The 144,179-nt window shown below is 35.3% G+C and overlaps 1 protein-coding gene and 1 long non-coding RNA gene across 3 annotated transcripts; one reads left to right on the forward strand and one right to left on the reverse strand.

Moving 5' to 3' along the window:
* Window positions 1-10,439: 10,439 nt before the first annotated feature.
* GLRB (glycine receptor beta) lies at window positions 10,440-106,329 on the reverse strand. Of its 2 annotated transcripts, XM_027067936.2 has the most exons (10): window positions 106,086-106,329; window positions 104,333-104,482; window positions 69,802-69,908; window positions 68,012-68,079; window positions 47,531-47,760; window positions 47,341-47,423; window positions 45,361-45,501; window positions 39,528-39,680; window positions 25,038-25,336; window positions 10,440-12,118 (listed from the first exon to the last, which is right to left on the reverse strand). In XM_027067936.2, the coding sequence occupies exons 2-10, from the start codon at window positions 104,452-104,454 to the stop codon at window positions 11,822-11,824; spliced, it is 1,500 nt and encodes a 499-aa protein (XP_026923737.1). In that variant the 5' UTR covers window positions 104,455-104,482; window positions 106,086-106,329; the 3' UTR covers window positions 10,440-11,821. The 2 variants fall into 2 exon arrangements, with proteins under 2 accessions (XP_026923737.1, XP_026923758.1); XM_027067957.2 differs by lacking the exons at window positions 69,802-69,908; window positions 104,333-104,482; window positions 106,086-106,329 and adding an exon at window positions 68,611-68,727.
* LOC128314435 (uncharacterized) lies at window positions 26,017-54,686 on the forward strand. The gene is made up of 3 exons (XR_008296064.1): window positions 26,017-26,223; window positions 43,803-43,917; window positions 53,887-54,686. It is a non-coding gene; the product is annotated as an uncharacterized LOC128314435 (long non-coding RNA).
* Window positions 106,330-144,179: the final 37,850 nt, after the last annotated feature.

Genomic DNA, 144,179 nt, shown 5'->3' on the forward strand with positions numbered 1-144,179 from the left:
TCTATCTGAAAATAAGTAAATAAATATTTTTAGAAAACTGTAGAAAAGCAAAACAAAAAAAAAAGCTAAATGCAATCGGTAATTTCCCAGAGAAAATATGAATTATCAAAATTTATCTAACCAGGAAAAATCCTGAATAAACCAATCCTTTTTTTGCTCAAATGCACTCAGATTTATAAACGTCCCCCATTGTATCCTCAATAGCATAAGACTGGGTCTGTTTTATGGGAGTTCTAGAAAACTCTGAGACCATTAATTCTGGGCTTATTTAATTTCTTCCAGACTCTAGAAAGAAACAGGAAGATATTCAACTCATTTTATGATACTAGTATAATCTTTATGCATGAACAGAATATGGATGGCATAAGAAAATGATATTATTTTGGCCCATCTCACATATAAATACAGATGTAGCAATTTTTCATAATTTTTAAAAGACAATATTAAATACAAAAAGGATCATGCTAAAAATAATACATCACAGAAAAAACTGCTTATGTCAGGAATACAGGTATTATTTTGCTTTAGAAAATCTTCTAACACAGTAACTACATAATAGTTTACAGAAGAAAAAACAATGTAATTATGTCAATAGCTTCAAATTGAGACAATGAGTATATTTAGCACTTTAGCTTGGTAAATTTCTAATTGTTAAATTCTGACTGTATCTCTTGCTGAATGAGGGTGAAAATAAGTTCTTTTATACAATGTTAGGTGTGTAAATTGATATAGTTATCCTACAAAAAACTTTGTATTATAAATTATTTTTTTAATGTGCAGGTGTTCTACCTGTAGTTATGTACTACACAAAATCATTCCAGGGCATCTGGGTGGCTCAGTTTAGCCTCCAACTCCTGATTTTGTCTCAAGTCATCTCCTGGTTCTCGGGTTCAAACCCAGCATTGGGCATTGTGCTGATATGTGGAGCCTGCTTCCCATCCTCTGTCTCCCTCTCTCTCTGCCTCTCTCTCTTGCTCGGATACTCTCTCTATATCATAAATAATAAATAAGCGTAATAAATAAGCATAAATAAATAAGCATTTAAAAAAATCATTCTCACAGGGGCACCTGGGTGGCTTAGTCGGTTAACCATCCGAATTTGGCTCAGGTCAGGATGTCACAGTTCGAGGATTTGGGCCCTGCATCGGGCTCTGTGCTAAAAGCTCAGAGCCTGGAGCCTGCTTCCGATTCTGTGTCGCCCTCTCTTTCTGCCTCTCTCCCACTCACGCTTTGTATGTCTCTTTCTCAAAAATAAACATTAAAAAAAAATAAAAATCTAATATCGTGTGTGATACATATACTTAGATATCATTTATGTAAATTTTAAAACACTACTATTTGTATATTTTTTCTTTAATATCATAAGATAATATTTGGAAAAGTACAAACCTACTGATAATCATAATTGCCTCTAGGCATAACTGCAGAGATTCTAGATAAATAACAGGTGACAATTTCAAGTTTATACTTTAGGTTCTGTTAACTTTAAAAATAAAACTGTTATTTTAGCAGCAACAGTGAATTTATTCAGAAATAGCAGAAAATTGGCAATTCAGGACAAACAAGCTATGGCAAATCTTAGGCAAGTCTGGAGAACAAAAGAGTTATGTTCCTTATAGAGGATGGGGATTGTTATAGAAGGGCTGTTATAAACAAAACATAGCATGTTGTTTACATTATAAACACAACAGGAGGGCTGTTCTAAACAAAAAGTTCATTGGAGTAAACTGGGAGTTTGAAATGCAGTGGCTTTTCATTGGCTGAGTTGTTGCTGGGGGAGGAGCAAAACCTTTTCCTCCTGCTGGGTAGTAAAGTAGTAGCTAAAGTATTATCATTTGCAAGTTATGTCTCTTCCTGCCCGGCTGCGATGGATGACAAGTGGTAGGGCCTAGGAGCTTCCCCTTCTGGTCTCCTGGATCCATTTTAGTGAGGTTTCCCTTTATCAGGTTTCATAGTTCTAATTAAAAAACCAAATAAGACAAAGTATTCATATGTCACTTATCAATAAAATGAATTAAAAAATTCAAATCAAATATTTCAGAAAGGTAGAGTGATTTAATTCTCAGTGTTGGAAAATAAGTAATTATTATATTTCCTTTACCATTTTTCTGATTGTTTTCCATTCCCACAGATCTCTCTTTCATAGATATACACACCTGTTTAAAAGCACAATAAAGGAAGATAATTCAAGCATAAAAAAAAAAAAGAAAAGTAGTTTTGTATAGTGCAGTGGTGTGAATGTTTGGGCTCCCCCAAATTCATATGTTGAAATCCTAATCCCAATGTAAAGGTGTTTAGAGATTAGGCTTTGGCGAAGTAATTAGGTCATGAGGGTGGAGTTCTCATGAATGGGATTATTTCTCCTAGAAGAGGCCAAAGAGCTAAGGAGCTCTCTTTTTGCCATGTGAGGACACCACAGAAACATGGCCCTCTGTATACCAGGAAGAGTTCCCTAAGAACTGTGCTGGCACCCTAATCACAAACTATCAGACTTGAGGGCTGTGAGAAATAAATGTTTGTTGTTTAGGCCATCCAGTCTATGGTGATTTCTTATATTGGCTCCAATGGTCTAAAATACATTGGTAGAGAAATAATCTGGAAAACTACTGGAGACCAAGCAAGACACGAATTCAGGTCCCTTACCCCATACGTAGTGAGGGAAGATAAACAGGGCCCATCTGAAACTGATATAGTTGATAACCACTTTTGATTAAGTACAGGCAAGGCAGGGGAATGAATAAAACACATAAAGCTTGGGGCGCCTGGGTGGCTCAGTTGGTTAAGCGACCAACTCTCAATTTCGGCTCAGGTCATGATCTCACAGTTCCTGAGTTCCAGTCCTATGTTGGGCTCTGTGCTGACAGTGTGGAGTCTGCTTGGGATTCCCTCTCTCTCTCTCTCTCTCTCTCTCTGCCCCTCCACCACTCATGCTCTCTCTCCCAATAAATAAACATTAAAACACACACACATAAAGCTTAAGGATGATAAGATTTTATTTATACCAGCATGGGCATTCCAGGGGGCACAGAGGACACATGCGGAAACATATGGACCTGAGGGCACGAGAGGAGGTTGAGCCATGGTAGTGGAAGAATGGAAGAAGAAGGGCTGCCATCTGGGCTGGGATCAAGGATGATGACTCACGAATAGACACCAAGAGAAGGAATCCTACCAAGACAGGATATTCTGCAGTTGCCAACCTGCGTTGGAGGACAGGACTGACACAGCGTTTGGTGGAAGGAGTTAGATTCAACCTGAATTATGGGCAAACTCAAAAGAACTGGACTAAGAGAAATGGGGAGGCAGCTGGGTGTGTTTCCTTCCTGAGCCCTTTGGAATGTAAAAAACAGGAGTTGTTCTTGATGTATAGAATGATGTGGGGAGAAGCTATAGTTCATTTTATGAGGTGGGGCAGAATTAACCTGGGGCGTATACAAGAATGGGAGTGTTTTCAGTGAATAGCACACAAATAAATAAATGGAACAATCTGTTGAGACTAAGTTTTTCTCTGTGGGCCATCTGGTTCATATCAATTAGCACACACTGATTTTATTTGATCCTTAAATAGGCATTCTCTCAAAGAGCTTCTAATGTAACCTTAATGTGAAACTGTTCCATATATACATAAAATAGGTACCCTTTAGTACTTCATAAAGGGCAAAATATAGTATGTCTTAGTTGCAAATAAAACACCAATTGTTACTATACTATGTGTGTGTGTGTGTATACATATATATATATAATATATTATATATATTCACTTACACCTATTCATACACACACACACACACACACACGTATACTAAGTTTTTACTTTAATATTTTCACAGCATTACACCTGTTAGATGTCAAGTTTTTAACAAAAGTTTCTTCATAAATGGATAAATGCTATGGCTATCATATAAATTATGTTGCCTTAAGAAGTTCGATATAATTTTGTTACTTAGGGGTTGGCCTCATATATTTTCAATATAAGTTCAGAATGCAACACATTATCATTTATACGGAATTGGGTTAATTGGATATTTGGGTTAATTGAGAATATGTTCAGTACATAGTTGGGTTACCAATCTTCAAAGAATTAAAGTACAATAAAATATATTAAAATGAAAATTCTACTGAACATAATTTAGTATTCCCTCTATGTTTCAGAAAGAACTTGAGAATCGTGCACTTCTCCAGGATAATTGTTACGAGCATTAATTATCTTGCATTACTACCATACATTCATGGGTTATTAGAGACTAAGCTCAATTTCAACAAGATGGGTAACATATCTAGAAAATTCTTTTCTGTATTATTTTTTAAAAAATCTATAATATTCTCATGTATCCATTTGTATAGGATACATGTAGAATATGACCCTTAACTATGTGGATTCTGAATTCTTGGCATTACTATATTCTGTTACCCACAACCTAATGTTTACATTATGGACTTCCAAGTAAATAGTCCGGAGATTTTTTTTTTACACATTCCAAGAATATTTTAATAGGCAATTTATAGTTCCTGATGTTGTTTCTATTCTTAAAGTCCTTTATACTCCAAATTGATCTTGATGATTATGAGTGCTAAAATACCTGAAGGACAGACATAATGTGAATCTATTGTCAAAATGTCGGTGTATTTTTTAGCCCAATACTCATTATTTTAATAAAGAACTTTTGAAAAGTGGAAGCTTCCTTAGAAATAGTATAGTTATAGTAGTAAGAGGTAAAATGAGATGATAAGAACCATAATTTATTACACGTACTATGTGCCGGGGACTCTGCTGAGCATGTTACCTATAACAACAAATTAAAACGCCACAAAAACGTTACGAGGTTGTCATTGCGACCCCTGAGTTAGAAATAGGCAAATTGTGGCCCACAGATGTTGAATAACTTGCCAAGATTTACACTAGCAAATAGGATTCTAGCCTCGATTCTATGTTCCCAAATCCTCGTCTATAATGGACTATAAAAGGCAGGCTTACATGTTGTAATTGGTCATTCTTGCATTATTTTTATTCCCTCTTTAAAAATAGGGTAACGGAGAAAAAGATTCTTTGAGAAGGTTTGCAGGATTGTATATGGCAAACTCAGAACTATAACCTAGGTCCTATAACTTTTAGTCTTTCTGCTACCCACTCCCGCCTCCCTATATAATACAATAATTGGCTTTCATCTTTGTTTAGACCCTAAGATTATTTTTATATGATGCATGTCCCACATATATTCATTAGGAAAGTTCACATTTTTCTTTAGACATTTAAATTAATTCATCTAGAAATTTGGAAGCTTCTAAGATGCCAGTGGACTGATTGGAAACTCCAGTGATTTTTGAATGAAAGGGCTTTTGAGTATACAAATGAATGAACCAGACAAGTGCAGCTGTGTTTAGAATGAGGCTTTATAATAGTCTAAGGCAGACTTTATTAGGTATTCCCTCTTAATGAGTTCCATATAATTCTCCCAGTTAATAAGTTAAAGATCATCTTTGTAGCTGACAAGCCTGAAAATTCTGACTTAGATTTATAAAAAACAACAACAACAAAACAACAAAAAAAAACCCTGTTAGCAAAGCAAGCGAATGTGCTTGTGTGCTTGTGTCCTAAGGAGGAGATACCTAAAAGCTATATGGCGTGAGGTCGCAGTCCTCAAAGAGAAGTGGACAGGGTGTTTACTATTGTTAAATGCCATTTCCCTCCTGCTATACTTCCAACTCTAATAAACACTTAAAAGAATATCCCATGGGAACATACAGTGAACTGAGCTGAGCTTTTCAAAAACTGAAATCATTTGCCTCTTCATCTTGTTTACCGTTTCACCAAATGGGGTTTCTGTTATGTGTCATCGATGGCATAGGGTGAGGCAATGCTAATTGACTAATAAAATCCCTGTTTGATGAGGTAATTGGGAAAGGACCTGTAGTTTGACTGCATTCTTGCTGAAGGGGTGGAGGGCTCTGACTCCTTTTGACAGCCTCGCTGTGAATGATATTAATTGAACTGCAGTTGCCTCAGGCTGCAAATTGGGATTTACTGAAAAATGTTTCAAGCTACAGGATTAAGATCAGATGGGAGTTTTAGTTAAGAAACAAACATTAGGTAAAGTGCATTACATCATCAGCTAAGGAAACTTTCCTTTACTGTTCATTATTTCCTCAGCAATGTTAACTAGGAAATAAAATTCAAATAGCACTTCGACATTTTTAATTGCAATGTTTCTGCACTTTACGCATCATAATTTTCTTTTTTTAGTTAATGTCTAGCTTTAAAATTCTATGATCAATGGTAAAATGGCCTTTATTAATGGGTACATTAAAGTATTTCTTACTTTTCCTTAAGACAGGTTTTTTTTTCCTTTTACACAAATGATCTTGTTCCTCCTAATGCTTTGATAATATGCATTATGCATTCTGATTTGTTTTATAGTGATTTGGGAATTTAACATATATTTCCTTCTCACACTGTTGACTCTCATTTAGGAATGGAATCTCTGTCTTCACAGTTTTTGGTTAACACCTATTAAGATATTAAGTATAATGAATTGACAGTCAAAAAATAGATATTCCTAAGGAAATGGTAGCCCTACATCCTGTGAGTTTGGATAGTACAAGCCACACTCGTTGATAATTTCAGGTTACAGAATAAATAAAAATGTAAACTTAAAAGCATTTATAACTGAACCTCAGCCTAAATGTACATAAAAAAAGTATATATTGTTATATATGGGTATATATGTAGAGAAAATATAAAACATATTAAATATAAAATATTAAATGTCTGTATATATGTATATACACACACTGAGTATAACCAACCTTGAATATAACATTCATATTATCCATTAATATTAATCACAAGAAAGTCTGTTTAGTTAAAAAGTGAGGGTGAGTTAATGCTAAATTATTAATATGTTATATAAACATATGCATTTAATTTGAAAATATAATTGGAATAAATCTGCTATTCTAAAGCAAGGTAATATTCTAACAAGAAAGCATTGAGTAAAAGTTATCAAAAATATTTCTAACCATTTATCACAGGCTTGGTATTGTATTTTTAATATTTATTTATTTTTTAGAGAGAGAGAGAGAGAGAGAGTGCAAGAAGGGGAGAGGCAGAGAGAGGGAGACACAGAATTGAAGCAGGTTCCAGGCTCTGAGCTGTCAGCACAGAGCCCAATGGGAGGTTTGAAATCACAAACTGTGAGATCTTGACCTGAGTCTAAGTCAGACGCTTAACTGACTGAGCCACCCAGGCACCCCTAGGCTTGGTACTTTAAAATTTTATATTCAACTATTTGCGTAAGCTGAAGTTTTCAGTGTAATAGATGATAAATTGAATTGTTTTTAGAGCAGCTTGAGTTAAACACTGTGTATGTAATGGGAAATATTTTAACTTTATTTTTCAATAGAGATGTAACCATGTGACTAAAAGACAATGTTGAGTGAAAACACATCAGTTAAAAGGAGCATTTAAAGACATGACATCCAAGGCTGGCACACGTAAAAGAAATAGTGAAACATAAACCACTTTCCTGTAAGGCAAGGTACCTGGCTGAACTTAACACTCCAATCACTACTAAATGAAACATAAAGGTCAAAATCAATTTGGTTGGATTTCAAAATGTGAGCAGAGGAGTAGTATGAGAAACAGCTTCAGGGATAAATTAAACATTTAACAGGAGAGAATCTCATGTCAGAAAGAGGATTTTTTCTACTTAGCTCATTGGGCAACACAAGGCACTTGAGATGTTTGACCAGAATGCCATGATCACAGTTTTATTTTACAGAACTTAACGTCATGATAATTAAGTGAAATATATGAAACTGGATTGGATCTTGAACACCCCCTCCGAAAACAGTGGGACAATTGGCAAATTGGAATAAAGTCTCTAGAATATAGCATTTTATTAATGTTAATTTCTTGATATGGATACTTGGCATTATGGTGGTACCAAGTTCTTGTTTAGGAAATGTACACTGAAGTTTGTAGAGGTAAAGGGACATCATCATATCTTTATGCAACTTTATTTTAAATGTTTCAGAAAAAAAAATGTCTCAAGGACACACACACGCACTCACACATGCACACTTACACACACGCACACATGCATACACACACAGTAGTGGGGAATAAAGCAAATATGATAAAATATTCACATTTGAGGAAACCGGATAAATGGTACACAGGAATTCTTTGGAATATTTTTGCAAGCTTTCTAAAAGTCTGAAACAATTTCAAAAAAGCTATAAAAGTAATATGCCAATGACATAAAACAGGTTAAGAGATGACTAGGTTGTGAGAGTTTATCATGATGAAAAGCTACATTTGTAGCTTTTAGGAGGGAAATCTGGGAGAACTCCCCAAATCTAAAATGTATACATCTTTCAACTCAGTAACTTCACTTCTGGCATTTGTCTCATGGAAGAATACTCATATGTGCACAAATTTCTGTTTAAGAGGAAGCTACATTCAGGCATATTCATGCTATAAAATAATAGGAGACAGAAGATAGACCTATGAATGTCCAATATGTCCTCACAAAGAAAGATCTCCAAGACATATTAAATAAAAAATAAGCTAATTGCAAAACCAAACATATGGTAAAATCCCCTTTATGTTAAATCCCATTACATTAAATTATCTTTCATATTTAAAAATTGGATGGGGGGGCACCTGGGTGGCTTAGTCGGTTAAGTGCCCAACATTGGCTCAGGTCATGATCTCACGGTTCATGGGTTTGAACCCCACATCAGGCTCTGGGCTGACAGCTCAGAGTCTGGAGCCTGCTTTGGATTCTGTGTCTCCCTCTCTCTCTCTGTATCCCTCCTTGACTTGTGCTCTCTCTCTCTCAAAAATAAATAAATGAACATTTAAAAAAACACAACTGAATAAGGGTGCCTGGGTGGCTCAGTCATTTAAGGGTCCAACTTTGGCTCAGGTCATGATCTTGGGGTTCGTGGATTCAAGGCCCACATTAGGTTCTGTGCTGACAGCTCAGGGCCTGGAGCCTGCTTTGGATTCTGTGTCTCCCTCTCTCTCTGCCCCTCGCCCACTAATGCTTTGTCTCTGTGTCTCTCTCAAAAATAAATAAATGTTAAAAAAATTTTTAACTAAAAATTTGATTTAAAAAAATGGATAGAGTTGTAGATGCCTAAGGCAGATGCCTAAGGTGGTGACCTCTGGGGAAAAGAGAAAAGAGCTTGGAGAGCAGCTGCCATGACAGCAACTTTGAGTGCTTACTCGAAATACATCTTGGTTTCTGATATTCAAGGTATTCATGTCTTACTTGGGTAATTAAAAAAAAATGAGTATCACACAGTTAAAAAATAAGCTGATTTGAGGTGCCTGGATGGCTCAGTCAGTGGAGCATGTGACTCTTGAGCTCAGGATCGTGAGTTCAAGCCCCACATTGGGAGTGAAGCCTACCTGATGAAAATAAGAATAATAATAAGCTGAGTTCTAGTGGAGCGAGTCTGCTGTAACAGTCTGATAAGGAATGGGAAAGGGCAAGTGAATTAGGGTTGTGTCAGCAGAAACAGAGAGGAGGAAGTGGCAGGTGTGAGAGGGAGAATCTATATGCGTCGGTACTTGAACGGGTGTAGAGTGAGAGAAGGAAAGAAGATTTAATATGGCTGACTGCAACAGGGACGGCTTTAACAGGAATAGGGAATAAGAGAACCTACTGATTGTGAGGACAAGATAACTTTTATTTTGGAGACACTGGATCTGAGATACTGAGATACAGGTAAATACACTGCAAGTCTCCTAGAAAGACATAATATTTAAAGACACAGACCAGAACTACCCTGGGGTTAAGCGACTAAGTCCTTGAGATAATAATTATAGAACAACTGTTAAGTGGACACTAATTGGACTTCATTGTTATGATCACTGTCTCATGTTCCACTTGAAGTTCTATATACACACTTAACCCTTAGATGGCTATGTATTTAGTTTGGTATTAAAATTGATCTTAGGAGGCTAAAATATTACAGAAAGGAATTCATTCACATTATTTTCAATAAATAAATTCTTGTATAATGAAACCTGTCTTCCATTTGGTACATTTCCCACTTAAAACTCTATATCTAAATCAAACTTCTGAATATGAGTGAAATTTGCAGAAATATAAAAACTGTATTATAAGCAAATGCCATTTTTATAAATAAAAGTTGTAAATGGTTTAAGTCTTACTCAAGGCATTTTCTTCCTAGCATGGTTCCATTAAAATGTTACTGCCTTGGGTCCTTGCAGGATATTGAAGTCCATCAGTAGGGTTACTTGTGGCATTTTAAAACTATTCAGATGGCTGAGCTTTTGCAACTAGGGGGTGCTGAAGTTCTACAGAGGATTAGATTACATCTTATTTTTTTAAAAATTTGGTAATCGGTGAAAATTTTTAAAAGTTAAAGTCTTTAATAAAATAGCATTGAATGACACATAGCAATTTGCATAAACAATATTTAAACACACTTTATTGTCGAATTAACCATATAAACTCTCATCTGCGACAGAACTCCCCAAATAATGTAAATATACTTATTTGGTCTTATGTTTGTGTTATATGAATTACTGATAATTCCAATTTCAACTATGGAGAAATAAAAAGGTACATTGGGTTGATACCACTAGGATATAGGACACTTATAGACCAGAAATTGCCTACTTTCAAACTGAAGATCAAAGTAAATAAATCTAAGTAATCTAGACTTGTAGCAAGAACAAAAATACAACTAGAAGGCCTAACATAGACAAGGACATTATATACTTAATCTTTAAATGTTTTATAACAAATCCGAAATTATTCAAATAAAAAAGAAATGAATTAAAAAATTTAGTTTTACTTTAAAATATGTAAGCATTTTAATAAAATAAAGAAGCTAAAATCCTTCAAAGATTTTTTTTTCCAAACTCGTTACTTCTAATAATAGGGTATTTTCCTCTTAGTTTCTTAAAAATTATGTGGAATCATATATCCATTATTATATTCCAATTTAAAATATTTATGACTCTTTAAGGCACAATGATTTTGTATATTCTATATCAACAAAATGAAATCCATGAAAATATATTTAGGCTTTAAGATGGATTAAATAGAATTTCTTTTGTCAGAAACATTTAATCAATGTATCTATCCTTTATTTTTATCAGAAGCCAGAATTCAGTATGAATTTATGTAAATCCAGATGTCCCTTTGTTTCAAAAATGCTTACCGTGTTTTATAACCTGGCATTTTGACAACACAGACACACTTTAAAATGAGCTGATTTTATGAACTAGTAACTTTTTGAACTTTATTTCTCCACAGAGCCCACATAATTATAGTTAATATATTTCTACTTACAAAGTTTAAACAACATGTAATATAATTTTTGCTTAATCTGTGATAGTACCATCTAAAATTATACAAGAATAAGATGGCTTTCTCTGAAAGTTACAAGGAAGGAAATTTGAAATACTACATACATTAGAGTGGTCATCATAACAGGATCCAGCGTGCACATCATTTTATTATCAGAATTATGTGAAATATTTGCAATTTACACTAACCGAAGAGAACGGTTTAGATTTTATTGTATGGAGTATGCTTATCCTTCATTTATTCCTAAAGCAATATGTTTGCTATACATATATACATCATCAGTAGAGCACAGACGTAACAAGATCATGCTGCCATTCGAAAGTTAGGTGCCACATTTTTATTACAATCACATGGCATCCAAAATGCAATATATTGCTATGAAAATGCAAAATTTTTCAGACTGGCATTATGAATGAGGTTGGTCACAATGACATGGGATTTTATTTTACACAAATGGAAAAGATTTATCATAAATATATAGACCAATATATAACATTGAAGAACAAGAAGCAGAAAGGAAACAATGCTCTTGCGTAAAGATCAATTCGCTTAGCTGCTGTTGGAATAACAGGTTTGGCAGGGGGCGGCTTCTTGTTGTTCTTTGCCTGAGATTTCCCAAGCCCATTGTTGACTTCAATAGGTTTTCCATAGCAGTCATAATTGGATAATTCGAAATCTCTTGGTAAGCTTCCAACAATGCTGAAGTCATTAGACCTCAGGTCAGACTTAGAGGTGCAAACCTTTTTGCATCTTGTCTCTCCAACCTGAGAATAAAAATTAAGGACAGGCTATATTTAATTTTTTTCTATTCATAAAACATCTCTTCAAAAGGATATTTTAAAAATCTGATGGTCTAATCAGTTGACTATTATCTCTGTTTGGCAAAACAATTTAATAGCAACTGATTAGACCATCGGGTTACCTGAACATTTAGGGCTTGAAAATGTTGCCCATATAACAAGGCTTATGTCATGGAATAAACTTTTGACAGGTTATTTTATGTCAAAGGATCAAAGCGCAAACCAACATTTATCTCAGGCGCTCCCAGGCTTGTGAGAGTTCTCAGCTGAAATACCAATGAATAAAAATCCAATATTTAACCATAACACAGACCACATTACCACAATATGTGGATTACGGAAATCTTCTGGTATTTCTAACCTTTGACTTCCCCATGGATTCTATTTCCAAAGACGGTGGTTTATAAATGACTGAGGCATTTATCTCCTCAATGAGACAGACTCTGTCTCCAAACCACACTCACAAACAAGATCTAAAAGATGGTCACAATTACCATGAACCAAAGATTTACTGGTGAAAGGCATCCATTCCTAATTTGTTGACTAAATTTGAAGAGCCAACCACACTCAGAGAATCTAAAGAAATTGTGTGTATTTCAGCCAGATCATAAGCCATACAGATTATTCAGTTGATGGTCTCTGAATTATTAAATCTGAATTCATTCCCCATAACATACATAACAATTATTTTACACTGAACTCTAGCAATCAGAAATGCTCTTAGAAAAAAGAGGTGTAGGCTAACCCCAGTGTCTAGGATAGCCCTGATATTACAAAAGGCCATAGAAGGGCCAGCTTTTGACTCTACTGCTTAATTTCCTACTGTTCTTACTCCTGAGTTCTATGCTTCACCTTTGGGATCTCCATTATCGATATTTACTGATTTTACTGAAAAAGGAAACTATGTCATTATATATACTGTCGGTATACTATAGTTTTTGCCTTGTTAGTATAATACATATGGATTCTACTTACCCTAAGTTATGGCTGGGTAAAAGTTATGCTTACTCTAAGAAGTAAAACACATTATTTCCTAGAAGTACTTCAGGTAGCAGGACCTTATCCTTTATCTGAACAAACACTGAGACATATTTTCTGGGCCAGAGCCAGATGGCAGTGTCTAGAGGTGGATAGCACACATAATTAAGATACACTGAGTGGAAAAGCCAAAATGTGTTTATGCATCTCCTGTCATTATATATGTAGGTTATTTCCATTTTTTTTTCAATTATGAACATGTATTGGTAATGTTATTTTTTCAGCTGGTATGCAAGTGTTAGCTTGATCATTATATACTTTATACCACATAGATATTTGTACAATCCCATTGAGTAAGAATGTTTAAAAAATACGTTTCTATAAACATAATTATACAAAAATACACAAGAAAGAAAGATATGGAGTGCCAATATATTAACATATTTAGAGAATGTTTGTTATTAAATAGCCCAAATGGAAACACATTTCCATCCTGCTTTGATGGGACTTTGGTTTACTACCAGCAGCCAACCTTAAGAAAGAGGATCCCCACCGCTTTTCTAATGTGCCGTTACAATTTGCCAATTGTGAGATCTCAGCTGAGCTTAGAAGAGTAATTGTGTCTTGATGAGGTATCTGGTTTTGACGGAGCAACCACAGGTCTAGTGTCTAGTCCATACCAATTTATGCACTGTGTCTATGACAATATCTGGCAAAAAAGAGGGGCTGGTGAATGAGAAAGACAGCAAAGGTAGCAACTAAAATCTAAATTATTTAAATAGGACTTTGGGAAATCATATATATATATATATATATATATATATATATGTGTGTATATATATATATACACACATATATATAATTCATGAATATCTGTATTTGACTATTATAAATATTTGACTATGTACATGAGTATTATATATGTGAATATTATGAATTATGAATATAATGATTATATATGATAGAAAATAGATTTTATATATATAAAATTTACCTTTAGACCTTCCACTTAAATTTCCCAATTGGAAATTTCAAAAGGCCATTTTCAGCAAGCGGTTTGTCATTTAAGCTCCACCACCATGACAGACTCACGCACATACACAGACTCATCATATTCACATTCACACACCTTCCGTGTAAGTGTGCCAGAAGGAAGCCCGCACTTAAAGCTCAAATTTTCCAGTGCTATCTGAGGAGTCGGTCTCAGTATGTACCAGTGAACTTTTGCAAAGAGTAAAATGACTACCTTCACTGGAACAGAGGTTGAGAACAGGTTCTACATATCAAATCTGTGCACTATCCTCAGACTCTCAGAGTAATCTACAAAATCTGGGACTCTGTAGATATCCCAGTCTTTCTCCCTTTAGAATTCTCTAAGAAATCTAAAGTTTTAGATTCACTAACTGTGCTTTAGAATCCACTTATCAAAACAAAGGAGTATTCGGGCTTCTGCCAATAGACTTAAGAAGCATGTTTCTTCTCAGTGACTTTACTTTTTCACAAAGAAAGAGATGCATATTTACATGAGAAATACATTTACTTTAAGTCATATTTTATACACACCTACATAGCTCTAAGTATAGTTTTAGTATCTATAAATAACTAAACAAGTAATCAAATTTATATGATATTATAACCTAAGTCACACATAAATGCTTCACATTTTCTAATCTGTTTTATTTACATAAACATATTCTTAGATTCTGCTAGCAATTTTAATAATTTTAAAATTTTAACTACACAGTTTATTCAAAATGTGACACAGGATGTTATATTTATTCAGAGAGTTTATTTAAATATAGTAAACATGTCAGTAAGAGAAGAATAATTTCTTCAATGTTAAAATAATAAAATAGAAAAGTACTCCAAAGGGCTTCAATTTGGTTACACTAAATCTTCAATCATTTTATTCATTAAAACCTCTTTTAGAAACATAGTTGAAGATTCTTCTATTTGAAAAGAGTAGGGGTGTGTGTGTGTGTGTGTGTGTGTGTGTGTGTGTACTGATGGAGAGAACCTCTTCTACAGAAATATTTTTTAATTATGTGACACAACTGAGAAAGAAATAAGAAGTCCTCAGATTCCTTAAATAAGTCATGATTCATTAACAAGTTGGCTGCTCTCCCCTTTTTCCATTCATCAGAGATTTTATACAAACATAACTTTTTATTTAGTTAATACTCTCCACACATAATTATCATATCTAATATGTACATAAAAGTACAAATTTTTTAAAATGTTTTAAGCAATTATAATATCACATGAAGAGAGATTCAATAAACTCCTTATAAATGAGATACTAACCCTACATAACACATTATTAAAAGTGATCTTAGTTATATTAATCTCCAATCTAAAATTTCTCAATTTTTCTCAGATAAATATGTGTCGTAATTTCATCATATAAACTTGTCACTTTTGAAAATCACTGGTAGCAAAAATGAGGTAGCAAAAATGATAATGAAACTGTTAGGAATAAAAAAAAATGATGCAGAGAATAACTTCTAATGTTTCAAACTGAAGCCTTAAGATTTTCTTTGTTGTCCTTTTCAGTTTGAGTCACACATTAAAAGGCAAATAACCTTATCCAATATTCCTTGACCAGAAGACTTACGCATGATTTCGTGGTGATAAAGATACCTTCTGCAGTTGATGAAAATATGTTCAGAAGGGAATAATCTCTATATATTTTACTAAATTTAAGTCATTCCTTATTTTTAAAAATTTAACATTACCATAGGAAACAACTATCCCATTGAAGCATGAACAGATTTTATTTTTAATTCAATCAAATCCAAAAGCAAGGATACTATTTTTGTCTTTCATTCACAACTTTCTTGTGAATGGTACACGGCACACACTAGGCATTGAGAATAGGATGTTATTAACAACAGTAGGTCCTCATTGTTTTTGCTGAATTAAAAGAAAGAAATGTGCGAGTGAACAAACAAATTAGTAAACAAAATATTGTAATGGTTGAGGAAATCCTAAATTTACCTGGAAAATTATGTATGTATGATGACAGATTTATGTATGCAGCTAAAATTATAAAAACACGTTAAAAGCTAGATTAAACTATCATTGCTCTTACATTTTTTTATATCTTCCCTTTTCTTAGCAAGGACAGTATTATTTTAAATATCAGCATCAAAAATTTCCTATAATCCAAATTTCACTGTGCTTCCAATTACTATTCCTATGCTGTCTAAAAATAAATGACATATCATTTTGAAACCATGCCCCACAGTGTTAATGAGACTGAAACCAGCAGAAAGTTTAAAGGTTGTTCTTTAGAGAATTGTTTCTCCCTAATCAGCTATTGTGTCTTTTCAGACCCCACTAACAAATCCACTAGCTGTTTCTACAGAGGCTTGAACTCAAGGTCAACTGATATAGTTCCAGCCTATGAACAAGCAAAGCCCTGCATTCCTTAACAGATAATGAGCCTAAGACCCCATTCCAGTTTATGCCAGCTCTTGGAACATGCCCATAGCCCCTTGTCCTTGGCGTAAAATAACCTCCTGACTGACGCCAGGAGCTGCATTTTTCCTCCTCTGGTGTTAAGTCCCCACCCCAAAGTGAACACGGGATGTATGCTGCATGTATGTTTGCTCAATGTGTGTATTCCACCTTTCCTCATGAATAGTCATAAGTTTCCCTGCCCTTTTCATCAACATATATGTAATCTCCTACCCTGAATTCCCCTTTAAAAACCCTGCTCCTTAACCTGGAACCTCGGAGATGGTCCTTGGACACCAATCCGCTGTCTCCCCAGGTTGCCAGACTCCTAAATAAAGCAATCTTTCCTTTCCGGCCAGCACTTGTCTTTTGAGTATTACCTTTCCAGTGGCAAGCAGCCGAAGTTGGGTTTTGCTAACAATTTCATTGAAATTACTTAGCAAAAGTTTGTGATTTGAAAGCAAAATACACTGGAACAGATGCATTTTGAAACCAAAAACTATATTTTTCACAGGAAAACCATCAATGAAAAAACAAACAACTTTTTAATTTCTTTTTTTACATACTTTTATGTGTCAATGTGTAACAATCTTACTGAATTTATCAAGCTTACACATTTGCTCTAAGTTTGAGATATATATATATATATATATATATATATATATATATATATTAAAGCTAAGCTATTTTCAGATGCATACATGTTCTGAAATCTTTCTCAGAGTACAAATACTACATAGGTCCAATGTTCATTTTAGAAATTGCATTTGGGGGCGCCTGGGTGGCTCAGTTGGTTAAGCGTCCAACTTAGGCTCAGGTCATGATCTCACGGTTCATGGGTTCAAGCCCTGCATTGGACTCTGTGCTGACAGCTCAGAGCCTGGAGCCTGCTTCAGATCCTGTCTCCCTCTCTCTCTGTCCCTGTCCCCCACTTGCACTCTCTCTCTCTCTCTCTCTTATATAAATAAACATTAATTTTTTTAAAAAAGAAATTGCATTTGGCCTGTAAGCAATGAGAGTAATTTACATTTATTTCTGGAGATTAAAATTTCTGGTCAACTTTTAAACTCCCTAAGCATCACTCTATGACTTCTGTAGCAGAATGTAGCAGGTTCAGAATTAAGACACGTGTGTTTCTATTGGCAACCCAAACATAGAGAATTGAAATACAGAAGTTCTTAAATATGATGAAGTTTTCTTCATTGGGAAATTATTTTAATGCCTGAAGATGAAAATTTAAATGATATAATTCTGGGGGAGAGTTCAAGATGGCATAGAAGATCCTGAACTCACCCCTCCCATGGACATAACAAATCCATAACTGCATATGGAATAATTCCCTCTGAAGGGGATTGAGAAACTGGATTGAGAAGCTCAGGTGCTGACTCACATGACATGGAAAGCAGTGCAATGAAGGGGATTGAGAAGCTGGATGAACAGAGCCTCTGCAACAAGGAACAAGAAAATGGGTAGAAGAGGCAGAGACACTGTCTCGCTAAGGAAAAAAACACACCCGAGGTGCAGCACTCCATGGATCGGAGGGATCTTAAAGATACAGAAGTTTATTTACCCTGAGGAGTGAAAGATTGGAACTCCATGTAAGGCACATTACCCCTTAGATTCTTCACAGGAGAGAGGAACCCCCAAAATACTCAACTCTGAAAACTTACAAGGAACATATCCAGGAAAACTATGAAACTGTAGTGACAAAATAACCCACTTTTAAAAAGCTCACGTGCTGGCTCACTTGACATGGAAAGCAGTGCAAGAAACACAATCAAAAAGTGCATATCTATAGGTGAAGGAGGCCTCCTTACTAATGCACCCACTAGAGAGGCAGGAGAAAGCTGGGCCTCTCTCTCCCCAGGAACTGAGACACTGGAGGCAGCCATTTTTACTAACTTGTTCTGCCATACTGATTTTGGCACTGGGGAGCACCATTTTGGATTTTCCCTCTAGACTGCTAATGTCAGAGGGCATGATCCACCAAGAGTGTCAAACAAGCCTGGGCCTTGTCTAGGCCTTACAGCCAACAGCATAATAACCCTACCCACCAGTGCATCTGCAGCAATGACAGCCAGGCATCGCAGCCAGCTGGTCCAGGGCCACTCCCACCTATCATGTACCCACAGCAGTCATTTCCCCACCACAACAGGAGAGTGCACACAGACTACACAGGGGACATTCCTGGAGCAACCTTGTTCTGGAGACTGGGGGAATTGCCCTTCTGGGCCCCACAGGACAACTTCTACATAAAGTTACTCCTTCAAGACCAGGAAAAGGAGCTGAACTACCCAATAAATATAGAGAAAGTCAGGCAAATGAAGAGACAGAGGAAGATGTTCTAAATAAAAGAACAAGACAAAACCTCAGAAAAAGAACTAAATGAATGGAGCAAAGCAATCTACTTGATAAAGAGTTCATAGTAATGGTCATAAAAATACCTATCAAACTCAGGAGAAGAAAGGATGAACACAGTGAGAATTTTAACAAAGCTGGAAAATATAAGAAAGTACCAACCAGAGCTGAAGAATGCAATGACAGAAATGATAAATACATCAGAGGGAATAAACAGCACATATTATATGATATATAATAATAGATCAACAATCTAGAGGACAAGATAGTGAAAATAACCCAAACTGAACAATGAAAAGAAAAAAGGATTTTAAAACATAGGGTAATTTAAGAGATCTTTGGGACAATATCAAATGTGCTAACATTCACATTAGAACTCATATAACTCAATATCAAAAACAAAATAAAACAAAATAAAACAATCCAGTTAAAAACTGGGCAGATGACCCGAATAGATACTTTTCCAAAGAATATATGCAGATAATCAGCAGGCACATGAAAAGATGCTCCACATCACTAACAATCAGGAAAATTCAAATCAAAACCACAATGAGTTATCATACAACATCAGTCAGAATGGCTACTATCAAAAAGATAATAAGTAACAAGTGTTGGTGAGGATGTACACAGAAGGCAATCCTTGTGCACTATTGGTGGAAGTGTAAACTGGAAAGTAGTGTGGAGGTTCCCGAAAAAAATTAAAAAGAGAGCCACCATTTCATCCTGCAATTCTGCTCCTGGGTATTTATCTGAAGAAAATGAAAACACTAATTCAAAAAGACATATGTACCCCAATGTTAATTGCAGCATTATTTACAATAGCCAAGGTATAGAAGCACCTAGGTGTCCACTGATAGATGAATGGATAAAGAAGATGTGGTAAATACATACAATGGAGTATTACTCAACCACAAGAAAGAATGAAATCTTGTCATTTGTGACCACATTGGGAGACCTAGAGAGTATTATGCTAAGTGAAATAAGTCAGTAAAAGGTAAACACTGTATGATTTCACTTATATTTGGAGATAAAAGCAAAACAAACAAGCAAACAAAACGAAACAAACAGACTCATAGATACAGAGAACAAACTGATGGTTGTTGGAGGAGGGGGGCAGGAGGATGGATGAAATAGGTAAAAGGAATTAAAAGATACAATCTTCTATTTATAAAAATAAGTGAGACACAACAGGTAAATTTCAGCATAGGGAATAAAGTCAATAATTTTGTAACAATTTTGTAAGGTGAGAGATGGTGACAAATCTTACTGCACTGAACATTTCCTAGTTATATAAGTATCAAATCATTATGTTGTACATATGAAACTAATTCAATATTGTATAGCAATTGTTCTTTGATAAAAAATAAATAATTCAGTCTAATGTTCTAGATCCTATTTATCCTTTGTATCTATTTTCACAAATAATTTTGATATGTTCTATAGTACTCTGAAAATCTGCTTCCAATGAATCTCTTGTATCAATCCCACTGCATCGAATATATTAAGATTCCAAATTCCTTGCACATTGGTGTTCCCTATTACTAGATAATTTCTGCAATTATCCAGACCCCGTGACATACCATAAAATGGAGCTGATTGTGGCACTACTGAAAATCAAGCACCCATTCCATAGAACGTCTTTGTTTTCTTCTCTACGTCACTTAACCAGACTTCAAGTTAGTGGGTAGGGGGATTAGGAGGTAGGAAAAATGAGAAAGTGGTAAAAGACTAGGAGATATAAATTGGGGGACTGATAGCTAGGGCCACATATTTAAGGAGTACATATAGTGACATGTCCATATAAAAAAGGGGGCTCAAGTATTCCTCCTTCCATTTCTGGAATGGGGAAATAAGTATGTTTAGAAGGAAAAGCAAACTTCCTCACAAGGAGCTAGCATGCTTCAAATACCAGTTTTTTTGTTTTTTTGGTTTTTTGGGTTTTTTTATGTTCTGAAGCACCCTTAACCAGCCATGAGCTCTTCCAAGGTACTATTTGGTGTTGTGGGTCATAACAGAAAGTAAAGTAAAATACTGGGGGAAAGAACCAACATTTCTCTGAAAAGGTGTGTTCCTGGTGCAGGAATGCAGTAAGTCTGAAAAGTCCAATAGGTAGAGCAGCTGTCACATAACTGAAGTGTTAAGAGTAGCTCAGTGACATGTCTAATCACTAGGGTGTGGCAGCCAGGCTACAGGTTCAGTGAGGATGCTGGGAGACTTGAAAAGAGTATTGGGGAACTCTGCTCCCGGGAAGATATAGTAGACATATACTGGACGTTATATAAAACAAACCTAAGAAGACTGCGAACAGTGGAGAAACAACCATTCTCCAGTTGTGGACCTTCAGACACATGGAACAACATGGTGGTGAGTGTCCTTTTCGCCTCATATATCCCAGATTTGAAGCTGAAGGAGCTGAAATTCAAAATGAAATTGGTACAGATAAAAATAGCTCCAATAAAAGTCTAATTCCTCTAGCCAAAGGACAAAGAAAAGAGTAGCTTAGCAAGACAAAACACTTTATTTTTTAATTTTTATTTATTTTTTTTAATTTTAGAGAGAGAGCATGCCAGGGAGAAGGGCAGAGGTAGAGAGAGAGAATCTCAAGCAGGCTCTACACTCAGGACAGAGTCCAATGTGGGGCTTGATTCCATGACCCTGGGATCATGACCTGAGCTGAAATCAAGAGTCAGACGCTCAACCAACTGAGCCATCCATGCGCCCCAAGACAAAAAACTTTTAGACAATGTTCTCTCTAGTCCAGTCAAACACCCACACAAAAAGGTGACCCCATCCCCACCCATGCCAGCAAAGGTTGAGTGGGGAGCTGAGTCTTCCACCTTTAGAGGCTGTAACAAGGTGCCCAACACTCCCACCGCAGTGGTATCAGAGAAGGCCCATTAAGGAGAGAGGACTCCCATCTCCATAGACCACTAGCAAGGCCCTGCTTCCCCCATTGCATCAGAGGAGACTGTGCAGGCAGCATGGACTTCCACCCCTACCCAGCAGAAACAGACTGCTTCTCCTCTTCCACACTGGAGGTGATGTCACAGGAGCCCTAGCTGAGGGGCAGGAATTTTATCACCACAAAGTGGTAATGAGGGCACCCCCCCCACACACACACTGTGTATCAGTGGAGACCACATGGGTAATTAAAAACTAGTAGTCCCACCCTGCAACAATAAAGAGCCCCCAGCTATACTGTGTCAAGCCCTGGACTTCTACTTCCACTGAAGTCCTGAAGCAGCACCCTTCCTTCTCCCAGCAGGACAGGGCCAGAGAAAGCCATCTAACACAGAAAGTTTCAATAATATTCAGAGTCCATAACAAACTATGAAAATGTCCAGGTTTCAATAGAAAACGATTCATCATACGAAGAACTGGAGAAGATCTCAAACTGAATTTTTTAAAAAACAGAGTCTGTAGATAACAACACCGAAATGAAAAATGTGTTAGAATCATCTGAGAGAGGTTCTAAAACATGGATGATAAAAAAAAAAAATATTTCAATCAGGTATTATGAACATTTGTTTGAAAGCACTGACAAATAGAAAGACTGAGCAAAGAAATACAAAATCTCAGCAAAAAGAAAGTCCAAATGGAAATTTTGTAACTGAAAAATACATTCAGCAAAATATAAATATCAGTGGATAAGCTCATCAGAAAAAATGGAAGGGGCAGATAAAAGAATCAGTGAACTAAAAGATATAACCAAAGAAATTATCCAATCTGAACAAAACAGAAAAAAATGACTAGACAAAATGAAGAGAGTCTCAGGGATCTGTGGGACTATAACAAAGGATTTAACAGTTGCGTCTTCAGAGGCTCAGAAAGACAGGAGAAAGAAGGTGGGTCTGCAAAGGGTACTAAAAAAAAATAACAGTCGAAAACTGCAAATTTGACAAGAAACATAAGCCTACATTTTTAAATAAGCTGAATAAATCCCAAACAGGATAAACCCAAAGAAATCCCCACCAAAACACAGACTTTAAGGATAATAAAGACCAAAAGAAGTCTTGAATGCAGCCAGACAAAAATGAGTTTACCCTCAGGGGAAAACCGATATGAATGAAGAGGAGTTCTCATCAGGAGCCATGGAAGCCAGATGGAGGGAGGAGGCACAATATTTTTTACATGCTAAAAGAAAAGAATTGTCAAACTAGAATCTTATACCCAGTGAAAATATCCTTCAGAAATAAAGGGGAAATCAAGATTTTCTCAGATGAAGGAAAACTAGCTGAATATGTTACCAGCAGTGCTCCTCAAAATATTGAATAAAGGAAATTCTCTATAAGTAAACAATGAAAGACATATCAGAGTAAAAGAAAGAACATGGTGAGCAAAAATATGCATAAATGCAATAAGCTTTCCTTCTCCCTTGCAGTTTCCTAAAGTATATTCGATGGTGAAATAAAAAGTAGAATGCTTTCTAATTAGATTCTCAGAAATATTTACAAGTCTATCATAAATAGAAAGTTAAAGTGACATTAAAGGATGTAATATTTTTACACATCACACAAACTGGTAAAATAATGACACCAGCAGACTTTGATAAGTTATGTACATATAATTAGTACCTAGGACAATCACTAAACAAGATGGATAAAGAGACACACTTTCAAACACAATATAGAAAACTCACAAAATGTCATTCTCAAAAATGTTTAAGTAACTTTCATGAAAGCAAGAAGCAGAAAAGAGGGAGATAAAAAATGGAATAAGCAGAAAAGAAAACATAAAACAATAGACTGAAGCCCTAACATATCACTACTTAGATTAAATCATATCATCTAAACATACCAATTAAAACATGAGAGTGGTGGAGCGGTTCAAAGTCATAAATCAACTATATATGTTGTAGACAAGAAACTCACTTCAAACATAATGATTTAGACATGCTGGATGGAAAAGGATGGAAAAAGATATGTCAAATATATGACTTCTCTAAGGTCATGATTGTTCTTTATTAACAAACAGTTTAGCTTTATTTATCATAAAGAGAGTTAGGGTATGAAAGATTCATAAGGCCTTAAAAACCCTCCTACAAGGTAGCAACTAACACTACAGAGACTTGGCTGTAGATGCAGAAAATGAGTTTAATGACTTTACAAGAAATTAAAATTTTCTAAAAAATATAGCTTCAGGCAGCACCACAAAAATAGTTTACTTTTCATATCTACAAATATGCACCTGGCATACTTGTCTAACATTCTAGGTAAGGGGTGTGATGGTAGATAACAAACTGAAAGAGTAATATTGGGCCAAAATATAGGCAGAGAAGGCAAGATTTTCAAGGTTGTAAGATGGTGTGAACCTATTAGTCTCCTGTGGAATGTACCAGACTAATAAGCTCAATGGCAATAGCCTCCTGGTTTACTGGTCATCCCAAACAGAAGGTATCAATCAGGGGAGCTTTGGGGTAAGTAGAAACCTATCCTAAATTCATGAAACAGCCTGTTGATCCAGAATTTATCAGAATCTAAAGGCACTGACCATTACTCTTAGACCAATGATCAAGTGACAAGGCAAGGTCCAATTCTGCTGCAAGTACTCACCACCGGGCTGGACAGATCCCTGACTACGGTATAGTTTTCCCATGGGCCAGGCATCCCATACGTAAGTAGCCTGCCGGCCATATTCTGTGTGGAGCTCTCTAACTTGATAGGGAAAGGAAGGGGGTTTTATCAAGAGCATGGGCTCCCCTAAATCTACCAAATGGGCAAAAGGTCAGTGCTTCCAGCAATCCTCTGGCCTTTGAGGCTTATCAAGTGAGAAAGAACAGGAGGGTCTGTAGCTTTGACAATATCTCCACAGTCAATAGTACCCATCAAAGAAGAAACATCTCATTAAACTCCATGGAAAGTCTTCTAGAAAGTTGATAAGGTGTTGATTTCTTTTTATTAATTAGTATTTGACCTTAGTATTTTTTATTTCTTTTACAAAAACATTCGATGTGTTTCAGTTCCTTTTTATCTGTGAGAGAAGAATGAGGGAGCACCAATTCTATCAAAGCTTCACACCCACAGAAAAGTACCTTTCTCCTGAACTGCAGAGCGGATGGGGGAAATACTTTCGCCAGTGTCATTCTTACCTGCAAAGTGCTAATGTGAACAGGAGTCCCTGTACCATTCACAGTATTCTTTTTAGCAGCATTTACATTTCCACCTTTTCCATCTGCCTGCTCAGCCTTTGCAATTCTGGCTTTCTCTGCTTCGACTCGTTTGGGGTTATTCAACATCACCTGCACGACAGCATACTCCACCAGAGAAGCAAACCCAAAGAGAAGACAAGCAATGAGCCACACATCAAGGGCCTTCACGTAGGATACTTTGGGAAGTTCAGCAGCAAGGGTTGTGCACTCGGAGGCCAAGCTGAGTACTGAGAAGATACCTACAGAAATAGAAATAGCAGTTAAAGTTGCTTCTTACCCCTGTGAAATGTTCTGCAAACATTACTTTTTGATGATATCCCTCTGCAGTTAACTCCCAATGCTCATCAGATCTCTTTCAAGCTCAAAGAGTAGAAAAAAATAATATTGACATAGTTTTCATGCAAGTATTATTTAATGTAGTTGGAGATGTTTGTAAATATTTAATATTTAAAAGTAAATAGAAATTTAAGCCAACATGTGAAAACACAATTTAGATCTGGTTTAAATATTAAAGATGTCTGAAATTATTTTGTAGTATCTCGGAGGAAGCCACAAAGCTCTCTAGTTAGAGTCATTTCATTTTTCAGCTTTATTTTAGACAGTCACAGAACTGCATTTTACCCCAAGAACAACTAAGTCTGAACAAGAATAGAACATATAAAGCAATTTTCTGATAAGGCTCACAATTTAAAATATCTAATGGAAAAGACAAAGATAGAGCATTCCTGATTGTTTCAGGGGAAACAAATGATTTCAGCTTTTCAAGGAAAGAGTAATATTCTGCTATCTGTATTAACCATTTGTGGAAGGTTAACTAGTTACATATCAATTTAAGCCAAATAATTGTAAAATCCAAAAGGAAAATTGCAATAATTTATATCCCTCCTTTTCTTTGCACTTGCCACATTCCCACTGACTACCAGTGACACCCTGTGTCAGAAAAAGTCTTCTATGATGTCAAAGGAGGCTCACATTAAGTAATGTAGAAAACAGGTTTGCCTAGGCTATGCACTTATGGGGCCAAATGCACTTTTTATTCTTAGATTTGACCACCACAGAGAATTAACAAATAGATCAACCTAACAAAGATATACTTGGTGTTCTTGTCTCTCGCCTTGGAAGTATGGTAAGCACTATATTAGTATTAATAATCAGTTAAAACACTGAAAAATATATTCCATCAGTTGCACGGTTTTAAAGTCTCCTGAGAGGTGTCAAGTTTGTTCGGCTCTTTTTTGTGAGTATTGAAGAGCTATGAGATTCTCTACTAGAAAGAAAGGTTTCTAGCAAAATATAGTAACTTCTGCAGATAGAAACAATATTACTTAGAATGTAAAGACTTGACAGTTATATTAATTACCCTTGGTCCTGAGGAAAACTAAGAACTAATTAATAGAGACTACATCTTAAAAGTTAATATAGGTCTTAATGTTTCTAACCTGGAAGTGGAAACTAACATAAAAACCAAGATCTTATCACTTGTTGCCCGAAACTGCAATTAGTTATACCTATGGGCATTAATTTAACAAGTCATATTTCCAAGTCAATTTTTCTATTTTTAATCAAATGCTGTATGTCAATCTAGCAATCAAAAACAACCTTACTTAATTCCTTGAAATAGAATATATTGACACACCATTCTCTGTGTTTCCATAGCATTTCACTTTCATCAATAACACAGGATAGATATATCAAATTGTTGTAAACTCAGTAGTATACCTGAAAATTTCCTGATATATCAGAAACTTCATGAGAAAATGGAGAATAATGGCAGATTTTAAGGGTCCTGAAAGCCCTATAATGAATTTACCATACCTGGTAGAAAATATTAAGAAACTTTAAATTTGGGGAAGAGAAATGACATTACCAAAAGAATGCTGAGTAACATTATTCTGGTAGGGATATATAAAACAGACTAAGAAAGGAAAAAAAAAATAGTAGCTGCAGAAACAAAGCACAGAACTGATGCAAAAGGATTTTCACAAGACATTTTAAAAGACTTGGTTACTGATTAAAGGAAGAAGGAAAAGATTGAGACAAAGCTCTGAAGAATGGAATAACTGGAAGAATACCCATGAAAGATGGGAAGAGGAGACGTAGGAAAGAAATGACTTTGGTATGAAAACACTGAGGTGGGTTAGAGAAAGGCCAAGAAGCATAAAACCGATGACCATGACAAGAGCATGATACACTTGAGAATGTTGTAAAAGAAAAGATTAGCCAATATTATTCAGATGGAGGTCATTTTGAAAATGCAGAAAACCTTGTGAGGAAAAGATGCTGGAATGTCAAAGAAAGGAGACCAAAGAAACAGAGAAGGGACTGTCCTTTTAAAGGAAGAATATGGCATTAAGGGTTTTCTGGGGAGAGGAGGGAGGCATTTATAATTCCAGATATTAAGTTAGAAACCATGATGGTCAATTCTATTAAGATTTTTATCATTTCAGAGATGAAAGAATAGAAATGGAGAAAAATGTGAACATCACTGTATGCCTTCTCTTCAGGAAATCATATTAAAATTAGAAAATATCCACTTGCTTTTTTAATCCTAAAATAAGAAATCTGAGCAAATAATATTTCTTTGGACAAGTATTATATCATTCACTTAACATAGTCTTCAAATAAAATTACTTCACTGTTAAATAATGCATAGTGAAATTTTGTCTGAATTTTAATAATTTATAAACCAATCAAAAGAAATTTCACTACTGGGCATCTACCCAAAGAAAATGAAAACTCTAATTTGAAAAGATATATGCATCCCTACGTTTATTGCAGCATTATTTACAATAGCCAAGATACGAAAGCCTACCAAGTGTTCAACGATAGATGAATCGTTAAAGATGAAGTGCATATACATACAATGTAACTTTACTCAGCCATAAAACAATGCCAATCTTGCCATTTGCAGCAAGAAGGATGGAGCTAGAGAGTATAATGCTAATATAATAACAAATGTCATGAACCAGTAGAGGTCAAGGAGTAAACTGCAAGTGTTTACATACCTGTCTAAACTACAAATAATTTTTATCTCATACTGCAATAAACTATCAAATTCGTACATGGGGAATTGTGATTAATAAGATGAAAATTAATTTAGAAGTACAACTAAATTATATTAGCATGTTATCATTTCATAACATTTTACTCTAAGGATACGAAAAGGAAAGCTATTATTAATATCATGTGAGAATCCAAAAAAACCTTTTTGACATTTCTGTAAGAGGTCCTGAACACTGTTCTAGATGATCAGAGTATAAGAAAGAATGTGTGCATGCATGGTCTGCTAGAGGTCTGCCTTGTAACCTAAATTATTAATCTTTTTACACTTCAACTGAAAGTTACGTGTTAAAAAAACTCCTTTTTTAAAAAAAAATTCCCTTTTAGCAACAATTCAAGTACTATATGTACCAGAGAAATGGAGTGTTATGCATAATTTACTTAAGAGTATTACAAAAAGTTGCTTCAGTAATTACTTCCATACTCAGAGAAAGAGCTACAGACAAAAGTCTGTACCTAAAATTCATAGAGGGAGCTTTCACGTTTGTTAACAATGGAAAAGGTAAATTCAAATGAGATTGGGAGAATGTTTAGCATCTTTTCATGTGTTTGTTGACCAATTAGATGTTGCCTATTCAAGTCTGCTGCCCATTTTTTAACTGGACTTTATTTTTGGTTTTTCTGCTTTTTTTGTTTTCTTCTTGTTTTTGAGCCGTATGAGTCTTTGCATATTTTCAATATTAGCCTCTTATCAGATATATAATTTGCAATTACTTTCTTCAATTCAGTAGATTATTTTTTCATTTTATTGATGGTTTCCTTTGCTGTGCAGAAGTTTTTTAGTTTGGTATAGTCCCACTTGTTTATTTTTGCTTTTGCTAAAATCATCAAGATTGACCAAGATCTATATCAAGGAGCTTATCACCTGTTATTTTCCAGGAGATTTATGGTTTCAAGTCTTATATTCAAGTCTTTAATCCCCTTTGAGTTAATTTTTGTGTAGGGTATAAGATAATGGTTCAGTTTCATTCTTTGGCAGGTGATTGTCCAATTTTCCAAACACTATTGAAGAGACTGCCCTTTTCCAATTATACATTCTTGGCTCACCTGTCATAAATAATATTATATTATATATATATATATATTATATATATATAAATATGTTATATTTATATATATATTATATATTATATAATATATATATAATTTATATATTATACAATATAATATATAAATATATATATAATTTATATATATTATATAATATAATAAATATATAATATATATAATTATAAATTTTATCTATATATATAATTATAAATTATATTATTATATATATATAATTATATATATATATAATTATATATATAAATTATATCTATATATATAATATATATAATATAATATAATATAATATAATATAATATAATATAATATATATAAATATAGATATAATTTATATATATTATATAATATAATAAATATACAATATATATAATTATAAATTTTATCTCTATATATAAAATTATAAATTATATTATATATATAAAATTATATATATAATTATATATATAAATTATATCTATATATAATTATATAGATATATATCTATATAGAGATATATATAAATATATATATTATATATAAATTATATCTATATATAATTATATATATTATATATAAATTATATCTATATATAATTATATATATTATATACAGATATAATTATATATATAATTATAAATTATATAATATAATATAATAAAATATAATAAATATATAATATATATAAAATTATAAATTATATATATAATTATAAATTATAAATATATAAATAAATTATATATATAATTTATATATATTATATATAAATAACTTATATATAAATTATATATAATATATATATATAAATTATATATATATATATTATATATATATGGGTTTATTTCTGAGGTCCCTATTGTTTCACTGAACTATATGTCTCTTTTTTACCACATTGTTCTAATTGCTACAGCTTTGTAGTATAGTTTGAAATACTGCCTCCACCTTTGCTTTGCTTTCTCAAGATTTGGGATCTTTAGTGTCCACACAAAAATTTTAGGATTATTCTATTTCTGTGAAAAATACTATTGTAATCTTGATAGAGATTCCACTGAATTTGCATATTGCTTGGAGTAGTATAGACATTTTAACAATATTAATCTTCAAATCCATGGGTATGGAATATATTTTTCTTTATCTGCAGTCTTCAATTTACTTCATTAATGACTTACAGTTTTCATATAGCTGTTTCACATTCTTGATTAAATTTATTCCTAAGTATTTTATGCTTTTAATGCAATTGTAAATAGGATTGCTTTCTTAATTTCTCTGATAGTTCATAATTAGTGTAAAGAAACAACAGACTATCTTGAAACTTCACGGAATTTACTTATTAGTTCTAGCAGTATTTTGATAGAGTCTTTACAGTTTTCTGAATATAATATGTCATCTATAAATAATGACAGTTTTACTTCTTCCTTTCCATTTTGGATGATTTTTATTTCTTTTTCTTGCCTAATGACTCTGACTAGTATTTCCAATACTATGTTAAATAAAAATAGCAAGAGTGGCCATCCTTGTCTTGTTTCTGATCTTAGAGTACTGTTGGGTATAATGTTGGCTGTGGGCTTGTCACATATGGTTTTTATTATGTTGAGGTACATTCTCTCTATATCCACCTTCTTACAAGATTTTTATTATAAGTGGGTGTTAAATGTATCAAATGCTTTTTCTGCATCTATTGAGATAATCATAGGAGTTTTATCATTCATTTTGTTAATGTGGTATATCACACTGATTGATTTACAGATGTTGAACCATTCTTGCATCCCTGGAATAAATTCCACTTGATCATTGTGTATGGTCTTTTTAATGTATTTTTGAAACAGGTCTGCTAATATTTGGTTGAGGATTTCTGCAGGTATATTGATCAGGGATATTGGCCTGTAATTTTATTTTTTTGTGTGTGGTATTCTTGTCTGATTTTGGTATCAGAGTAATGCTGACCTTGTAAAATATGTTTAGAGGAGTTCTTCCTTCTTCTATTGTTTGGAAGAGTTTGAGAAAAAAAAATGATATTAATTCTTCTTTAATGTTTGGTAGAATTCACCAGTGATGTGTCTGGTCTGGAGCTTTTGTTTGTTGAGAGGTTTCTGATTACTGATTCAATCTCCTTACTGGTAATTTTTGTTATCTGTTCAAATTTGCTATTTCATCATGATTCAGGCTTGGTAGGTTGTATAGTTCTAGGGATTTATCCATTTTGCCTCAGTTGTCCATTTGTTGGTATATAATTATTCCTAAGAGTCCCTTGGGATCCTTTGTATCCCCTGATACTAGTTGTAATGTCTCCTCTTTCTTTCCTGATTTTATTGATTTGAGTTTTCTCTCTTTTTTTTTCTTGGTGAGTCTAATTAAGGGTGTGTCAATTTTGTTTATGTTTTCAAAGAGTCAGCTCTTAGTTTCATTGATCTTTTCTATTGCCTTTTAGTCTCCATTTTTTCCTACTATAGTTTTTATTTCCTGCCTTCAACTTAGTTTGGACTTCATTTGTTCTTCTTTTTCTAGTTCTTTCAGATATAAAGTTAGGTTGTTTATATGAGACTTCTCTTGTTTCCTGAGGTAGGCATTTATTACTATAGACTTCCCTCTTAAAACTGCATTTGCTGTATCTATAAATTTTGGTATGTTACATTTTCATTTGTCTCAAGGTATTTTTTAATTTCTCTTTTGATTTCTATTTTTGATCCTCTGGTTGTGTAGGTGTATGTTGTTTAATCTCCAGAAACGTGCGAAATTTCCAGTTTTCTTAGTGTAATTAATTTCTAGTTTCATATTGCTGTGGTTTGGAAAACTGCTTGATGTGATTTCAATCCTCTTAAATTTATTAAAACTTGTTTTGTGGCCTAACATATGATCTATCTTGAAAATTGTTCTATGTACACTTGAGAAGAACATGTATTCTGTTGCTCTTAGATTGAATATTCTGTAAGTAGCTGTTACGTACATATGCTCTAATGTGCCATTTAAGACTGAGGTTTATTGATTTTCTGTTGGAGTAATCTAGGCATTGGTGTAAATGGGGGGGATTAAAGTCCCCTACTATTATGGATTGCTGTCTATTTCTTCCTTTAGGTCTGGGAATATTTGCTTTATTAATTTAGGTTCTTCTATGTTGGGTGCATAAATATTTGTAAAAATTATATCATCTTGTTGGATTGACCTCTTTATCATTGTGTAATGCCTTTCTTAGTCTCATTACAGTCTGTATTTAAAGTCTATTTTGTTTATATAAGTATAGCTTCTCTAGCTTTCTTTTTGTTTCCATTTGCATGGAATATCTTTTTATTAAAGTAATATGATATATTAAGGAGTACATTAAAGTAATATTATTTCTCTTTTAGATAAAATTATAAATATGTATAGGTTTAGTAACAGAGCTTCTAAATACCTACAGCATAATTTTATATAGTTGGAGATTTTTAACAACTCTCTCAACAATAGCTGTAAAAATAACTAGACAAAAGGCATAAGAGATTTCAACAGTACTATCAACCAACTTGATATTTACAGAACACTACATCCAACAGTGACAAATATACTTTGCAAGGGAATGTGGTATGGTTACCAGGAGATACATGTTAGGCTAGGCCATAAAAAAAAAAGCCTGAATAAACAAAAAGTTTGAAATCCTATTCTCTGACAAAATCAAAAAGCATTTAAATAAAATTAAAATCATTATCAGGTACTTATTAAAAGGAAATATTTGGAAATCAAACAGAATCCATGGGCCAATGAAGAAATCACAAGGTAAATTAGAAAACATTTTTAACTGAAAGAATATATCTATTTATAACTTTAAATGCTCCTGTTTAAAAAGAAAAAAAGATCTAAAATCAATTATCTGAGTTTTCACTTTAAGCATCAAAGAGAGATCGAATTAAATGCAAAGTAATTAAAAAGAAGAAATTAATAAAGAGCTACAAATCAACCAAAAGGAAAATAGAAAAAAATAAATGAAATAGTTACTGATATTTTAAAAATACCAAAAAAATAAGCCTTCAGCTAGAATAATCAGGAAAAAGAGAATTCACAATTTAACAATATCAAGAATTAAATCTGACATACCACTAATAACCAGACATTAAAAGGATAAGGGAATATTATGAAAATATTTTGTGCTAATAATTCTTGCAACTCATGTAACATCTAGAAATCAATGAATATAATTCACCAAAATAAAGAAGAAAACCCATCTAAATATTTAAGTATATGCAGAAAAAGAATTTGGCAAAATTCAATCAAATTTAAATTCAATGAAATTTTACCATACGTGATAAAAAAACAACACTCAGCCAACTAGGAAGCAAAGGAAATCTACTCAATTCAGTTAAGACATCTACAAAAAATCTACAGCTACTATCACACTTAATAGTGAATGGCTGTTATTTCTACTAGAATCAGGAAGAACAATTGTCAACAATTCTATTCAACATTACAGTAGAAATACCACAATGAGGTAAGAAAATTAAATGTTGGGGAGTATTTGAAGCAACTGGTAAGAATGCAAAATGGTACCATCTTTTTGAGAAATAGTATCTCAGTATTTTATAAAAGTAAGTGTATCTTGATATCACCTCACACCTGTCAGCATGGCTAAAATCAACAACACAAGAAACAATAAGTGTTAGGGAAAATGTGGGGGAAAACAACCCTTGTACATTGTTGGTGGGAATGTAATCTGGTACAGCTACTGTGGAAAAGAGTATGGAGGTTCCTCAAAAAGTTAAAAATAGAACTACCACTGAGTACCCCAAAATTTAAAAAACACTAATTCAAAGGAATGCATGCACCTCTGTACACACACACACACACACACACACACACAAACATACTATACATATATACATATATATATATATATCACATATATACATGCCATGCAATATTATTCAGCCATAAAAAGAATGAAATCATCATTTGCAACAACATGGATGGAGCTAGAGATAGACAGTATAATGCTAAGTGAAATAAGTCAGTCAGAGAAAGACATCACATTATTTCACTCATATGAGGAATTTAAGAAACAAAACAAATGAGCAAAAGGAAAAAAAACAAAAGGAGGGAGAAAGAAAGAGAGAAAAGCAAACCAAGAAACAGACTCTTAACTATAGAGAAAAAACTGATGGTTACCAGAGGGCAGGTGGCGGGGGGGGGGGGGGGGGGGGGTGAAACAGGTGATGGCGATTAAAGAGTACACTCATGATGAGCATTGAGTAATATATAGAATTGTTGAAACACTATACTGTACATATGAAACTAAGGTAACACTGTACATTAACTATACTGGAATTGAAATTAAAAACTTAGTAAAAATAAAATAAAAGTTTTTCAAAAAGTAAAACATAGTTTTACTTTAAAATCCAGAAATCTTATTCCTGGGTATTTACCCAAGAGTAATAAAAACATATGTCCATACAGAGACTCGTACACAATTATTGAAAACAACATTTGGGTGATTTATAATAACCCAAACCTGGAAATGATCTAAATGTCCATCAACTGTGGAGTGGAAAAATAAACTATGAAATACTGCCCAACAATTATACGGAGTCAAATATAAACATGAGCAACAACATGGATACATCTCAAAAACAAATATATTCCTATCCTCTAGTTTTCTTTTAGTGGGTGTGGCTAGAGATAATCATCCCAACATACTGAATGATCTTAGTTGAAATTTATAATCACTAACCTCAGGAAGCCCATAATCACAGCAAGCATTGTATATGTCCCTTGTCCATTCACTACCTTCTCTCTTCAAACTCACAACAGTCTATCCTATCTCACTTGCAACTCATGACCTTTCTTCCTATTGTACTGAGAAAACAAAATCATTCACAAGCCCCCACTACCATGTCTACTTACCTATCTCTGTCTATACCTATATACTCTGCCTTCCCTCCTGATATTGAAGACCAAGGATTAGTAAACTGATGCACAGGACACCCATTCAATTATGTATTGTCTAAGGCTGCCTTTAATGCTACAACAACAGATTTAGGAGTTGCACCAAAAACCATATGGCCCACAAACATAGAGTATTTACTATCTGGCCCTTCACAGGAAGAGTTTGCTGATCCCTGGGACCAATCCACTTTGACCTCGAAAAGGCCAATCTGTCTACCTGATCTCATCCCCTCTCACTTCTCAAATTCTGCTCCTGCACTTCTTCCATCTCTCATTTTTTCCTTTGTTATTGGTTGTTTTCCTCTAAATATAAACATGCTAAGATTTTTGTCCGTCTTCAAAACAAAAACCAGAAACCCTCTCAACTCCTATTCCCACCCTAGCTATTTCCCCATTCTCTTTTTCTTTTTACAGCTGACAATCTCCAGCATGTTGTTTCTACTGGATGCCTCTAGTTCCTCCCCAGATGCCACCATTCTCTCTTGAAGTCACTCCAATCAAGCTTTCCTCTGTTCACTCTACAGAAACTGTTCTTATCATGGACACCAGTGACTTCTCCAGGTTAATGAATCCAATGACAATAGTTAGCCCCAAACTTACTTGATTGGCAAGCAGCTTGACTGAGCACTCCTTTAACCTAGAAATGCTTTCCCTGTTTGGCTCCTAGGAAACTACATCATACTGGTTGTTGCTCATCTTCTCAGTCTCAAGGGTTTAACCTTTATACGTCCACCTGCACTCCAGTCTCCTCACGTTAAAGACCATCTATGTTCTTACAAATCTAAAGTTCTTACCTCCAGGCTTGATCTCTCTTAAAAACTCCATACTTGTATAGCCAACTATCTGATATCTCTACCTAAAAGAGATCTCAAACTTAACATGTCCAAAACCAAGCTCCTCATCTTCCCACCTTCTCAAACCTCTTTTACATGCAGCTTTTCCCATGTCACTAAGTGGTAATTTCATCCCTCTAGTTTCTCAAACAAACAAAAAACAAATACAAAACCAAAAACCCTTTGAAGTCAGCTTCGATTCTACTTTCTTAAATCCTACATACAACACATCTACACATCTCTTTATCTCTACCATATCCATCATTTATTATGAGCATCTCTGGCTCATACCGTGATCATTTCACTTAGATTATTAAAATAGCTTCTTTTTTTTAATTTTTTTTAATGTTTATTTATTTTTGAGACAGAGGGAGACAGAGCATGAATGGGGGAGGGTCAGAGAGAGAGGGAGACACAGAATCCAAAACAGGCCCCAGGCTCTGAGCTATCAGCACAGAGCCCGACGCGGGGCTCGAACTCACGGACCGTGAGATCATGACCTGAGCTGAAGTCAGACTCCCAACCGACCGAGCCACCCAGGCGCCCCTAAAATAGCTTCTTAACTGATTTCCTTGCCCCCACCCATGCCCCATTTTAGTGGGTTCTAAACAAAGAGGCAAGGAGAATTTGTTAAAATTTATTTATTTTCTTATTTTTATTTATTGATTTGGGGGGAGGCAGAGAGAATTTCAAGCAAGCTCCATGCTCAGTGCAGAGCCCGACATAGGGGAGCTCAATCCCACGACCCTGGGATCATGACCTGAGCTGAAATCAAGTCTGATGCTCAACTGAATGAGCCACCCAGGTGCCCTGAGATCTGTTAACATTTAAAGCACATCCTGCGGGAAAAGCCCTCAAGGGCTTCCCATTTCACTTTGAATAAAAGCCAAAATAATCAGAACGCCTTAGGACATATTACACATCTCCTCCCTTTTGCTGTCTTTCTGACATCACCCTTTCACTTATTCTGATCCAGCCACACTGGCTTTCTTGGTGTTCCCAAAGTACTCCACACATGCTCCTGCCATAGGAATGCTGGCCTTGATGATCACTAACCCAGCCCATTCTTTCCTAGATATCCACCGTGATTTATTTCTTTACCTCCATCACATCTTTACCCAATATCACTTCTCTTTCAACAGTTCCCTACAAGCAGGCTGCTGTCCCTGAACTCTCTGTCCTTATGTCACTATCTTTCTACCTTCCCAGACATTAGGATTTTTTTTTTTAATTGAAGTGTAGTTGACATACAATGTTATATTGGTTCCAAGTGTACAACAGAGTGATTCAGCAATTCTATACACTGCCCAGTGCTCACCATAATTACGTACAGTCATCATCTGTCACCACACCCTGTTATTACAATATAATTGACTATATCCCCTATTTTGCACTTTCCATTTCCATGACTTGTTTTATAACTCGAAGTTATACGTCACCGTCTTATGTATCATATATTGTACTTATTTGATGTCTGTTTCTTTCCAAAAAAATACATACTCATTGAGGCTTAGAGGTTTTCTTTTGTTTAATCTATTTTATTAACTATCTCTTAGCTATTTACTTTGTTAGCTATGTGCCCATCTTCTTGAATATTGCTTAGTACACAGTTGGCACACACTAAATACTTGCTGAATGATTCAAGAGGGTAAACGTGCTTTACAAAGTGTAAAGTAATGTATACATGTGGCATATTATTAACTCCTGAATGTGTAATAAGCACTTTACACTCATATTTTCAGTTCTCAAGTAACCCCTTGAGTATTTTTTGATACCTGTTGACATTTCAACAGAGTATGTTTAAAGAGGTTAGATCTGTTTGTTATCTAAATTGTCACAATTTAGACAGAGAGCAGGAATTGAAATCCAAGTTGAACTCGAGGGACTGACTTTCAACCATGAAATACTTCTGCTCCATACAACAGGTCTACTGGACGTTAAGTGGACAGCTCAGGGACCTTATGTCAGAACTCCTGCAATAGATGGGGATTTACAGAGAAAAATCCTTCAAGGACATATCAGGGATTTAAGTGTCTCCAGAGTACTCTTGAAAGTCTGACATTTCAATTTATATCGGTGCATAAGAGTAAGATATTTTTAATAAACAAAAAATTGACTACTTGGGGGAAATGGATGATATTTTTGACAAGTCTAAGAATACAAATCTAGTTTTCCAGTAGTTTTATTCTCAGTACAACATACTACATAGTTAATTCTCATCCCCTAAATGAATTAATCTATGAGTTGCCATTGTCTTCATTATACATACATAACCGCTAGGATGAAATCTCCTACATTTTTGGTCATTAAGATATAGATTTGGTCTCTGTGGCTTTTATTAAATGTAAATCACCAAATGTCTTATTCAAGTAAAACTGTCATTTTCATTGCTTCTTTCCTGGTTTTCTACTCTTTAAAATCTGTATTTCATTTAATTCCCCTAACAAGTCTGGGGGGAGATTTGCACAAAGCCTTTTTGATGGAAATAAAAAATAAAATGCTGCAAGCAATCAGTCACCAAGAGGTCAGATATACCACAGCCCTACCTATATAAGTTCCAGGTGAAAGTCAGAGAACACACACACACACACGCGCACACACACACACGCACACACACACACACACACACACACACACACACACACGGAAATGAAACATTTTAAAACATTCCAAACAATCAAAATTTGTTGTAACAAAATCCTTATTTTCAAGATTATTCACTTCACCCACTAGTAGGGCTCTTGATTACTTCACAAAGCAAAGACTTTTTCACCCCTATACAGACACAATTTTAAGACTGGCTAATGATGTTTCTATGTGACAGAGCATTAACAATAACAAATAAGAGAGCATAGATAACCAGCTCTTCTTCTCCCTAGCCACTCCTGATGATACAGCACACAATATCCGATGTTTAAGAAAATGATGCAAAGATGGGGCGCCTGGGTGGCTCAGTTGGTTAAGTGTCCAACGTCAGCTCAGGTCACGATCTCATGTTTCATGGGTTCGAGCCCCACATCAGGCTTTGTGCTGACAGCTCAGAGCCTGGAGCCTGCTTCGGATTCTGTGTCTCCCTCTCTCTCTGCTTCTCTGTCTCTGTCTCTCTGTCTCTCAAAACTAAACCTTAAAAAAAACTTAAAAAAAAAGAAAATGATGCAAAGTCACTTTTAAAAAGATAAATTGTACCACATATTCCCCAGTGAAGAGCATGAGATAGTATAAAATATCACTGAGAAAGATTCCCATCAGTATAGTTTTGTTTTTAAGTCTGGCACTATTGCGGCTTTTAGACTTTAGTTACCTGTGGAAATCACTTCTTAATAATTATTTCACAAGAGTCAAAGTTGGACAGATCAGCTGTTTAAAATACCCAAAGACATGAAAGAAGAAAAAAACTTAGTTTAATTATTGACTGCATAAACACTGAGAAAATACAGTACAATGTCAAGTTTTGAAGGAAGCCTAAAAAAAGAAAAGAAAAAGGTTGCCTTCAATTCTACAGTTCTGTTTGAAAATAGTTGATTACACAGTTAGGCAAGGACATAACCCACGTCAGACATCGAGAGAGAAGCACAGAACGCTTTACCCAGGGGCACTCTGGCAGCGCTTGCGTCCGGGTTGATCCAGAAGGAAAGCCAGGAGAGAACCACTATCAGCAGGGTGGGGGCATAGACACCCATCATGTAAAACCCGACCTGTCTCCTCAGGGTGAAGATGACTTCCACACACGTGTAGTACCCTTTCAGAAACAAACATGTTAGAAATATGAGGTGCTCACCCACGTGCAACTGCAAAAATCAACGATGTACCTATAAATTGTAAGTCACTTCCATTTGAGGCAGTTTCACAAAGTAAACTCAGAAAAAGATTTTTTTTCTATAAATATATAATTCATTTGATGCAAAAGGTTGACATTATGGGACCTGTCTCACCTGACCTTTCACAACTTTATTATGGCATCGAGAAATAGATACCACATGCTGTGCCACTATGTCAACATCTCAGCTTTTAAGTCTTTGTTCAGAGAATTCGCAATGAACTTAAACTTTTCATTACCCATGGGTCCTCTCAGAGCAATTGATCTAAAGGAGTCATATAGGGAGCAGTAAATCAAAGTGGAACAAGTCTAAAAAGAAACACTCCACGACTATGCATTGTCAGTATAATTTTTCAGCTACATGTACCACTTCTTATCTAGAAAGTATGGCAGTCTACAATAACTCCTATGCGTACTTAAACCTTAAAAGTTAAGAGTATTGGAAGTAAATGTTAGCAGCAATAAGAAATATGTGTTTTCAATCTATGTAGATAAAAAATTATAAAGGGCAAATATCCAACGTTCCTTTCAATTCTCTCCTCCACTCTAGACCCTCAAGCATGCTTTATGAGGCAGAGGATCTCATTTTCACAAGCGGAGACAAATGCAGAAATTGCATTACAGCATAATTCTAGAGATGCCATGACACTACTAGTCCCCCGGTTAATCACAAATTATGGGCAGCCTCATAATAGCCTTTGCTGACTTGAGAAACAAAATAAGTGACAAAATATTCTCCTAGCACTGGAATAGAAGACACACTTCTAGATGTTTGAGATCATTTTTTTAAATGCTTTAGTTCTTTCAGTTAGCAAATTAAATATAATATTTAATGCCTACAGTGCTTAATTTTGATAAAATTGTTGTTAGCCATTCAAACAAAAGCAAGGTTATGTGCAAATGCCAAAAAGTTAAAATATCTCCAGTTGTGTTCAGCTTAAACCTTGTTATTTTAAAATGTGGAAATATATAAATGAATGATAAATGAACACATAAAATAATTGTGGGGAAAGGACAATATTGCTTTTTACTATTTTAAATTTTAAAAGCAATATTTATCTGATTTTCCTAGTTAGGAAGGATATATACACTTCTGGCACTAGAACAGTCTTCATTTTTATTCATTAATGGTATTTATGGCAAGAGTGGCACAATTAAAGAATGTTAAATAAAAGAATGGCTATTCACGTCCTCTTATTAAATAACTTAGATTAGAACCCTATCTTTTCCCCAGTGTGAATTATAATCATCACCACCTCTGAGAGATTAGAAACATATTAGGGCTAAATATGTAACAAAAATAAAGAGTTGACTTGAACTGCAGTAAATTCTACTTATGCCAAATGTTTCCATATTATATCAGAAAACAAAAAAAATGCAGAATGTTTGTCTCTTTTTTTAATTTTAATTTCATTAAAACCAGACAATTAATTTAAATTGTGCATAGGTTTTAAAAAGATGCAAAAGGTCAAATAATGAAACCTCCCTCCCTTTTCTGTTCCCCACCACTCATCTTAACTTCCTGCCTGGACAAACAAGAACATATGTTTCTAACTAACAATTATGTGCAAAATTTCCAAAATAGAATCTTTTAAAAGTCCCATTTTCTGCAATTAAGAGGCTCCCAGTACTCCTTAAAAGTAGTTCTAAAGTACCTGGCTTTGCAATAGCATCACTTACTCAATTTAATTTTACATTTACCTAGCACATGTGAGATAGGGAATGACATACGTGTGCTTATCACATATTTTTTAATTTATTTTATTGTTTTTTCTTTTCAGATTTTTATTTAAATTCTAATCTGTTAACATACAGTACAATATTCATTTCAGGAGTAGAATTCAGTGATGTATCACTTACATACAATACCCAGTGCTCAACACAAGTGCCCTCCTTAGTACTCATCACCCATCTCGCCCATCCCCCCACCCATTATCGCTCTGTTTGTTCTCTATCTTTAGTAGTCTCTCACTTACTGCATATTTTTAGGTAACCCGAATTGTCACAAATATTACAACAATTTACTATGGAGTTGCTCACTTTAAAATGAACTTTTGCATTCCATCCCATCATATTTAATTGGCAGCCTAAATAACAGAAACCCTGTACTCTGAAGCAAGTTTCCACCCCCTCCTTTTATGAAGGCACCCACTAGGGGAGCTTCCCAAGACTTGGATGAATTTGGCAATAAAATACATGCTTGGATATTATAGTGATTTGCTCCATAAACTTTTATGAGAAACATTTCTTGATCTTTTTTGATCTTTTCCTAGTACTGTTACATTTATGAGAGGCAGGTGGGCAGCCAATTGATATAAATGTTCATTGGCAAATTCAATTTACTTTCTATTTCCTGTGGGGTTTTATTTCATTATTATTCACCTAGGCTTGCAATTTAAGTATTTTTCATACTTGTTTTCCCATATATTTCTGCTTTGTAACATCTACAATTATAAAAAACCTGTAACTTTTAATAAAGTTAAAGCTAAATTATTATTTCTGATTATTTCTGTACAAGTTAAAGAACATATTGTTCATCATTCTATATATGTTGCTATCTATATCTTTTTCATTATTCTACATTATTAAGCATCCCATATATTTAGAAGTTTATTTATTTCTTTTATTTAAAAAATTATGTTTATTTATTTTTGAGAGAGAGAGAGAGAAAGATAGAGACAGAGCACGAGTGGAGGAGGGGCAGAGAGAGAGGAAGACACAGAATCTGAAGCAGGCTCTAGGCTCTGAGCTGTCAGCACAGAGCCTGACGAGGGGCTGGAACCCACGAACCATGAGATCATGACCTGAGCCTAAGTTGGACGCTTAACTAAGCCACCCAGGCGCCCCAGAAGGCTCTATATTTCTAAGTACATTTCTAAATATCCAAATATTAAATATATTTTACTAATAGTCATATGATGATTCATGTACACACTGATGATAAAGCATGCTTACTGAAACATAATAAATGACAATTATTATGATGTTAGAAATAAGTTTTTTTTAGGGGGGAGGGTGCCTGGGTGGCTTGGTCAGTAAAGTGTCCAACTTTGGCTCAGGTCATATCTCATAGCTTGTGAGTTCAAGCCCCACATCAGGCTCTGTGCTGACAGCTCAGAGCCTGGAGCCTGCTTCCAAATCTGTGTCCCTCTCTCACTCTGCCCCTCCCTCACTCATTCTCTCTCTCTCTCTCTCTCTCTCTCTCAAGAATAAATAAACAACATTTAAAAAATTTTTAAATAGAAATAAGGGGTTTTTTTGTTATTTTCTGTAGCTAATGAGAGTTCAGTGACTTATTTACAATAATTCAAAAAATACCACAAAATCTTTACTTATTATAATCTGAAGTAATCTCTCAACTGCTCTCCAGCACATCTTATTTTCTTCTTAAAACTAAAATACATTATTTTGCTTATGTGTGTACTATACTAGAATACATATGTACAAAAGGGCAGGGATCTTGCCTTTATTCCTTGCTGCATCCCCAAAAGGAGACTTTTAGATATAGGGCTTAAGATGTAGGGCTTAAAGGTGAAAAAACAAATATCCCAGGATTTTCAATGCTATGTCATCATTTTATGCTATTACATAAAATCAGAAATAAAATTACCAGTTTTATTTTCACCTTTTAGATGAAATTTAAAATTTCACTAGGGTCTATTTCAAATTTCTTAAAACAATTTAGAGACTATTCATTTTGAATTGTTAAGCATATAATCTAGATGTGGATATTTGCAGTGCATATTTGCAGTGCATAATGGGACTGACTCCACAGGTAGGGTAGCAATACCAGACTCACTATTCCAGTGCTTCACCTAGATAAGTGTCTTTGCTTTATTGTCCTAACATGTAAAATAGGGAGAAGAAAAGTATCGAAGTCATGGCATTGTTGTGAGGATTAAGATACAGAATTCCTGTAGACTACTTAAAATAATGCCTGACATACAGCAAGAAATCAAAGAGCTATGTACTTAATATGTGCTTCTACACAACAATCCCAAAACGCTGCTTCTTGGCTTTCAAGCTTATTTTTTTCATTACTAGGTGAGCTGTAAACGTTTCTAAACACTGTAGCTCATTTCCTTAATTTGAGTGAGTACCAAGAAGAGGAACACTATGTTTCGTGCAGTCGCCGACATCGAATTGCCTGGAACATTCGGTAAATCACTCAGTCACCCTGCTCTTCAGTTATTTTATGTGTTAAATAAAGAGGCTGCCTCAGAATTGTCAGTTATTTTATGTGTTAAATAAAGAAGCTGGCTCAGAATTGTCAATAAGATCACTTCCATATCTAGCAGTCCGTGTATCTATGACTTCTTCACTGAGTACTTTGGTGGTCAAATTTTTAAGAGCTTTCAGTTTTCCTTTTAAAACCTTCATAAATTCTTTCGCCGTGCACTTCCTTATTATCTCTCCCGTTCTAAAATATATAAGCTTTATAAGAGAAGGAACTCCTTATATATAAATGCTACATAAGCTGTTAACTTATGTGAAAGTAAACAACACATGCTTAAACTAACTCTATCTCCAAGTTGCTTAAGTGTTGCGTTTATTGTAGCACTGTAAATATGCAAATGTTCACTCTACCTTTTTTAATGTTATATTTTATCTTTGATGATGTCACGATGACAGCATTTTTGCTCAAACATCCGATCTTTCTGAATTCTACAGAATTATACATGTTTTATTTTTGCAAGCCAACGTAAATGTTGCAATAAATTTAAACTTTTATTGTATCTATTTCTGAATATCTTCATCATATCTTTGTTTACTTCCTGAAAATTAGAAATTGTATGGTAATTTACAAGTTGAAATGATAATTTGAAATAATAGTTTGATATAATAATCAAAATTCAATCATCTTTTTATGTATTTTACTAAGAGAAACAATGTTATATTTAATATCTAAAACTCTCTGTAACTATCAGTTGTGACTCAAAGGTTGAATATGAATCATATTATTAAAGTATTGATTAGTATTATATTTTTATTTCTGCAAAGTTTGAGGTAATTTAATGAATGAGGTTAATTTGTTGTGCTTCTCGCAATTAGCTGCTCCATAACGTATGCCAAGAATATTACACAGGGAGTGTTCACTGATGTCTAGTTATTTCCTAGACATGCTATTGATTCCTGCACAGCATAAAGATCAGTGCTTTGTGAAACTTACAGTATGGCTCAACCAACATCTAAAACCTGCCTAAAAGACAAGAGACAAATGTATATGGATTACATTGATCAAATCCATAATGTTTGGCCCCAAAATGAATCTTGCCAGAAGCAGAGTTTCTTCAATACTTAAGCAAACCATTGCTTGGGAGAGTTCATGTTACTAAAATAAAAAATTGAAAACCTCTTGTTATCTAGAATTACATAAAGAAAAGCAAAACTATAATAAAATTTTTTAAGAACTTTAGTAAATGTAATTTTATGAAAGATTTAAATATGTAATTTAAGTATATGGGTATATGATAAACTACTTATAAATACTGAACTTTCTTTTTAACAAGTTTTTTTCTATCCTGTTCCTAGCATATATTAAAATTAAAATGAACCTTTGAAATATGACTTAGTTTTGTTTAATTCAAAGAATATTACTTACCAGTGCCTTTATAATATTTTGTACAGTTACCATATTCGATATCTTCCTTTTTAATATCAAACTGAGGCAATGCAATTTTTTCTAACTGAACAGGATCCCCTGATTGCCAGATAAACCGTAAATCATCAGTTGTGTAGCCAACTATAAACAAAAGTAAATGAATAAAAATATTAGTTTGGAATATGATTATTAATGCTTTTCAAATATTTTAGTAGTCCAATTATTAAGTTCAGCAACGGTAAGATCATAGGCCCTACTTATATAAAATTTTTGTTAAAAATGTGAAGAGATAAAATCTATGGCCATTAATGAAAATATTAGCACAAATTTACAGATAATTAGTTTGCTTAAAAAAAGAATAAGCTAAAATATTTAGCATATTGCAGTTACAATCCTACGGTATCATATGTAGTAGCACATTTCTCTATATCAAAATTCTGAACTGTCACTGATAAAGAGTAGTGAATAAGTCATTCTAGCTTTTTTGCATATCTACATTCACAACTATACAATATGCTACCTGGAAATTAAAAAACAAAAAACAAAAAACATTTAAGCACGAAATCACCTATATTTTTGAAGACATGACCACAAACTGCCCTGAAGGAGTTGCATGGGCACAGGAAAGCAGTAAAACAACCCCTCAAGTGGACAGTGTTACAGCAGGCTGAAGCACACATTTTGGGCTTAGGTAATATGGCTACAATTCAAGGATCCTATAGGGTTTTACAGCATAGAGTAGCCTACTATTCAACTCTTAAAGTGTATGGGTTTTCCAAAGCAATATTTCAGTGCATCTGGTAATAGATTTGAATGTAAATAGTTAAAATTTCCTACACAAATACATATTGACACACAGGTATACACTGTACAACACATTCACAAAAATGTACATACACACACTTACATCTACAAAATCCCATTTTATACTTAGAAAGCAACCGATATTGTTCAAATGTAGGATCAAACTTCAGTACACTTAAAACAACAACAAATAACCACAAAGTAACTTTAAAGCACATCATCTAGCAAGTATATATACGATATTTTCCAAGGCTATCACTCTTTATTTTTTGCTGAAATAGCTCACGGTATATAGGTATTCAGGCTAAGGATTCCTTGTGTTAGTGTTCATTTTTCAAGTTTTATGTCCCACTTTTATTTTCAAAAGATAAGCATCATAGTGAATTAATATATTTTAAAGGTAAATAATCATTTCAATAATAATTTCAATTAATATACTTTATACCTTAATATAGTGCACCCTTCATAAACTGAAAAACATATGATCATAGAAACACAAAAATTCCAATGTTGTCGAAAAAATTTTTACACATCCAAAGAAAATGACTATTTGGCAGGATTTAGAGACAGTTTTTCAATGTTTTCAAATTTTCTGCTCTGAACACGTGATTTTAACAGCAGAACAGTTGTTAAGACATCATTTTTTTTTCATTTATTTTACTTACTTTTTAAAATGTTTATTTATTTTTGGGAGAGAGAGACAGACAGACAGAGTGCGAGCAGGGGAGGGGCAGAGAGAGGAAGACACAGAATCCGAAGTAGGCTTCAGGTTCTGAGCTGTCAGCACCAAGCCCAACATGGGGCTCAAACTCACTAGCAGTGAGATCAGGACCTGATCTGAAGTCAGATGCTTAGCCGACTGAGCCACCTAGGTGCCTCATCATTTACTTTAATTATGATACTAATTTCAAAGGAAGTTGGCAGTTATAAGAAGTTAGAAGTATACACCTACCTAACTGAAAGTAAAACTAGTACCAAAGGGATGTGTCTTAGTAATGATTATGGTAAAAGAATAACTATAATTTTCCTAAATAAATTATTTGACTATTTGTAATCAAAAGCATCAGTTTTATCATTGTTATCCAAGATATTAGTAGAATGTATTGTCTAGAGATTTTAAACATATAGTCACATATAGATTTTATACTATAGTCACTTTGGGTCTCATTTACATACAGCTCTCCAGCTGCATCTTGCAACGTTGTGTATCCATGGGAAACAAGGTCAAGTCCAAAGGGCAGGAAAGAGTAATAGATAACCTGAAAGTAGAAACAGAGGTCTTAGAAGTTGCTTAACATGTTTCTCTGTGATACACTGATTTAAAATATATATGTACATGTATAAATGTACAAATATTAACAAGTACCTCATGCTGACAAGAACATCTCCATCACGAAAAATAAATAGAAGGATATTTTCCTGGGTCACATCATGAAAATTGGCACTTTTTTCATTTGCAAAAAATAAGTCAGGTTTCCACAGACACTTGTACATCGTGGGATCCACTGTCAGTGCATCTGAGCCCCGAAAATCACTAGGGAGCTTCAACCTGGGATCGTTCCATTTTTGTCTCAAGAAGATGTTAACTCTATAGTCCTGGGGGGAAAAAAAATGTGTGCGTGGGTGTTTACTGCTATTTGAAAGGCATACTCAGCACCAGAAAAAAAAAGAGTTTCAGTGATTAGCAGCACTGATATTTTTGGTCTTGTAACGTCAACCAGGAGCAAAACAGTTTGGTCACTAAATAAAAAGAGCAGTCTAACAAGACCCTTGTGTCTCTATAGACATTCCAGCAGCACTTGTTAGCTCCAACACCACAATACAAGTTTACCAATAATTGCTTTACCTTTATACAAATGCCAGTTATGCCAGTTGGGTAAGTGGTGTTATAAAAACCTGAGACTGCTAAATATTATCATTATTCTTTCCCCCCCCCGAACACACCAAAAAAAGAATAAAATTTAATTAAAAATAGATGACAAGTAGGTGAGGGGATGGACTAAATGGGGAAGGGGCGTTAAGGAGGACACTGGTTGGGATGAGCACTGGGTGTTACACATAAGTGATGAATTACTGAATTCTATTCCTGAAATCATCATTACACTGTATGTTAACTAACTTTGATTTAAATTAAAATAATAATAATAACAAAACAAAATAAACAACAACAAAAAAGCTTCAGGTTATTAATCAATATATGTGTATATTGTGTCAATATACCTAAAATAATTTTTTTTCTTTTTTGCTTATGAAATGTGCCTTTCCAACACTCACTGCTTTATGCTTAATGCCCATCTTTAATTACTCTTACTCCTATACCTCAATAAAGCTAAACAAAAAAAAAAAAAAGGAGAGTAAAGAAAAATATTTCTCCTGGCCTTTTACTAGTTAGCAAACTACAAAAATAATATATATGTGTATATAAAACATATACATTATATAATATTATGTATATATGTATATAACACACATATGTACATATGTTTACCTAAGAAGGAAAAAGAAAAACTTTCTTTGAAGATTCATACATGTACGATTATAGAGAGAATTTAAGATAGTCAAATGAGATTTGCATTGGATGCAAAACAGGTACGTCAAAATTTGTAAATGTTATATTTTATTTAACTATAGTAGAAAAATGTTTTGAAATCTACTAAATAGCTGATTATTTTACTTGAGTTTTTTGTCTATCTCCTAAAATTTTAATCTTAAAACTTTGTAAAAATTGAATTATGTCAAGACACAGATTTTAAGAGTATGTGCACTAGGAACAAGTTTAATACCTTAATACATTTTATTATCTGCCAGTTAAATGGGGTTCTAGCACAAATCAGGTTGTTAGTATATACGAACTTAACATTGAGCATCATGCTCACATCTTTTGATTTTAATTGTATATACTACACTCAGAACGTGCACAAAAGTGTCCAAAGCATAAATTGCATTGGGCTTCAGCTTCCTTATTTTCAATCATTCAAAATTCACAAAATACCATCTATCCATATAGTCTTTTGATATTATCAAAATGAATGAAATCATAAACTTCAAATCAAAATCCAAAATAATTAACTAGGAAGAGGTTATAGATCATCTTTTACTAAATAATAAGACCTAATAGATTTCTATAAAACATAAATGTAAATGCTTTACATATGTGTAAAATATAAAATAAAGCATAAGCAAGGAGCAATCTGAGACATTTTACTTTCTCATATGATCTTCAGACTGTATAGTAATTGTAGAAGGGTAAAGGCACACAGTAACAATATCCACACACTGAAGTACAGAGAGTAAAATAAGATTTAACCTACCTATATCTCATAGCTACTCTAAACTTAAGGTTTCTAAAGGCTTCAACATATATAACACAAATGGTTTCTTAAAAATCATATGCAGATGGTTTCAGAGTGTCAAAGGCAAATAAACCAAGGATTATATAAGCAGGGTGCCTGGGTAGCTCAGTCAGTTAAACATCCAACTTCAGCTCAGGTCATGATCTCACTGTTCATGGGTTCCAGCCCCACGTTGAGCTCTGTGCTGACAGCTCAGAGCCTGGAGCCTACTTCAGATTCTGTGTCTCCCTCTCTCTCTGCCCCTCCCCCTCCCCTGCTGGTGCATGCGTGCGCACTCTCTCTCTCTCTCTCTCTCTCTCCCTTCCCCCACACGCCTCTCTCAAAAGTAAATAATAAACACTAAAAAAAAGGATTATATAGGCTGACACTGAACTTATCTGCACCATTGGGGGCGCGGGGGGGGGGGGAAGGTAACATTTATCTTATTAAATGAACATGGAATTAAGGAGGGAATAAAGGAGGCCAAGGACTCTAGAAAACAGAGTTATGTTGCACAGCTACATAAAGTGTTTGTTAAAATATATGCATATCTTAAAATTCATAATGGGATTTAACTGCTTTATATCTGACTGTGGTTGTCACGACTACAAGAAATAACTCAAACTCATCCAAGACAAAGGCTTCTCACCATCATGTGGTGACACTTCCAGCAGAAGTAATGCTCTTCCTACCCCAAGTTTTTATCCATTCCAGGCAAACATCCATGGCCCTCCCCTTTAAAAGGCATACACATTAGGTTCAATTATTTTCTAATAAAATAACAATTATGCTACCTTCACTAAGTGCATGGTTGACATAGACTTGGCATGACTTTGAGCACTTATGAGTATTCAACTTCATATTATTTGCTAAAAAGCTTCCTCGAAATGATCAGCTAAAATTATTGGTATTCTAAAATTACACACACTAAAACTATTTATTACTTTCTTTATGTTCTATGTCTTGTCAAAAGGTAATTCCTCAAAAACTACATCTTTAAACTTCTATGTTTAAAATGTGCATTCACATGTCATGATAAAATACATGTCCTTAACTTGTTGTTAAGGATCAGTATGAAAAATAACCAGATGAGGTTGCCTATCTATCTTCTGTAAACATGTTGTTAAAGCCATGACCCCTTATTTTGGTCAACGACCATTATATGAAAATACACAAGATAAATTCTTCTTTATTTATTAATTTTTCACTTGTTTATACATATATTACTATATCATTTAATAGATATTTACTGTGTGCTAGGCACACTTATTCTAAGCGCTTTGCAAAAATAAATCTATTCCTTAGAGTTTATTCCTAAAAATGCTCTCCTGATTCTCTTACATGCCTCCTATTACAGGAAAGTGAGACTGAAGTATCTCATCATGTTTTTCTTTTTGTCTGGCAGCTAAGGAGTGAAGGCTAAATTCTACAGCCAATTGAATTAATAATTCATCTCTCATATCCTGGTATGACTATCATTGCATGGTTCTTGCACATTTAGTCCTATTTCAATTATTTGCTTACATTTTTTTGTTGTTATTATACACCTCAAATCCTTGCCAGAAATAGAGATGGATGAAAAGTAAAATATCATTTGAGGGATTGTCAAATACCTGACAAGAGACTGTCAGCATTATTTGGATGCCACTGTTAATTAAGCAACTCTGCCAATGTGGCTTTTAGAATCTAGATGCTTTATTTTAGTCTAATATTAGGTATTCTTATTTTAATAGAATGTTAGATATATTTATAGAGATACTAATATTAAGATCTATTGGTATTCTGTATCTAGACTAAAAACAACTACATTTTGGGGTGTATGCTGGTTTGCCCCGTAGTAATTCATTTCCAATGATATTATATCAATATTTTTAATAATACTCAAGATATCTGACAGGAATGAAAGCAATGCCAACCTTTAATTTCAGCATACTTTGCATAATTAAAAAGAAGCCACCTTATAATGTTTGGGGTAACCTGAATTCTCCTTAAAATCTCCACACATACACATATCCTATGTTCCACTATTCTGTCTCCAAAATTGTATGGATAGTTCATCTAAAATTATACAGCAAAATTATTTTTCTTTTAAAAATTTTATAGCAATTTTAAGAGTGTTTCTCCATGTGAAGATCATTATTCCAAATCCTTCTTGAACTCTAAACAGTGTTTCCATCAATGCATGAATATCTTTATATCACTTATACCTTTATATCCATGATTAAGTTCAAAGCATTTTAACCAGCTGAAAGCTGATTAAAGCCTTGCATAGCCCTATACAGTACCAGAGGGTTTTGACAAAATAAAACCTATCTGTGGAAAAAATTACAAAATTACAAATGATACAAGAATGTTTTAATGTCACCACCTTTTTATTCTATATATCATCATAAATAGTGTTTTTGAAGTTATATTAGCCAAATTACAAAGCCTAGTATAATGGAGTCAACATGGGCTAGAAAAGATAAAGTACTTGACTCAAATTTCAGCTCTGAATCTTTAGCTTTGACCTTGAGCAAGTTTCTTAACCTCTCTGAGCTCAGTTTCTTCATATAAAAAGCATGAATATTAATACCCTAACGTGATAATTCAATAAAATACTCAATTAAAAGATTAACACAGTGACTGCTATATAAATAAGTTAGTTCTCTTTTCATTAAACACCCTTGAGAATCTAGCTACAGAATACGTTCTATACTCTCAGAAAATGTTTACTTAAATTCCTCCTAAATCCCTAGGTGATGGGTTCGCTCATTCATTCAATTCAAAAATCATTTATTAACCATATATTCTTTTCCAAACTCTGGGTACTAAGGATACATCTGTGAGTACTCCCAGACTTCAAAGATAATTGTAAGTTACACTGACAATCAGTCAAACATAAAACAATTTGCAAAAGGCTATAAAAATGGAAATAGTTTGCAACAGGGTCTAATCTAGACTCAGGATTAGATAAAAGTAGCCAAGCGAACTGACATCAAGGCAGGGACCTAAAGACAGGACAGTCAGACAAATATGGGTCTGAATTATATATACTTTATATGCCCTAAAGCAATTCACTTAATCTCTCTGAGCCTCAAATTCCTCGTCAATAAAATTAATCCTAAATTATTCACAGGAATCAAATGAAATGCTGTACCTAAAGCATGAAACCTGGAACAAAGAAATACTCAAAGTTAGCTAATTTATTATATGTATTATTAACATTATTATCAAGATAGCTATATCACCCCTGTGAAAAGGCTAACAATTACTATTGAAAGCATTTCTTTTCTATTGTTGTAAAGATGCCACCTGTAAGTTTTAATTGGTTACCAAACATCAAAACTAACTTTAATTCTATTAATTCTTCAAAAGCTTTGAAAAATCATTGTTCATGTACCAGATGTAAAGTACTATATTAGTTGCTGATTATACACAGATCAACATAATACAATATTAGAAAACAAAGCAAATTTCTGATTAATATTAATTATTAATATCTGATTAATCTAATATTAAGATTTCACAGACTTTAGGTACATCAATGAGCAATGGCAAGTTTGTTTTATAGACTAACAAAATAAAATACCTACTTGCTATTATGTTCCAGACTAAATTCAATGATTACAAAAGACGCTCGGTTAACAATCAGTTTTACTATGCTAGGTTAAACATTCATTTCTTCCTTCATTTGTTCACTCACTAAACAGTAATTCATTAAGGACTTTCTATGTTTGAAGTTCTGAGCTACCAGTCTGAGAAGGATAAAAACATGAGGGCCATACTCTCAGGAGGTGATGAGGATACAAGTAAGGAAATAATTGGTAAGGATTCTAAGGGTGACAGTACTTGTTGACAGAATAAATGATCACTTCAGACACCAGTCAGGAAAGGCTGTAGAATGTGAATCTGAGGAGGGTCCCTGAGAGTGGGCAGAATTCTGCCAGGTGCTGCGATCAGAGAAGGTCAGGTAAGTGTTTTATCAGTAACACAAAAGAATCATTAAGGGGTGCCTGGTGGCCAGTTGGTTAAGCATCCGACTTTGACTCAGGTCATGATCTCACAGTTCGTGGGTTCAAGCCCCGTATCAGGCTCTGTGTTGACAGCTCAGAACCTGGAGCTTGCTTCAGATTCTGTGTCTCCCTCTCTCCTGTGTCTGCTCCTCCCATGCTCCTGATCTGTCTCTCAAAAATAAATGAAGAATTCAAAAAAAAATTGATTGAAAAGAATCACTAAATATCAAGATACATAAATTGACAAACATAATCAATATCGTCACTAAAAAGAGGCCAGAACGAGAGACAGAGGTTTTGTAGTAATCAGTGGAAAGACATTAGTTAAAAATCAAGAGCAAGAAATATACGAAGAACTCTTTTTAATTTTTTTAATGTTTATTTATTTTTGACAGAGAAACAGAACATGAGTGGAGGAGGGCCAGAGAGAGAGTGAGACACACAGAGCTGTCAGCACAGAGCCAGATGCGGGGCTCGAACCCATGAACCATGAGATCATGACTTGAGCCAAAGCTGGATGCTCAAATGACTGAGCCACCCAGGTGCCCCTACAAAGAACTCTTGAAATGCAACAATAAGAAAGCAAACAACCCCATTAAAAATGGGCCAAATATCTTAATAGACACCTCACCAAAGAAGATATACTGATGGCAAATAAGCATATGAAGAGATGTTCCACTTTACATGTCATTAGGGAAATGTAAATTAAAACAATGAGATACCACTACACCACCTATTAGAAAGGGCCAAAATCCAGCACACTGACAACACCAAATGCAAATGAGGATGTGGAACAACAGGATCTCTCATTCATTGATGGTGGGAATGAAAACGGTGCATCCACTTTGGAAGACAGTTGGAAGTTTCTTACAAAATGACACATACTCTTACCACACTGCACTGCTTGGTATTTTTACCCAAAGGAGCTGAGAACTTACACTCACACAAAAACCTGCACATCCATGTTTACCGTAGTTTTATTCATGATTGTCAAAACTCGTCCCTCAGTAAATGAATGGACAAACTGTGGTACATCCACACAACAGATATTACTCACCAGGATAAAGAAATGCACTGTCAAGCCACGAAAAGACATACAGGAATGTTAAATATATACTATTAAGTGAAAGACCCAAATCTGGAAAGGCTATATGCTGCATGATTCCAACTATGTGACATTCTGGAAAAGACAATACTATGGATACAGTAAAAAAAAAAGAAAAGAAAAAAAAATCAGTGGTTGCCAGGGAGAGATGAACAGGTAGAGTACAAAGGATTTTTAGGGTAGGGAGATTCTATTGTATCAAATTATAATAGTAGATCATGTGTTCACACCTTTGTCAAAACCCATGAAATGAACAACACCAAGAGCAAACCCTAATGTAATCTACAGACTTTAGGTGATGATGTGTCAGTATAGGTTCACTGATTGCAACAAATGTATCTCTTTGGTGCAGATGTCCATAGTAGGGGAGGCTGTAGGCAGGGAGAGGCAGGGGGTGTATGAGAGTTCCCTACACATTCTGCTCAATTTTGCTGTGAAGCTAAAACTGCTCTGAAAGAATCTACTTTTGGGGTGCCTGGGTGGTGCACTAGGTTAGGCGTCTGACTCTTGATCTTAGCTCAGGTAATGACCTTGCGGTTCGTGAGCTCAAGCCCTACGTCAGGCTCTGTGCTGATGGTGCAGAGCCTGCTTGGGATTCTTTCTCTCCCTCTCTGCCCTCCCCCACTTGTGCGCTCTCTCTCTCTCTCTCTCTCTCTCTCTCTCTCTCAAAATAAATTTGAAAAATAAAAATAAACTCTACTTTTAAAAGTGAATGCACTTGGGGCACCTAGGTGGCTCAGTCGTTTAGAGTCCGACTTTGGCTCAGGTCACGGGTTCTGTGTCTCCCTCTCTCTCTGCCCCTCCTCCGTTCACACTGTCTCTCCCTCTTGATCTGTCTCAAAAAGAAACATTAAAAAATACATACATACATACATACATACATACATAAAAGTGAATGCACTTGGCACATAAATATATTTCAAGGATGTTTATTGCACACATCTATGTAATAGCCAAACAAACCAACAAAAAAACCCAGAAACAATATAAAATCTATCATGGAGGAACAGATTAGTAAAATATGTTATTTTCATACGATAGAATGAATTTACCATTAAAAATATGAACATAATTTATATAAAACAATCTGATCATTCTCTCAAAACACTGATACTACGAGTTTCTTTCAAGAAAGTAACATTTCTCATGGAAAACCCAATAGCGAAGTCTGCTAAGAAGAGCCAATGAACATGAAGATATGTTCCGCCTCACTAGAAAAGGAACACAATAAAAAACAAGATTCAATTTTTTCCCTTTGTTCATGAAATTGGAAATGAGGATGATGAGTAATCATATTTATCATTCACAAGGCATGGAGACCTGGCACATTCCTACACTACAGATAGCAAAATAAACTTAAAAACTTTCTTGGATGGTTATTTGGCAATATATATCAAAATTTAAAGAAAAGTAAACAAATTCCAACAAAATAATTCATCCTAAGAAAGGTATGTACGAAGATGAAGCTACAAAAAAAATTGAATGCAACACATAGTATAAACAAAATAAAAGGGAAAAGGAGGTAAAGTAAAATAAAATCTGGAAATAGAGAAAAAATGCTGTTGTTTGCCTTTTTAATATCATGCTGAAACATTGTCTAACAAGCCCACTTAAACGGTCATAGGATTCTCCAGGAAAATGTAACTTTGTCTGACTTGCCATTTTCTACTGGTTACGGGCCCAGATGCCATAAAATCATATAACCTATAGCTGGTTCGTAAATTGCAAATGATTTTTGCCTGGTGTAGATGCAAATGCTTTATGTCAGGTAGAAAAGATATCCACCAATAATATGTTTTTATTGCCCTGTGAGACATTAACAAGTCTGTATCTAATTTAGCAGTCTAATTTCAGCATTCATTCCTTCACTACCAGCTCCTGAAGTCTCCACTGAAGCAGCTTTACTATCCCACTGGATCCCTCACTAATGAGTTTCAATAAATCACTAACATGTCCTCACTCTACGTACATATTTAACTTTTCAACAATGATAGTCTGTCCTCACAAAGTTAAACATAGGAATACCATATGCCCCAGCAATTCCACTCCTAGGTATAAGCCCAAAAGAACCATAAGGAGGGATTCCAACAGATACTTGCATGCTCAGATTCACCGCGGCATTATTCACAATAGTCAAAAGGTGGAAACAACCCAAGTGTCCGCCAAGAGATGAATGGATAACCAAAGTGTGGTATGCAGGCATACCTTGAAGATATCGCGGGTTCAGTTCCAGACCACAGCAATGAAGTAAATACTGCAGTAAAGCAGGTCAAATGAATTGTTTGGTTTTCTAGTGCATATAAAAAGTATATTTACACTATACCGTAGTGTATTCAGTGTGTGACAGCAGTATGTCTGAAAAAAACAATGTACACACCTTAATTAAAAAATATGTTATTGCTAAAAAATACTATCATCTGAGCTTTCAGCGAGTCATAATCTTTTTTTTTTTTTTTTCCGGTGGAGGGAGTCTTGCCTCGGTGTTGATGGCTGCCGACTGACCAGGGTGGTGGCTGGCGAAGGCTGGGGTGGCTGTGGCAATTTCTTAAAATGAGACGACAATGAAGTTTGCCACATCCAGTGACTCTTCCTTTTGTGAATGACTTCTCTGTAGCTCGAGATGCTGTCTATAGCATTTGACCCACAGAAGAACTTCTTTCAAAACTGGAGTCAATCCTCTCAAATCATGCTGCTGCTTTACAACTGAGCTTATGTACTATTCTGAAACCTTTGTTGTCATTTCAACGATCTGCACAGCATCTTCACGGAGGAGACTCCATCTCAAGAAATCATTTTATTTGCTCATCCAAAAGGAAACAACTCCTCATCCATTAAAGTTTCATCATGGGGTCGCAGCAATTCAGTCACATCCTCAGGCTCCACCTCTAATTCTAGTTCTCTCCCTATTTCCATCACATCTACAGTTACTTCCTCCACTGCAGTTTTAAGCTCCTCAAAGTCATTAATGAGGGTTGGAATCTCTTTCTCCAAAGTCCTATTAACGTTGATATTTTGACCTTTTCCCATGAATCACAAATGATCTTAATAGCATCTAAAACACTATCTTTTCCAGAAGGGTTTCAATTTACTTTGCCCAGATCCAATGGAGGAATCACTATCTATGACAACTATAGCCTTGAGGAAAGTTTTTCTTAAATAATAAGACTTGAAGTTCAAAATTACTTCTTTTTTTAAATTGTTTATTTATTTTTGAGAGAGAGAGAGAGAGACAGAGCACAAGTGGGGGAGGAGCAGAGAGAGGGGGAGACAAAGAATCCGAAGCAGGCTCTAGGCTCTGAGCTGTCAGCACAGAGCCTGACACAGGGCTTGAACTCACAAACCATGAGACCATGACCCGAGTCGAAGTTGGACACTAAATGACTGAGCCAGGCACCCCAAAGTTCAAAATTACTTCTTAATCTATGGGCTGCAGAATGAATGTTATGTTAACGGGTATGAAGACAACGTTAATCTCTTTGTCCATCTCTATCAGAACTGTTGGATGACCAGGTGCACTGAGAATGAGCAGTCATATTCTGAAAGGAACCTTTTTTTAGAGCAGCTGGTCTCAACAGTGGGCTTAAAATATTCAGTAAACCAGGTTGTAAACAGAGGTGCTGTCATACAGGCTTTCTTGTGCTACTGATAAGAGCACAGGCAGAGTGGAGTTAGTATAAAGCTTAAGGGCCTTGAGGTTTTCAGAATGGTAAATAAACATTGGTTTCAACTTAAAATCACCAGCTGCATTGGGCCCTAACAAGTGAGTCAGCCTGTTCTTTGAAGTTTTGAAGCCAGACATGGACTTCTCCTCTCTAGCTGCTAAAGTCCTAGATAGTATCTTTTTCCAAAAAAAGGCTGTTTTGTGTACATTGAAAATCTGCTGTTTAGTGCAGCCACCTTCATGAATTATCTCAGCTGGATCTTCCGGAGAACTTGCTGCAGCTTCTCCATCAGCACTTGCTGCTTCATCTTGCACTTTGATGTCATAGAGATGGCCTCTTTCCTTAAACCTCATGAACCAACCTCTACTAGCTTCACACTTTTCTTCTGCAGCCTCCTCACCTCTCTCAGCTTTCACAGAGTTGAAGAGAGTTAGAGCCTTGCTCTGGATTAGGCTTTGGCTTAAGGCAATGTTGTGCCTGGTGTGATCTATCTGGACCACAAAAACCTTCTTCATATCAGCAATAAGGCTGTTTTGCTCTCTTATCATTCATGTGTTCACTGGAGCAGCAGTTCTAATTTCCTTCAAGAACTTTTCCTTTGCAACCACAATGTGGCTGTTTGGTGCAAGAGGCCCAGCTTTTGGCCTATCTTGGCTTTTGATATGCCTTCCTCACTAAGCTTAATCATTTCTAGCTTTTGATTTAAAGTGAAAGACATGCGACTCTTCCTTCACTTGAACACTTAGAAGCCATCGTAGGGTTATTAATTGGCCTAATTTCAACATTGTGTATCTTAGGGAATAGGAGGCCCAAGGACAGACAAGGAGAGAAACAGAAAATGGCTGGTTTGTGGACTAGTCAGAACACACACATTTACCAATTAAGTTTGTCATCTTTTATGAGCATGGTTTCTGATGCCCCAAAACAATTATAAGACTAATATCAAAGATCACAGACCATCATAACAAATAATAGTAACAAAGTCTGAAATACTGTGAGAATTACCAAATGTGACAAAGAGGCAGAAAGTAAGCAAATGCTGTTGGAAAAACGGCACCGATAGACTTGCTCACTGCAGGTTGCCACAAATCTTCCATTTGTAAAAAAGACAAAATCTGAAAAGGACAATAAAACAAGGTATGCCTGCATACACATACACACTGAGGAATATTATTCAGCCATAAAAAGGACTGAAATTCTGGTACACATTATGGCAGAAATAAATCTTGAAAACAGAACAACAACAAAAAGAAGACTAATGAAGAGTTTGTCTGAAAGTATTAATCATAGTAGGAATGCAAGGCAAAAAACAAACAAACAAACAAACAAACTAACAAAGCTCTGGGAAAGGCAAGCATTTAAGGGACAGGCTAGAAGACTGAGGAGAAAAGGAAACCCTGAGAATGTGATTTCATCACCAACCCAAACAGGCACAAACTTTGAGAAGGTCAACAGCAGCAGACGTCACAGAAGTTCAAGTATAATCACACTTTCAGCAAATGAGGAAGCCCCTGAAAATTTTAGCAGAAGCATTTTAATAGAGTGACATAGTAAAAGCAAGATTATGGAGGATTAAGAACTGAACAGAAGACAAAGTTTCCTGTCTATAAGATGTGGATAATAATAATATACCCACAAAGATAGCATTTTTATAAGGATTAAGTGAGGTAATATATTCTGCACTTGGCTATACTAAGGGCTGAACAAGCACATTGCCTTATTAGGATATATCTTTTATGCTGCTGTTATCCTTTTATAATATCGGTAATACCTATTAATAAAATTTTTGCCTCAAAAAAATTCTGCATATAGTGTCACTCATTCAATTTGTTCTGTACTGTGCTGATCAACCAACAGTTATTCTTAACAATAATTTACTTCAAGGTCACAAATCCTGACACAGTACTAAAATATACTTCTGAGCATCTCCTGTATTATTCTTCTTGCTTTCAACTGTTCTGTTGTAAGCTCAACATACCACATAATCCTCAAGCCTCTACAGTTATCCTTTTCTTAATTTTATTTTTTAGAGTACTCTAGAGTTGTATTACAGTAAGCATCACTGAAAAACTGGAAATTGCTTTTCTTGTTGTATCAGTCTTGGTCATTGTATCTTACTATCTCATTATGAAAGTACTTCAACGATGTTTTTCTGTTAGCTATGTAGCCACATATTATTATGATTCAATCCAAGTTGCAGCAAATTTATGTATCTTTTAAGAATGTTTTAAAATTTTACAGTTTAAATTAATAATTTGAGTTTAACATTCATTAAAAGATAAAAGCTCATTAGTTGCTTTGGTGAATATTTTATGGGCATTTCTAAATAATTGCTAGTTATTGGCATTTCCAATGCTCTATATTAAGATAACTATCTTTGAAACCTACTTATTTTCATTTTCAATTATTCAATCACAATAATTATAGCTTTATCGTTTGTTTTGCAATGAAAAATTCCCATCAGAAACAGACTTCTTTTATCAGTGGAAAATTACTTAATTGTTTTTAAAGAACTTGGTGACAAATACTACTCATTGTTCATTCCAAAGAGCATACGATTATTCATTATCTAGAAAATGGATGTTCTCCAAAATTTTCAGTCCCAATTAACACCCAAATTCAACTATTTCTTCAAGGCAATAAAACACTTCACAATAAGACATTAAAACTGGTTGAATTGCATTATTGATATTTTAACACTTAAAAAGTTTTTATACTTTGTATTATTGTTAGGATAGCTATTCTGGTTAGTCCTGATTTTTACCTAGCCTTCACATATGCAATCTTTAACTTAACTCTTGGGTAGTCTTTACATTACAATACAAATTGAGCATTCAAGAAATAAAGGAGATCAATTCTCATAGCATCTGGCATCATAATAACTAAAGTTCTGTCAACAAAGCTGTTATAAGGCTGTTTGAAAAGGGTTAAATTTAGTCATTAGTGAGGTTAGATGTTTCGTGTAGGAATTACAAGTTAACAAAATGCCACTAAAATTTTTTAGGTCATATTTTAGCAATATTTCTCAATATGTAATTTTATTAAAAAGTTTTAGTTAAATGGCGTTCAATAACACCTTATGAATATTTAAAATTTTCTAGTCCTATTCCAATATTCCATGGATATTAGGAGTGCCTGCTAGGTGGTACTGTGGTGCCTCTCTGAACTCAAAACTCCATGAGAGTAGCAGTCTGCTGGGCTGCATATACCAAAAGAACCTAGCGTAATTGGGATGATCCTCCAACAGAATTTGGGAGGAAAAACTGTATTAAAGTATTCATCAGCATGTGTCTTAGTTTCCCATTGCTGCTGTAAGAAAATTACCAAATCTTTAGTGGCCTAACAGATCACAATTATCATCTCACACTTCTGGAGTTCAGAACATCAAAATTAGTTTCACACGACCCAAGTTACAGTGTCTGCAGGGCTGATTCCTTCTGAGGTTCTGAGGACAGATTCCATTTCCTTGCTTTTTTCAAGTTCTAGAGGGCACCTATGTTCCTTGACTGATGATACATCACTTCCTTGTATTACTCCAAGTTCATATAGGTTTCATTGCATCTACTACTGACTCTGATCCTCCTGCCTCCTGTTTTTAAGGACCCTGGTGATTATAGAGGCCTTGCTTGGACAACCAGAATAATCTCCCCAGCTCAAGATCCTTACTTTAATCACACACACAAAGTCTCTTTTGCCATGTGAAACAGCATATCCACAGACTCTGAGATTAGGACATGGACATCTTGGAGGAATATTATTCCTACCACAGGGTACAAACCTAAAGGTAGATCATATGAGGAAAAATATATATATAAAACCTTTTGAAGGTTTTATATAAGGTGTATCTAAGATGTAAAATAGAAAAAAAAATGGGAACACATATGTCTAATTTTATTCTATAATGAATTAATGTTGGAAAGTTAATAATCAAAGCAACAAAATAAAAGGAATAGTAAACTAAGACTAGTTTCAAGGAAAAAATGTAAATCTCTATATAGAAGGGAAATACACAAAATTGTTTTTAAAACAACAAAGATAAATCATTGCCATAAACCAGAATTAAGCTCTTTTAGCAGATCCCAAATGTGACTTTTTTTTTTCCTGATAGGCTCAAAAAGAGCTGAAGTCTATTATTAAGACAAATAAAAAGTTATACAGCAGAAAGGCACAGAAAGTCTGACAGGATCATGAGTTATAGTGCAATAATAATTCAATATAATTATGAAGCATGACTAAACCAAAGAAAGAATATGGATTGTATAAACAGGCTTTGATTTCCATGAAAGAGCGCTTACGTATCTCGGATGAGGTGAAGTGTCTGTGTATAGATTATTACAATAAACCATAATACCCAACTTTTCCCCCACAAGTGTAACAGTTCACATTTTCAATTATGAAAATCCCAGTGATTTAAGCCAAAGGTAAGAACTGAATAAAAAAAATCAATAAATATTATAAACATAACCATAGAACAGATGTCACCTGGCTTCTAAAAACCATTCTTCTCACTGTTCTGAATGCTCCTTTTCCAGTTGCCCCAAGCAGTGGCATCTACACTGATAAAATTAGAACTTCAAATTAGTATGATTACATTTATTTGACAATTTTGGTGATGTTACTATTAATGTCAGGAAATACCACTTGTAGTATTAATTATTATATTTTACAAAAAAAAGTAAGGTAGTAGGATGCAAATAAACACATCGAAATGAGAAATAAGAATTTTGAGCTATAAAATGGGATCGTAAAACAAGCTGTAGGGGCATATAACATGGAAAGATCTTAAGGAATATTAATATGACTGTAATTTCTCCTTCACTACACAATTATGGCTTGTGAATCAATGTGAGATTACTTTTAGTTTAGCCAGCAATAGTTAGCATCTGAGTTAAACAAACAAGCACAAAGAAATGGTTGCCAAATGGAATTGGTTAAAATTTCCCAACAACAATGTGAATGCCTGGAACCCTGATTGCTTCTTCGATAATCAACTTTATCTGTTGGAAGAAAGGACTGGGTTGCCTTCTTTCAGAAGCTGCCCTACATCTGTCTGCCACCTGACTTGTAGCTACTGATGTTACACGCACCCCTGAGCTTTGTGTTCTGCATTATGCCTTCTGGAACAAGAAACTGCCAGTTGAGGTAGAAAGGTTTGAACTATAGAGAAAAGCTTTGGGCAATATTGAAGCTTCCTAAATTTTAGGAGCTCCTTTATTTCAGCATATCTTTGTAGGGGAAATTTTTAGGCAGCTATTAATAAACAAAACCACAACTTTACAATGGGGCTACTAACAAACTTATAAAGAGTTCATTTTCTTTAGCATTTCCTTTAAGATGCGATTCTGTTGTGAAACAGTACATAATTTGAAAATGCTTGACAACCCGAGTCACCGTCACTGAGAGCTAATATGCCAGGCAAAATACTGTTGCTTTATTTTTGTAACTTATTCACTCTTTTTAGGGTATAGCGCATCAGGTACACAACACAAGTGTATTCAACACAAGTACATTCAGGTATTCAAGCACAAGCCTGTCTGCTATCACGGCTTGCACACTGTGCACCATACTGTTTCCATAAACATACATCCTGTATTTAGACAAATCTAATACTCTTTTTTCCCAACCTCTTGTTTTAGGGCACTTTTTTGTTTGCTTTGTTGCTAAGAAATATATTCTCTAGTTATTATTTTAAACGAAAAGGTGGGGAGAGAGGTAACAAATACCAACAAGGATGTGGAATAAAGGGGACCATTGTACGCTGCTGATGGGAACATAAACTGGTATATACACCACTATGGAAAACAGTATGGAGGTTCCTCAAGAAATTAAAAATAGAACAACCATAAAATCCAGTAATCCCACTTCTGGGTATATATCTAAAGGAAATAAAATTTGCAGACATATCTGTATTCCCATGTTCACTGCAACATTGTTGACAACAGCCAAAGTATGGAAACAACCTAAGTGTCCATCAGTGGATGAATGGACCAAAAAAATGTGGGGTGTGTGTGTGTAATGGAATACAATTCATCCTTCAAGAAAGGAAATTATGTTATTTGTAACAACATGGATGAGCCTGGAGGGCATACAAACAGAGTAGAAAAGTGGTTGTCAGGGGCTTGGGGTGTGGTTGGTAGAAGAGTACAAACTTTTAGTTATAAAGTGAATAAGGTGAATAAGGTCAGGATCTAATGTATAAGATGGTGACTATAGTTGAAAACACTGTTTGTGTAACTGAAATTTGCTAAGAAAGTAGAACTTAAATGTTCTCACCAAAACTTTAAAAAATAAGATAAGTATATGAGGTGATGGATGTATTGATTAATTTGATGAGGGGACTCTTTTCACAATGGAGACATATATCAAATCATCACATACACTTCAAATCTCTTACAATTTTTGTCAATTATACATTAATAGCTAAAACAATAATAATAATAAAGTAAGCCCACCCTGGAAGATTGGAAGGAAAAAAAAAGAAATATCCTCTCATCCAATATACCCTTTAAGTTATTCTCCTGAGTCCATCACTATTATTCCTGACCAGTGTTTGCATCTAGTAACAAAGAACAAATTTTGTTTTAGACCTTGTTTTTCCTTAGATGACAACTTAAAGTTATCTATGTACCTATAATACCTTGTGAGTTTCCCTACTTGGAAGGAACAAAGTATGAGGGCACTATTTTTGAAAAGACTGACCAAATCTATAAAATATGACAGTCTCAAAAGACATGTTTAGGAAACTGTTTTATGGGGATGTATAAAATAAACATTGCTGAAAGCAAAACATAATAATAATAATAAAGCAGAATATTTAAGTCTATTCAATGAGCAAAACTTTAGCCTGTGTTTACACAACACTAAGTGAAAGGCAGATTGATTTTCATCCAGCAAATATATATAATTTGGCTCCTCTGGATAAAGGTCTCTAAAATTTCCAAAATCAATGCTCTACAATAAAAACCTATTTCAGTCTGTTACTTAATCAAATAAGTGCTTGACATAAGTCTATTAATTACATTTGCCCTGCCAATTGTTTTAACACTACTTTGACTCTGTGCTAGGCAAAGAGCAGAATATTTGTTCATTTATTCAATCAGTATTAGCTAATATAAGAAATTATTTATAGGTTTACTATTTATGGAGCACCTTTTGTCTCCTGTATCTTGGAGAAAATGAAGTGGGATACATTATTCCTGCCTTTAAGAAGTTTACAGTCCATTAGGGAATAAAAGAACACACAAAAATAATTTAGTTACAGTAAAGAAGCTATCAGATGATAGAGATGAAAGATGTGGTTTGAAAAGAAAGCACCAAGTGAGTCAGAATAGCCATAAAGGGCTCTGATTAGAAGATAAGAGACGGAAATCAGGGATAAATAGGAGGGACAAAGACTCCCTGATGAAAATTGGATGAATCCGGTTCCAGCAGGAAGTACTCTGGGCTAGCTACCATGATGAATCCCAGCAGGAGGACAACAAGAGGATACATTATAAATATGCAATATTTTATTATAATCCTCAAATATTCTGTAAGAAAGTTCCTCTCCCTTTTCTAGCATCCCTTTTCCCCAGGTGTTTTCAACCCGATACAATCAAGCAACTACTGATGGGACCTGGAGAAGTTTAGGTGTCTGACATTTGGAGGGCATTCGATAATTACTAAAGCATAGATATATTAATGATACCTCCTGGGTTGGGACACATGGTAGCCTTTATACAAATGAGAACAAATTTCCTTGCATTAGCTGTCCCAGAATGCAAGATACAGTAGGAATGTCTCCAACAGGCCAGAATATCTTTCAGGGATGATTTAGGATTAGGGCAACGATGCCACAAAAGACAAGAGGGTACAGAGGAGAGCACAGACACTACGTAGATCCTCTTAAAGTTTCACCTTGGGAAAATAACATCTCCTACTCTTGCAGAGTGAAGTGCTTAGACAGACTAACCACATTTTCAGTTAAAGTTAACTACACTTGTCTTCTGAGTGCTGAACAGTAGTCTGTATCTTATTCCACAGCTATCTTCTAGTGATCTATACTGTATGTTTCTGTCATTTAGGTGAACTAAAAGGTCACTGGAAGTAAATGAATTTGATTCCAAGATATCCTTTTGAATAATTCTCCAAAAACATCTATCAGCTAAGAAAATAATCAGTTATTCAGGGGCTAAATACATGCTTCTACAAAAAATAAATAACATTCTCATTGCAATTAGATATAAAAACAGTTGTCATAAATTAAATGCAATACACAGTTGCTTTTATAACACATTGTGCTACCCTGAGGAATAATGGAATACATATTTTAAATCACTCTTTCTCTAGTGTGAGATATTCCCTGAAAAATTATACTGTGCCTTATCTATTACTAGGCTTTCAATCTGGAATATATACTATATTGATAAAAATGTAAGTATTAATAAAAATATAAGTATTTCCAAAAAATACAAAAAAACTCGAGCCTTCTCTCTCCCACTTGAAGCAGCATTTCGGCATGTGTTTTTTCAAAAAGGGCAAAATCCAATATTCTAAAACATCAGAAAGCAAGTAGACTTTATTGAATGTCTTTTAAGAAGCTGAAGAGGAATTACATCACACATCATTCAGGAAATCTGCTAATGTAATCTGATAATTAGTAACCTACTAATAAAAAAGTACTTCATGGAAGCTGCAATACAACTCATCACGGATAACAGCCACTCCTCCAAACTCTTTTCCGTGCCTTTCAAGACAGGAGCCTGCCTGTCACTACTTTCTGCTCTTCCTTTGCTTTTCCTTGACCTTTCCCCTCGCTACATCAGTTTTTTAGGGAGCTCTGCTGCCATATCTTAGAAAGATTGATTTTCTTCTTTGCTTTCTACAATTCTCTGATCCCAACATCACAATATTAGCACAACAGAGGAAATGAAGATTCTCCTCAAGAAACCAGAAGAAAAATAAACTGTGAACACTTATTTTTAATGCTCACACAGATAAGCATACTAGGAAATAAATGTTGTTCCAGAATACATTGCAGAAGTGCTTTTCCCAGGTGGTAACGAATTATTTGCTCAGAGTGAGTATATTAATTCTTTCAAGTCCGTAAGTTTTAACTAACATTAAGGCTACATTTGAACTGCAAAATTATATAGGCACTGAAATCATTGATGAAACAAACCTTGGAACTTGGATATTTTATACTAGAAGGAAGCATGCATTTTGCCTTAGAGTTATTCTTTATTTTTCAGGTTTTTTTTTTAAATTTTTTTAATGTTTACTTATTTTTTGAGAGAGAGAGAGAGAGAGCGCAAGATGGGGAGGAGCAGAGAGAGGAGACACAGAATCCAAAACAGGCTCCAGGCTCTGAGCTGTCAGCACAGAGCCCAACACCAGGCTCGGACTCAGGAACCGTGAGATCATGACCTGAGCTGAATGAAGTCAGATGCTAAACCAACTGAGCCACCCAGGTGCCCCTTTATTTTTCAGTTTTTTTTCATGTTTTTATGTTATTTTTGAGAGAGACAGACAGAGTGCAAGCAGGGGAGGGGTAGAGAGAGAGGGGGAGACACAGAATCCGAAACAGGCGCCAGGCTCTGTGCTGATGCCGCAGGGCTCAAACTTTCAGACGGTGAGATCATGACCTGAGCTGAAGTCGGATGCTTAATGGACTGAGCCACTCAGGTGCCCTTATTTTTCAGTTTTAATATTAGTTTCGCTATTCTCTAGTTAAAATTTTGATAATTAAAAATATTAAATTAACTGCAGTCTTACCATTGTTGTCTCTTGAATGGATCCAAAACTGTTGATAAAAATGTTGACTACAACATCAACAGGAATGCCTGTGAATAAAAATTAAGAATATATTTAGTAACTATAAAAAACTTGGTCAGAATTTTCAAATTTTAATGGTTTATGCACTTGATTTTTATATTTTTTCCAATCCACATGGGATATAAAAATTTAAATCTATGGTCTCAATATTCCATGTTCACAATTGCTACTAACATATTTTTCTAAATAAGGGATCATAATAAAAATAAAAATGAGTTAAGTTGTATTTTCTCATGTTATTTATTCAGACATACTTATCTCTTAAATTGTAGAGACTCGGAGCAAGTTGTTTACCTTTAAAGAAATTTTAAATTGAGCTAATGCATATACCTTAACAAAATGTAAATTATTCTTTAAAAAGCACCATTTTCAAAATGTTTTAACTTTTTGCATTTTGATAATCACTTCAAATCTTATTTGAATTAGAAAACAGTATTCAATACATTTTACTTACAATTATTATATTTTTATTTTTAATTCATAAATATGTGAAGTTAAGCAGACATATAACAGAATCATTATAAAGATTTTTGCCTGACCTGTTGGAAAATAATTTGAAAGTTCATGGAGTGAGAATTAAGGTATAATGTTGCAAATTTCTTTCTTGCTTGCTTTTTTTCTTTTTTCTTTTTATTCGTTGTGGGCTGCTGGTTGGGCTAACAAAGGGAAAATGTGAATTTAGCCTTTTAGCCACAGAACCACTGACTGATGAAAAACAGGTGGTGAATCAATATATGGTAGACATGAGACAACCCAGACCATGGCTGTTGTTGAAAGTAACTGAATAGGTTCTGGTAATGAACAAAAAACCCTGTTTTTACAACATAGTTGTATAACTTCAGTTGACTAGAAACAGCTGCAGACATTTTTTTTTTTCTGTAAAGGAAGAAGAAAAAAATATCAAGCCTTATAATGTTAATCTGATCTACATTAATACCTGTCTTTAGCCGGCAATAAGGATTACAGTTTTTCAGAGGAGAGCTTTTCATATAGCTTTTCCTAACTCATCAAAAGGACAAAAAAAAAAAAAAAAAAAAAAAAGAAAGAAAAAAGAAAAGAAGGAAAGAAAGAAAATTTGCACAACTAAACAATATTTCCGTGACTTTTATTGAAAGCATAGTTTGGTTCTTGAAAGGTGTGATAAATAGTAATATTCTGTTGGAGTGGAAGCAATCTATGTGGTAGAAAGCATAGTCACTCTTATTCACAAAGTTAACGTGTTTTTTAAAACCATATGGCCATCTTTTTCCAGTGAAAGAGTAGAGGGAATTTTTAATCAACGTTTAATGCTAACAAAAATTTTGACATAATCTAAATACATATAGGAACTACTGTCCATCCCTAATGAGTATATAAGCTTTTCTACAAATTATAACATTGGTGTCTGTGAATGAAATCCAGACTGCATCCAGAGCTTGAAGTTTAAATCACTAAGGTTAAGAATACGAAGTACTACTTAGAAAACCCATGACAGAGGTTGATTGTTAATTCACACTATACCTATTTTTGTTTTTTTAACTGGGAACCACATGAAACTATTAGAATTAATGTTCTGCTTATCTTTGAATACCTTTGTCATTAAGTTGCTCTAAGTCTAAGTACATCACAGGACAGTAACATGACAATTTGACATCTTATTGTTCTGAATATCACAACTAAATGATTTTATACAGGTAAAATAATTTTTAAACTGCAGAGGTTGAAGACTTTTGGTGGGGGGAGAAACAAACCTTTAAAATTTGGTCTTATCCTGGGATCATAACTGACCAATAGCCTATTCAAGATATTGCTAGTGGAGTTGGCGGGTACGCGGGCAAGGTCCTCTGCCGACTGCTGGCTATAAAAGAAAAGGAAACAAAACTCTGGTAAGTATTTAGAAATGACCAACAACAGAAATGGGTAATTGTCATTGGGGAAAAGACGCTTTTTGAGACAAATTCACAACGAAAGCATGGTGTTTCCAAATAGAAGTAACTAAAAATAGTAGACATTGTCAGATGCCCAACAAATATTGGTTATAAAAAATAAAAAATGAAAAAAGTATCTTACCACTTAATTTTACCACATTCGTGAAAACACTGTTCTAAACACTCCATGTAACTCTCTTTCAAATAAAATTAAGCAGACGTTTTACTTGCCCCAAAACAACCTGCAATCAAAATCTAGACAAGCGCAAAGGGAGTGCAGACAATGAGATAATAGGAAAAAATAAGAACAGCAAAAAATATTTTTTAATGATGTATATTAACCTAAGCAAGGAGTATGTGAATACTATTAAGAGAATACAGCCAGAGAGATAGTCTAAGAATTCATAAAACTATCATGTTGACATTTATAAAATAGTATTACCCAAGAAATAACCAATGAAGGTTCTCATTGAGTTAAATATGCTGGGGGGAGGGGGGTGGAGGGATGGTAAAAGAAGTTTCTCTATTACCAGATCAATTAAACAAGGAAAATACAGAGCTACAAGTTACAACTATCTTTTCTACATATGTTTGCTGTCAACTATCAAAGAAAGGACAAATTGCCATATTTTTCCATTTTAATTAACTTTGAACAATGAAGCTTGACTAAATTGGTATCCTTTGAAAGCATTTAACAGAAACAAAAAATGCACTTCCTTAGATCTAATAAAAAATGTTTTTGCTGTTTACTGTTTGTTTGGGTTCCTTTTATGACCCATAAAGTCTTATATAATTATTGCCCCAATACAAAAAAAAAAAATCCATTACAATTACAAAGAAGTTTTCATTATACTTGGAATACCTAGCAGCCTACTCTATTCTGTATTGATATGGTGAAACTATTAATTTCACAAATGATATTAATTTATGTGAAACAAACTTAGAAGTAATGGCTTTGTTTTGAAATCCCAGCTCTTACCTACCAGTCAATTCTGTTCTGAGTTAATTATCGTACAATCTGCTGATAAGAACCAGTAGAGGTGTGATGTGACTGATATTAAGAAGTTTATAAAAATCAGAAAATACTACAAATTGATACAGAAAACCTTTTCAAGTAGATATCAGAGTCCAAAATATTAAAGAAAAAATTGATAACCAATTAGTTAAGACAGCTAAAGGTGCAAAAGACTATATAGATTTTTAAAATTGCTTCTCATGGTCTTACCAGTTCTAATATCACAGCTGCTGGGACTTGGGGACTGGTAATGGGATCTTCCATTTCACTGCAGGTGAAACTGTAACCTCCCTAGAGCCAGTTGTCATCTCTTATCAAAAGATTGAAAATTCTAAAGAGAATGAGGGTATGTGGGAAAATTGGATATTAGGATGAAAATTAGTGTTCAAACCCATCTACAAGGTTTCTCATTCTGGGGAGGAAAACAGAACTGATTACAAAATACACTTCTATCGGATCAATTAAAGACTGCATTATTGTGTCTCTTGATGTAAATTCCTTTACAGGTACATTCATTCTAGGCAATGAAATGACCAGACACCATAAAAACAATGAATACTAATTTTAGTAGTAGAGAAATTTCCAGCCCGATTTTTCCTTCCAGCTGTGGAAGATGTCTCTTTGGCAGATGGATTATCTGGAGCTAAAGCCACTTGAAAAAGAGCAAATGCAGGGGAGGCTCTCTCTGAACTCCCATCTGCCTACAGACAGATCCTCCAAACAGAATTTATTGTCCTAAATCCCTTCCCTGGGAGTTTCATCAACTAAAGAAGATTGAATCTTATCACAGAAGAGGACACTCAAAAAACTTGGTCACAAACTGTCATATCTCCCATCTATTCTTCTGGGGGCCAATTCATCTTTCCTAAAATTCCCATACTCCCCCTTTACGAGGCATGTATTCTCCCCTATCAAGACATAATATCAGCTCTCAAATCTCATCACACTCTGGGTATTCACTTGGGTTTTTGCTCTGGTGCCCCTGATGCATGTAAAATTAAAAATTAATAATTTGTATACCTTTACTCCTGTTAATATGCCCATTATTTCATAGACCTAGCTATCGACAATAGAGGGAAAAGTCTTTCCTCCCATTCAGCTGTAAGCTTGTGTCAAACTCACTTCCTAGCCCTTGTAATTCATTACCAAATTTTATCCTTCCCCCCCTTCACTGGTTCAGAATAAATCCTCCTTTCTAGAGTACTGTAACTTCCTCTTCTCATTGTCCTCATCTAAATCCAGCCTGTCCTTTAAGGTTGCCTATCTAAAATCTTGCCTTAATCATCCCAGCTTACTCTAATGAACACAAACATAGATATACTGTTTGGCAATCATTTTGTAGCTTTTTTTTCGTGCACGCGCGCGCATGTGTGTGTGTATTACTAACTGGACTGAATGTAGACAGTACGATTCTTGAGGGAATCATGGCTTCCATATTTTTGTTAATTCCCTATAGTGCTTGCATAGTATGAAATACACACTGTCTCAAGCACTTCCCATCCGCCAGTGCTTCTAAATTGACCTCGGCCTCAAGATGCCTGCATGCGCTATAGGAGTAGCAGGCGGCAGCAGGAGTCGCAGTACTAGTACACACATGACTTCCAGATGAAGAGCATTTCCTCCTGAGATGTCCTCTTAGGACGAAGGTTAGTTTTTGTGGTTCTGAGGTTTTATGTTTTTGTTTTCCTCAGAAGCTTCCCAGCATTGGCCACTGCTGAACCAATCACTGGCAAGGAGAAAGAAACAATCACTATTGGCTCAGATCAGTAGTCTGGAATGAAATAGACATTGAGGAATCAACTGTCATGTCCACTACGTTCTTTCATTTAATAATCACAAATGCTCCTTTGATGAAATAGGAGAGATTCTTAACCACCCAGAGAGCTCTTTTTCAGTGGGAAGAGAAAATCCTGATATTTATATATATATATATATATATACATATATATATATATATATACATATATATGCATACGTATATATGCGTATATACGTATGCATATATGTATGTGTGTGTGTGTGTGTGTGTGTATATATATATATATATATATATATATATATATCAGGTTCTACTCATTAGTCTTACTAATTTTTAAAATCATTAGTCCTGAAAAATCTGTATTTGCTCTTTCCATAATTTATCAGCACCACTCTTCCCTCCAGCCATCTCTAAATGTTTTTATTTCTTTCCACAGCTAAAAAGAAACAACAAAAAAACCAAAAACAACAAAAATTCTTATTTATTAACTAAAAAATCAATGTTGCTAACAAAAATCTCTTGAAATTATAAGAAGGAATATATCAAATATATTACAGCTCTTTTCTTTCATTCTTATTTGTATCAATATATATTTTCAAGACTCTGCTGTAGTTAATCTGATATGAATATTTATTCAATAGTTCAGTAGTTCACCTTTATTTATATTAGAAATTCAAAGATGTTTTAAAACTTAAGTGAAATCCCATGTAGTTTATATTCACATGCATGCATTCAGGGGTTTTCCTACCTAAAAACAGTAGAAATCACTTGTTTAGCTCAATCAATACTAAATAACATTAAAGTCATCTCTACACATTAAAATATACTTTAAGAGTCTAGAAGCTATACCACTTTCTGCCAAAGAGTTGAAATAATTTGCATATTTTCAAATTATGCCTGCACTTTACATAATTTTGCAATTTGATATAGTGACTAGTATGTACACAAAATAAGCAAGAATAAGAAGAGTTAAATGCATTTAATTAGGGCACATACTTAATTCACGTTTCATTGTTAGTCTTTATATTCTGAATCTCAGTACAATATTTTATCTATTTGACTATGCCATTTTGTTTTATTTCAAGAAATCTATCAACAATTCTGTTATTACTACAAAAGAGGATTTACTGCATAGAAATACGATACTAATTTAAGAAAATAACTTACTTTACTCAGGCAAAGTGATCAAATGACTAGAGAAAATAATGTTTTATATCAAAAGCCTTTTTACAACCAGTCTTCTTTTGTTCACTTGCCTAAACTTGAACCGATGTCATTACTAATATGTGAAGTTATGCAAGGAATGCATCAGGCTGTATAGCTGGATGATGTAATGTTTTCCAGCACCAAGGGAAAAATCCAGAAATTTCTTTCCAAAGGGGAAACTCAGTTTTCCATTAACTGAAGAGCATTCTTATTTTTACATGACCCTTTAGTGACCATACTGCACAGCTCCATTTCAAAACTGGTGTGTTTGAGCATATTATCTCAATATCCTCCCTCCAACCAGGAGGGAGTCCAAACGGATGATTTTGTTTTTACAGAGTTATAAATGCAACAACAATGGTCAAAATTCCTTTCAGACTTTGAAGTAGTATGGCACATGCCAGCATGAGTAATCTGGGTGTGGGAGCCACAAAGCTTTGAGCCTCACATGAACTGAGGCAAGCAAGCACAAAGCAGTAAGCAAAGAGGAAGGTATGTAAAATGTGTAGGTTGTATTATTTCTCCTCTTTATGGCAGCGATTCCCTCTTTTTTAGGTTATGGACAACACTGAGAATCTGGTAAAAGCTATGTTCTTCCCTGAAAAAATGCAAGTTTACAATGCTGAGGGATCGTGGACCTGAACACCTCAGGTGGTAGAAACCCTCTTTTGTGGAAACAGATGTTGGTATTCTCATCTAAAATGGGAGGAAAAGAGAAGATTAAACAACAAATTAGATATCATGTAGTGACTGCACGTAAGCTCAAAAAAAAAAAAAAAGATGATAAGAGTGTATCAAAGAGACACAAAGCCAACAGAAAGGTCTCCTAAGAGCCAAATTTGAATGATTTGAGCAATAAAATAAAGTCATATTGGATTATATCCCAAAGTATAAAATAAAAATCTGTGAGTCCATAAAGACATGCACAAATGATTAAATAAATAAACAAATGGAAGAGAACAGACAATTCTCCCATGCAGAATTCCAAATAACTGGAATTCCAAATAGACCCTTTATTTTCAGGGTAGAAGAGAGCTCTGCATTTCTCAGTGTGAGCTGTGCATAATGACTTCCTTCCAAAGAGTACATATAGGAAGGGGGAAAAGAGTTACTTTACAGCAGAGAAACCTGACAAATACTATCTCAACCAGAGGATCAAGGTTAACCTCTACAGTGAAAAGTCATGTCAACTTTATGTACCCTTAATAAAATGTGATGAGAATGGCAATGAATCCTGTGGTCTTCCCCCACCAAAACACGTAACTCCAATCCAATCATGAGAAAATATCAGACAAATGGCAGTAAAGTGACATTTTATAAAATACTTGACTAGGACTCCTCAAAACCATCATGGTCATGTAAAAAAAGGAAGGTCTTAGAAACTGTCACAGCCAACAGGAGCCTAAGGACACATAAAGACTACATGTACTATGCTGAATGGGATCCTGGAACAGAAAAAGAACATTGGGTAAACACCAAGGAAGCCTGAATAAAGCATGGACTTTAGTTAATAATAGTGTATCAGTATTGGTTCTTTAATTATAAAAAAAAATGTATTATACTAACGTAAAATGTTAATGATAGGAGAAACTTTGGCAAATTTTCTATAAATCTAAAGCTGTTCTAAAATAAAAAGTTTATTGGGGGGGGGGGGGCGGGGAAGAGCAGAAGACCAAGGGCCTTAACAGATACCGCACCAAAGATCGACAGATGGCAAATAAGCATATGGAAAGAGGTTCCACATCATACATCATCAGGCAAATGCAAATTGAAATAATGAAATACCATCTATACCTATTAGAATGGCCAAAGTCTCCAACACAGACAGCACCAAATGCAAATGAAGATATGGACAAACAGGAACAGTAGGAACTCTGCCACATTTCTGGTGGGAATGCAAAATGGTGCAGCCACTTAGAAAGACAATGAGTGTGGCAGTTTCTTCAAAAATTAAACTTACTCTTACTACACAATCCAGCAATCTCACTCCTTGGTATTTACCCAAAGGATATAAAAACTTAATGTCTACACACACACACACACACACACACACACACACACACACACAGGCACACACACACACACACACAAATAAAACCATGCACACAAATGTTTATAACAGCTTTATTCATAATTGCCAAACTTGGAAGCAACCAGGATGTCCCTTAGTATCTGAGTGGATAAATAAGTTGTGGTACATCCAGATAATGGAATATTACTTAGCATTAAATTATTTGCTCTATCAAACCATGGAAAGATATGGAGGAACCAGAAACACATATTACTAAATGAAAGACAACACGAAAAGGCACTGTATGATGATTTTAAACTTGTGACATTGTGGAAAAAGGCAAAACTATGGAACAGTAAAAAGATCAGTGGGTGATAGGGACTGCGAGTGAGAGGGAGATTAATAGGCAGAGCACAGAGGACTTGTCCAAGAGCCAAGAGACTAGCATTTTAGACCCAGACAGACTGGAAGATTACCACATAATATTGGGCAAATCCCTCTCTGAGTCTCTTCTAGATAATCAGATAGATAGACATACAAAGACAGAGCAACACTTTATATATTCAGGTAATAAATTAAGTCAATAGTTGTGTATGAATCCAGGGTTATTATATTTTTATTTATTTTGCATTTTCCTAATTACAGTATAACTTATTATTACCTCTCTTGACAGCTTCTATATTTATTTTCCATTCAGTTTTCACAGATTAAACTGTGAACAGAAGGTTTATGAATATAGTGAGTGATACCTTTTACAGGATTAGTTGAGTTTAATTAGTTTATATTTATTTGAAAAGAATGTGTTTATGGGCATATGTGCATGTGTGTGGCAAAGTCTACTGTGTTATTATAGGCCAAGAATCATAATTAAGAACAGTGCTTCACAGCATTCATTTTATTTATCCCTCAATTGGGCTTAAGGAACCGTTGGATCTTGTGGAAACATTTTCAAATCTTGTCTACCTACAATCATGGAATTACATCACCCATGGCCCAAAGAAAAACATTTTTCACAAAGTAGAAACATCTATGTGTAGAGATTCTGGTTTTGGGATACCAGCAATCTCCCAATCTCTATAGTCTTTTTTAACTTCATATCACATGAGATTACTCATCCTATGAACACTACAAAGATCTATTTATGTGTTACATTTCTCAGACAGTGTAAAACATTATACATTCTCACTACTTCTTATTGGTTTACTAATTTGATACAAACCTCATGACATAAGGAGTCAAACTTACGCCTCAAAACATTCACCGTGCAATTACCTTCCACCCACAGAGTATTACAGCAGATACAAATCCCGAGTAATACCTCTGACTCCAACACCAACTGCAACTGCTACGGTGCTTACCTTTTCTCAGTTCTCCATACAGAACATAAATATAAAATGTTTCCCTTCTGGCCTCACAGAAATGGTGAGAAGATAAGTCCAGCACTCACGCACACATGATCAAGTTACGTGTGGTTATAATTGAAAAGACACTTGTCAAAGAGCCAAGAGACTAGCATTCTAGACGCAGACAGACTGGAAGATTACTACATAATATTGGGCAAATCCCTCTCTGAGCCTCAGTATACTCACCTTTAAATCAAAGGTCAAAATCAGGTGTCTGTAAGATCCCATTCAATTGATAATCTGGTTCCACTTGCAGCGGATGCTGTGGTGCCCCAACCCCCAGATCACCTCTTCAAAATTGAGGCTGCTGCCAGGAATGTTGGCTGCCTAAGGCTCTGAGCCAGGTCACTTCCAGAATAGCCTTCCTTCAGCCTTGCCCTGGAGGCAACCCACACTCAAAGACTTTGATATGGGGACACAAAAGCATTCAAGGTCCCTTCCTACTGACAGACATCTCTGCAAGCCATCCAGGCTTCAGAGCTCCCTGGAGCATCCTGATGCCTCAATTGCAAAGGCATTATTCCTGTGCTTGAAACCGCTTCCTCATTCCCTAGAAGTGTTCCAAAAGCAATCTCTTTCTGCATGTAAATCTTCATCTCACAGTCTGTCTTAGAGATAACTCAACCCACACCATCAACTAAATAATAAAACTCCTCAAAGAACAACGAAAACTTAACCATCATTCAACTGTCTGCATGCTGAATTTCTCCTTGCATGCATTTTAGTCATTACTGAATTCATTTAACAAAGTTTTTGAGCATTTGCTATATGCCATGCATGGTGCCATATGCTGGCTATGCACTTAAGAATGAAACACAAATGTTGGTTACTCTGATGCAAAAGTAGTATTTAAAATTGTGGGTTCTTGGGACACTGGGGTGGCTCAGGAGGTTACTGTCCGACTTTTGATTTCAGTTCCCATGATCTCACAGTTCCTGGGATCGAGAGCCCTGCATTTGACTCTTACTGACAGCATGGAACCCGCTTGGGATTCTCACTCCCTCTCTCTCTGCCCCTCCCCCACTCCAATACACATGCACATGTTCGGTCTCTCTCTCTCTCTCTCAAAATAAATAAACTTTAATACTGTAGGTCCACATGGATTTGTCTAGTGATTCTCAGCTTTGTTGTGCACGGAATTCACCTGAGAAACTCTGCAAACTACTGATGCCTAGTCTCACCCCAGATTTAATTAGTTTGGGGTGAAGTCCAAGCATCAGGATTTTAAAAGCTCCTCAGATGATTCTAATGGTCAGATGAATCACTTGTTAGAGAGAAGAACATGGAATTAAAACCTGAGGAACTCCACCATTTAATGAGCAGATGGAGGAAGATAAGCCAACAATTTAGACAAAGAATCAACTACCCAATAAGAAGGAAGAAATCCAAGAAGTGTGTGGTGACAACAGAAATTAAGGAGAAAGGGTAAATTTTATGGAAGGGTTGGATAATGGGACCAAATACCGCTGAGAGGTTAAGGTGAGGACAGAAAATATCCCCATGGCATTTAGCAAAAGGGAGAGCCGTTTTTCAGCTGAGAGAGACAGAAGCCTGACTGGCGTGGGCGGAGTAGTGAGCGGTAAGGTAGGAAATGAAGTAAGGGAGAATACCCATTGAAAACTTTTGACTAGGAGAGACTTCAGCAAGGGACAGGAAGCTCTGGACCCTCCTTCCCCTCTTGAACATACCAAATGAACAGCAAAACCCAAATCAATTCTTTTTGTCAGAAATCCAAAAGCTAGTTGACAGGCTTCTACACCCAAGCATGTGTAATGAAAGTAGCAGGAAAAGTGGAGACACCCTCTTGCCATAATCTCCACCTTAGCACAATACAGCACAGTGCAATGCCATCCAGAGATGTCCTTAGCTCCTGCTTCTTCCTGAGGAGGGAAAGAGACCTCACATCCAATATACCAGCTTTTCTGAGTCTACCTTAGGAACCAACTCCTATCTCACCATCTGGGGCAACGATGGGATCCAGCACACACGTGGTAGTCCCCCGGGGAATAGAGAGAACAAAGCAGCTGTTTGATCAAGCGGCACTCACCACAGCTCTGCCCCCCACTTTGCTGTGAGTGGGCTGGAAACCCAGCTCTCACTGCATTCACAGTGCCACAATATAGAAGTAACCTGAATGCCCACTGACAGATGAGCACATTGAAAGATGTGGTATATATATACAATCAAGGACTATCAAGCCTTAAAAAAGAAAATCCTGCAACATGCAGCAAGGGTGAACACTGAGGACATTATGCTAAGTGAAATGAGCCAGTCAAAAACATAAGTACTGCCTGATTCCACTTCTATAAGGTCTCTAAGGTAGTCAAACTCAGAGGAGCAAAGAAGAAAATGACGGTTGGCTAGAGTGAGAAGAAATGAGGAGTGGCTAATCAAGAGGTAAAATTTCTGGGGTGCCTGGGTGGCTCAGTCAGCTCAGGTCATGATCTCACGGTTTGTGGGTTTGGGCCCCGCGTCAGGCTCTGTGCTGACAGCTCAGAGCCTGGAGCCTACTTCGGATTCTGTGTGTGTCTCTCTCTCTACCCCTCCCTGGCTCACACTCTGTCTCTCTCTCAAAAACAAATGAACATTTAAAAAAAAAAAAAGAAAAAAAACAAAGGTAAAATTTCAGTTATGCAAGATGAATGAGTTCTAGAGATCTGCTGTACAATATTGTGCCTATACCTAATAATATTGTATTGTACATGAAAATCTGTTAAGGAGGTTACATGGTATAGTAAGTGTTATTACCACAATAAAATGGAAAAAAAAAATACAATTTCTAGTGACAACCTCCAAAAAAAAAAATCTATACTGTGTGTATACATAAAATAAGTTTTGCATGAGTTACTGCTCAATTTGATGTAGGAAAAAAAGTCAAAAATTAGTCTGCTTTTTTAAAAAACTGAGTCAAATAGCTTATTATTGAACTATCTGCACAGCTATTATTTGGAAATCAGAGAAAGGATGGCCTCTTCAATCAGTGTGCTGCACTGGGGTACCTGGGTAGCTTGGTCGGTTAAGCATCCAACTCTTGATCTCAGCTCAGGTCACAATCTCACAGTTTGTGAAATTGAGCCCTGCATTGGGCTCTGCACTGGCAACATGGAGCCTGCTTGGGATTCTCTTTCTCCCTCACCGTTTCTCTCTCTGCCCCTCCCTGCTCACATATTCTCTCTGCCTCTCAAAATAAATAAATAAACTTTAAAAATATTAAAAGTAAATAAGTAAATAAATGTGTTTATTAACTGGATATGCCTATTTTAAAAATGAGTCTTGACCCTACCCTACATCACATACAAGAGTTAAACTGAAGTGGATTACACAGTTAAATGTGAAACATAAAACAATAAAGCTCTCAGAAAAAAAAAATAGATTATCTTCATGACCTTGGGCTAAAGAAAGACTTAAAAAACCATAAAAGCATTAACAATAACTAATAAATCAGAGCTTATTCAAAATAAGTACTTCAATTCATCAAAAGACACCATTGAGAAAGTGAAAATGCATAACAAAGATTGGAGAAGAGATCTGTAGTACATGTATGTGACAAAGAATCCTATCTAGAATGCATGAAGAACTACATACCAATAAGAAAAAGAAAACAAATTTTTTAAGTGGGAAAATACTTGAAACAACACTTTGCAAAAGAGATAGCTAGAAGTCCAATATATGAAAAGGTGCTCAATGAGATTAATCATCAGGGAAATACAAATTAAAATTACACTGTGGTATCATGATACCTACACAAGATGGCTAAAATTCAAGGGATTGCTAATAGTATCAACTTTGGACATGAATGTGGAGTGGCTGGAACCCTCATACATTAATGATGGAGAATAACTGGAAAACTGTCCATATCTCCTAAAGTTCGATATTCATATACCCTATGATACAGAAATTTCATTCTTAGGTGTATGCTTATGTCTACCCAAAGGCATGTATAAAAAGGTCCATAACACTTTTAATGAACCCAAATAATAATGACCCTAAACTGGAAGCATTATGAATATTCATTAATAGTAGTGATAGTAATATTCGAACTTTACCTGAACTCCTGGAACACTGAGATGTTAAGAAATACCTCCATCATTCCCAGTCTTCTGGGAAGCACTTTACCTCAAAGAGTTTGTCCCCAGGTGACCTAAGTAAGACTCATGGTTAACCCCTTGTTTACCTATGACAAGACCAGAAACTCTCTAAACTCCCCTTTTTTGTCTACTAAATGAGTACCTGAACTGTTGGTCACCACTGACCAATCTGAATCGGAGACCTGGCAACTTCACCTGACCAAATGTGGCTTAGGCTTCTCTCCTCCCACAGGTTCCTCAGTTTTCTCTAGCCCCTAAGATTAAAAGCAATCACTTGGAACGCAGAACAAAACCTCCTTAATGGACTTCTCCAAGAACTGGCTCACAGCAAAGAAAAACTGTTCCAATTTTGCCACCTGCTCACTGCAGTCTTCAACAACTGGCTCCTTCTGGCCACATTCACTCCTATAAAAGAGAAGTTCCTTCTGCCTGACCTTTCAGATGCTTATCGTTCTTAAAGTCAGAGTGTCCCTCTATTGCAACAGTCCTTTCCAATAAAATCTTGCCTAAGTATGGATTTGTTTTCCATTTGACATAAAGTGGACAAATATACTGCAGTATATTCAAGACAATTAAATACAACACAGCAATGAGGAAGAAAGAGCTATCGCTATACCAACAACATGGGTGAAACCTCACAGATACGATGTTGAGTGAAGTGATTTTCCAGGATTATTATCCCTGTTCACAGATGAGCTAACTGAGGCAGAGAGCCTAATTATTCTAGAAAATCCTTTCTTCGTAAAAGACCTGTTTTCAATATTAGACAATTTAAGTAAAGAGCTTAGAATAGTATGTTATACATCGTGTTATGTATCAATTCACAGTAACCTATTTTGTATTATAAGCAAAGCAAAAGGAATCTGTTACAAAATAAGACAACCCAGTCAGAAAAAAAAAAAAAAAAAATGGAGTCCAAAGCAAGTGAAATTTATCAGTATTGTGGTTTGGTTTAAGCAAATATGTAGAATATTCTGATTTCTTGCATATATGCATACTGTAAATTCAGGCATCTTATTTTCCAAAACGATATTCTAATTTTACTGCTCTCTAGAAAATTATGGTACTGGGCTAGTGAAAAGAAGTAGTTTTCTTACTACCACAAACCAAAATTTAAAAACAGGACATTAAGTCAAGAGAATCAGAGCAGAAATCAGGAATTGAAATAAAATATTAAGCCTCAACACCATTTAGAGCACAGAGCTCCAAGAGACACTGCAGAGCCTTTGGAGAAAGGGGCTTTTGCTACTGTCTGGAAACCCAATGAGCTGAAAAGCCACCACAGTTGATTCTGTTTCTGCTGTAACTGCTCTTTGCAACTTCTCTTTGCAGCATTTCTAAGGTGTAAGATTACTTGTGATATAGAGACAAGAAAACCATCTCTTTTGAATTATATCTTCATTAAAATATCCGCAGGCACACATGTCTGAACAATGGTAAGTGTCCCCAACAAAAATCCCATGACAAGATACAAAGGCAACAAGTACGAGTGTCATTAGGTGAGATGAACTACTTCCTTGCAGTATGTGGTAGCATCCGGATAATGAAAGATAAGCCTTTTTTTTGTCCTTATCAACCACTGTTTGGAAACGAATGTGACTCTTTATTGAATGAGCTAGAATCTGGAGGACTCAATTATAAAAAAAATAAAATTCTGTTTTCTCCCCAACATCCATCCAAACCTGGATGTGAGCCAGCATTCCACTGCACTTGAAGGAAATCTCCAACAGGTCTCACAATATTTTCAGTCATTCTCTGATAATAAAAAGTCTCCACCGGCACTTTCAGTCCCACTAAAATTGTCACTTTTATATTTCAGATGCCCAGTCCCTGGTAACGATAAAACTTCAGAGCTTGATTCAGAAATGACAACACCTCCCTCTCCTCCTCAAGTCCCCCTCAGAAAGGGGCTGCAGGCATGACTAGGTTTTGTTCTGTCTTCCTGCCTTGTTAGTTTACAGCATTTTTGTGGGTTTCCCAAAATCCTCTCTTCGAGAACCTCAAAGTTCAATCACCATGAAATGGCTATGGCTATTCTTCAGCTGGCAACTTCACCCCAGGTATTCTGCCGTCCACACCTCACAGGCACACTACTGGGGTTCCATCATCTTCCCAGCCCCTTTTGGGCGAATTTCCTTTCTTTGTTTTGTTATTATTATTTTTTAGTTTATTTATTTATTTTGAGAGAGAGCGAGCGAGCAAGCACGCAGAGGTGGGGCAGAGAGAAAGAGAGAATCCCAAGCAGGCTCCACACTGCCAGTGCAGAGCCCGATGTGGGGCCTGAACTCACAAACCATGAGATCATGACCTGAGCTGAAATCAAGAGTCAGACACTTAACCAACTGAGCCACCCAGGCTCCCCATATTTCCTTTGTTTTAAACATCAAACCGGCACTTTCTTACTTACTTTGCTCTCACCCTGTCACTGTCTACTCCTATTCTCTCTCATGTGACCAACATCGGAGTCATAGTGAATGCCCAAGTATTCTTTTTCCTGACACACAGAAAGCAAATCTCCATGTCATGGTAGCCCTCTTCTCTCTGTTCTACAGCCTCTAGCCAATACCTGCAGCCATGACTGATGACTTCTCCAGTGTGAGTCAGATACCAGTCTACTATGAATCCCCCAAACTACAGGGGACAGACATGGTTCCGCCTCTCAGTAGCATTGAGAATAAGGAAAAACATTTTCCTCCCAATTCCATGGCAGGGAGTATGGAAAATGTCACTGGGCTCCAAAGAATTTCCCCCAAAGTATTTCTATATGCTCTCTTCAATCTTAACCCTTTAAGGCCATTGAGGTAGATGCTGAGTAAAGGTCACAAAGCCAGTTTTCAGCACCTTTTTTGCATGACTGCATAAGAGGTCTCTTTCCTAACTTTGGTATGTGGGGGTTCGTGGCACCTATTGTTTTGTTCTTGGCCTTTGGAGCCTCAGCCAAAAACTGCGTCAGAAAGAATGCTATTCCAACTTCCTGATATACTAAGCTAACTTTTAACTGCTCTTAGTGGTCCTTTCTAACAGAAAATGTAGGTAATTATAGATTATTTATATAATTAATGAAGTAAATATTAATATTTACTTAACATTAAATAGAAGTACTTAAAATGTTCCTTAATATCAAATAATCAATTATCATTTCTATATTTTGGATTCTGGCAGCATGTAACATAAGGATAAAAGACTTTCCAATACAGAAGGTGAATTAATACAGATAGGCAGACTTTTTGAAGTAGAAATTTAAGAATTTTCACATGAGCTAAGATTTAAGAATTATGAACATTATCAACTAGAATTTTTATAACTCAGCTTTCTAATTAAATAAAAGTTCTTTGCCCTAATTAATAGTTGAATCAACAACTGGTCATTTCTAAAGGAAGAATTAAAAAAAAAATAAAAACATTTATCGCAAAAATATTCCTGTTCAGGTGGGTTTTTCTCTAAAATCTCACACACTATTGAAAGGTAATTTGTGCACTATGGCTTAGAAATGGAACTTCAAAGGCAAACAAGCAAGTACATATATGGAAAGAAAACAATCTAAAGCTCTGTAAGCTAATCTTCTGGAACCCACAGAGAGAGAACAATGAACCATAAGCAGTTATCTACTGCATGGCACAGGGGTATCAGTCAATTAAAACCTGCTCAGGTTGTACAGATCCTGTAGGGCAATACAAAGGAGACTTAACAGAAATACAGTTGATGTTCTGCTATCTATCCAAAGATTTTATTTTGGTATCTGTGTCCTAGTGCAGAATAAGTGGCAAGGTTATCAGGTGCAATATGTCGATACCAGATTAAGTCCCTTTTATATTTTCCAATGTAATATGATTTTTTAACCAAAACAACTGCTTATCTAATTTTCCTCTGTCTATCATTGTGAACCTCATACAAAAGCTGGAAAAAGAGATAAAAAAGCTACTGAAGGTTACATTTTCCACTTCTCTGTGTTTCTGCCATTGTGAAATCACTCCAGCCCTCTCCCCTGCATCATAAACGTTCTCCCTCTACCAGAACCTTTCCACCACCTTACAAATATGCTTTATTATCCCCCATCTGTAAAAACCTTTCTCTTGACCCTGCATCCCCTCTGACTACAGCTCATTACGAATGTGCTTTTTTACATCAAAATTCCTCAGAAGAATTTTAATACTTGCAGCCCCCATATCTTCCCTTAATGTCCTTTAAGTCCAATGTAGCAAGATTTTGTAACCATCGATAGAAACAAGTCTTATCAAGGTCAATGATGTTGTCAAATGCAATGACCAATTCTCAGTGTTCACCTTCTTGATCTAACCACAATACTTGACATTGTTGATCATTACCACCTCCCTTAAAAGATTTTCTTGGCTTGAGTTCTAAGTAAAAAGACATGACCTTAATTCCAATCTTACTTCACTAGCTGCTCCTTTCCATTCTCCTTTGCCTGTTCTTCCTCATTTCTCCAACTTCATCCCCAGTCATTTCTCAGATGTTTTTACCTTCCTAAATAACTCAGTTTCTAAGTGACCTCATTCATTTCATTAATTTACAACTCACAAATTTATACCTCCAGACTACACCATTTCCCAGAATTTCTGATGCTATATTCAACAGCTTATTGGACATTTCTCCATTGAAGTCTAATGAAAACCTCAAAATTAAGACAACCAAGACCAAATTCTTGATTTCCCCTCACCTCTGATCTACTCCTAATGTAGTCTTTAATAGACCTCTCAGTATATTAAAACAAATAAACAAACAAACAAAAACCTTCATGCTTTCTGTTCTCAGGCCCAAAACATGGGAATAACCCTTACAATGACCTACAAGTTTTCTGACTCTTCCCATCATTCACTCTGCTCTTGGTCTCCATACCATCATTTAAATACATAAAGCCTGCTTCAGGACTTTGATATTTGGTGTCCTTTTCCTTGAATCATTGTTCCCCTAGAGATCTCCATGGCTTCATCTTTACTTCAGCTCCCTATTAAAATCTTACCTTATCAGAAAGATATTTTTGACCAGCATGTATAAAATAGGAACCCCCACCCCCTAATTTTCCTACTCTAATTTTCCCCATAGCCGTGATCACCATCTGCCATATTATTTTTTTTAATGTTTATTTGTTTTTGAGAAAGACAGAGTATGAGTGGGGGAGAGGCAGAGAGAGACAGGGAGACACAGAATTCAAAGCAGACTCCAGGCTCTGAGCTGTCATCACAGAGTCTGATGCGGGACTTGAACTCGTGAAGTGCGAGATCATGACCTGAGTGGAAGTCAGACACTCAACCAACTGAGCCACCCAGGTGCCCCTCACCGCCTGCCATATTAAAAATTCACGTCTACATATCCATGTTGTCTCCCACTAGTACCAAACTTTCTGAGGGCAAGAACTTTGTTTTGGTCACAGCTATAGCCCAAGCACCTAGATCAGGGCCCGGTACATATTAAATGCTCAATAAAGGGTAACTGAATAAACTAAATGATTCATTTTTAAAACATAAAAGAAGTAGACAGTATATCAGTTAAGTGTCAGAAAGAGATTGTTTGCTCTAAGTTGAAAATTTGCATTAAGAATTGTGAAATCTCAGAGCACCCGGGTGGCTCAGTTGTTTAGGTGTCTGACTCTTGATTTTGGCTCAGCTCATGATCTCATAACCTGGGATTGAGCCTGGCATCGGGCTCCACGCTGGCAGACAGAGCCTGCGTGCAATTCTCTCTCTCCCTCTCCTGTCCTTCTACAAGCTCTCTAAAGATAATCTTAAAAAAAAAAAAAAAGAATTTTGAAATCCCAGAATATAATCATATAATATACTCAAAATGGTAAAGACTGTGCCTTCTTTTTAAAGCTACCTATAAGGCCACTCTTTTCATTTCCATTGATAAGACAGAATTGACTATACCTACCTAATTTTTATAAGCAAGAAGATGCACATTTCCAGAAGTAACTTACAGGAGTCCATCTTTATTATGGATACTTTAACTGTAGCTCCAAATGTCTATTTTACCTTTTTTCATATAATTCTTATTCTAGACAACCCAATCTATATTAGTACTATCAAAGTTCTAATTCCTGCTGCATTGCCAAATGCATTAGTCCAAAATTTTGAATATTTTGAATCAAAGAAACACATCTAAACTTTAAAAAATGAATTATATTTTTGGTAATTAATTACAAACAGTGCTTCTATGAACATTCTTGTACATATCTTTTAGTACACATATGTACACATTTCCACTGAGTATATACCTAGGAACAGATTAGCTGGGTGATAGAGAATATGAATTTCAGGTCTTGGATGCTGCTAAATGAGTCACCAAGTCTTGTACCAGTCCATACTTTCATCAGCAGTACATGAGAGTTGTAGCTCACATTCTCACTAACACTTGGTATTTTCTTTTTTCTTTTCTTTTCTTTTTTCTTTTTTTTTTTTTTTTTTTACTTTTAGCCATTCTAGTGGATGTGTAATAGCATGCCATTGTCATTTTAATCTGCACTTCCTTAATGACCAATGAATATGCTTATTGACCTCTTGGCTATAGTCTTTTGGTCATTTTCAATTAGGTTGCCTGCCTTTTCCTTAATGATTTTCAAAAGCATTTTTTTTTTATGTTCTCAATAAAAGTCTTTATTGGTGTGTGTGTCTGTGCATTTGGAAACAACCCAAATGCCTTCACAGGAGAATAAAGTGTAGTGATTCATATGACAGAATACAATGCAGCAATGACAGTAACAACTACCGTGACATTTAACACTGTTGATGAATCTCACAGATAAAACAAAAAAAAAAAGCCACTTGTTAAAGATATTTACTGGATTATTCCATTTATATACAGCTGAAAAATAGGCAAATTTAACATACTGTATGGTAATCTTCAAAAAGGCAGTGAGTAATTGGAAGAAGAATGAACTGGCTTCTCAAGTTTGAGTAACGTTTTATTTCTAGATCTGAGTGCTGGTTCCATGGTTAAATGTGAAAGCTAATTAAGTGGTACACTTATGATTAGTGCATTTCTATATATGCATATTAGACTTCAAAGCGTGTAAAACAATACACACAACAACAACTTTTGTGTTTAAGTATATGTGTATGTATGTGTACACCCACATGGACAGACACACACACGTATATACATACATGCACGCACACCCACACATGTGAAAAGAGAGAGAAACAGAGAGATTGCATAAAGCAATTAAAAGGTGATTCTGGAATTATTGGTAAGTTAAAACTAAAATTCTCTAATATTCTATATGAAAGGGGATAAATACACGCATCCAAATTTGTTATAGTCACTAAAAGATAATTCCCATTTGTATCTCTCAAGAACTGGACTATTGCTTTTTATCCCCTGAAAGCAGAGTCGAGGAGAACTGTGTGTTTTACACTTCATTTCCTTTGTAGTTATGCCTTTGTAGATCTTATTGTATGAGTACAGGCAGTATGAAAAAAAGAGTGCACAGATACTGTTTCCCGACAATAGTAGCTTAGAATGACTTCTTATTTACAAAACTCTATTGGTAACTACAATCCAAATTGAACACCATTAATCAAATGAATGACTATTTTTTATATGGTGGAACCCACATCAATGAACAGGAAGATTGTAAGACTGTGTCCTCAGAAACTGACATTCTGTTATTTAGATAAAACATCGATGAGTTTTAAATCTCAGTAAAATCCCACAAGCAAACCTAATGTGTTACTTGAAAGTGGTAAAAACATACAAAGGATAAGTGAATTCAAGGCAAAGAAAAATGAGTTCTCATTGGTGGAAATAACATCTAGATAAATACAAACTGGAAAGAAGGCTCATAAAAAAAATTGCACTGAGAATCAGAAGACCTAAGTTTTACTTCCAGCTCCTAGCCTGTGGTGTGCCTTAAGAAAGCCATTTCCTCCTGTGACCTCAGCTTTCTTATCTTCCAAATAAATGGAATGGACTATGATGCTGTATGACCAAAAAAAGAAAAAAAAGTCCTAAAATACCCACGTGGATTAGATAACAAGAATACTACTAAATTTATGACCTTAAGAAAGCTATATAAACATGCTCCACAGCACAAACTTTTCACATGTAAAGGGAGAAGGATGCTGCCTCCTATATAGATTCATTGTATTAAAAAGGGTCATAGGTCAAGCACATGGCACCTGCCCTCACGTTGAGTGTGCCACATACGTTGTATTCACCCAAATCTTAGCATTCTGAATCTATGAAAAAGCTATGTCTAATAAAGTTACTCAGATATTTTCTCCATGATTATTTTTCCTGCCTATAATAATTAGCTTAAGTAATGATAGAAGAATGAGACCAAGAATAATATGAAATACGTAAAATTCCTTTGAACCTTTAAAAAGGTTTCAACAATACACAAATATAGGTAATCCACTTTGTAGAACTTTTACAGTTCAGAAAATATTTTCATATACAATTTCAAATTATACTATCAGAGAAGCTCTGTGAAATAGGTGGAGGTAATTATTTCCAATTTACAGATAAGAAAATTGAGGACTGGAGAGGCAAAACAATTGCTTATTCAAGGTCACAAATGTATTAATCTGTTCTAGAACAGAACCACAGTCTTCAGACTCAGGACAACATTGTTTCCACATGTTAAAATCCCAAATAATCTTTTCTCCCTAAACTGTGAGAAATTCATAAATCTTATTGCTAATTCTTTCATTTTACAGATCAGGGTTATTAAAATGAAAAGTGACTTATCTGAGAACACACCACGAGTTAGTAACAGAGCAGAGCCCAATTCTTCTCCAGAATTTCAATCTAATTCTTCTTCCTCTTTATTAATTCAACTAATTTCACTTTAAATTTGGCATTAATTTCAATCATTTAATTGCACATAGAATAGGGCTTTCATAGAGTAGGTAGGTGGCTTTTGAGGTGGGGCTGGAGGAGGAGGAGGCAGGTAACCGGTAAAAAAGGAGAGGACAAAGACAAAGTCAAGGCAGTGGTTGCAGTATGCACAACAGCACACAAAGGGACGTTTGTCAGTGACAAGTTAAGTATGCCAAGAGCATGCTAGAGGTGTGGAATAGAAGTGAAAAGAGAAAGGGTCAGCCATAGTCAGAGAAATAAATGATGGGATATACACTGAGCATCACTGATCTGCTGACACTAAAACTACTAAAACAGTAGTTTTCAAGATGCAGTCCACAAATACCTGAAGGTACCCAAGACCTTTTCTGGTGGTCCATGGAGTCAAAATTACTTCCATAAAAATAATAATTTTAAAAATATTATTTGCTTTGTTTCACTATACTGACATTTACACCGATGCCACAAAAGCAACGGTGGATAAACTGCAGTGCGCAAATCAAGAAAGTAATACTTATACGTATTAACAGTCCTTTACTTTTGCATGTCAGCAGTAAATAAATAAATAGTTTTAAAAACAGTGTTCCTAAGTAGTATTCTTAAAGAAGCACTAAAATGCTAATTTTATTGAATTTTGAAATTTAAATCCACATTGTCTTAATATTCTGTGTGAACAAAATGGGAAGTACCCACACAGAACATCGAACTATGTTAACAGGTCCAAAGAAAAGCAATTGGGTCACTGATGTTCTAGCCAAAGCAGACACTTCTTATGGAACACCATTTTCATGGAACAACACAGAAAAACTATGGTAATTTAGTCTTAGTTACTTAGCAAACAATTTTTCAAAAGTGAATCAAGAGAGCTTGTTAACTTTGAGAAAAACTGCAAAGAGCATAGTATTTGCTGCCAATAATAAATTGTAAATTTTCACACAAAAATTGGAATTTTAGACAAGGTAATACTCACCATCACAAGCTTCAATACTTTCCAATACTTAACAGACTTTCCAGTGAGATTGGAAGTGACATTAGATAGATGTGATTTTTTGATATATTATAATGAAATGTGTCAACATTTGCAAAGCCCAGCAAGCCAATATTTTCCTCATGGCCAATGGAGAATGTTATAAAATTATGTTACAGTCATTCACTGTAACTATAGTTAACAATATTATGCTGTATATTTGAAAGTTGCTGAAAGAGTAAATCTTAAAAATTCTCATCGCAAGAAAAACAAAACTGTATAACTATGTGCTGGATATTAACTAACCTTACTGTGGTGAGCATTTCACCTTACTTACATATGCCAAATCATTATGTTGTACACCTTGGACTAACACAGTGCTATAGGCCAGTTACATCTCAATGAAAATAGAAAAAAAACCAGAAATAAAATTGTTCCAAAAACAATTTAAGACACTAAAAAAATGTGAACAGTAATAAAACTAAGAAAGTGTAAAAAAAAGGGGGGGAAACCAATAGATTTTCGTACAACAGAGAACAAAATGTTCACTGATCTGATTTCAGAATTAACACCGCAATTAACTTTTAAGAAATTATCACTTGTTAACTTTTGGCATGGCATTAAAAAAGAATATTCACAGCTACGAAAAGGCTATTAAAATAATCTTCCCTTTTCTAATTACATGTCTGTAATACATGTACTCCAATCAAAACAATATACCACAAAGCCAAAATGAGAATCTGGTTCTCTTCCATTAAGCCAGCAGGAAAGAGATATGCAACAATGTAAAACAACAGCCACTCCTCCCACTATTTTTGTTTGTTTTTGAAAATATAGTTACTTTTCATAAAAATTAAGTTGCTTATGTTAAGATGTAATAAGTATAGTTAAGTGATTTAATTAATATTTTAAAAATTTGTCTCAATTTATAAGACAATATCAGTACATATAACTCACACAAACTAAAGCTCTTTGTGGCCTTCAAAATGCTTCAGATTGCAAAGGGGTGCTAAGACCAACAGTTGGAGAGCCACTGCTGTGCAGTATGAACTAAAGTGGAGAAGGCAGGCTGGAGTTCAGGCAACTAGGTAAGCAATTTCAATAAAAGATTCGAGATGAAATGATGAGAAAATGACCAAGACCATAATAGCAGGGATGGGGAGAAGCAGCCAGATATGAGTCATTTCTAAACAGGAATCAATAGGACAAGTAACTGATGAGATGATCAGGGAGAGAGCTCATGGAAGAAAGATGCTTCTGCCATTTTTCATGAAACGCTGAGTACAAAGTTGAGAAATGCAGATGGTAGAGCCGGCTTGATACATGAACTCTGAGGTCCAGCAGGAAGTTGAAAATAATTATGGGGAACCCACAGGAGTAGTTACACCTAAAGTTGTGTGGATAACCACAGATACAAGTAGAAATTACTCAGGGAAAAAAATGATGAGTAAGAAGCTAAAAGGACCAAGAATGAATACCTGGTAAAACCCAGTATTTCAGGATACACTAAAAAGGAATATCTAGTGAAAGTGGCTAATCAGTTAAATCAGGAAAAAAGTTCCAAGAGTGAGTCAAGTGCTAGTAGCCAAAAGATGGATGCTTAGGGTAGGAGACTGAGTCAGGATGTGAAGACAATCATTAGTCCTTATCAAGTCATAGAAGGACTCAAAAGTCAATAGACTTGCTTAAAAAGAATAAAATATCTTTACCAAAAAGTACAATGGTAACAGGAGTTAATATTAACAGAGGAGTGAACATTAAGAATATTAAGTAGTACTGGGGCGCCTGGGTGGCGCAGTCGGTTAAGCGTCCGACTTCAGCCAGGTCACGATCTCGCGGTCCGTGAGTTTGAGCCCCGCGTCAGGCTGTGGGCTGATGGCTCGGAGCCTGGAGCCTGTTTCCGATTCTGTGTCTCCCTCTCTCTCTGCCCCTCCCCCGTTCATGCTCTGTCTCTCTCTGTCCCAAAAATAAATAAAAAACGTTGAAAAAAAAAACTTAAAAAAAAAAAGAATATTAATTAGTACACATTGTTTCATTTCTTACCACAATAATGTATGGCTTTCATAATTCCAAGAAATTCAAGGAAAGGAAAGGAAAGAAATAATGAATAGCCCAGAGAAAGTATAGACCATTGTAGGCTATTAATTTAAGATACATGGTAGTGAACAGAGGGAAAAAACAAAGTTAATGAAATAGGAATACAAAAACTATACTAGGAAGGAAAAAACAAAAACAAAAATAAAAACTATACAGTAGGGGCGCCTGGGTGGCTCAGTCAGTTAAGCATCTGACTCTTGGTTTCAGCCCAGGTCATGATCTCATGGTTTGTGGGATCAAGCCCCAAGATGGGCTCTGCATTGATAGCATGGAGCCTGTTTGGGATTCTCTCTCTACCTCTCTCTCTGCCGCTCCCTAGCTTGCACTCTCTCTCTCAAAATAAATAAACTTAAAGAAAAAAAAAAAACTGCATATATTTTTTTTTCAGTTGAGAGACAATTTAGCATATTTGTAAGCCCTTAGCGGGGGAAAAAAGCCAAAGAAAGAAAAGCAAATTGAAAACTCGGGAGAGCAGAGGTAAGGCAATAGAGATAGGTCTCAGAAGAGAGTAGAGGAGATAGGACAAAAGGAAGTCCCTTTCCTGTTATGTCAGATGGAAAGGAGAAAGAAAGGATAGCATAGGTAGCTTTAGAGTGAAGACAGGCACTGGGAGAGTTTCCACCCAATTACTTCTATTTGTTTGTCTTTGAAATAAACTAAGACTGTATGCTAAGACTCAAAGGGGTAGGCTCAAGGATAAAACAATTATTAGAGAGAGAGAAAAACAGAGACACTAAGGGCCAAGTAAAAGGATTATTGGAAACATTGTGAAGACCCAGCCAAGACTAGATCACCACACAAAATAAATCAGTACAGATTCTGAATAACTGAAAGCATCTACATCTGAAGAATTAAGCCAAAAATATCATAGTCAAATGAATACAAAATTCTGGGTGATATTGAAAAGTGTTGTAGTAAGAATTTGGATCATTTTGTCAGTCATGCCCATGGTGTAATGGAGAGCTAAATATTGATGCAAAAGGACACTCATTACTCATCTACTCATTAATACATTGGTATTTTCTATGAGGTTATTCCCAGGAATCATGGTAGTAAACTTCCCTGAACAGTCATGAATCCATACTATTGTTCTCCTAAAAGAGGACCAATAAAGGTCAGATGTTTCAAGTTAACCAACATATTCTATTAGTGATTTAATCAGTGTTTTGCTGTTATTCCAATCAGAGCTCTAGAAATATTATTTCATATTTACATCATGTCTTAGAGGAGCTATTTGTATGTACATAAATTTGAATAATTTGCTTCATGAATTCTAAGAGTAAATTTCCATAAAATGTCTACGGTAAAAGAAATCCTTTATAAAAGGTTCTCTGCTTTGTGGAACACAGCAGTGTTCTGTCTCTTTCAGGTAGTAACACAATGAGAATAGAGAAGATCTCTGCAAATATACTCTGTGCTTTACCATATTACTGTATCTCCAAAAGAAAAAAAAAGGCACATTTCTGTAAGTCAAATTCCTTAATGTATAAAAATTGGTACGCTAATAACGCAAACAATTCACCTTCTACATACATTAATCTACTTTGGAATACAATGAAATACATACATTTTAATAAGTCAACTCTGAAATTTAGCTCCCTTTGTAATTAACTTAGTCAAGAAACAGAATTTTGTGTATTCTTTTTCTGTTGGTAGGTTTGGCTGGTTTTTAGCCTGAAAGCAAAAGAGGAACAAAAACAAAAGGAGTTAACCCTGAATATAAAGGTACCAAAAGAATGATAAATAAAACTTGATTAAGTCATAAAAGATACAGTTGTCATAAATGAATGATGGATGAGTGACATTGGGAGACTACGGAAATCGAACTTTTCCCTATACAAATGAGTAGAGACCCCCCCAAATTAGTGACTTATTCAGTCATAAAACCAATCAGCAACAGTTTTAACTGAGATACAGGAGTGTTCTTTCTCCCATATTACAATGCTTGACCATCATGATTTAGCAGACATACAAAGGGAACTTTAAAGGTGTTACCTTTAATCCCAGTCCCAGTTAGCCACTGACCCATCAAAAGATTGATCTATATTATTTCTGTATAGTCAGTCACCCATTTTATTCCATTTGACTTGGCAGGCATAGTGGGGCTCTTATGCAAAGAATTTTGAAGTAGACAGAATATAAAATTGTGTATGTGTGTGTATACACACACACACACACACACACACACCTTCACATATATTACTAAGTATATGTGTGTATATGTATGTATATACATTAAACTTTCACATTCTGCCTACTTTGAGATACTTTGCATAAGATTCTCATTATGCATGCTAAATAAAAGTGTGTCTGTGTATACATTTGTTATATATGGTTAGAGTTAACATATTGTGTTAACCATAAATTGTAAACACTTGAGATATATGTATATATACATATTAGATGAGGGGTGTGTGTGTGTGTGTGTGTGTGTGTGTGTGTATGCATATATTTGTTAGAGTTAATACTATATATGGTTCAACAAGAAAATAAAAGATACCATATAAAGAGTATTATTATTAAATACAATCAAATATCAAAACATGCAGTATGAACAAAAAAGACTCAAGAAGAGGGAGTTAACATTAATTCTAGTCATAGACTCATGAAATCTTGGGGATGAGAACAACTTTTAAATTCTGTAATTTCCCAGTGAGGCTTGATTTGGGTAGTATCTCTACCCAAGCCACATTTTATTAGCAATAAAGAACTACCCAAAGAAATCCATTTTCTCTTTGGACAGTTCTATCATATCCTTTAAAATTGAACTTGTCTTCCTCTATGTTTCTCTTTGATCTCGGTTCTATAAGTCGACATCATGCAAAAGAAGTCTAGTTCATCTTGTGTAATAACTCCTCAAATAGCAGGTAACTACTCTTCTATTCTTCAAGGAAAACAACTCACAGTACAACCAACCAAACAACAGACTTTCATGTTCCTGCAAATCCTGATCATGATTCCTTAACAAATTCAATGAAATTCTAACCATCACAAATGATGGCAACCAGAATTTATACCCACCATGATATTAATACTTTTTTCTTTCTAAAAATAGTATTTCTATCAATGTCCAAGACTAAGTATTAAATAGCCAGCACATGCTATCAATTTATACTAACCTTATTCTCAACTGAAACTTCTAATTATTTTTAAAAATTTCATAAGGTAAGGTAATACTTGAGGTGAATCATGAAGGACGACTGAGACCTGCATAGATTAACCAAGGTGTTGTCATTCTAAACATAAACATGTCTAAGCATAAACAATGGCAAGAGTAGTTTAGGAGCAAGGGCAGATCAACCTTTCTAAAACTAGAGGGTAGTTTCACATAAAGTTTGGGATGCAAATTAGAGAGGCCCTTGAAAATCAAAGTAAAGAGTTTGCACTAGGATCCATCAGGCAAAAAGAAGACATTGTGGGTCTTGAACATAATATTAACAAGATGAAAATGGAAACAATATATAAGATGAATAATAATGACCAGAGAAAAAATAGGGCAAATAATTAGAAAACTATTGAGGAAAAAAGTTCAAAATGACGGTAAGTGGAGATGCAACGAACATGACAGATAGAGGAAATCATTCTAAGAGAAAGAAAGACAGGTTCCATTTAAGTTTCATGCCTGAGTAGCTAGAGTAATGAGGATGCCAGTTTCAAAACCTAGGAAATTATTTGGAAAGGGAAGATCATTAATTCACCTGATGGCAAAACAACAGCATGCCAGTAAGCTGGGATTGTTTAACAGGTAGTAAAAAAAATGCATAACGAAACATTAGTGACATATTCAAGCTAGATGCGTTATGGTAATAATAATACAATTTTCAATTGTATTCATTACAGAAATTACCCACACCCTTTTGCAATCAGCTTTTCATCTTTTGGCCAACACATTTATCTTGAATGTTTCCATCAGGAAGAAACTAGAACTAAACTAAAATCAATCCACTCTATTATAATCAATAGTAGGTAAGAAAATCAGAATAGGAAGAAAATAGCTAATATTACACTTAGACAACATGTAATAGCTTTGATTATTCAGTACATCTACCCTTCTACCACATATAACTGATATATACAAATGTTATCATTAAATGGTCAAATCTCTAAGAGACAAAAAAAATTCTCATAACATACCAAATGCTTTTACACACATAGTTGTTTTGTTTTGTTTTTTGTTTTTTTTTAGTTTGTGAACAAATTAATATACAGAAGCCACGTCGTTTTCCATTATACATACAGAACCAAATTCCTTTGTCATGATTTTAAAAGTAGAGTACCAACAGTTTGGAGGAAAACAGATGGGACTCATTTATGCTAACATGACTACACACTAATATAAATAATAGCAGCCCTCATCTAGTATCAATCAAGGGTATATTATTAAGTCTCCCCATATTTCAGATACAAGTATGGGCCAAAAATGGGAGAAAGGAAATTTTAAATTTAAGTTATAAACATATTAGTGCACTTACTGTAAACTATCATATACTTGAAATTCAAACAGTCCTCAACAAATGGTAGAAGATTCCCTAGGCTCAGTGATGGCAAAAATGGCAGCATGTGCCAAAAGGTTACAGCCTGGCCAAATTCAGTATTTAAAAGTGACATTATGTCTGCTGATAGCACAAACAGAAGTGACAAGTAATGTTTTTTGTTGTGATAATTCTCTTTTGTTTTGGTTTATTCAATCAAAAATTCTGAAAGTATACTATATATGTTCTGGTTTCATATATAATGCACATATAAATACAAATATATCAACATACACCACTTTCTTAAAAATTATGGCAGGTATGACTAGATCACTTAAATCTGCCATCCCTCAATCATTATTTGAGAACAGTAGCTTGACATATTTCTTCCTATTGGTTTAGATCAGAAAGGAGAAATATCTTCTGGGCTTGAAAGACATACTTTAAAAGTATGATAGTTCATGAAATTCCAAGAAGAGATTCTACCACTGAAGGTTTTTAAATCCTTATTATTAACACAAGACCAAGATATATTTATTTTATATGGGTGCGCTTTCCAAGCCAATGCACCAAAAATAAAGGCAGATTTGTTTAAATCTGCACTGAAACAAAATTTTCTTTTCTTTTTTTTTTTCAACATTTATTTATTTTTGGGACAGAGAGAGACAGAGCATGAACGGGGGAGGGGCAGAGAGAGAGGGAGACACAGAATCAGAAACAGGCTCCAGGCTCCGAGCCATCAGCCCAGAGCCCGATGCGGGGCTCAAACTCACGGATCGCGACATCGTGACCTGGCTGAAGTCGGACGCTTAACCGACTGCGCCACCCAGGCGCCCGGAAACAAAATTTTCAAATGATTCTATCTCATTCTATTGGATAATAGTAAGGCTGTAATCAAATACAATATATAAAATCAAAGAATCTTAAAAATATGACAAATTAAATTGACCTTAAATATCACTATCTGGTCTAACCACCTATCCAATGTTCAAATTTTCTATAAAATATATCTGCCAAATAATTACCCTTCATGCCGAGTGCCTCCAGTTACTACTTATTTTAACTATTGGTGCCAAGCAGCAAAATCTACTTTCTCATCCACATCAGAGTTTTTCAATGATTTGAAAACAACTTTCAAATACCTCAGTTTCTTCAGTTCTTCCTAGTATGACATGATATTATTTCAATTGTTACTGCAATATTGATTAGCACAATACAGAAATCTCGGTAAATCTTGCTTCAAATAATATCATTCTACTAATACACTTAACATAAAATTGGTAAAATAGAAATACTAATTTCTTTAAGTAATGATATATACTCATTTATATCATATATATTATATACATATAATGCATATATATACATATATATTATATATGTATATAATATATATATATAATTAATGTAGTATCTCATTTTTTCTTTCAAATGTTTTCTACCATATTTTCCCCATCCTATCCTTGCACAGGTGATTTCTTGACAAAAGTGCAATTTATACTTCCATCTTTTTTAGATTCAGCCCATCACTTTAACCCTTCAACATCACAGTGGATCCTAATTCTGTCTCAGATATTCACTGTATGTTCCCAAATCACACGATCCTCAGTTTGGTTGTTTCCTCTGTATAGTCTTATTTCAGTCACTGAAAAAAATGTTAAACTTGATAAGGCCAAAATTTCACAAGGAAACATCATCCATGTTGGAGATGTTCCACTAATCACCCAGTTGTTAACTCATCTAGTTGTCCCTATATTGAGACTATATTTCTAAATATGGTCCATAGGGACTTATATAAGTTCCTTTCAAGTATCTTAACAAAACCCAGATAGAATGACTTATAAGAGCCAAAGATCTTTAGGTTTTTATTCATTCTTTAAACAAAATTTTATTGTATGTATTTATTCTGTGATCTCTGATGATTGAGTCAATAAGACACTGCTCTCTAGGAGCTTACAATCTAGTGGGGAAAGCAGGCAATTACAACTGATGATTACCAAACAGTATTATAATAAACATGATAGGCAGTTGGGGAACTATGGAGGCACAGAGTGTCATTATCTAGATCAAATAATCAGATTAGGGAAGGTTTCCCAAGGTTTGAGATCGTTATGGAACAGATTAAAATTTGGTTATATGGGTGTGATGCTCTTCAGAGAGAGGTCTGGGCCAGACATACAGACTTAGGTGTATTAAAAAGAAAACCACAGGCCCAAAATGGTGTCACTTAAGCCAAGTCACCAAATATAGACCTAATACCTAACCCAACTACATTTCAACGTCCCCTAAAAATGTAGTTTTAACTAGTCAGTCAGGAATGTTCTGATCAGCATCAATGAGGAATCTGTCACATGTGCCCTCTCCATTCCCCAAAAGATGAGATAATGCATCTAGTAAGATCCCCTCCCTCTAAGGGAATGTAGCCTTGCCTGAAATAATCCTTTTTTTGCTAAATAACTTCTTGCCACACTCTCCTTCCTGTAAAAACCTTCCATGTTGTATAACTCCTCAGAGCATCTCTGTACTTGCTACATGGAATGCTGCCTGATTCATGACCTGCTACTAAACCAATGAGATGTTCAAATTTACTTGGTTGAATTTTGTTGTCTAAGAAGATTCAACAGTGAATAAGTGATATTTACAGCCATGGATTTAGACAAGACCACTGAGGCAGGAGTTAACTAAAGAAAAAGCATTGGCATTTCAGGTAAAGGAAAGAACACTTCTAGAGGTGTGAAAGAGTAAGTGTGTATGAGATCTGACTCATATGTGTTGAGGTGGGAGGGGGACTGGGATAGCAAGATATTGCTGGAGATGCCTGGGTGGCTTAGTCGGTTGAGCATCCAACACTTGATTTCGGCTCAAGTCATGATCCCAGGGTCGTGGGACAGAGCCCTGTGTGGGGCTTCGTGCAGTGTGTGGAGCCTGCTTGAGATTCTCTTCCTTTGTCTCTCTCTCTCTCTCCCCCTACCCTCTTCCACATGTACGTGCTCTCTCTGTGTAAAAAAATAAAAGTGGTGGCAAATGGCTATTCAAAAAAAAAAAGAAGAAGAAGAAGTAAAGAAAGATATTGCTAGAGGTGTCAGAGGCCAGCTTAGCAAGAGCTTTGAGTATGAAGCCAAGAAATGAGAACCTTATATAGAAAGCTATGGAGGCGCTTAAGGGGCTCTAAGCATTGGAACTACTTGAGTAGACTGAAGATTCAGAAAACACACTCCAGTGAAATATGAATTGATGGAGGAAGACAAGAAGCAGAGAGACTAATAAAAAGTTCACCAAAACAGGTGGAGAAGATAATTAAAGTAGTGTGTCCACAGGGGAGTGAAAATGAAGGACATATTCCAGAGCTGATAAAGACTCTGAATTGAGAAGTCTTGGAGACTACTCAATTTGAGACGCTAAGGTAGAAAGAGAATGTCTAAGGTGATCCCCAGTACTCCCGTTAGCAAAAGAGGTAGTGGTATCATTTGCTGGAAAAATGAACACGGTATTAGGAGTGGTGGGGAGGATTTCTGAACTCAGGTTTTATCATGCCGAGTTGAGCCCGAGGTCAAAATAAGTATAGCTACATAAAAATATTGGAGTTATGGGTATGGCATTCTTCAAAGAAGTCTGAAATGGACACAGAGATTTAGGAATACAGTGAATAAATGGTAGTTACAGCCATAGATTTGGACAGAATCTCTCAGGCCGACCGTATAGACAACCAGAAGAAAGAAGGAATGAAGGTTAATGTCAAATTCAAACTGGAAAATAAAAAGCTCACGATGTCCAAGGACTTAATCAAAATTATCTTCTCATTTACAGTTTATTTCTTATATTTTAAAATATATTAAATTTCTAAAATGTTTGAAAGGAGATTTATCAGATAGCTTGTCAATGTCATATGACTGTTACACATCAAAAAACAACAGCATAAATTTATGTTACAGCATCTCAAAAAAATGTGAATTAAAAAAAAATAGTAAAAGAGCCAGGAAAAGCTTATGATATAATTCAAGCTCAACATCAAAATTGAACCCTAGAATGTTAAGGACCCCAAGTCTTTTATTTCTTCTATATTTTAAAACCTTTTTCTTCTTATATAGTCTTGGTTGGGGGAAGGATATTATCACAACAGTGAAACAGAAAATTTGTGCTTGTGTTTGCTACACTCATACATTAACTGCCTATGTCTATACAACTCCAATGCCTCAACTCTACTAAAAAAAAGTTAAATAAAAAATCACTAAGGCTTCCCCATATTAAAGAGTATTATGATGTGATCTGAACCTAACTTTCATAATCTCAAATATTCCTCTTAGTCAAAATGTTTTATACTTTTTCAACTTATATAAGATGGGCTAACTGGATCATCCTCTAGATACAATGATTTGCATATTCTTTCACAGCACATTATTAAAGCTGAGGTTGTTAATCTGGATGTTCAACGAAATTTAATATAATGCACCCAAACATAGCCAGAGAAAACTCTAGTCTTCTGAAGTTCATTGAATTCAGTGATAATAAGTCAAAATTCTTAATAAAATGCTCAAACAAAAAATATGTAAATGTTATTCTCCAAGGCACACTTACTTTTTAATAAGTCAGATTTTTGGCAGCATCACCATGGCAACTGTTAATAATGCTTTAGCTAGTCTCATAATTATAAAAAAATAAAATACTAAAAAGTTTAAAATTGTGTTAGAAAATTTCAAAGATAAAATTTCAATTAATTACCAACACGTCTAAAATACTGTGATATGGGCTTAGCAAGTGTATGTTGGGCCTTCTGCTTGAAGATATTCATATTCATCAGAACAGAACCTTTATGGTTTCACTCTTAATTAACCTACTAGATTTAACTTTAAAAATCTGTCTTAAGTATAGACACTTAAATATATAGCCATTTTATATATAAGACAATTTAACAGCATAATTCTGAAAAGGAATAGAATGTCCTCTAAAGAACTCATGTAAGATACATGGTAGTTCTCAGGCTTGGTGTTGTCATCTTCAGAACTCTCAACTCATGACAGTTGATGGGGGAGGCAGAAGGAAGAGGAAAAGAGCCCCGTGAACCTCCACATATAGAGAAACCTGACTGATTGAAGTTGGCTTGATTCCACACACAGGATGACCATGACTGTTAAGACATACGCAACAGTTTGTACCAATATGCCAACAATCATCAAATAAATGGTTAATACAAAGAATATCTAAAACATGAGAATGTGTCCTTTCACTTGGGAGGAGTAAGGGCTGCCAATGTCCAGTTCCCTAAAATGCTTATCTCCTGGTTGTGACACCAAGGCTCTTGACATTGAAGAACAGTGATAGTTGCAGATGGCAATTATTCCTGAACCTGCTCCATCAGATACCTCATACCCAGTTGGGCAAATGGCCAAGGAGGGACACATGAGTAGAATTCAGGGCCATCCTATTACACACCCAGAAATCTGGTCCTGACATCAGACTGTGCAGCACTGAAATAAGCAGCAGGACTATTAAACCTGAAAACCAGCAGATACTTCTAAATAGGGAAATTTATTTAATTCTAGACTTTGATGTGGATCATGATACTGTCTCCAGACTTTTAGTCTCACATACTCATATAAATACCCATTCCAAAAAACAATTTTAATAGCCTTTCTTTATAAAATAAACTTCCTAAAATGTACCTTAACATCTCTTACAAAGTATCTACAAACTATAATAGTCTACCTTTAAATGATGTTGATCCTGAAATTACCCATGATCAACATGGCATTTAAAAAATCTTAATTCAAAACTGACCTATAACAACAAATTAACTTTTATTTCAGACCTCCACATATATTATCACCTAAAAACACATTATATTGGTGTTAAGTCATTTGCTTACACACTGTTCAATTCCTCTAACCATTAGGTACTATTTGCTGTTATTCACCAGCAATATTAACCCTTCCTATTTAAAAAAAAAAAAAAAAAAAGAGTCCAATCCACAAAAGGAGGAGTGGGTGATTTGGATTTGTTTTCATGTTTTTTGAGAAATAACCTAATCTCCTAATCTAAGTCCTTTGCAGAAAAGTACTGAAATAGAAAACTGATCTCATGTGAATTTTCTTCTTCCATGTATCAATATAAACTAAATACACCTTAAAATCCTACTTTAGCTATCAAATTTTTAAATTAATATTCATTTTTAGGAATATTTTTTAAAACCATCTTTTTGAACTGGTATTTGCTCAAAACACAGAATTCCAGTATGTAATTATAGTTGCATATTTAGGGTTGAAAGAAATAGTAATGCTTTTTTCTAATTTTATAAAAGATGTATAGAAATCATATAATCCCAGAACATGAACAAAACTTTATAAAACTTTACCTTAAACACTAGGAAATAGCTATCACGTGCTAAACCTCTCTTGTGAAACCAATGGGTACATATTCTGATATGAAAACTTTTGCTGATATGTGTTTTAATAAACCACCTTACTTTGATAAAAAATGCAATAACATTTCTCCATATAAGAATATAAGACATGAAGAACGTACGATGGGCATAGATACTGCTTCTTTTTCCCCTTCCCTTTCTTTGAAGACTTCTCTTTAGAATAAGCTTCTTCAACCCACAAGGAAATTAAAATAAAAAAGGCAATCGCCAATAAAAACTTCATCTTGAAAGTTAAATTTCAGGAGATCAATCTACAAGAAAGAACAAGAAAATGTTTACATTAAATGATAACAATAGGACTCTACAGAGTAGACCATGACTACCCAATGGCCAAGGGCATTTATACGTGAAAGTTTCATTGCTCAAACCTAAATGGTAAGCCTTCATTATACATGTGTGATGTTTAGTAGTAAAAGTTAAATAGTGATTCACAGAAATATAATCCCAATGTTTAGAAAGCTACCTGGAAGGATGTTTAACACAGTGTTAAAAGGTTATCTTCTTCTTGTACATTGGATTCTTTATTTCCTTTTTAAATTTCTATATTGTTTGAATTTTGCATGTACATTTTTTTCAAAAATAATAAAACTATTCTAAAGGAAAAGATAATTCTAAATATTAAAGAACTGATAGAGATAAAAAATTAGTACCAAAAGTTTCACACTTTATATTCATTGTTTTTTACTTATATGCATTAAATTTGCAAGTTACATTTTACTCAAAATAGGATCATATTGATTTAAGTTAGCTTGTTGGCTTTCCCACTTTCATGTTACTAACATTTATCATCAAGATGATTTTCGACTCCACAAATTCTGTAACATTATATGAAAAAAATAGCAAGTGTGGTCAGACCCTTCCAAATAATCTTCTCAGTCCTATTTTAATAACATTCTCTATGCTCAAATGAGAATTATATTCTTGCCGGTCCAATGCATTAACAAAAGGGAGAGAAAGAGAAAAAGAAAAAAACTTTAAGCATCTAGTGACACTGGAATATTTAAGCCTCTTTTGCAGTCCTTCATTTCCAAACCATAAATTGTTTCCCCATCATTGTTTTCTGCAGACTAAGAGATCTGTCATAATCCTCAACACTAACTTAATTCCTATCTCACCTGGATAATTCTCCTTCTCCAATGTCATAATTTGCATCTTCCTTCCTCCCAGGAACTCTCATTTTCTCCCATTTATCCTTTACAGCCCCTGAGGGAAGCCGGAACGGCTTCTTCCCTGGTTCTCTCTACTGAGGACAACAGAGGGGGCTTATCAGGCCAAGAGCAACAACAGAAGGCTCTCCTCTGTCAACTTCCAGCATTGGACGCTCCCTTCCCCATCCTACGGTGGCATCTGCTTCCAGACACCTTTGCCCACAGCAGCAGGTACTTCTCCCACCTTCACATTCTTCCCCGGGAAATCAGAAGGGCCATCCTTAACGGGCTGAAGGGTCGACAGAAATCCAACCCTACGCTCTCTGTCTTCACCTCCAACCTTTCAAGGGGGACAACTGCAATGACTGAAGGAGCTTCACAAACAAAACAACGCAAGGAGCCCTCCCCGCAAATCCTGCGTTCCCCCAACGCCCCCCCCAGTTCTCTGCATCCCTCCTTCCGGAGCGTATCCGTGGACGCCACCGCATCCGTGACCCGGCTGCCGGGCGCCCCGTGCCCCTCTCCCCGCGCAGAGCAGCGCTCACCTCCTCCCCCTGCACGCCGCAGTGCTCCCCGCGCCTCCCAGGCTTGACCCGGTCTCCCCGCAGAGCATTTATTCCGGTCCCCAGACCACCGCCGCCGCCCACTCCCCGTCCTCTCTGCCCCCCACCCCTACCCCCAGCCGAGTGGAGCCCCTGACTCTTACCGGAGGCGCCCCCGCCCGCAGCCGCCAGGCGAGGACGCGGCGGCGCGGGGCCCAGACGGCGGTGGCTTCTGGGGGTGCGGCGGGCGCAAAGCGGGGGCAGCTGCGTCCCCGCCGCCCGCGCCACCGCCGAGCTCGGCTGACGCGCCTGCTCGGGCCGCGGAGCCTGCGCCGTGCGTGGCGCGCCGTTGCCGGGGCGTCTGCAGCCGCGCTCGGGGACGCTGCGGGTCGCGGGCCGCGCTGCCGTGAGCCGGGGCGGCTGGCCCGCGGGACAGCCGGCTGGCGCGACGGCGGGCCGGCGGGCCGGGAGGAGGGAGAAGGTGTTCCGACCGAGCGTGGAAGGACGTCACAGCACCTTCCCCTCCAGGCCCTGGAGGGGGTTCTGTGAAATGTAGTCCCCCTGCAGGGGACTGGAAACGACGGGCGCGGGGAGGGGGGTGGGGGGGTGAGGACCAGTTTGGGGACAGAAGGAGACAGACCTTTCAAGGAGCTGAAATCGTTTAGGGTCAACTTTTGATCACTAGTTACAAAAACAGGAAAACAACAAATGATCTTAGATAAAGCAGATGAACACAGCTTCTGTAATTTCATCATCAGACTCTTGGCATCTAACTTAATCCCTTGAATTTTACCAACTATTTCTAACAACTTGACCTTTCTAAGCAAGCTTAAATTGGTCGAAATTACTAACACCATATAATCTTTCAGGTAATGCTATTTTAACATTTGTTACATAATTAGCATGTGTCTAGAACTTTACAATTTCTGCATTATATCATTCATTCCTGGGCAAGTTTTATGTCGTCATTCCCGGTTTGCGGATGATGAAAGTGAAGCTCAAATGTATTAAGGAATTTGCTTAATGTTGAATGGAATTTACCAGCAACTCAAAGTCTGATTTTACATTTGAGTCAAATATGATCTCCGTCTTCTGGTAGCAAAATGTTGGTTGTCGCTTTTTAGGAAGCAGCCTTTTATTTGACTATGCACCTTCAGGTAACAGACAAAACTTTCCTATTACTGCTTGACTGTATGCCTAACTGACTTTTTTATGAACAAAGCATTGTCCCAGATGAGCACCATTTAGTACTGTATATTGGGGCCTACAGATGTATCCACTAATAAATATTTCAAACCAGATGATATGAGCAGAAGGGGACATTTTCCGTACCTAACCCTGTTTTATAAGCTTCACAAGACGTTCTGCTGCCTAAGGTTAGCATCTGATCATTATTTTACTTAAAGAACTGTTCTATTGGGAGCCTCCAAATTGGATCAGAATAGGACTTTGGGATTTTACAAGTATATAAAGGAGAATTGCATTGACCGTATAAGTTTTATAAGATGCAAGTTTTGGAGAATATGTGATGTAAGGAATTGAAGGGGAACAGAATTTGCTACCCCAAACTATATTTCTTTGGGATAAGGATTACTTTGAGCTGATCATTTTTAAGATACAACAGACATAGGAGAAAGCTCTGAAAACTGAGAAGTTACCCTTTTGTAAAAACCATTTCACTTGTAGAGGGGAAGTCTCCATTTGTAAGGGTGTTTCTCTCTCTCTCTCTCTCTCTCTGTCTCTCTCTTTCTCTCTCCACCAGGGAGAGGAGGTTGATTAAATCTCTAGAAAGTTTTATCAGTGGAGAAGTCATTGACTTAAATCTGCATAACAACGATACACTTGTTTACTGTGCTTTTCCTGGAAACCTCCCATAACTGGCCTTCCTGCCTGACAACTGCCCCACCCTCTAACATCTTATTTTGTCTTTAGCAGTAGATGGTATTTAAGATGATGGTTTGATGGGGCGCCTGGGTGGCTCGGTCGGTTAAGCGTCTGACTTCAGCTCAGGTCACGATCTCACGGTCCGTGAGTTCAGAGCCCCACGTCGGGCTCTGTGCTGACAGCTCAGAGCCTGGAGCCTGTTTAGGATTCTGTGTCTCCCTCTGTCTCTGCTCCTCCCCTGTTCATGCTCTGTCTCTCTCTGTCTTAAAAATAAATAAACGTTAAAAAAAAAAAAAGATGATGGTTTGATGGACTTCAGAGAATTGCTCAGTTTTCCTGGGTGTTTCCCATGTGTACAAAGAGGCATACATGTTATTAAACTTGTTTGTATTTCTCCTGTTAATCTTTTATTGGGTTGGTGGTGAAATGTAGCAGTTCTTAGCCAAAAATCTAGAAGGATAGAGGGAAAATTTTTTCTCCTTCCCTACAGAAAAGTAAAAGAAAAAGTTTCATGCAACCAAAGGAGTTCAGAAGTTGAAGAAAACCTTGAACTTAGTTTTCTCATAATCAAGGAATCACTAAGAGTTTGGAATAATAGAATATTCAGATTCCAGTAATGAAATAGACTTACCTTTTATTTACAAAATCTTAGGAACACATTTGGAAGAATTTATGTGTTGTAAACACATAAAATTGATGGGTTTACTTTCCTTAGAAGTGTTTTGTAATTATGCCACCTGTAGATATAATATTGGGAGAATTAGTTATTCATAAGAAAAGCATGTCCAACTGTTTGGATAGGTTTGGGTTTGTTTTTGTTTTTTGCCCGGAAGTTAGGAAATACACTTGGTGACCTAAAATGACCACTTCCAGGCCTATGAAGCTGTAAGTTCAGATTTTTGAATATTATCTATGAAGATAGCCCATTTGCATTTATATAGCTGCTTTGTATATTTCCAAAAAGAAAGCTTCCCAATGATGTCATGAAATAATCTATTTTCTCAATCTTGTCAAGTGTTGGTTCACTTTCTCTATTTTTTTTTTTTTAATTTCCATTCACTGTCTTAGTAATTTCATCTAGTTACAGGTCTTTCAGTACCATTGTTGATGACTCCCAAATTTATTTCTCCCAACTAGACCTTCCTCCAGAACTCTAGACTCATATATCCAATTGTCTTTTCAATGTCCCAACTCACATATTTAATAAACATTTAGTACTCAACAAGTCCAAAACGGAGCTTATCTTCTTCTCCCCAAAATCTGTTCCACACTCAGTCTTCTTCTCAACTGATGGCAATGCCTGCCTTTCTTCCTTCCTCAGGCCAAAAAATAAATCTTAAAAATTGTTCTTTATTCAATATCACTTTGTGTCACTCTCCACATCCAAACTATGAGAAAACTCTGTTTCTCACTATTTTTACTGTAACATACCTGGACTGAGTCACCGTCCTCTCTAAATTGGATTATTTGTACAGCTTCATGGCTGCTCTTCTTGCCTCTGCCACTGCCTCCCCTATTCCCTAGTATTCTCAGCACAGCAGCCAGAAACCTTTAAAATATGTCATATGTCAGATGACGTCACTCCTCAGCTAAGAACCCAGCAATGACTCATTTCACTCAGATTCTAATCCAAAGTGTTCACAATAGTCTGCAAGGTTCTAGTTGTTATGTACCCTTCTCCCATTTTCCCCCTTGATCCCTAGGGTCGATCCACACTGATCTTGATACTTCTCCAACATGCCAGTGCCATGCAAATGCCACCTTGGGTTGTTGGTTCCCGCTAGTCTGTTCTTCGTCCAGACAGCCATGTCTAACATCCTAACTTCTTCAATTATATCTGAGATGTAACCTCTCAAGGAGATTTGTCTGATATTATTTAAAAGTGCAAACTGTCCCCCCTCCAAGGATTTCTGATCCCCCTTTACCTGCTTTTCCTTTTCTTTTTTCATAGTATTTTTTTGCCTTTTAATATATTGCACAACTTATTAATATATGTGTTGCCTCTCTTTCCATACTTAAAAATGTAAGCTCAATGAAGGCAGTGATTTGTGTCTGTTTTTGTCCATTGATATTGCCCACGCACATAGAATGGTGTTGAATAAATGAGTAAATCTTGCCCTAGTTGCTTAATCTCTTTAATGTTGCGTTTTTCTATCAGTAAAATGAAAAAAAAAAAGTACATAACTTATAGAATTGTTCTAAAAACTAATCAGGTTCATTTATGTTAAATATCTGGTACAGAGTAGAGAGAACATAAATAATTACTTCCCCTCTTCTTGTGTTTTTTTTTTTCTATTTGTTTAATGGAATGATAGTGTTTTTTTGTTTTTTGTTTTTTGTTTTTTGTTCTTTTTATTAATGGGATCCCATTGTACATTTCTTCCTACTTTTCTGTTCTCTTATTTACATCTACCTGGAATGATATTATGAGACCTATCTCAGCATATTCAATAGGAACCCTATTTCTTATGTACCCAGCTTCATGTAGCGTATAATATTTATTTTAATTGATCATCAAAAGTTAATGCTGTTCTATATATCTTGCATTAGACTGAGTAACCAAACATAAGAAGAAGAGAGATTTTTCTCACCACATTATTTGTTCATATGGAATAAGCACTTAGCACTCTTGCTACTGCCTTAAGTCTGGAAACATTAGTCTGCAATATGTAAATTCATTCCCTTTCTATTTTTTCTCTATACAGATCATGTTGATTTGTTAATGTTAGTCTGAATTGTAAATCATTAATGAGGTTTTTCATCAAAACTTGAGTCCAAATTCAATTTAACCACTATATATTTTCAAGAAAAACATATTCAGCTGTTTTATTTTTTCCAGTTTTGTTGAGATATAATTGACATATAACATTGCATAAGTTTCAGATGTATACCATAATGATTTGATGTATGTATATATTGCAAAATGATTACCACATTCATCACCACATATAGTTAACAAATTTTTTTCCCTTCCGATGAGAATTTTTAAGATCTACTCTCTTAGCAACTTTCTTCTTTTTAAGTTTATTTATTTTAAGAGAGAGAGTATGCAAGAGAAGTTCAGAGAGAGAGGGAGAGAGACAATCCCAAGCAGAGCCCGATCTGGGCTCCATCTCACAAACTGAGATCATGACCTAAGCTGAGATCAAGAGTCAGACACCCAACCGACTGAGCCACTGTGGCACCATAATAACTTTCAAATAGACAAAATGTATGTTAACTATAAACATCATGTTGTACTTTACATCTCCAGAACTTATTTACCATATAACTGAAATTTTGTACCCTTTGACCACCTTCACTCAATTCTTCCATCATGTCCAGCTATTTTATTTATTTAAAAAAACTTTTTTTAATGTTTACTTATTACTGAGAGACAGAGCATGAGCAGGGGAGGGGCAGAGAGAGGGAGACACAGAATCCAAAGCAGTCTCCAGGCTCTGAGCTGTCAGCACAGAGTCCGAAGTGGGGCTCGAACTCACAAACCACGAGCTCATGACCTGAGCTGAAGTCAGACGCTTAACCGACTGAGCCACCCAGGCGCCCCTTATGTCCAGCTACTTTAGATGTGTTTTTTCCCCCAATTCATCATCTTTAAAATTTGTTCAAAAATAGATAATGGGATTATAAGTACAAATAAAGAGAATGTTAAAACAGAGGATGCTTAGAATAATGTGTCAGTTATTCAGCATCTGTTAAGTACTATTCACGAATTTCAGAAGACAGCAAAATTAGTATTAGGAAGTGTCAATGGACAGCCAATTTTAATGTATTAGAATAATGAAAATAGTATTTGATAACCCACGATCACTTCCATGTTTTTCCAAAATACCATATCATCCTTAAAATATTCTCCGATCTCCAATTATTTTTAAACTAACTTTTAATCTATAATAGCCAACTGTTATTGATTAAATTGCCAGAAATGGCACTGATACCATACTTTAAAAACTTCAAGCTACCTTTGCAAGTTATTTTAATACCCATATTTTTTGTCAGAAATCAGAGGCTTCAAAAGGGAAAATAATTCATCTAGAATATAGAGTTAGAAAGGGAAGAGATGGGATTGTTCCATCTTTAATGTCCTGTTAGAACATTAAGACTCTGATTCTGGTGAGTTAAAGCAGCTTAGTTTTTAGACGCAGACATGGCTTATACAGAATTCTGGCTGCAGATTAGGAAATTGAACTCAGAGAGGCCATTCAAGTATAGATTCAGGCTCTTACTTCCAAGTCCAGGTTGGTCCTAAACATGAACTAATATGTTAATCATTTTCACTTAATTTTTTTGTTCAACATAATGGTCATAGTAATAATTATCATTATTGATAGAGTGTACTATTTTCCAGACATGCACAAAGTGTGTTAAATTCATTATCTCCTCAACGATTTTATGGGGCCAATACTATCTATTCTTACTACAATTTATAGATGAAGATTCAGAGGCATCATATAACTCTTATAAAGTTTGCAAATAACTTTCCTAATAAGTGATAGAGAAGACATACACTTACATATTTCTGAAAAGTAAGCTTTTAAAATATTTTCATGTGGGGGCACCTGGACGGCTCAGTTGGTTAAGTGTCCGACTTCGGTTCAGGTCATGATCTCGCGGTTTGTGAGTTCAAGCCCTGCATCGGGCTCTGTGCTGACGGCTCAGAGCCTGGAGCCTGCTTCAGATTCTGTGTCTGCCCCTCTCCTTCTTGTGCTCTCTCTCTGTCTCTCAATAAGAAATAAATGTTAAAAAAAAATTAAAAAAATATTTTTGTGTGTATGACTGCAAATTATATATTCAATCATATCCCATGACACCTAGAATAACATTCATATGCAACCAAAACATCAGATTAATAGTAATGTGATTTTGAGAATATAAAATAAGAAATATGAGTGAGACTTTCCTGTTTATGAATTTGAGCATTATGCCATATCATGCAGTTGAGAAAACAGTTCTGCACAAAGACCCACTGTACTGACTGTCAATCCATCATCAGCCCTTATGCCCATGGAGAGGAACAATCTGTGATTGGAGGTGCAGGAACTTAAAATAGATCAAGGTTTTGATGTTTTATCAGAGCATTCAATGCAAAAGCACCTACATAATATGATATAGCTTTTAGATAGACCAGATATATATCCCAGGTCCTTAGCAAAAAAAGACAAAAAATTACTGACTTCTATAAATAACATGATACTGTTACTATACTTCCAGAATATGCCTTCAGAAAAAAACAAAACAAAACAAAACTATTATTTAGTGTCATCAAAGCTAGTCCAATATCAGTATCATACCAAAATCGCTGATTTGAGCCAAAACTCTTCACATCCAAGCAGATATGACAAAGCAACAGTCATCCAAAGATCAGTTTATGTATGTTATTTTTTCCCTTATTTTATGGCTAACGTGTGATAGATTGTCTCATTCAGGACTATTCAAAGCCAAACATTCCTCTGGAGTAATAGTAACAATTATTGCAGCAGAACCAGATGACTAGTATGTCAGGGCACAACTCTTCCAGTCAAAGGCAGTTTCGCCAAGTCTGAGCAAAGTTGTATTTGCCTCTTTTGACAAACGTTGAATCTGCCGATCAACACTGCTGCAGCTCTGAGAAGAGGTCATGCTTTCCTCCAGCAACCAGGATTTTAAGTCTTAAATGTTTACGACAACATGTCCTCTTCCTCTGGTATCCAAAGCAAATACGTTATTTCAATTTGATAAGCAATCCAAAAATCTGGTTTTTAGAAATTTGTAAACAACGTCAGCATTGATTTTTTTTTGTTGTTTTCTCTCTTTTTTAAGACCCAAGGAAACAATCAATATTGGTCAGTATTACAAATGTATTCCTCTAGGTTTTCTAAAGTCAAGCTAGATCCACTGAAAGTTCCAAACATGCAGATGATGAAGTCTAAATCTGTGCCTTTGCAGGAAATGTTTCATTTTTTACCACACTAGTAAATCCCATTTATAATTTATGTATATGGCATAAGAGCTGATGAATAAAGAGGTGCCTGGGTGGCTCAGTTGGTTAAGTGTCCGACTTCACCTCAGGTCATGATCTCACAGTTCATGGGTTCGAGCCCTGCATTGGGCTCTGTGCCAACAGCTAGGAGCCAGGAGTCTGCTTTGGATTCTGTGTCTCCTCTCTCTCTGCCCCTCCCTTGCTCATGCTCTCTCAAAAATAAATAAATCTTAATTTTTTTTTTAAATGAGAGAGATGATGAATAAGAACAAGCATTCTGTTTTAGCAGATTTTTTTTAGAATAAACACATGAATGGGTAATGGTCCTGCAAATATTGAAAGTAAGTTATACCAAGAAAAACATGGTATTTATCACATTAATATAGTTTAAAATAAGACTTTAAAATCAGGCTCACCAAGGGAATTAAGCTCATCACGTCATCATTAACTACTTAAACTTGCTGTGGATTGTAACAATTATATCTCTCTAACCTAATTTTTAAAACATACTTTATTAATAGAATTTATATATATATATATATGTACACACACACACACACACACACACACATATATATATATATATATATATATATATATATATATATAGTAGTGCAGAGATAGAATTTATATATATATAGTACTAGTGCAGGAGAACTTTGGTTCTAGGGCAATAGCATCAGCAGAGAGGGTGAGGGGTGACAGATAAAGATCCAATTCTGACTCTGGCTTGGTTGTGAAAGAGAAGCCACAAAGAAAGTCAAGAAAACATTGGATTGGGTTAGGAAAAATGGGATCCGAATAAAACATTTGGACAAAATCTCTCAGTTAGCATTTCCTGAAGGATGTCCTATGCAAGCGTAGCCCTCAGTATGCTTCAGGAGAAAAAAGAAATAGTCAATGACTAAACAAACTCGGCAATTTTTATCTTCTCAAATTTACAAAGTATTTTAGCATACTCAATGTTTTGCTATGTCATAAAGAAACATTTCAACATTATCTAACCCAGTATCTCCATAACATGTTTGCGTAAGATTTATTTTTAGTGCTGCAAGTTCAAAAACATAGACCTAGGGTTCCAAGAAATAGAATTCAGAAAATCTGTAAAAAACAAACAAACAAACAAAACAAAACAGTATAAGAATAGGCTCCTGGTAGATTAAAGGGATTGTGTGAACAATGCTTTTTGTGTTCATTTAGGAGTAGAATATTAGCTAAAATAAGAGACTAGTGGCATAGCACCTGTCTAGAAGGATCTTAACAGTAATCACAGCATAAGATGAAGGGCTAGATGAAATGAAGGCTATGAAAGTAAACACAAATGATCAACCTTATAGACATTCCAGAGAGGCAATCGACAACTCTTAATTCAAGAGTTTATGTAATAGTTCTAGAAAGTCTGAAACATGGTAACCTTCCTTAATAAGCTATCTTTCAGTGGCAGGGATAGCAAACAATAGATGTGAAAAACTGCAAGCAACATAAGAGGTTTCAACATTGAGCATTAAATCTTGAGAGCACTAATGGTAAATCAAGTAGATAATCAACAAGAATAGCAAAAATAAAACTTGTCAGGTGGTAGGTCTTATGCCTTAAATAATTTGCCAAGAACAAGGATAGCAGTGCTAGCAAAGAGAAGAATGAGAACTTGGTGACAGAAGGGAAGAAAAATTCCAGTATTTCCAATGATTCCAAGACTTAAGCCTTAGAAAAAGAAAATTAGAACTTTCGCTAACAATGAGCAAGACGGGGTGCTGGTCCACAGGGGCCACACCAATAAATGTCATATCCATCCGTCAATCCTCAAATGAATCGAACACAATATTACCATCTCTTTTAAGTGCACCACTTCCTAATAGGGTAACAGTAGAGTATAATCATTACAACAACAACAAAAAAACTCATATACAAGGCACTTATGGCCTCCTGAAAGTGAGTTATTAACGGACTCCGAGGTATGGGAAAAGGATTGCCATTTCTCATCGAAATGATGCCTGAGTTGTTTTTCTAAAGTCAATATGCCAGATTGCCCAAAAGGAAAAAAGGAATTCCTAACAAGTAGAAAAATGCGTGTGAGACATAGATGTAGATTGCATGTTATATCCATATTTTTGTGGTTTTGTTTTGCTGGAACATAAAGAGTTGATATGAGGGAAAGAGAACGGAACAGAAAACAAAGCTGGAGAAGTTGGGATGGGTCAGATTATGAAGGGTCTCATATACAGTGAAGTTCATTTTATAAGCTGTAATAAAGCAGCCAAGGGTCTTAAGTAAAGGGAATTATATGATCACATTTTTTTTGTAGAAGGATCACTTGAACAGCCACTTGGAGACAATGATGGGAGACAAAACAAGGAACAAGTAAGAGCACTGAGGAAGTTGTAAAAGTCCACACAAAATAATATGGGTCCAAACATAGGTAGAGTCTTGGAAAATAAGGGGCCAGAGAATATAAGAGATATCTTCGAAGCAAAATTCCCAGGACTGGTGACAATTTAGATGTTAAGGAATGAATAATGGAACATGATAGGATGAGGATGGCAGAACCAAGCATGTGGATAACCAAAAACATAGGAACAGCGGGGTAGTTATTTTGTGTATTTTGTTTAATCTATTTCAGTTCAGTGGCTGAAATGGGAATGTAAATTATGGCTAGGCAGTTTCGAGGAATAACTCTCTTATTAATATCCTGAACTATTCCTTGTTCTTCTGCTTTATCTCCTTGATAACATTCCAACCCTGAGTGAAGCCAACTTCCTGCTTTCTCCAAAACTGAGTGAACAAATTAATTACTTAACAATAGCTTAAGTGACATTTATAATAGATCGGCCCTTTGAAAGCATAGCAATCTTACTACCTTGGCTCCTGTTTTCCATGATTATTTCATACGTTCTCCACTCTTGCAAACCTCCAAACATCTCACTTCCTACTCACTCTCAACCAATGAGAAAATGGAAGCCAAAAAAAAAAAAAAAGAAAATGGAAGCTATCAAAATGGAAATTCCTCAAGTTTTATTCAACAAACCTACTTCTGATAAGAATTTTTCTTTTCTCCTCCCATTCAGTTAAATAAAACACTTCTTCTACGTTCCTTGTCCTCTCCAAGAGCAATTCCCATACCTGTGCCTTAAATCTTATCATCTGTGTTATATTCAGGAACTATAACACATCAATTCTCCTCTCTCTTTCCTTTACCTTCATCTTTAACTTCTCTACTAACTCCATCATTAAACACGCTAATGCGTTCCAACACTTAAAAACAAAAAGCTTCTTCTGAAAGACTAGTAATCGATAATAAACTTCAATATTAAATGAAATAAAGCAGTGGGTACGAAGCATTCCAACTGTGAAGATCTACATCTACAGAACTTTGGCTAGAACCTTCTTTCTCTCTCTTTACGTGATCAACTTTATTATGTAGAGGAAGAACATGAGGATCCCTTTTGATTGGAAAGTACTTGACCCAAGTTCAAAACTGTACTGGTTTGTTAGGGCCACCATAACAAAATACCATAGACTGGGGCTTAAACAACAGAAATTAATGTTGTCACAGTTCTGGAGGCTGAAAGTCCAAGATCAAGGTGCTAGCAGTGTTGGCTTCCTTGTAAGGTCTCTTTTTTTGGCTTGCTTCCTACCTCTTCATATGGTCATCCCAATGTGCGCACACATGTCCCTGGTGTCCCTTCCTCTTCTCATAAGAACACTAGTCATATTGGGATGGGGCTCCTTCCTAACAATCTCACTGTAATTTTTTCACTTCTTTAAAGACCGTATCACCAAACATGTTTACATTCTGAGGTACTGGGGGTTGGAACTTCAATGTACACATTTTGGGAGGACATAGTTTAGCCTATGACAAGTACTATAAGCAGATATGAAAGAAGAGCACAGGGAAGACTCACAACTTTTTTTGACTACTTAGATATTATTAGTTTATTATTTTTTTCTCTTATTCTGATGGTAGAAGGAAAAGTTTCAGGCCTACTATTTTAGACTTTGGACAAAGCACCTGGAATGGGTGGCAGAGACAGATGTGTGAAAGGACTTTGAAGAAACTGCTGAAATAGAAAAAGGAAATATGTGAGAGAGATTTCAAAAGTAGGTCCATATTACTTATAATGTGATTGAATGTGGAGGGCAGTGAGAATCACTCATATATAACTCATGGTTTTTGAACTGAGAGGAGTAGGTCTCTGATGGAATATTTATAGAAGGGAATAGGAGGAAGAGTGCAATTGGAAGAGGAAATATTCTATTTCAGATGCACCAAAATTGAGGCACCAAATAGTGATGTCCACCAGGCTGTAAGAATTGAAAAACCTACACTTAGGAAAAAGTCAAGGATGGCAATGTAATATAACGCACAATACCAACTTACACATTAAAGGAAAATACAGAGAAAGAAGTCTAGCTATACCTTTGGAGATGCTTCCACTTAGAGGAAAAATGGAAGAATTATTAAAATAAATGAGGAAACAAAATTCATGGAAGTAAGGAGAGGAGAGATTTTGAAAACAAACAAATAATAATTACCATAGTGAAAGGCTGCAGTCTGTCATTCTCAATGACTAAGATGTGTTTCACAGGAAAATGGGGTAGGAATGAAATAAAGGACCAAAAATAAGCATAAATCAGTTACCTTATACCAGAAGCTTTAGGTACAGTATTTCTAACTCTGGAAGCATATATCTTTTGTCATTTTCTATGTATTAAAGCCAAGTTTGAAATCTAGGTCTTTTCATGATCATATCCTACTTTGTGTAAATGGTTTACAGTTAATTATCTATATAGAATAACTTTAGAGATAATATATTAAAAGTCAAAACACAGAAAGGAAAATGGAATTGGTAAAAATAAATAGATAAATGGACAGGTAGAGATATAAAGATAGTCTCCAAAAATATTAACAGAGAGCAAAGTCCAACATTTTCAACATTATATGTACATCATCAAATGTCAACAGGAAGAGAATTCCACAAGCATTTATGGACAGACATCTTCATTGGTCAAAATTGATACTTCAAAAATGAAACTTTTATCCCAAGACAAATTAGTTAATTGGCACTTTTGATATTTATTTCTCATTTTTGTGTTCAATTTCCTTTTTATTAATTAATTTCAATTAATTCAACTCAGTTTCCTATACTGTCTTTGTAAATTAATGAAACCTAGGAAAGATATGATTATTAAAAATGTATAGACATGGAAATGATAGAGGACTAGAGCAACACTAGACATTATATTTTTAAGTAAGAAAATTACCCATTATGACTGAAAGAATACTAGGTAACTCATTTTCATTTTATTTTTATTTGAATGAAAACATGTTTTAGATATCCACTATGGGCCAAACATCATATAGGCAACTGAAATATAAAAACTAGTAAGAAATGATACCTATACAAAAGTGATATAAAGTAGGAGAAACAAACATTTGTAAAACAGTGTGGTTAAGAGTTGTCACACAGAGCATTCTGGGAGCATGTAGCCCAGACTGGGGGAATCATGAAGGTTTCCCAAAAGAGATGAATCTTCCAAAAGAATGAATCTTGTAAAAGATTAGGAGTAAACTGGATGAAAGTCTTTCTGGTGCAGATTTTTTTTTTTTTTTCTAAACATACAGACCAGGATGTGGATGGATATTTGAACTGAGTGTGAGCCCAAGAGGTATTCAGAACTTCAGTATGGCTGGAACATTGTAAGAGAATGGAAGAGCATAGAACAAGAGAGGTAAGCCAGATAATGAAGAATGTTGAACACCAGGCTAAAGAGTTAAAATTTTAAGTAGGAGATAAAACATTACTGGATTTACATTTAAGAAGTATGATTATTTTTCCTTACCTTCCCCTATGTTCATCTGTTAAGTTTCTTAAATTCCACATATGAGTGAAATCATATGATATGTCTTTCTCTGACTGACTTATTTTACTTAGCATAATACCCTCCAGTTCCATCCATGTTGTTGCAAATGGCAAGGTTTCATTCTTTTTCATTGCCGTGAAGTATTTCATTGTATATATAAACCACCTCTTCTTAATCCATTTATCAGTTGATGGAAATTTGGGCTCTTTCCATAATTTGGCTATTATTGATATCACTGCTATAAATAAGATAAAAACAGAGACAGAGGCAAACCGTAAGAGACTCTTAAATATAGAGAACAAACTGAGGGTTGATGAGGATGTTGGGGTGGGTTAAATGGGTGATGGGCATTAAGGAGGGAACTCTTCGGGATGAGCACTGGGTGTCATATGTAAGAAATGAATCACTGGGTTCTACTCCTGAAGCCAAGACTACACTGTATGTTAACTAATTTGAGAATAATAAATAAATAAATAAATAAATAAATAAATAAATAAATAAAATAAGATAAAAGTTAAAAAAAGAAGTATGATAAGCACAAAAATATGTTGATTTTGAATTATTTCCAAATATTTAGGAATTTCATTAAAACAGATTAAGCAAACAATGTAATGAATTTGCACTAAAGCAAACCTTTCAACATAACATATTGTGATTCCAAGATAACACAACACTGTTGTTTCGATTTTGTGGTATATTAATTCATTTTTGGCATTTTTATTAAATAGCTAAAAAAGTAATTTAGAGGGTTATTTATGGAATTGTTTAAGAATTTAAATGTCTCCATTAATGAATTGTGTATGAAGCTTCAGTGTCAATCAATCTATATCCTCAATTGGTAACTGGCTCAATCCCAATGATATTTGCAAAATAACTTTGTACCTAAAAATTAAAAATAAAAATGGTACTGGCAAGAATTGCTGCTCTAACACAAGTCAATGTCATTCAAGTAACTTCCACCTTGACTGCAGTGCCAGTAACCTGGAATCCCTGAGCTGCAAAAAACTTGAGGCCACAACAGGAGGCAGGTGTACAAAAGGAAGTTTACATATTTGCATGCAGTGGATAGGCTTGTATTCAGAATACTTAAAGAAGAGGAAGAGAGTCATTTATATCTCTGGCTTGGTATTTGGAACATCCCTAGGAAATCTTTTCCACTAGATTTATGAGCCCAAGATTTCATCAGCCTTATTTTTGGAGATATCTATAGCAAAATAAAGTCAGAATTCCTAGCTATTTAACATAAATATTTGTCCATACATTTTAGAAAATTCCCAGATGAATCCACATAATTGACTTTCATAAGGATAAAATAGTTATTAACTTTTTCTAATACAGAATAAAATGAAATATTCTTAAGAAAACAAACATAAAAGAGGTAAATAAGATACTTGAGACCTGAGTCAATGCCTCTTAGGAAGTTATAGGGTTTTTGTTGTTGTTGTTCTTGTTTGTATTTTAGTGTGTTGTCAAAGGAAATATAGGAATATCCAAAAATAATTCTTCATCTATTGCCCTTCTATTTTAGTTAGTGTCATTCCTAAAGAAACTGTGTACAATTGACTGAGTTAATTGCTTTCATTTGAAAACCAAGATAGAAGATGTCTCAACCAGATGCCAAATCAGGTTAAGTGTTAATGATGGAATAGCTAAAAGCAATAGAGGTTTTATTAGGTTAGTGAGAGAATATATTTTAAAATTTACAGTAGATGGCATTTAGTGCAGTTTCACTGATTTTTATTATGAACACTTAAATGTCGCTTTCAACAAATTTGTAGCTCCAAAAGGAATTGATCTGGAAGAAGATGAGAAAAGCCAAGAAGGAGGAAGTATGCCAAAATTTAAGAAGGTCACAAGAAACTGGAAGGTTAACATGTGAATAAAACTTAGTAAATTTAACGTTTTCCATTGTTTTTGAAGCAGTGTACTTTATTATCTCCACATTGACAAGTAGACAAAAATATATTTCAAGAAATAGACCTCTTCATTTTCCCAAATTATAAGGATAATATTATGTCGTGAATAAATAGGGCACTATTGATGTGAGTGCTTTAGCTTGGCCAGATACAAAATAATAATCATAGTGTTTTTCTAATAGACAGATACAGATATATTTCTTTACTTTAGCTAATGCAAATGCAAGGTTCTCTTTTATTTACAAAGAACAAAATAAAAATAAATTCTTCAGTCTTCTTCAGGCATATATTGCTATACTTAGCCTCCAATATGAAAGCTACTTTGTCTAATATTGTTATTCAAGAAGATGGAAAAAGTTAATGATAACTAACGAGATTCTATAAAGATGGCTTCCTATGTTACTAATGAATTCAGTCTTTTACAAATCACCTCTTTAGTAATTAGTGTGTGTGTGTGTGTGTGTGTGTGTGTGTGTGTGTGTGTGTTGAGAAATTGTGTTGGGTGGTTGGGCCAAAGGATACAGCTTAGGAAGAGGCAATCAACCTCATAAAAGGTTTTCTTTTACAAGGGAAGTCTACAAAGAGTGATTTCTGTCATGCAAGACCATGGAGTCCTAATGGAGAACCTACATGAGGAAATTGGGGTGATGCCCTCCCATGCCATGGCTTTCACAGAAGAACTGTTCGTATCTGCACTGTGATCAGAGCACAGGGAAAAGCAAAATGCACTTACCTGTTGTGTCCCCCTAGGGAAGGACTGTGCCAGGGAAATGAGAAGCCAGGAGGAAGATGCATCTTGCTGCTCACTCCATAAGAGCTTACTAATGTGGAGGCTTCCAAAGAGAGCTCTCAACCGAGGTGTCACAGCTTGCCAGTCCATTGGCTCCTAGCCAAGTGGTGACAGAATTCATTTTTAGCCTCTTACTACCCGGGTAAGACAATCCCTAAATACGAGTAAGGAAATAAAAATGAATCCATAAAATGATATAAGAAAACATTTCAAAGAAATTAGAGAAGAATAAAAAAGAAGTTAAACAGTTTAAAAACAACAATAGCACAATTTTTTATATAAAAAAGGCTAATAAAGGGAATTTAAAAATAGAGTGCTAAAAACAAATCATCAATTTAGAAAAACCAAATGTCAGAATCCTCATAATACAGAGCAATGACAGCATAAGGGGTTGAATTACCCTATTAAACGATAAATGCCAGGTTAGATTAAGAAACAAAATCCAGCTATGTGCTTTTTATAAGGAACAAAACAAAATAAAATCACATAGGCTAACAATAATGACATGACTAAGAATGTTCTAAACAAATGATAATTTTAAAAATCAGATAAAGTAAGATATAACACTACAAGTATTAAATGAGGCCCCAAACAAGTATATTTATAAAGATAAAGACTAGATTAGAGGCTTCTAGTTTCAGATGTAAAGACTTGGAAGTTGTCACTCCTATCCTTACAAGAGAAAGCTAGACAAACTGGAAACCAATGATTTTTCTTAGACCTATCAGAGAACTAAGTCTATTGTGCTAACGTCGGCCCTGGAGTTTGGAGAGACGGGAAATTCCAGAGTCTCATGGCCAAAATCTGCTCACATGGTACAGAGGCCACTGGAGCTATAAACTGGTAGGAATCTTAACTGGTAATTTTGACAAATTACTGGAGGCTGAGTGTGGACTAGCATGAGAATGAGATACTCCTGGGGGCTGAAGTCCTAGGGAGCTTCATACTTCATGGACTTTACCCTGAGGAAACCAAACAGGTTGTCACAGTGAAGACTGGAGAGAGCAAGGAAGGAAGAGTAATCCTTGTGATGTATGCCCAGAGCCTTCTCTGTAATGATGACCTACACTCCAGGGGCAAAGACTTCATCAGAGCCTTGTCCTAGAGCTCTGGGGAAAACTGTTCTGCTCCCTCCAAACCCACCGGCCTTCCTCTCCACCTATGGAGGGAACCTGTACAAAAAAACAAAAACAAAAACAAAAACAAAACACTTGTGAAAAGTCATAGGCCAGATACACAGGCCCCAGTGAAAGAGTGATTGGAAGATTATAGAATAACCTCCCCCATCCATACCGCCACACCCGAAAGCCTCCTGGGTAAGAATGGTGTGTTACAACTGAAAGAAACAGAATTTTCCTGAAAAGTACTTTAAAATTCTTTTTATTTTTTTAAGTTTACTTATTTATCTTGAGAGAGAGAGAAGAATGAGCAGGGGAAGGACACAGAGAGAAAGAATCACAAGCAGGCTGTGTGCTTAGCACAGAGCCCGAGGTGGGACCCAAACTCACAAACTATGAGATCATGACCTGAGCTGAAATCAAGAGTTGGGCACTTAAACTGACTGAGCCACCCAGTTACCCCTCCCTGAAAACTACTTTAAAAAACCCAAGGTTAAGAAACATTGATGGTTTTGGTACCTATAACTAAGCAAACAGTAAGTGAAGCCCAACTGTTAACCAGATTAACATAAAACTTCACACTAAACGCCTATTTACATCAGTTCCTATTACCCAATAAAACACGTATAGCTTTCATCAAAAATAAACGAACAAACAAACAGGACAAAATAAAAAGCAAGAACAAAACAATATAAAGAGATAAAGCAAGCATCAGAAACCAGTCTTAGATACAGGTGCTTGAATTGTCAAACAGGGAATTTAAAACAGCTATGATGAATACGATAAGGACTCTAATGGGAAAAGTAGAAATATGAAATAATAGATGGGTAACAAAAGCAGACATGAAAATTCTGTCTGGGGGGATGGACAAAATGGGTGAAGGAGTATGGGAAGTACAGTCTTCCAGTTATGGAATAAGTCACAAGGATGAAAGGTACAACGCAGGGAATAAGGGAATAAAGTCAGTGGTATTATAATAGCATTTTATGATAACAGATGGTAGCTACACTTGTGAGCACAGCATAACATACCGACTCATCAAATTATTATGTTGTACACCTAAAACTAATGTCATATTGTGTATCAACTATACTTCAGTAAAAAAAAAAAAAAAATTGAAACAAAACATAAGATTAACAGAAATGAGGAATGCGTTTGATGACCTCATTAGAAGACTGGCCACAACAAAGAAGAAATAACTTACCTAAAGAAATTATAACAATCACAAACTTTCATTCTATAGCTAAGACAACAACAAAAACTTCTCCAAAACAAAAATTTCTCCAAAAAAAAAAAAAAAAAAAGAAAAAGAAGAAGAAGAAGAGAGAGAGAAGACTACTTGATCATATACTTACACGTTTATTTTTAGGGTTTCTGTTCTGTTCCATAGATCTATGTGTTTATTTTTGTACCAGTACCATATGGTTTTGATTACTACAGCTTAGTAATATAACATGAGGTCTGGAATTGTGATAAATCCAGTTCTGTTTTCCTTTTTTAAGATTGCTTTCGGTATTTGGGGTCTTTTGTGGTTCCATACAAATTTTAGGATTGTTTGTTCTCGTTCTGTGAAAAATACTGTTGGTATTTTAATAGACATTGCATTACATCTGTAGATTGCTTTGGGTAGTATACACATTTTTAACAATACTTGTTCTTCTAATCCATGAGCATAGAATGTCTTTTCATTTCTTTGTGTCACCTCGAATTCCTTTCATCAGTGTTTTATAGTTTTCAGAGACTACTGGTCTTCACCTCTTTGGTTAAGTTTATTCCTAAGTATTTTATTTTTAGAGTAATTGTAAATGGGATTGTTTTCTTAATTTCCCTTTTTGCTGCTTCATCATTGGTATATGGAAATGCAACAAATTTCTGTATATTAATTTTGTATCCCATGACCTTACTGAATTCATTTATTTGTTCTAGTAGTTTTTTGGTAGAGTCTTTAGGTGGGCCAAAAGCTTTTGAGTAGGGTCAAAGAACAAATAGTCTGGGGGCTCTGCAGGAATACCAGCAACTTGCTACAGTAATGGACTTTTGCTCAGTGATCGCCTCAGCAACCAATTCTATTTAGCCAAGGTTAGTTTTCTGCCACCAATATCAGTCACAGTTATTTGTAAACAACATATACAGCATTCCCTTTTGTCTTTAAAAACCCCTAACTTTGTTCCTTAGTAGGACACAATTTGGGTTGTTACCTAAATCTGTGCTCTCAAATTGCGATACTATGACCCCAAATAAATGCTTTTGTTTAAAAAATAATAATAAAGGGAAGGGGGGGGAGGCAAATGGATGATGGGTATTAAGGAGGGCACTTGATGGGATGAGCACTGGGGGTTATATGTAAGTGGTAAATCACTGAGTTCTACTCCAGAAACCAACACTATACTGTATGTTAACTAACTTGAATTTGTTTTTAATTTTTTTAATTAAAAAATAGTAATTTAAATTTTTTAAATAAAAAGAGAAGTACATGATTCTATAATCATAGGGGAAGATTTTTAACATGACTTTTTCAAAAATTATCAGATCACATGGCAAAAACCTTGAAAGATATGGAATTTGTTTGCAGTTTTTGCTTCTTCTGTTTCTTTTATTAATAAATACATAATTCTTTTTTTATCTGAATTGGTCTGATTTGGTGACTAAAATGTAGAGTAACTAAAACCGCCCTTAATTTTGTCTTGCTGTTGTCAGTTTTCCTCTCCTTTCCCTATTCCTATCTCTGTCTGGTTTGGGACCACAAAATGCTGAAGATAAAAATCTGAATGACACAATTAACATGACTGATCTACAGAGAGAATTTTATAGCCAGTAAAAAAAAAAATAAAAAAAAAAAAGACAAAAACCTTGTAATTTATGCATGATCTTTTCCAAAACCCAACTTCTTTGCCCCTCCAATAGTAGATAATGACTATTTATAAAGCTGCAGTAAATCACTCAACTAATTTCAGGGTGGGAAAATCTATATCAGCTTAATTTTCAAGCTACAATACAATAAACTAAAAATTAAGTATAAATGACTAGAAACATACATACACATAAAGCCTTTCATTTCCAAAATGAAAAAAACACATTTCAAAATACAACTTGAGTTAAAGAGAAAATCAAAACTGAAAATACAATTTTTCAAAATTCATGAAGAAGCTCTGTATTTCAGAAGTAACAGATTTTAGACCAAAGCAGTACCAAGAAGAAAATTTATGAATGTATTTATTAGAACCCAAGAATATTTCAAATAAATGAATTAAGCATTCAATCCAAGAAGTTGCATAAAAAGAACAAGGTTATTTCCTTTTAAATATAAAAGAAAATGTAAAAGCGAAAGCAAAAATTAATGAAAATAAATAACAAATTATATCAATTAAAGTAAAATAACTTCTGGCAAAGTCTTATTTTGTATCAAAACAAAAGATATTAGAAACATCTACATATTGGGGCACCTGGATGGCTCAGCTGGTTAAGTGGCCGACTTCGGCTCAGGTCATGATCTCATGGTTCGTGAGTTCGAGCCCCGCTTAGGGCTCTGTGCCAACAGCTCAGAGCCTAGAGCCTGCTTCAGGTCTGTGTTTCCCTCTCTCTCTGCCCCTACCCCACTCGTGCTCTGTGTCTCTTGAAAATGAATGTTAAAAAAAAAAAGAAACATCTACATACAATTACTAATGAGAAAAGAAACATAAAACAAAACAAAAAAAACCAGGATGAATTTAGATGCCATTGATAATATTCAAGGATATAAATAACCAAAATTGACTCAGGAAGACATAAAAAACACAAAGACTAATACAGAATATATTGAAAAGCATATTGGATTTTCTATTGCAAAAGCTGACAAACTTTTTCTTCTAAAGGGCCAGATAATGAATATTTGAGTCTTTACCAGCAATATTGTCTCTGTTGAAAATACTCAACTCTGCCACTGTAGCATGAAAGCAGTCATAGAAAATTCCAGGGAGTGGCTGTGTTTGAAAAACGCATGTGGCAGGATGGAATTGCCCCTGTGGCCCCTGTCTAAAGTCAACTCAAATTATTGCTACTCTTTTCTTAGGTCTCCTCTATATTTTAGAGGAGAAGCTTGAAATTATCTTTTCCCAAATCCACTTACAGTATGGTTCCAGGTTAGAGTCTATACACAACAGAAATTCACATGAGATACAAACAGTGGAAGGGTAGGGGAAAGCCAACAGTGCTCAGCATCAACTTCAGATAGTCCATCAGTGCTTGTAACTAGGTGAGTTACATTTGCCAAATTCTGGGACTTGGTTAGCAAACCTGTTTGACTCTCCCATTAAGAGAGTCTCTTAATTGACTCTCTCTCCATTTCCATTTCACCCTCCATTTTCCATTCTTTATTTTCTTTATTTATGTAGAACTTGGGGAAAAAAGAATGGTGACATTTGGGGAGAGAGCCTCAAGATACCACAAGTTTTTTGAAGCTGTTGTTACAAATAATACGTATTATAAGAAAAACAAAAAGTTCAGGGGTAAAACTTGAAAAAAATAAAAGAAACATGTACATCAAGGAGACTTTAAAACTCTACTGAAGAATGTAAAGAAAGACCAAAATAAGTGAAGAATGAGACCATACTCCTAAATAGGAATTTTTCAATACTATAAAGATGATGACACTTTCCAAATTAATTTGTAAGGTCAATGAAATCCTCAAGAAAACCCAAACAAGTCTGGAAGCCCAAAGGTTGTTCTCTTAACATTTAGGCCCTAATCCATATGGAGTTTACGTAGGTGCTGGCGTGAAAATTAGTCTAACTTAATTTTTTTACCCCAGTATTTATTTGATTGCTCAAAGCTCATTTGTTGATTAGTCCATCTCTTCCATGCTATTTTGGATTTGTGAAACTATTTCTGGACTCTCTATCCTGTTGCATTAAACTTTTTATCTACAATTCAGTGGTTTTGAACAGGATGCTTCTTTTCAAAAGGCATATAATTATCCACTGAAGAGGGCATGGCCTTGCTAGAAACCCTAAGGGTCTATGTTATGATTCTTTCATTGAGACTTTCCATAAACTTCTCATAGCATCTTTTACCACTGATACATTAAATGCCATACAGTCCATCAATTTTAATAACCTAGAGTTTGTCTCGAGGCCAGACTCTAGAACCTTTTTCTGCTCAGTGCCCTACTCAAAGGTGACCAACTCTCGTGTTACTTGATACAAAAGTCAGGGCAATATTCCTAGATATGCCACATGGTACCGCCATAACACAAATGAGCCTACTTAGCAATGTCCTTTCTTCCTAGTGGTACAAAACGCAATAATCCATCCTTTACTTTGGAGAATAAAGGACCTCTGGACCCTTAAAAGTTTTACTGATGTAATGGGTCTCCGAATCCTTGCATTTTTTATTTTCCACCCTTTGGAATATATGGGTCTTATTCAGGCCTCTAATCCAATAGCCACTTCTGGCTCATTCAGTCCGATTAGCATAAAGGCATCAATCTAATAGACCAATGATGTCCTGTGGGCTATTCAACGGTACAAATCCCCTTGGACTATTTCATGGCACAGTGTAAGAGAGTTAGCATAGCCCTGGGACAAAACTCTAAATGTCTATACATGTTTCCTCTATTCCGAATAAATTCTGTTTATGATCCTCTTTTCTGATAAGAGTGGAAAAGAACACATTCCTTAAATCAGGGGCTATATACCACGCACCTGCTACTCTACGCTAGCAGAGATAACCACATCTGGCCCAGCGACTACAATGTGGGCTACCACTTGGTTGACTTTGCAGTAGTCCAACCATCCTCCAGTGAAGCAACAGATGATCCATCTCTGAAATCGCATACCAGCATCTGCTTTTTAGAACATTCCTGGCACTAACTGCTGCTCTTTGGCTTCTCTATTAAAAAGATAAATGTTAGCTTGCCAGACATTTGTTAAGGAGTGCTCTTGGGAACGCAGAACTGTAAAAGAGGTAGAAGGGAAAGAAGGTTGGACAGAGAGAGACGTTAATCTGTAATGCTGCCCCAACAAGAGCCTCTGTGGATTCCGTGCAGAGGTCTGGAGCTGGGATGGCCTTTCAGAGTTTCTTGAGTTAAGGAGAGGGTTCTGGCCTTAATACAATGGTGCCGATCAATCACTGGATGCAGGCTAACCCTGGAAATAAGTGCACCCCTTGAGTGAGAGTTTTCTTTAGCCAAGGCAGTCCCATAAAGGGTTGACAGTTGAGAACTATCTTACCAGCAGTTGAAATAATAAGTCCTTTATTTATTAAGGAAAATATGGGCAGATCACTCACCACAATCAGATGACAGCGTATGGGGGCTATTTGTGTGCTTTCTGTACTATTCCTTTATTCAACTTCTCCATCCTTACACAAATATCATGTTGTTTTAATCATGGTAGTTTTATAACAGATCTTGATAGTTGGTAATGCCTAGCAACTTTTCTTCAATATTGCTATTGCTAATTTTTTCCATATACATTTTAGAATAAGCTTATCACTTTTGATTTAAAAAAATCTACTGGGATTTCAGTTAGGATTGCATTGAATCTAAACATACTTGGGAAAATATTGGTATCTTTACAATACTGAGCCTTCCAATAAACATAAATTATTCCTCCTCTTTCTTCAACCTTAATAAAAATTTCCATCTCTAATGCAGAAGCCTTGAACATCTTTTGATACATTTCTTCCTAGACATTTAATGTTTGTTAATGTTTTATAATGATACAATTATTTTCTGTTTTATTTTGTTGTTTTATTGCTAGAATGCACATAATTTGTGTAGATTGGACATATATCCAATACCCTTGCTAAATTCAGTTATTAGTAATAATTGTTTTTAAGCTTTTTATATTTCCTAGATACAAATTATTATGTCTACGAATAACAATCACTTTATTTCTTCTTTTTTCATTATTATGTCCTTTGTTCTTGCCTTGTTTCCTGACTGAACTTCTAGTACAACATTGAGTGAAATAGTGATAGTCGACATCCTTGTCTCCTTCCGAATTTCAAAGGAAATTTTTTTGATGTTTCCTCATTGTGTAAGATGTTTGCTCTAGGTTTTTTATAGATATTCTTATAGATTATTTATAGATTAAGATATTTCTCTACTATCCTAGTTTTCTTGGAATTTCTACTATGAGTAAGTGTTAAATTTTGTCAAATGATTTTTATAAATCTATCAAAACAATGATGTGATTTCCCCCCCTTCCTGCCTCTCTCTCTCTCTCTCTGTGTGTGTGTGTGTGTGTGTGTGTGTGGTAAATTATGATGATTGATTTTTTTTTAATTTTTTTAATGCTTATTTATTTTTTGAGAGAGAGATTGACAGAGTGTGAGCAGAGGAGGGGCAGAGAGAAAGAGGAAGACACAGAATCTGAAGCAGGCTCCAGGTTCTAAGTTGTCAGCACAGAGCCTGACATGGGGCTCAAACCCACAAACTGTGAGATCATGACCTGAGCTGAAGTCGGGTGCTCAACTGACTGAGCCACCCAGGTGCCCCGAAGATTGATTTTTTTTAATGTGAAACTAAATTTACATATGGAAAACCCCACTTGGTATTGGTGTATGTGTGTATAAATATACATACAGTTGACCCATGAATAATGCAAGGATTAGCAGCACTACCGCCCGTCCCTATGGCAGTCAAAAATCTACATATAACTTTGACTCCCCTAAAACTTAACTACTAATAGCTTACTATTGATGGGAAGCCTTACCAATAACATAAACAGTCGGTGAATACATATTTTGTATGTTATATGTATTATATACTCTATTCTTACAATAAAGATGTACTGTGTTTATTGAAAAACATCTGCGCATAAGTAGACCCGTGTAGTTCAAACCCTGTGCGGTTTTTCAGGGGTCGACTGTACTAAATCCTAATTGCTAATATTTTGTTAAAGATTTTTGCACCCATGTTTACTGTCGGTCTGTAATGTTTTTGTCTTGTAATTTCTTTGCCAGGTTTGAATCAGAGGGTGGATGCTATTCATATAAGGAGCTATGACTTCCACCTTTTTTTACAGTTCCTGGAAGAATTTATGTTGGAATGGTATTATTTCTTATTTCTTCTTTATTTTTTTTTTAAGTTTATTTATTTATTTTGATAGAGAGAGAGAGAGAGAGATCACACGAACAAGGGAGGGGCAGAGAGAGAGGGAAAGAGAGAATCTCAAGCAGGCTCCATGCTGTCAGTGCAGAGCCCAGTGCAAGGATTGATCTCACCAACCATGAGATAATGACCTGAGCCGATGTCAACAGTTGGATGCTTAACTGACTAAGCCACCCAGGTGCCCCTCTTTCTTCTTAAGTTTGTAAAGATACACCAGTGAAATTTTCTGGGCCTGGAGTTTTTACTGTGAGAAGAATTTTTAAAGTTTTTTTAAAATATTTATTTATTTTTGAGGGGCCCCTGGGTGGTTCAGTCGGTTAAGCATCCAACTTCGGCTCAGATCATGATCTCACGGTCCGTGAGTGCAAGTCCCGCGTAGGGCTCTGTGCTGACAGCTCAGAGCCTGGAGCCTGCTTCGGATTCTGTGTCTCCCTCTCTCTCTGCTCCTCCCCCACTCATGCTCTGTCTCTCTCTCTCCTTCAAAAATAAATAAAAACATTTAAAAAATTTTTAATATTTATTTATTTTTGAGAGAGAGAGCACATGAGTGACGTAGGGGCAGAGAGAGAAGGAGATCGAATCCAAAGCAGGCTCCAGGCTCTGAGATGTCAGCACAGATCCCTACGTGGGGCTCGAACTCACAAACTGCAAGATCATGACCTGAGCTAAAGTCTGTCACTTAACCAACTGAGCCACCCATGCGCCCCTTGAGAAGATTTTTTTTTAATAATGTATTCAATTTTAACTTTTAGATTATTAAAGAATGATATTCAGTCCCTGTTCATTAAATGTATATTATCTACCGAGTTATGTATAGAATGCATGTTATGCATCATTGTGATAGAGGTTGGCTTTACAATGGTGATCCTGTGAGCCTAGAGTGAGACGTGCTGAAGCTACCAAGGTGAGATGGGTGGCCTGCTCTTGTGGAATATATATTCTAAAGAGGGAGACAGACTTTCGTCAATAAACAGCAATGTATATAGGATTTCAATTTTAATGATTTCTAAGTAGAGGGTTCATGGTGCCATGAGCGTTGATCATGGAAAATCTCATGTAGGCATACTAAAAAGATTTTCATGAGGAAACAGTATTTGTACATAATTAAATGTTTTCTTCTTATCTTTATAGCTTTTAATTATTTCTGTCATCTTTAAAAACATTCTTTTCATGTAGCTGCTTTGCTATGTAGGTACTTATCCAAGGTGGGCTAGAAACGCAGCCATATCTCTATTACAGGCTGAAATATCCATATCACAAGGAGAATCGAGTTCTCCTTTGTGAGCTTCCACCTCTCCCGAAGTTAAATGGGAACGTGGAGTTTCTCTTCATTCTCCTGCTGCCATTGCTTCTCCCTGCCACATGGTGTCTCTGTTGACAACCCGTCCTCCACAATCAGCTAGGTGAGTCCATAAATCTTTGAGGGATTCTCCTCTATTCTCTGAGAATTATATGGAACAAGGACCTACACTGTTTTAATTGATATAGTCAAGGTGCTTATGCTTATTTCTCTCAGTCGTATTCAGACCTTACCCAGATTCTGGGAGTGCTCTTCCAAAATTTTTTCAAGAAATGTCTGTGCAGTTCTGAACATGCCCAGAGCCTTGCTTTTATACTTCTCAAAACTCAAAGGGCCTCATATGCCCTTTCTTCTCAGTTTATCTATATACCCACTTGAGGATTGTTAGACTAAATGTCCTGGGCCAACACCATCCAAAACACAACAGATGGCTTTATACCCCATTTCCTAGACAAAGGAGGCTGCTCTGTTTGCTTAGAAAGAGGATCTACCTTCAGGTCTGAAAGGAAATTTGTCTTCCTAAGGATTACCAAGGTAACTTTCTAGTATTTCTCTCACTAGATTCAAAGAAATGGAAAAACAAACAAACACAAGCTTAATTGGGGGGATATATACTATATATAATAATATATACTATATATAGTATACTATATAATATATAGTATATAATAAAATATACACTACCATATATATATATATAATAAAATGCTCTTTAATTGCATACTTTCTTTTGTTCTAGCTAATATTCATATCAAGAAAAAAATAACAGTTAGAATCTTGTGAAAATACCTCATGTATCTAATTACAATAATCAGACTGCCCTGTGCCCTTGTCTATTATGAGCAACACCATTCTTTAAACCTTTCCTTGGGTTACTATTTTCTATCCCTTTATTCACTTTCCTCATTCTTCACTGATCTTTTCCAGTTTGTCCACATCTTTTAAAAAGTGCGGTGACCAAAAAGTAGCCACAATATCCTAATAAAGAGCTCATGAATGCATAATATAGCAGAAAGATTACTTCCAAATGTCCCATGAATTATTCCTTTTAATAAATTCCAGAATCATAATAGCTTGGGTTCAGCATCAAGACTCCAGATTTTTCTTTTATATTTTTGTCTGGTCAATCCTTTATTTTATTTTATTTTTAGTTCTACTGAATTTTATTGTGCTTTAGAAACCAATATTTTTGCTCTTGTCACTTTGATTCTTATTTTAACATTTCAGAAAAATGGCAAGATTTCTGAAAGCTAAGTTATTCCACATCTCAGCCCTTTTATATATGCTAGATTGATTATTTAGCAGTTTCTATTTATTGACTTTTAAAATAACTACTTTGAACTCCTCCCGATATCATAACATTTATGAAGAAAAGTAAAATTTGGACAATAACTAACAATGTCTTTCTGATTCTGGGCATATCTGATTGTATTTTTTCCAATTTTAGCAATGATGCAACAATTTTATGCAAAACAAAGACCCATTCCTATTACACTTCTTTCAACAAAGTGCTATTACTAAACAGAATCTTTTCTTTTAGCTTTGCATACCAAGGCATCTGTGTATCTGAAAGCAGATAGGTGGATGAAATAATTTCTTCATATTTTTATAGACCCCATTAATTTACATAAGGTCACTTCTATGGCATATCATCACACTGTTCCGAAAAACAACAAAATTTATTGTATTGTTCTCCTATAAGTCACTGAATCAAATAGTCTCTAATATGTGAATCTTGAAATAATATTCAATATCATTAAATAAACCCCATAATGAGGAATATGAGGTTCAGGCAATTTAAGAGATGTGTCCAAAATCAACTACTTGGTGTTCAGAATTGGATTAAAAAACAGCTTTTCTGATGCAAAATCTAAGGTTCTTTCCTCTCCATAGCACCATATTCTTAATTTGCCGTTTCAATAACTTTTAATGACATATAGCATTAAATATGACTAATATGTAGAAGTAAGTCTATGAACTCAGGACGAACTTAAGTATCAAAGAGTTGTAGCTTTATAGCAGAAAACGATTTGATGAGTATCGGTTAGTTTGTTGTAAACATTATTTGTCATTAGAGCTAAACGAACTTTGATACATATATTCAAAAAATGTAATAACTAAACATTGTCAGTTATTGCTTTCAAGTTGTGGGTTTTGACCCACTGTATCTCAGTTCCAAATCTATCCTTCTTTGCTTGCTGTGCCTGTCACCATCATGCCAGCAGTGGCAGATGGCTTTGGCCATCAGCCTCTATGGCTTCCCTCTTCTGCTCAGAGCACTCTAGTCAGAGGCCTGCCCCCAGTTTCTGGTTACCCGGCTCTCTTCCCTTTACTCCCCAGACCTGGATGGTGGCTACCTCCTGCTCTAAGTCTTTCTTCCCTTTTCTCCTAAACTAGCTACACCAGGGTAGCAAAATCCCTTTATTAAATCCTCCTATTTAAAAATTTCTAGGGGAGCCTGGGTGGTTCAGTTTAAGCATCTGCTTCTTGATTTTGTCTCAGGTCATGATCTCATGGTTCATGGGATTCAAGCCCCACATAGGGCTCTGACCTGACAGAGTGGATCCCATTTGGGATTCCTCTCTCTCTGCCCCTCCCCTGTTCTCTCTCTCTCTCTCCTCCACCTCTCTCTCTCTGTCTCTCAAAATAAATAAATAAACTTAAAAAAAAGTTTCTGACCCCTGGCCCATAGGGTTACCCACATCCAGAAGACATGATGTTTTTTTCTCAACATTATTAAGAATTTTGTACTTTTAAATTCTGAATTCTCTAACATTGTATCAGAATAAGAAAGAGAGAAAATTGGAAGACTTAATGTTTAAATGGCTACCTTCCTTGGAATAAACCTTGCTACAAATAACTAATCATGAAAAATAACACATCTTATGGCAGAATTAGATTCTAAAGTCAATGTTCAAATAACAAAATAAGGTCCAATCAAATTATCCTTGACAATCTCTTAATGGTTCATGAGTATATCACATGTAGCTCTATGTAAAATACTAAATTTAAAATATTTATATAATATGTGTATAAACTTTTATGAAAATTTATAAAAATTTCATATACATTTTATATAATATAAATTATATTATAAAATATAATGTATAAATATGTAATATTTATATAATATAAAATTTATGCAATACACATAATTATATATAATTAAATATATGCATATTATATATAACAATATATAATGTGTAATATATATATTTTAAATATTATCAATGCAAAATATAATTCAAATGATTGCTTTTGTTTTTAAACATTTATTTTTAAACATTTAAACATTTATGGTTGAAATTTTGAAGTTTATATTTAAACATAATGCAACTAGGTCAGATATTAATGGAATTGTGAGAGAATGTAAAAATTAAAATATTATTATGTGTCCTAGGCTATAGTTTTGGAATCCAAGAAGTATAAGTTAGCTAGCCAACCTTTAGTTGTCTGTAAATATGACACTTTAAAAATACTTATGTACGAATGGAAGTACTTCTGCTAATTAAAAATGATTTAATATACTTCCTACAGCACATGCATTTTGTAAGAGTTCCTAGGAAGGTTAATAACTAGAGTGAATAAATGCTTATAATTTTTCGTTAATTTACAAACAGGATGTAATATTACTCTGGAAATACTCATAAAAATCTTTCTGCTTTTAAAACCGTTGTTTTAAATTTTTTGCAGAAGGTAGTTATCGTATTGATGCATTTTATCACAAGGATTCACAGAATGTTGGATATTTTAAATGCAAGTTTTTATAGATAGGAATCTTTTTATATAATCTTAAGTTTGATGATTAATCTTTTTCAATCTAGTTAACTTTTATCCAGGTAGATTTTTGTGATTCATGGAAATGTAATTTTATTGATAATTTTTATATAGACCATTTTATTTTTTCTTAGAATTCATATCACGATCAGTTCTGCTCCCCATGTCTTTATTCAATTAAGTTATTCTCTATGCATTTATTTATGCATGTTATTCTGTGCAATTTTAGAAAAACTATTTTTTCAAACTATCAGTGTAAAGAATTATGACAAATGGCTAACTTGTTTAATTGACATATAAAAGTATAAATTTATAATTTTCAATTACTAACATTGAAAATTTTATTTATTTTTATTTTTTTATTTTATTTATTTATTTATTTATTTATTTATTTATATTTTTATTTATTTTTTTTTAATTTATTTTTATTCCAGTATCAGGTCTACCATAATACTTTTCACTGGTAAAACAGCAGTGAGTATTCTATTGTATTCCAGAAGCATGTGAACTATAATCGAGCTGCTGTCTTGACAGTAAAGTGTGACAGTACAGTGGGCATTTGCAAGAATTATCAGCAGATTATTCAGACCAAAAATTATTTTCTCCCAAATATCCAACATAGAAAAAATAGAGTGCTTATTCGAATCGTCCGTATTGGTATGTGAAAAGTCTGCTGCTTTGTGTACTTTGCTTGGTACAACCTTTGAGTCAAAACTCCATCTGCTTAACTAATAAGCTTAATCTTTACAATTTAACAAGCTTCAGACTTTAAATACAGGGTTCCTGATTGAATTAGGAAACTCTAGTGCAACGAACAGTCTCCCTGTTTATAGTCCTGGGCAAAATGAGACATAAAGTTTGAGCCTGTTCCCTCACCTTCCCTTACCAATACCATGCTCTCCATCCAGATCATCCCAGAGTACTGGGCAGCTTATACTGTCCTCTTAGTAACTTGGCTAAGCCTGTGCTCCATAGGTAGTGCTCTAGGCTCTAGTATTACCCTCTGTCCCATATAGTCCCAGTCACATTCCTTAAAACTCATGTAACCTGTCACAGCTGGAGGTAAAACATCTGATAAAAGTATTCATACAGTAGAATGTAAATGAAAACTACCCCCAGGACTTTGCAACATAAAGACTGATGTTTGGAGAAGATATGAATTGGGATAAAGTAATAGATTCCTAATGGAGAAATTTTAGTTAATGCACCATGCCAACTGGGAACCAGTGTAGAGAAGGGGCAGTTGAGTTCTTATCTCATATATATATATATATATATATATATATATATATATATATATATGTGTGTGTTTTTAATACCCTGTCTTTCAGCTTTAGAAAGTAGTATCAAATATAGCAAGAGGGAAAAGATCTCTGTGAGAGTGAGAGGAAAGGTCTCCATGAAGCTCTACAAGCTTAGGAGTTTGACATTTTCTATTTCACTCCAAATGATTTCTTTAATAATTCAGGTATACAAATTGGAATCTTGGAACTGAGGAAGGGGAGCCAGAAAAAAAATAAATTTAATCTCACTTCAAAGAAAGACATGGACCATAGTCTTCATCACAAAATAATGTGATTATTTTTTATTTGGCCACCACAAAGTATATTGTATTTTTAAGCAGTTAAAGATGGAATTTTGGCATGATTTTATAAAACTTGAGCCAGATTAGCTTATTTTATTTGGATCCCTGGTTTATCTCAAGAGTTGGAATTCAGGGCCGGCCCATTTGTGAAACTTTCTAATTATCTTCAGAGCCTGAACTAAGCCCTATACATCTTTATGAGAACTGTTTATCTTAGAATCTTGGCTTATTGTAAAGAAATGAATACTCATCTTCAAGAACAAATATGTAGAACATAATTATATTCAAATGATCTACCTAAAGCTCAGCAATAATTCTTACATTTGACATGTTAATCAATTCCATTGTCATAAAACAATTTACTATTAATGTAAAAGGTGATGAGATATTATGCAATATACGTGAAGTGAGATTTTCTCATTTTAAAGGAGGCTACACATGAGTGGTTCTGCAACTCTGAGAACTGAATTTTTTTTTAATTTTATAATAATAGTAAATATCTTTGGGTTGGTATATATACTGTTGGATAGATTAATCCTTACCTTCATTTTTAAAATTTGTCTAACCCCATTCCAGTTTGCAGTTTCAAGTATGGATTTCTAGTTCCACTCTCAGAGAGCTGCCTTTATTAGGGGCTGGTCCTGTTATGCAGACCAAACTATTTTCATGACTCAAACAAGTGGAACATCATCATTACCATCACTTGGCCTGTGATTTTCTTCTGCTGGCGTTCCTTTTTTTCTGAGGGTCTCAATAAAATAAGGAGGCTTTCTGAATTTAAAAGCTGTGTGGGTTCAAACCATGAGAGCAAATGATTAACTTGTGAATTAAACCAGACAACTTGGAAAATCACAAACACATCATAATCACCCTTAGTTATAAAATAATTGTAAAATAGTTTGTTGTTCAGGCATTGAATTAAAAAATAGTGCAGATAAAGTATTGACCTCTACATCTCAAAAATTAGGCACATTTAAAAAAATGTTAATGTTTATTTATTTTTGAGAGAGAGAGAGAGAGAGAGAGAGAGAGAGAGAGAGAAACAGGACAAGAGGGGGAAAGGGGCAGAGAGAGAGGGAGACACAGAATCTGAAGGAGGCCCCAGGCTCTGAGCTGTCAGCACAAAGCCCAGTGCGGGGCTTGAACTCGTGAACTATGAGATCATGACCTGAGCTGAAGCTGGATGCTTAACCAACTGAGCCACCTAGGTGCCCCAAAAATCAGGCACATTTCAATATGATGTATCTTCCAGGAAGTTAGTATTTAAAGGCAGACAAAAAATGATCTCTTGGCAGCACTGATGTGTTCTCGTATGAAACCCTAGGTATCTTACAAAAAGTGCAAATTATGATTCGGTAGGTCTGGGATAGAGCCCAGGAATCTGCTTTCCTTTTTTTTAATGTTTATTTATTTTTGAGAGAGAGAGAGTGAGAGAGTGGGGGAGGGGCAGAGAGAGGGAGAGAGAGAATCCCAAGCAGGCTCTGTGCAGAGCCCAACTCAGAGCTCAGTCTCATGAATGGTGAGATCATGATCTGAGCCGAAAGAGTTGGTTGCTCAACCGACTGAGCCTCCCGGGCACAAAAATGAATCTGCTTTTCTAACAAACTCTCACACGACAGCAAGGTCAGGTCCATGGAACACACTTTGAGGATGAGGCTGTAGAACACTGTTACCAATAGAACTTTCTGCAATGATGAAAATATTGTATTATCTGCGCTTTCCATCATAAAAGACACAAGCCATTAATGGCAAGTACGCACCCAAAATGGGATGAGTGAAATTGAATTGCTAATTTAAATAGAAGTTGCCACATATGTCCAGTGACCATCTTGGTGAATGTTGCTCTAGACCACCTAACCATTATGAATACAATATTCCTGGGTGTCTAACTTAGTGTCTGAAAGCTGAATAAAGCCAACTTGACAAATACATATGCGATGTCTTGTAAAATCATCTTCTCTAATAAAACTTGAAACAAATGGACATTTAAGTACACTCGTTCAGAATGAAGTGCATGTGCATTATCAACAGGGATGACATTGCCCCTAACATGATGAAAATTAGTTCTCGTGTGGGGCCTGGGGGTGCAAAGATAGCATTTAGGCATGACGATGGTTGGTGCACCCCAAAGCTCAAATTTACCTGACAGAATCTTATTCCTTAGTATTTAGTTTCTCTTGTTACGAAGAATTTATATTTAATTTATTTTTTTTCTCTTTAGAGAGGCGATATAAAAAAAAAAAGATTGAGAAACACATCTAAAAGTAAGCATCATTATAAACTGCACTTTAATTTGAGTCAATGAATATTTTTAACAGGTCCCCAGATCACTCACCAAAGGCTGTAACTTCATTCCCTGTTAGGAACTGCCATAAATGTGGGGCGCCTGGGTGGCTCCGTTGGTTAAGCATCGGCTCTTGGTTTCGGCTCAGGTCATGAGCTCACCATTTGTTCCTGAGTTTGAGCCCCATGCCGGGATCTGTGCTGACAGTGGGGAGCCTGCTACGGAATCTGTCTCCCTCTCTCTCTCTCTGCCCGTCCTCTCTCTCTCACACATACATAAATAAACATCTTTTTTTTTTTAAAAAAAAAGCGTTATAAACGTGACACAATTAGGGGCCTGCTTTCTCTAAGTCAGACGTGATTTCCTTAAAAAAACTTTCAGAGAATGTCTCACTTTGCCCTTTAAGAAACAAAAAGATGAGAGGGACAGGAAAGACCTACACTTAGCAGGACTTACAAAAAATATCACAAGCTACATTAAAAATAAAATTGAGAGCCGTTTCTAGCTTTTTGACATTCAGAGGTACTTGGAACGCATTAAGATCAGTACTAAACAGTCCAGAGGCTTGCTTGAGACTTGGATTTGGTTTATTTGTGATGGGAAATCCACATGCTCTATCAGTGCAAACTAAAGCACACTTGCTGGTAGGATTCTCAATTGGCAGAAACCTAAACTTGAAATAGCAAGGACCTAGAATTCGAAGCCAGTGCGGTGTCGTGGCAAGGAGCAAGAGCTCTCGTGCCTCATGAATGGGGGTTGTCAGAATCTCCACTCTTTCGCTGTAATTGGATAGCCTGTTGAATGATAATATTTTCCTAACTGTGGCCTGAAGGAATAATTTCTGGGATTGTGAGGATGTGATTTCCTCTCCACAGATCACTGTCATTATGTTCTTATACACACCTGGCAGAAATGGTGACCTAGAGTGAGTGGCATGCTGGTAAATGTTGAACAACTAGCCTCGGAAGGGGGGGTGGGGAGGGAATCCCTGATGTATAACATGTGCCAATTCCCATAAAATATTCCCACTGTATGTCTGACGTGACATCCTTAATTATGGAATTGGAAAGAGATGTACAATATCACCGAATTCTATAGTACCTCCACCATACAGATATAAGAGACATAAATCACCTCAAAAGAATAGATACTTGTGGGGCGCCTGCGTGGCCCAGTCGGTTAAGCGTCCGACTTCGGCTCAGGTCATGATCTCACGGTTCGTGGGTTCGAGCCCCGCGGCTGGCTCTGTGCTGACAGCTCGGAGCCTGGAGCCTGTTACAGAGTCTGTGTCTCCCTCTCTCTCTGCCCCTCCCCCACTTGCACTCTGTCTCTCTCTGTCTCAAAAATAAATAAACATTAAAAAAAAAGAATAGATACTTGTGGCAGGTAGTAATATAATTAAAAAGTGATGACTTTCAACTATTTACTGCCTTTAATTTTAATGTGATTTATTTAATTGCAAGTTTATATGAATTAATATTTGCTAGTGACTCTGTTTAACAACTGACTCACAGAATATCTAAAATATTTAACAATTGGCAGGTAGCAGGTCTCCCACACACCACTGCCTATGGCAACGAGGAGACAATGAGTTGAGGACAGATTACACGGCCGTATCTGTAGGGTCTATTTGACTTTATTTTTCCCATGGGAAAGGCTTTACGTAAGGTTTGGATTAGAGGCTTTGCTGATTAATATGTTTATTAGGTTGGCTTTTATAAACAGCTCCCTTGAAATTAATTTTATTGCAGCAGGGAAAACAATATGCGGTTACACTCTATTTGTGTATCATATACCTTAGCTTATTTGCATTCTATATTTCTTTCTTTTGTTCTCAAAAAAAAAAAACCACTATAGAATAGTGGCGCCAATTGTTCTCTGTATCCTCAAATCTACTATTAGTAATAGTTAGATTCAAAGTAGATTTGGCTTGCAGAGCACAAAGAAATAAGTTATAAAACCATAATAACACATGAGTTTTATATCACATGTTATAACTTAGAAAGTGTATAACTCATTGATTTACCGTAGATATTTCATGCAGAGAAATTTTAATTTAAACACGAATTTTATGCCCAGTCTTATTTTTGTCTCATAGTGTGAAATTCATTTCAGTGCATGCTTATTTGATATTTACCATGTGTAAGGAAGTGCATATATATTAAATTAATTAATTAAATTAATAGTGCATATTAAATTAAAAAGGAGGAACACTAATTATTTTGTCATTTCAGGAAGGTAGGAAAGCAAGGGACATATTTCTATCTGGTCTATTTTTTAAGAACCTTGAGAACTAGAGATGTTAGGCCAGGGAGTTTTTACTTATATCCTGAGACAAAAAAGAAAGGAGAGTCTGTCTTTCTACTCCCCCATACCAACCACTACCACTTTGATTACCCAATAATGAGGATTTTTAATTATACCCCTGACTGCCAGCAGTCATGGTGGTGATCCAAAGAAAAGAGTCTAGGAAGGATTATCTTGATTTATATAATGTAAATAACTAAGGCGTAAAGAAACAGCAGCATAGCAAGAGAAAAGTTTGGAAGATTGGAAGGGACTGTTGAAGGGGCAGCTGCCACTCTCGAGGGTCTCTGGAGAGATAGAAAGGTAAAGAAGATTTGAATAAACTTGGGAAATTTCCCTAGGTCTTACTTGATTTTTAGTACACTCCTTATTACTGTTTGTTGTTGTTGTTGTTGTTGTTGTTGTTGTTTGGCAATCAGATAAAGTTTTCTTTGTATATGTCACCTCCCATTAATGCTTTGATGGAAAAAATAGGGAAGGTAGAAACCTACAGTATGAGCATGTTACCTCTATCCTCCCTAATTATCATTACATGCATCAAATTCCAGATGTGATTCTCTATTTGGATATTTGCAACCTGAAAATCTTGACTTAAATAATTAGCATTAAAAAGGATATGAACTTTTTCCCACTGAGTGATGAAATACCTTAGGATCACCGTATTCTTATGAAACTTGTACTCTTAATAGTTGTTAACTCTTCAAATAGCCTAAACTTCTGACCTTTTACTCTCCATAGAGCGATGGATTCCAAGTCAGCTGGGAAAATAGTGGCTGACCTGCTGACCAAATCATACTGCACTTTAAAGCACACTTCAGCAGGTTTGCTTTCTCTTTTGCCTTAGACATCTCTTTATAACTTCTCTGTTCTGATCATCTATTCCAAATTTCCTGCTTACCTGTGAGATATTTCTGCAACGTGTTTTGCAGCCTTTTCCATTCATTTGTTGAGCTCACAAAATCCCTGCTTAAAATATGACATTGGTGAAAGCTATGAAGAAAACAACTATTGTTCAGACTGGAAATGTCCGTGGCCAAGAATAGCAGTGATTTCTCTGGTGCCATTTCTATCATCAGTATCTTTATTCCTGGCAATTCAACATCAGCATTTGGAGATTTTATTGAACAAAGGAAAATTGAATTAATGAGCCAACAAAAATGATCAACATCAAAGGCTGGATGCCATCGGAAAAACTGAGCAAAAGAATGAATGTGTTCAATGATGCTAGTGCATTGCATGACCGTTGTAAAGGATGTCACCTATCAACCTTTTGAATAAACAAAACACAGGTTAAGAGTTGGTACTATAATCGCCGCTTCCTCTTGATGTCACTTATCAACCTTTTGTATAAACAAAACACAGTTTGTACCAACAAAAAACAGTT

The sequence above is a fragment of the Acinonyx jubatus genome, chromosome B1 (assembly GCF_027475565.1).
Source record: "Acinonyx jubatus isolate Ajub_Pintada_27869175 chromosome B1, VMU_Ajub_asm_v1.0, whole genome shotgun sequence".
Classification (NCBI taxonomy): domain Eukaryota; kingdom Metazoa; phylum Chordata; class Mammalia; order Carnivora; family Felidae; genus Acinonyx; species Acinonyx jubatus.

Excerpts from the sequence above, each read along its gene's own strand:
- GLRB (XM_027067936.2), bottom strand. The coding sequence starts at position 104,454 with ATGAAGTTTTTATTGGCGATTGCCTTTTTTATTTTAATTTCCTTGTGG. Across the intron at positions 69,909-104,332 it reads AAGCAGTATCTATGCCCATC|CCAGCAGTCGGCAGAGGACC; the intron begins GTACGTTCTTCA and ends TTTCTTTTATAG. Across the intron at positions 45,502-47,340 it reads CAAGATGCAGCTGGAGAGCT|TTGGCTACACAACTGATGAT; the intron begins GTATGTAAATGA and ends TTTTGTTTATAG.